This window comes from Scleropages formosus, chromosome 1, assembly GCF_900964775.1.
Source record: "Scleropages formosus chromosome 1, fSclFor1.1, whole genome shotgun sequence".
In the NCBI taxonomy this organism is placed as follows: Eukaryota; Metazoa; Chordata; class Actinopteri; order Osteoglossiformes; family Osteoglossidae; genus Scleropages; species Scleropages formosus.
In genome coordinates, this window is record NC_041806.1 from 12,869,337 (window position 1) to 13,003,163 (window position 133,827).

A 133,827-nucleotide genomic window follows, 5' to 3' on the forward strand; every position below is an offset into this window, starting at 1 on the left:
TCCCCTCCTCATCTCTCTGTATTGGCTTCCTATAGCTGCCCGGATGACATTCAGGACTGATTATGGCCTACAAAAGCATAAATGGAATCACTCCCAGATGTCTACAAGACCTGATCATCCAATACACCCTAATCAGACTGCAACACTCCTACACCTCTGCTTGCTTAGTGGTCCCACTCTGTGTAGGGGTCATTAGCCAGACTGTAAAAGCGATCCAAATGCCTCAGTCAGGAAAAGAGTACAAAAAAATATCAAAGTGCATGGAGATTCCAGTGAGCACTATTGGATCCATCATCAGGAAATGCAAGTTGCATCGCACCACCCAGGTGCTGTGTAAAGAAGGCCATCTGTCAAAACTTAGTGCACAACCCTCAAAAACACCAATCCCTACACTGAAGTATGGTGGTGGCTACATAATGCTGCTAGACTCCTTTTGACCTGCAGGGACTGGAAATTTTGTTAAGTTTGATGGAAGGATAAATTGAACCTAAATACAGTGAAATATTAGAAGAGAACCTCTTCCAGTTGACTCAGGCACTGAGGCTTGGGAAGCTAAGCTTAGCATAGTCATATTCCTGATCTCAACCCCACTGACAATCTGTGGCATTTTTTTGAAAACTGCAGTACATAAGTGCTATCCAACCAACCTGAATGATCTGCAGAAACTCTGCCAGGAAGAATGGGACAAAATCACTCCTGAGCAGTGTGCAAAACTGTAAAAGGAGGCTCTACTAAATATTAGTGTATGGGGGTTGAATACTTGTGCAAGCAGAGTTTTTCACACACACACACACACACACACACACACACACACACACACACACACACACACACACACACACTGTCTGAAAACGTTTTTCCCAGGTGGGGTCGCGGTGAGCTGGAGCCTAGCTCAGCAGCACAGGGTGCAGGGCTGGAGGGGGAGGGGACAGGGTGGGGCACCAGTCCATCACAAGGCACCCCAAGCATGACTCAAGCCCCAGACCCACCAGAGAGAAGGACCCGGCCAAGCCCACTGCGCCACCATGCCCCCCCCCCCCAGAGTTTTTCCATTTTTTTTTATTTAGCTCAGTGCTTAAAACTCTTTATTAGTTAATTATTTGCCAGTTTGATTTCAGTTGTGAGGTTGGTAGTTGTTGAGCTGTAACTGACTAAATCTTCATATTAATCTGATCATTTAATTTTTTTTATTGCATTTTATTTATACTTTTGTGACAAACCAAGTGTAGTAAGATTTTTGTCCTGTGACTCTGAAACCCTACAGAATATGTGTTCCAATTGATTTATACATACAAGCTACTTCAGAAACTAACCATTTTTAAATTTTTCATATTTAAGTGCAACAGATTGTGTCTGTTGTTTTGCTGGTCTTCTTTCTCCTCAGCCCAGCAGAGGGCAATATGTGAGAACCATTGCAGATGAGGCCCTTGGAAACGTGTCCAAATTGTGTCACAAAATTGCAGAAAAATACGCATGTGAACATCAGTGGCAGCGTTGACTGACAGCCAGGTGTCCTTACTGGGGTTGTTGGACAATTTCCTTCAAAAGCAGATGAACTTGGAGAAAATTGGAATGTAGGTAGCTGAGGGGTTTGGGTGCCTGATGAAAATGCTGCTGTTCATTTATTTATTTAGCTAATGGCTTTGTTCCAGGTAACATACAGTGTCAGGTTTTTCTACAATACAAATGGCTGCATGTACCGTGTTACTCTCTAACACGTGGTACCGTTTTACTGCCAGTGGGTCAGTGGCGGCAAAAAGTGTATTAAGAAGCATGTCTCCTTGACACTAAATTTGACATCCACAACCACACACACCTGGGGCAATGGGTGAGCAGCTTGTCCTCTGAGCATATCACAAGACCTTTGTTATCAATTTTACACTTTATGTGGCTGAACACCTCATGGTCTGATTCTGGTGAATTCCTTACAGGAAGGTCATTAGCAGTGTGCTGCTGCCACCATGGCTCCACCTAGTGCTTACATTTTACACAGACATCTGAGATACTGAGACACCATTGAGACGTTAGACACTTAATTTCATATTTAATACTCAGCAGATGATGCTCGGGGAATTTGTTTTTCTGCTTTTGGTTTAGACTAACAGTCATCAAAATGATCAAAAAATACACACACACACACACACACACACACACACACACACACACACACACACACACACACACATTATCTGAACCGCTTGTCCTATACAGGGTCACAGGGAGCCAGAGCCTAACCTGGCAACACAGGGCGTAGGGCTGGAGGGGGAGGGGACACACCCAGGACAGGACGCCAGTCTGTCGCAAGGCACCCCAAGCGGGACTCGAACCCCAGACCCACCGGAGAGCAGGACCTGGTCCAACCCACTGCGCCACCGTGCCCCCCCATCAAAAAATAATAATTTAATATTTATTCTTTCCACTGAGGCTCCTTACATTTTCCAGTTGACACCTTCATTGTGACTATGGGATTTTTAACCATGCTGCTCCACCAGCCATCTATGTGTTCCAATGATAACCCTCTTCTTTGTTCCCAGGGACAAGAGCTCCCTGCTCTATGAGGTTCCAACCAAGTCATGACTATACTGATTTGCACTGGTTCAACCCCTTCAGCTGTATATGCTAATTCAGCCAATGTATGCAAATACAGTTGGAGCACCTCATAGATGTACAGCTCGTTCCAGCAGAGCAACTTCAGCTCTTCTTCTCTTTTGACTTTTAAAGGACATTCCTGGGTTTACACAAGGTCAGAGAAGCAGTGATACAGAGAGATGCAGCGAGGTGATGCTGAAAGCTGTGTGTGCTGATGGACTCATATACAATGTATCTCGCTGGTGTTCCTGGGAGAATAACTGCAGGGAAAGGACAGTGTCTGGGATGGAATTCAGAGTGATGTGTGTAAACAGGGGCAAACACCACTAGTTTGGTTCTGCTTGTCATAGCCCTGGGGATCATTACTCATTACATTACTGTGGGGCAGATGCATAATAATGTACCATCCCCCACTGAGAGAGGTTCAGAAGACAGGGTTCTGGGAAAATACTCTTTAATGAATACGTACCTGCCTTTTTAATAGTAGTCTTGATAAAGACACCACAGAGAGTACAAGATATTCTGCTACACTTGGGAGTTCCCCCAGGTCACTCTGAGTCCCCCTACTCCACAGAGTGACTACAGGGTCACCCCTTGAACCCCCCCCAGAATTCCACATTTCCCAGTTCTGAAAATGTGTGTGTGTGTGTATCTACAGTATTTATTATTATATTGTAATATCTTCTGTTTTTTTTACTGTGTTTATATTGTTTTTGTTTAGTAATTACTGTACTGTCTTGTGCTGTTTGCATATATCTTGCAGACATGCACCTTATGCAGTCCTGTGTAAGTAGCTTTGTGTTGTTTTACATAGCACCATGGTCTTGGAGGAATGTTGTTTTGTTTCACTGTATACTGTATATGGTTAAAATGACAATAAAGCCACTTTGACTTTGACTTTTTGAGTTTGACCAACCACTCTCATTTATACCTGAACTGCTGTGGAGGATGGATAAAAATGTGCAAGAAATATCTTGCACTCAGTCATAGTCACAGGTGCAAACACACACACACACACAAACACACACACACACACACACACACACACACACACACACATTTTCTGAACCGCTTGTCCCATACAGGGTCGCGGGGAGCCAGAGCCTACCCGCAGGTGCAAACAGTGTAAAGAAAAAGGCAATGTTAGTAAATCTTCTAACGTGAACCTCCCCGGTACAGCATAGCCCAATGCAGCACAGAAAACACAGCACAACACAAGGCAGTACAGCACATAATAGCTCAACATAGCACAAGACAGCACAGCACAATGCAATAAGAGAGCACAGTCCCTACACTTTACTGCAACCACTTACCACATAGTGTGGTAAAAGGATATACATGAGGTGGAGGGTACTGACAAGCTGCCTCACCCTGGCTGCTGTGGGGCAGAAAATGGCACTTTGCTTTATCTTTATTTCGGTTTCCACTGTATTACTGTGGCCTGCTGTTCAAGGGGAGGTCCTCACTTTTTTTGCTCTGCAGTTAATGAAAACCCTGTTTTGACTGTGAGACTTACAAAATAGCTCTAAATCCAGCCCCTGAGGCTATATGTGTGGTCACGTGGTTTTAAATCCCACCACACATGACATGGCAAACATCACAGGCATCTGGGATGCTGCAAACTAACAGGAAGTATAAGATACTTTATTGTCAGAGTATACAATACAATGAAATTCTGTATGGCAACCCTCAGAAAAACAGCAAAAAAGAAAGAACACTTGATACAAACAACCAAATAAGTAAGTAAGTAAATAAATAAGAATTTGTGGCGGCAGCTGGTTTTGTGATCAACCTCCTCTGGTTGGGCAAGAAGGGTGTGTAAAGGCCACAGCTCTGGGAAAAAAAAGCTGTTCCTCAGTCTGCTGCTGCAGGCTTTTATTGTCCTGAACCGTTTGCCAGACGGCAGAGGGTCAAACAGAGAGTGACCGGGGTGTGTAGTGTCCTTGATGATACTGCCAGCCTTCTTTCTCAGTCAGCTAGCATAGATTGTGTCCAAGCTGGGGAGCTCCATCCCGAAAATCACTAATATTTAGCTCACAGAAGTATTTTTAAACATAATTGCGTGCCACTGATATTGTCATTAGAGGGGTATGGTGGAGCAGCAGGTTTGGCAGGTGCCTGCTCTCTGGTGGGTCTGGGGTTCGAGTCCTGCTTGGGGTACCTTGCAAGGGACTGGTGTCCCATCCTGCGTGTGTCCTCTCCCCCTCCAGCCTTGCGCCCTGTGTTGCAGAGTTAGGCTCTGGCTTGCCATGACCCTGCTTGGGATGAGCGGTTTCAGACTGTGTGTGTCTGTGTGAGAGATATTGTGATGGGTCCTTCTGTGAATTTTACATTTATTCATTTAACAGACGCTTTTGTCCGAAGCAACGTACATCTCAGCAAAAGTACAATTTATGCATTACATTGAGAGAAGGAGACATAGCTGCAGACATGGAAGTCTCAAGCAAACCGAGTTTCTAACCTACCACTTGCTGCACCGAGGTTCATCGTTCGATTAGGTGCATAAAACACAGGACAGACAAATCCCGATACCCTCCCACCATTTTTTTTTTTTAATATTATAAGATACACAAATAAGCAAGTACAATGCCAGAGTAGTGGCTGAATAAAGGTTGTATCTGGGGATGCTTATGGAGTTACAATGCATGAACAGTTACACCACAAATGAGCTGGAGATCTTGGGCAAAGTGGATCTGGAAAAGGTGAGTTTTCAGACCTTTCTTCAATTTAGAGAGAGTTTCCGCAGTTTTGAGTGACAGGGAAAGGTCATTCCATCACAACGGACCCAGAACCAAGAACCTCAGAGTTTTACCTTTCGTGCGGACCACCAAGCGAGCAGAAGTAGACGAGTGAAGGGGCCTTTTAAATAATAAGAATTTTAAATATTGAACAAGGCACTTGATTATTCTTGCTGGTAAGGTGTCATGCTTGACAGAGAATCAGAGTGTTTCAGATTTTTGAATTCAGCCTCAACACTAGCAGAAATTGCCATGAAATTCAACATTTTAAAGAGTGGAATTCTTAGAAGAGTGGAATTTTTAAAAATAGAAATTAATACCTCAGACAGTAAACAAGAAAGTTCTCGAAATGGCACAAACACAGCACTGAAGAATAAGTCCAAATTTGAGTGTTTACAGCATTGTAGAGGGCTGAGTGATATCACATGCTGGAAAAAATAATTAGTAATATCTCAGAAAAAAACAATGGCACAAATTCTAATTTTGACAACACAAAACACAAATGCAACACTAACAAATCATCTTTTTTCATTTCTGCTGTTTGCTGGGGGCCAATTTCACAGACCTTTTTATTTCTGCATAAAAATCACAAGCCATGGAAAGGACACACACAATGTTGTATTTTTCATATGCAATTATAATGAGCTCAACTGTGAGGTGAAAACATGAAATACACAATCCAACAATCATAATTCAGGCATGATTTAGGTGCACAGTTAGTTTTCTGACACTTTACTCTTAGCCATTTGTGCACACACATTATCTGGGGCTACTTGTCCTGGGCGGCGTTGTGGTGGACTGGGGCCTGGTCTGGTGGTGCAGGGCATGCCCAGGGTAGGATGCCAGTCTGTCACAGGGCACCCCAGACCCACCAGGGAGCATGCACAAGCCAAGCCTGCTGTGTCACCACATATTTACATTTACATTTTTTTCATTTAGCAAACACTTTTCTCCAAAGGCAATACAAATATCTCAGAGAGCAATAGAAATGTTCAATACTTAGAGCCATTTACCCATTTAAACAGCACGGTAATTTTTATTGTGTCAATTGAAGCACCTTGCTCAAAGGTAGCAATTCTAATCATTATGCCACCTGCTGACCCAAAGCTCAGAGCCAAAGGTCATTGTACTAAAATGCTACTGTTAGTTAGATAAGTAGTCAGTGTGGAGTTGTCAGCACTGTTGTCACGCGGAACCGAGGAAGCCGGGATGGCTGGACCCAAGTGCAGAACGTTCATCTGGACTCAAGGGATCAGACGAGTTCTCGTTGTCGGCGACAGGCGAAGGGTCGGTCAATCAGCGGGCAGAGTTAGAGCAAGGATCCATGAACGTGGCCAGGGGATGAAGTGAAGGGTTGATAACCGGAGAACGAAGACAGGAAACAATGGTTGTGGGACAGCAGGACATCGTGAAGGAAGGCGTTTGTCTCAAATGAGATTCTGCAAGTGTACGGGAGCTGAGGAGGGTCTTTTAAAGCAGAGTGTTCAGTCAGGGGCTAGACTGGTGTCAGGTGCAGGCATGGACATGACAACTGTGGTACACAGAGGTGGAAATTCATATTACCAATTTAATTATTTAAACACTAAGACAGTAATGAACCTCTAAACAATGAGACTCTTGTATTTTTTAAATTCATTTTTAAAACAGTTCTGAAATGGCAAAATGTCTCATAGTTAAAGATGCACACTGAGAAAGTACTCTCCAGTTTTGCCAGCTGAGACTCAGACACGTGTCCCTCTCTGACTTGCATCCTTATTTCCCTCCCTAACATCCATCTCTGAGTCCCTCTCCAATGTCCTTCACTGACATCTCTCTCAGCAGCATCCCACAGAGAATCAGAGTTCTGCTGGAGTGAATTTAAAAAAAAAAAGCTGTCAAATTGAGTACCAATGCCAGACTAGCCTCTGGGTGTGAGAAGAGAGCCAGTGGACAGAACCAGGACCAGAAAGTCTCTGGGCTGGAAAGTGAACAAAAGGAAGCAGTACAGTCCAGTTTGTGAGCAGTGAGTGTCTCTATCAGTTCCCAGAAATCAAGCAGCTGACAATCTATAACTCTGAGGTCCAGAGTTACAACTGCAGACCAGTCCAACCAGTCCACTGTCCAGGCACATCTTCCTCCCATCCCAGATCGAAGTGAACGTTTAGCAGCCATAGAGATCCCACTAAGAGGAGCCTTCGGTGTCCTCAACAAGGAGACAGTTCTCCCGGGAGAAAGACCTATCCCTGTCTGTGAGAAACAGATTTGTGGGGATCCAGAAGCTGCTGGCATCTCTGTCTTTGCTCTTACCAGAGATGCTACCCATGGTGGACTGGGCTCCAGAAGAATGCTGCTCCCTGAAGAGCTGCTCCTGCTCCTTGAAGAACGGTTCCTGCTCCTGTTTGAGCTCCTGGTAGGAGCGTGAGAACATGTGAAAGATGGAGGTGGCCGGAAAGGCCATGATGAGGATGCCGCTAAGGATGCTGCTGAGCGCCACCAACTGGCCAGGGATGCTGCGTGGCACCATGTCCCCGTAGCCCACTGTTGTCATGGAGATGATAGCCCACCAGTAGGAGGCAGGGATGCTGCTGAAGTCACGTCCACCACTTGCCAGCTCACTCTCAGCCAGGTGCACCAGCGGGGAATAGAGCGCTACAGCGACACCCAGAAACAAAAGGAGCAGGCCAAATTCCCGCATGCTACGGCGCATTGTCATGCCCAGCGTACGCAGGCCCAGTGAGTGTCGCGCCAGCCGCATCACATATAAGATGCGCAACGCTCTCAGGATGCGCAGCACCAGGCTCAGCTTATCAAGGTAGCCCCACCCCCCAGACGCAACCCCCTCCGCCACCTCCTCATCCTCCACCACCAGGGTGACATAGAAGGGCAGGATGGCCAGAGCATCAATGACATTGAGGGGGCCACACAGAAATTCCAGTTTGCTGGAGGCCTGCAGAAAGCGCAGCAGGAGCTCCAAGGAGAACCAGGCAACGCAAACTGCCTCCACCATGAACACATGCCAGCATTTCCAAGAGCACTCCCCCTGCAGGTGAGATGGAGCAGCACAAAGACCAAGAAAGCACAACATGTACAGTAAGTGCTGAAAGTACAGTAAGTACAAGAACTACAAGTACAGCAAGTATAGTGCATTTACATTTATTCATTTAGCAGATGCTTTTCTCCAAAGCAACGTACAACTCAGAGAACACAGTACACACAGTAAGCAGAGGAAGTACCAGAAGTACACCATGGCATTGCTTAAAGATCTTTTTACTGTGAAAGGTGCATCAACTGAGATACAAACAAAAAACAGTTATGAAATACCCGCAGGAATAATAATTCTAATAATGCAGATTTGTACAGACCATTGATGAAGAACATCATTTACACTGAATAACATAATTTTGCTCATGCCTGCTCTCTAAGTAATAGTAACCATAGTAATAAGTCAGTCTACCTATTCCGATGCCACTAACATTTTCCTCTCTGACCTATCTTCCACCCTTGACTCTTTCTGTCCACTGTCTTCTAGACCAGAATGCCTCAGTCCCACCCCATGGCTAATGCCCCCACGAGTTAACAGGACCAAACTCCAGGCTGCCGAGCGAAGATGGCGAAAATACAAGACTCGCAAAGACCTGAATGCCTACCAGTCACTCTGAGCTACTTTTCACTCTGCTGTCTCTTCAGCTAAAACCTCCTTCTACCACAACAAAATATAATCTACATCTAAAAAACACACAGACTCTGCAACCTTTTCATCCCTTCTGTGTCCTTCGCTGCCTCCTCCTCCCTCTTCTCTTATTGCTGATGACTTTGCATTGTTTTTCAGAGACAAAGTCAAAGCAATCACTGACAAGTTCTCAGTATCACCCTGCCCAGTTCGCACTGGACCTCCCTGTGAAGCCATGCTCTCCAAATTCAAGCCGCTCTCCAAATCAGAAATCTCCAACCTCCTGATATCGCACTGAGCCACCACCTGATCGCTTGATCCGATCCCATTGTCACTCCTACAGGACATTTCTCCACAACTCTCCACCTTCATCTCTAAGATCATCAACTCCTCTCTCTCCTCTGGCTGTTTCTCAGCTGCCTTCAAAACCGCTCTCGTTTCACCTCTGTTAAAGAAATCCTCCCTGGGTCCCAATTCAGACCAAAACTATAGACTGGTCTCCCTCCTCTCCTTCCTGTCTAAAACTGTAGAACGGGTGGCCTGTGACCAATTGTCTGATTTCCACACCCAGAACAATCTCCTTGATGGATATCAGTCTGGTTTCAAAGTTGGTCACTCCACTGAGACGGCGCTTCGATCTGCTAGAGCCACCTCCCTCTTCTCGGTTCTCATCCTCCTCGATTTGTCTGAAGCATTCAACACCGTCAACCACCGAATTCTATTCTCTCTCTTAGTCAGCTTGGGATCAAAGGAGCGGCACCAAAATGGTTTGAATCCTACCTATCTGACAGATCCTTTCAAGTGGTCTGGCCGAGCACTCGTTCTTCTTCTCTGCTTCTCTCAACCGGTGTCCTGCAGGGCTTTGTACTGGGTCCTCTTCTCTTCTCGATCTACATCTCCCTCCCTTGGCCCGGTCACAGCCTCCAATGGATTCAAATACCACTGCTATGCTGATGATACCTAACTCTTCTTCTCCTTTCCACCTGGAGCATCAGACATTTCCGCATGCATTTCTGCCTGCCTGTCAGACATCACTGCATAGATTTCTGATCACCACCTCCAACTCGGCCTCTCCAAAACAAAGATTCTTCACCTCCCAGGTTGGCCTGTCCTCCTGTCACGATCTATTGATCAAACTGGACAACTCACTCATTTTCCCTACCTCCTCGGCTAAGAGTCTGGGAGTAACTATTGACTCAAGTCTGTCTTTCTCTCAGCACATCGAAGCCATGACCCGGTCCTGCAGATACATCCTGCATAATATTTGTAAGATCCGTCCCTACATCACAACTGACTCTGCCCAACTACTTGTCCAGGCCATGGTGACATCCTGTCTGGACTACTGCAACTCTCTCTTGTCTGGCCTTCCTGCTACTACCATCTGACCTCTACATCTGATACAGAATGCTGCTGCACGAGTTGTGTTTGATTTGCCAAGCATTCCCATGCATCTCCTCTACTCATTTCTCTGCACTGGCTTCCTATAGCTGCCCAGATAAAATTCAAGACCCTGGTTATTGTCTACAAATGCATAAATAGAACTGCTCCCAGTTATTTACAAGACTTGATCAACCGCTACACCCCAGTCAGACCCCTTCGCTCGTCTACTTCTGTTTGCTTGGTGGTCCCGCGCACAAAAATTAAAGCACGGAGGTTCTCGGTTCTAGCTCCATTGTGGTGGAATGACCTTCACCTCTCACTCAGAACTGCAGAAACTTCAAGAAGAGTCTGAAAACTCACCTTTTCCAGACCCACTTCACCCAAGATCTCTCTAGCTCATGTATGGTGTAAATGTTCATGCACCATAACTTCACGATCATCCCCAAGAAAAGCCTTTACAGCTGCTACTTCAGCATTGTATGTGAATGCTGTTTGTGTACCTTATTATAAAAAAAATGTAGGAAGGTTATCAGGATTCATCTATCCTGCGTTTTATGCACCTGCTCGAGCGATGAACATCGGTGCATCAAGTGGAAAGTAATAAACTAGGTTTACTTAAGAATCACGTTTGCAGCCATGTCTCTTTCTCTTAATATATTGCACAAATTGTATTTTTGCTGAGATGTACGTCGCTTTAGAGAAAAGCATCTGCTAAATGAATAAATTTAAATGTAAATGTACCTCAGTTACCATCAGTAGCTGTTAGTCACCATAAGCTGCTGTCAGTCGCAGTCACCAAGAGTCACAGCTTTCACTTCCCATTCCAATTAGTGCTATAAATTACTTTTTGTATTTGGACCAACATGGTGAGATGCAAATATGTTGTAATCTGTAGGTTTTTGTTTTCGTGTTATTTTTGAAGGGAATATTGTTTTCTTCTGGACATATGAGCTTAACCATTTTACTGACTTATTTCTCCTGTTCCAATGTGGGCCATTCTGCCCAGGGGACCGGACTGTTCTATCAGCATTACCAAAGCACAGTGAGTGTATGTGTGTGTCTGTGTGAGTGACTGTGAGTTACTGTGAATGTGAATGTGTTTGTGAGATGTGGTTTGAAGGCTGTACTCACACTGCACTGCTGTTTGGAAAACATCACAAGAAGCCACATGAGGTACATCCTTTCCCACAGTGTGAGCCATTAAACACCCATACAGTACATACATAGATATACACATACAATACGCTGCACTACATGTGTGCTGTGAAAACACAAATCACAAAAGCAAAGTGTATATGAATAACCTGCTCCAGGTTACAATTAACATTGTGAAAGGCCTTGGGTTCACTATCTGAGGTGGTGTTAGCTAGCGTGTGTTTCCTGGACTGTGTACTGTCATCGTGGGGTAGGGGAGCATCCTGTATTTCAAGGTTCTAGCTAAGACCCTCTTGTTTATCGTGGAGCCACAGACATGGGATTACAGTGCTAAGCTGAGGGGATATGTAGCAGTGAGCACTCCCTTCTGACACTGTCCACTCCACTGTACCCAAGGGAAGGGATTTACTTACCATCTGCAGGATTGAAATAAAATAACTGTTTCCTTGGTCTTAATGACACTAAATGACTGTATTTCTTCCCCCAGATGTCATTCTGTTAAATGATGTCCTAGCATATGACTTCATCTGTAGGCTCCAGTTTTACTGCACTTTACTACCCCAGGGGGAAGAGAGAATGAGAGACAGAATGTCACACTGGGGTCACTGTCCTCCAAAGACGGATTAAACACACAGCCTGGACTCCCGCCTCTGTCTGTTGGACACTCCAAGCGCTTTGTGTGCACAGTTACCCATGAGACCAAACACATTCAACTCAGAACTGGTAGAGAGGAAATCCTGCAGGAGGGAACAGGGAAGCATAACCTTAACCCCTAACCCTAATCCTATCCCTTAATCTAAAGAAGAGGTGCAGTGTGTAGTTTTCCCAGTGCACAGAACTAAACTGTGATGTAACAAATAGTAATGAAAAGTCTGAGTTTCAGGCTCTGACAGATATTCATGTTAATGAAACAACAGGTGTGTGAGAGTTAATACAGCAATAATGCAGTATCCATGGCCCCCAGCAGGGGTCACTCACCCGATTCTCCTCCTCTCTGAGGTCAGGCATGGTACTTATGCACAGGCTGATCACCGTCACAACAACCATGATGATGGAGAAACAGGCGAACACCTTCCCAGGCAGCCCAGACTGTGGGTTCTCCACCATGTCCCTTAGTCCTTCCATGAACCTGCGATAGCAAGTGTCCTCTATGGGGGTGCACCCCATCTTGGTCCTGCACTGGTGTTCCTGCTCACGCCACTTTAGTTCAGCCACCTCCTCCAGGTGAGCGTAGACCTTGCTTCGGCAACAGTGCTCCATCAGAGCCAACTCAACACCCCAGTAGGTGAGCTCATCATACAACCAGAGTGCACACATTTCCCGACGCAGTTGCAGCCTCCCAGCCACCACTAGGTTGAGCACAGCACCAAAGGCCGATGGGCTGCGATCAAAGAAGAACTCATGGGCTGTCTCATCATAATCGTCACAGAGCTGCGCAATCTCCTCCATGCTGGTGCAGGGCTGCAGTCGTCCAAGACGTGTCAGCGGAAACTGGGCCAGAGTGCTCCAGGGCAGGGTGTAGCGATTGCCCCCCACATTAATGAGAGCCAACAGGCCATGGTCAACCTTGCCCAGGTCCTCTGACTGCTGGATCAACTGTGCCCGCTGATAATAGATGCCTTTGGCTGTCTTGGCCTCGGGAACCTCAGGGAAGGTGCCGTCAAGGCTGCTCTCTTCGCTAAAGGAGAACTGACAGAGGTCATTGTTGGCATTGCTGATGATTGGCATGCTTCCAGAAGCTCTGTTGAATTCCTGGGTTCAACACTCCTTAGGGGCCTCAGAAGCAGCCCACACCGGTATTGGCACTCAGATACTGTTGACCATAGCTGAAGTAGCAGAGTGGTTAAGGACATGGACTTGCTGATGAAAGTCCTACAACATTATTATTATTATTATTATTATTATTATTATTATAAGAAGAAGAAGAATAAGAAGAAGAAGAAAGTAACTGGCATCCCATCCTGGATGTGTCCCCTTCCCCCTTTGACCTTGTATCCTGTGTTGCCAGATAGGCTCCAGTTTTCCACGACCCCGCTTGGGACAAGTGGTTGTTGACGATGGATGGATGGATGGACAGATAGATGGATAATAAAGTATATAAAAGAGGGCTAGCAGCAGGGGTTGCTATCAACCCCTTGTTTTACAGTGCATGGTTTCTCAACTACCACAGACTCACCTACCCAGCACAGCTCAAGTGTCCACAAGAGGGGAAGATGCACGTCTTTGACAACCTGTAATTAGAAAATCAGAATTCTGCACCACTTCGGAGCTCTGACATAGATTTGAATTTCTCTTTGTTGAACTTTGTTGTTTTATAGCTTATTAGGGAGGTGTCTGTACTGGTGAAGCTAGAGATGGGTAGAAGCTGTAGTAGCTGCAGCACCAGATCACACACTCACCCTGGCATGGGGGGTTACTGAGGTTCTTAGTCTCATTTTTTTTGTGTGCGTTTGGCTGTCACTCATTTCATCTTTTCTGCTTTCTATCTCAAAGGATGACATGTTTCTCTTTGCTTTGTTTTAGTTGAACTGTTAAGACCATATCACTGGAGTTACACCATTATTTTACAGCAAAGCTGATTTAAAATGAGTAACTGTAACCTCAAGGGTTACATCACATAAGTATTTGAGAGGACTATGCTTAAAGGGGTTTTCGAGAGGTGTTTTAAAATCGTATTTGGGAGGACTGTTTTAAAGGGGTAATTCAGAGGGATACTGTTAAGAGGTATTTGAGGGGGTTAAAACCCTGGTGAAATCCTTGCAAATTAATCCTAATTATGAAAGACAGGAATTTTATTTTCTGTCTGCTTTTCAAAGCATGATTTTGTTCCATTCTCTGTCAACCATCAAAACAGCAACTCCTGGGTTCCTGTTTCAGAAAAGTGCCCTTAATTCAGCCCCCTGGACTCTGGAGGGTAGTCAGTGTCCAGCCACACACTCTTCCAGGCCAGACATTGTGTGTGTGTGTTTATGTGTATGTGACACACTGTTCACTGCACTACACATCACCTGTACATAACTGTGTTTTACATAGATGACCTCTCATATTTATTATTATTATTATTATTATTATGCTGACCACTACTAAAGAAATCAGACTATTAGACTACTACTAAAGAAATCAGATCTGGATTGTAATAACCCAAGTAATTACAAACCCATCTCCAATCTACCGTTTTTATCCAAAATTTTAGAAAAGATTGTGGCTTCCCAAATTGTAAAATATCTTAATCATCATAATATATTTGAAAAATTTCAATCTGGTTTCTGCATTGGTCACAGCACTGCAACTGCGCTCACACGTGTTGTTAATGATATTCTCATCTCTTATGAAGCTGGTCAGATCTCTATTGTTATGTTACTGGACCTGAGTGCTGTGTGTGATACTGTAGATCATAGTATCCTACTAAGCAGACTCAAAAACCTGGTTGGACTAAGGGGTACTGTCCTGAAGTGGTTTGATTTATATTTAGCTAACCGTGAACAATCTGTATTGAAATCTGATGACTGTGCCCCTTCCTTCTCGTCTATGTTTCAATGTGGTGTGCGTCAGGACTCTGTGTTGAGTCCAGTATTGTTCTCACTCTATATGTTACCATTGGGGGATATTATTTTCACACACATTGCGAGTTTTCATTCATATGTCAATGACACACAACTATATGTTTCATTTAAGCATGATGACCCATCACATGTGGTGTCTTTAGCTAACTGTTTTACCAATATAAAACTATGGATGAGTAAAAATTGTTTACCTCTAAATGCCACTAAAATAGAAATACTTGTGGTGGGTGTTGATGCGAAAACTCTTGACACACTCACATCAATCTTTACCACAAACTGTATTATGTCAGGGGGTGCAGTGGCGCAGTGGGTTGGACCGCAGTCCTGCTCTCCGGTGGGTCTGGGGTTCAAGTCCCGCTTGGGGTGCCTTGTGGCGGACTGGCGTCCCGTCCTGGGTGTGTCCCCTTCCCCCTCTGGCCTTACGCCCTGTGTTGCCGGGTAGGCTCCGGTTCCCCGTGACCCCGTAAGGGACAAGCGGTTCTGAAAATGTGTGTGTGTGTGTGTGTGTGTGTGTGTGTGTGTGTATTATGTCAAGGATTTGGGTGTTCTGCTGGATGGAAAGCTGTCATTTGTATCTCATGTAAATGCTTACATAGCTAAATTACAGCGATTCCTATGTAAGCAGGATGCTGAGAAGTTGGTTCATCCTTTTGTTTGAAATAGGTTGGACTATTGTAATGCTTTATTTTCAAGTTGTCCATAGCAGACTCTATCCAGGCTACAGGTGGTACAAAATGCAGCTGCAAAAATTGTTACTAGAACTCGGAAGGACAACCGCATAACACCGATACTTAAATTGCTGCATTGGCTCCTGGTTACATTTAGAGTTGATTATAAAATCCTACTTTTGACCTATAAGGCAGTACATGGTATTGCTCTGGTTTATCTTTGTGAGATTATTGATTCTTATATCCCAGGACAATATCTTCATTCATTGGATACAGGTTATCTTAAAGTAGCTGTGATCAATAAGACCTCAGTAAGAGGTTGCGCCTTTAGTTATAGAGCACCTAAAATGTGGAATAGTCTACCGGTTACTGTCAGAAGTGCCCCATCTCAGTCTTCAAATCCAGACTAAAGACTTACATGTTTACTCAGGCATTTCATCTTGAAATGTAATTCCACTTGGTTGTGTTTGTTTTTCCCACCTCTATACCAATGCAAATTAAATTTATTTGTTTGTTATAAATTACTAACAAGTTCTTCTTGTTGAGCATTGTCTCCCTACAATAAGACCTGAGGAGGCCGGCCGGCAGTCACAGATGCACCCCATGCCAACTGAAGATGATGACGCCAACTGCAATGATGGACAAGATGTACCTTGCTGAACTGGGAAATCAAGTTACCATACAGCAACAATGCCATTATTACTTGTAAACTTAGAATTCTTATTTAATCTAGAATGCCCAGAAGGAGTAGGCAGCCTCTGGCACTTGGACCCCAGAGGTTTTCTCCCTCGACTTTCAGTGTTGGGAGTTTTGTTCCTTTCCTCAGTGTCCAGTAGACATACTTAATAGCTCTATAAAAGCATTGTATTAGGATAAAATCTGTAGTGAACTGTCTTCTTTGTTTCTTTGTTCTGATGGGTTTTTTTGCCTTCTGCCTGTGTTAAAGCACTGTGTCACTGCGTGAGAAGAGTGTTCTATAAAAATAAATTGAATTATTATTATTATTATTATTATTATCTATCGGTTTAAAGATGACGTTTTAATTTATCAATTTTTTGGCACAGTAATTTTTACTATATCAGTTCAGAATAAATGTGTTGGATTCAACAGAGAAATCTGAACCCAACAGCTTCGGGTGGTAGGGCAGTAACCATTACACCCTTGCTGGCACATTATCATAATGCTATCCTATAGCCCCTTTACTCCTATCATACGCCACATATCTGTCAAATAGGTAACTTTCCAGCGTGTAGCGAGGATGCGCTGCTCAGGTGCAAATTAATCAGTCAGTGTAAAGCTGGTCATCAAAATAACATGATGATGATCGTTGCCGTCTGATGAAGCATTTCGACACATGATCACATGATGATGACAATAATATTTTAAAAAACGGCTGTAAGTCATGTTTCTCTTGCTATAGTATGAGAAATATAAGGGTAAAAGAGTAGTAACGCGTGTCCCACCTTGCATACTAGACGCGACTCCTCCTCTGTGAATCCCACTTGCACTTCGTTCGTAGTTCATAGCTTTCTTCTGTTTTGTAGCTCGTCTTCGAGATTTGCGGAAAAACTAAATACGTCGTGTAAACCAAACTGGCGTATCAGAACAGAGTGTTCGTGTGGAGGCAGAAGAAAGTAGGAACTGGGGTTGTGTGTGTGTGTGTGTGTGTGTGTGTGTGGTGGTGGGGGCGGGGAGAGAGAGAGAAATTGCATTCTGAAATTTTAAATCACTCTTTAAAACGAGTTGTTTTGTATTTTTATTTCTATTTGTACCCCACGAAGGTGTCGCAGTCGAAACGATTGATAGCCGCTCGAACGCCCTTATATAGCAATATATTTTAAGTACTCGTATTTCTTTAAGAAATACATCTGATACTTCAACTTCTCCAAACAAACTTAGGTGGAATCATTCACTTATTCATACAGCTGAATTGTACTGAGCTATTTAGGATAAGTACTTTGCTCAAGGTTACTAAAGCTGGAAGGGGGATTTAAACCTGCAACTTTTGGGGATAAAATCAGCAACTCTAACCACTTCACTGCTGCTCCTGCACATTTCAATACAAGGGTGTGATGGACCTCATTGGAATTCACACCAAATGGATTTCTTAACAGTTCCAGTCCTAGCATCAAACCCACTCTCAATCCAGGTGTCCATCCCAGTCTGTGCCCCAGTGTCAATCCTAGTGTGATTCCCAGTTTTAATCCCAATCTCAGTGTCAATCTTAGTTTCAGTTTCAGTACCAGTCCCAGTGCCAATCCCAGTGTTAATCCAGTTTTCAGTCCCAGTTCCAATACCAGTCCCAGTCCCAAGGCTAACAGAAACAGTAATCCAGATCCTGACTCCTGTGTCAGTGCCAGATTACAGCCTCACACGCATATTAAACACGATTTACACTCATATGACCTCAGTGGTTCAAGTCATAATCCCTCATTTTGAATTAGAAATACAGTATTATTATATACACATCAGATTTCATTGTGAAGAGTCGACACACACTCTACACATATGCTGCTGAATACAATTTTACACAGCCATTCGCACCCCCCCCCTCACCCTAGTGTGGAGCAGTCCCTCTCACTGTACTCCTCCCACTCACTGTTCCTCTCCTTCTGTGTATACTACCTTCCCTCATTGTACCCCTAACCCTGTGTGCCCCCCCCCCAGTGTACCTATTCCCAGATGATCTGTGTTCTCTGAGCTCCTTTTTTTGGCAAAACTATACAAATGAGACTTTTCCCTTAAAGCCTCTTTAATAAGACACAGAGGATTAGAGAAGCAGTAGATTGATGTCACATGGCTTCATCTGAGCAGAGATGAGATTTTGATTAGGTTAACACCCCCAGGTCACTGGCTCTGACCTTCTAGATAACAAGTCCTGACCCTTGAGTAATAGCTCTAACCCCCAGGTAATTTTACATTTGGATTTAATCATGTAAGGGGGATGCTGTGACACAGCGAGTTTGGCCTGTGCCTGCTCTCTGGTGGGTCTGGGACCCAAGTCTTGCTTGAGGTGCCTTGTGATGGCCTAGGGTCCCATGCTGGGTGTGTTCCCTCCAGCCCTACACCCTGTGTTGCCAGGTCAGGCTCTGGCTCGCCATGACCCTGCTCAGGACAAGTGGCTTCAGTCAATGTGTGTGTGATTTACTCATGTAGGAGATACTTTTCTCCAACATAAATTCTCATGAACACTGTGTTGTATTAGCCCACACCTTTTCACATAAGGTGACTTACACTGCTAGATATGCAGTACTACAGTACAGTATACTGCTTAGAGTAAGCTACTCTTTTACACATCTCTGAAATTCTCATTCTCTTTTTCTCTCTTACACATACACATAGAGGCAATTTAGAGTCACCGGTTTACTTGAAAGCATGGCTTTTTGACTGTGGGAGGAAACGCATGTGAGCACAGGGAGAGCACACAAACTCCTCGTAGACTGAGCAGGAATCAAACCCACATCCTATCATAATGCCTAGATGCTGTAAAACACTGGCACTATTCTCTACACCACTGTGCATTATCCCATGGGTAAGTGCTCATGAGAGATGGACAACAGAGAATTCCTGTACTGAGAAATGAGACAGTAACAGACTGTGGAGAAAAAGAAAATGTTCCAGCAGTGTAAATCATGGTATAGGGTTACGGAGCTGACCCTTCTCTGTCCTGACACTGACTCACTCTTAAATATTTTTCCACAAAGTTTTGCTTCCTGTTGCACATGAACACTTAAAGTGCTCTTGTGTCTGTGGACAAATGTGATGGTGACAAGGGGACAACATGTGCTACTCACTGTAGCTATTTCAGGACTGCAGTGTGGGAATGGAGCTGACTGTCACAGAGCAGAGGATGTTTTGTGCTCTGTGAAGAGGGAGTAGGGCAACTGTAGGCCATGCTCACATGTCGCAGGGGGTGGGGACGCTGGAGATGACACCCTGACATGTGCAGTTTGTGATGTGAGGCAGTGAGTCCACACCCTGTACTGCATCCTGTTAGGAATTAGAGCCTGAAATGGAAATGTAATACACACACACACACATTTTCAGAACCGCTTGTCCCATACGGGGTGGCGGGGAACCGGAGTCCACCCGGTGACACAGGGCGTAAGGCCGGAGGGGGAGGGGACATACCCAGGACGGGACGCCAGTCCATCGCAAGGCACCCCAAGCGGGACTCGAACCCCAGACCCACCGGAAAGCAGGACTGTGGTCCAATCCACTGCGCCACTGCACCCCCCAGATTTTCAGAACCGCTTGTCCCTCACGGGGTCACGGAGAACCGGAGCCTACCCGGCAACACAGGGCGTAAGGCCGGAGGGGGAGGGGACACACCCAGGACGGGACGGGAAATGTAATAACTAGATACATTTCATAACAATGAAATGACATCTAGTTATAACAATGTTAGGACTACTGTATATTTCATAAGTCTTGAAAATGTGAAGAACATTGAAGTGTCAGAAGATTTTGAAAACTGACATTTTAGGCAAAAACAAAATCATTCAATGCAGGAAAAAACTACAACAAATGTTGATATGGGCTGAGCGCTGTTATAAAGTTACTTGGTTAAGTGAATGTACCACTGACAGTATGAAGCTACAATACCAGGGTAAAATCTGAATTGCTGTACTGTGGCAGCAGGGGGTCCTACTGGAATAGAGAGAGGATCTCCATGCAGCGAAAAGGGGAGACCGTTATCACTCTACTGCATTCCTGCCATCCTCTCCTCTTGTAGTGGTCCCCAGTCCCACAAAAATACAAGAAAGTCACTGGAAAAATACCACAAAATGCCATCTTGCATATTCATTTGCGCAAAATACAACAGTATTTTACCTCCTGCTGAGTATGAACATGCATATCCATCATGTGTCAAATCTGTCGCAGCATACCTGTAGCTGGTTGGTGGCATCCACAAGCAGCTGGGCTGGGTCACTGCATGCCAAATAGGAGGTCCTGAAGACATCACGTGCAGTCCAGAGCAGCACCACGTGAACATTTCAGGTGTCACAAAAGGCCCAGTGAGATCCAGGGACACAGCTCTTGCAACACAAGCTGCTTACAGTTCTCACATATGACACAGAATAAAGGATTTGCTGCTGGTCTAAACTTCAAGATACAGAATAATTCACCAGGTTTATCTTTGATCTTTACCATGGCGCTCAATTTTCATAGTATTGGAACAAGCTCCCTGTGCCTTCAGAGCTTCCAAAACCCTCACATTGAAGAAAGGCCTCAAACCCCTCTCACTACATTCTGTGTTTTAAAAAATTGTATTCTGTACCAGTTCTAAATACAACTGCAGGAGTAACATGTCCTGTTTAACTGGTGCTTTTGCACACACTATTCTTTGAGAGTTGCACATATGCCCCTGGGCAGCTGGTAGCGTAGTAGCTAGAACTATTGTCTTCAGACCTAAAAGTTATAGGTTTGAACCTGGCTGTAGTATTCTTGAGCAATGTACTTACCCTAAATTACTCCAGTAAATTTATCTAAATGGATGAATAATTGTAAGAACCTTAACATTATAAGTTGCTTTAGAGAAAAGCATCAGCTGAATGAATAAATGTCTCTGCCAGCTTTGGTGCTCTTTTTTCATTCTGAGTTTCACATCTCTTTTGAGAAAACCATCTTCAAAACAAATGTAAATGTCTTTTTCTTGGCTTCATGGAGTTGAAAAAAAGGCACTCTCTCATTTCAGTTAAATTTTTCAGTTTAATGTGCATTATTGGCATTTACAAGTTGTATACGTGCATATTTCCAAAGTATTAGTACAACAATTTTATGAAAAATATTTTGTGATTTTGTAATGTCTCTCTTTCTCTCAGGGTGGTGCGGTGGCACAGCAGGTTGGCCGGGTCCCGCTCTCTGACAGGTCTGGGGTTTGAGTCCTGTTTGGGGTGCCTTACGATGGACTGGCGTCCCGTCCTGGGTGTGTCCCCTCTCTGTCCAGCCTTGCGCCCTGTGTTGCTGGGTTAGGCTCCAGCTTGCTGTGACCCTGCTTGGGACAAGCAGTTTTAGACAGTGTGTGTGTGTGTGTGTCTCCCTCTCTGTCCCAGCACATACACTCAGTTTGACATTATCAAAATAATTCTGTCAAAATATCAGTCTGGCTGGAGCACAAAAAATGACTGAGGCTCATTTCAGGCGGTCTCCTGTGGCGCCCTCTTTTGGCAAGACTTTGATATATACCAAGGACCCAAGATTTCCGTTCCACAGTCACATTACATTTACTTTACACTTTTCTCTGAAAAGATTAACAATGTTAAGTTACCTACAACTATTTATACAGCTGGGTAATTTTTACTAGAGCAATTTAGCATAAGTATGTTACTGCAAGAAACTACAGCTGGAGGTGGGAAATGAACCTACAACCTTTAGGTCCAAGGAAAACAACTCTAACCACTACACTACCAGCTAACAATAGATCTACAATGCCTGTAAAATAGGGGGTGCGGTGGCGCAGTGGGTTGAACCACAGTCCTGCTCTCCAGTGGGTCTGGGGTTCAAGTCCTGCTTGGGGTGCCTTGCGACGGACTGGCGTCCCATCCTGGGTGTGTCCCCTCCCCCTCCGGCCTTACGCCCTGTGTTACCGCGTAGGCTCCGGTTCCCCGTGACCCCGTGTGGGACAAGTGGTTCTGAAAGTAAGTGTGCGTGTGCGTGTGCGTGTGCGCGTGCGCGCGTGTGCGTGTGCGTGCACCTGTAAAATATGAATTTCTGTTCATGTCTTAATTTAAGAAGCTATACCGGGGGTGAAGTGGCGCAGTGGATTTGACCTGCTCTCTGGCAGGTCTGGGGTTCAAGTCCTGCTTGGGGTACCTTGTGACAGACTAGCATCCTGTCCTGGGTGTGTCCCCTCCCCCTCCAGCCTTACACCCTGCATTGCTGGGTTAGGCTCTGGTTTGCTGCAACCCTGTTTGGAACAAGCAGTTTCAGTCAGTGTGTGTGTATATACCAGGGGTTTGTGCTACCTGTGAGGTGGTGTCCTCTGGTGGAGATCTAATGGGTGTTCTGGACAGTGCAGCATGTCCAACAGAGTGACAATCATGACATTGTTCTGAGGAAGCAGTGTGAGATCAAAATTCTGGCAACCCTGGAAACACACAACACAATAGAAGGACCCAGACACACATTCACACTGATTCTGAATAGGACAACACACTCCCTGCAAATACATAAAGCACACAACCGAAGGAGACATATTGTCAGAGACAACATCCAGCAAACCTGTTCTAGCATGACAGTGGGGAATATACAGTACTGAAATTAACCAAAAAATCAAGAATAACATGGGTGATATGATTCATAAAATGAATGAGGTGTGCAGCATTTCAGTTTCCCACTACAGGGAGGGGAAGTGGAACTATCAGGGTGAATTCTGAAAATAATACTAATGTGATGATGTATGAAATCATTGCAGAGAGAAATAGACTATATGCACTGCAGCTGTCAAAAAAGATATGGTTATTTATGTTTATTTACAGAACAGTTAAATGAGTCATGCACCAGGGGCAGCTGGTCTGCACAGAAGACGTACTGCTCATCATTCCCACACCCCTGTTGTTAAATCAACACTCCAAACTCTTAGGCAGCTTATTACTTACAGGGTTCCCAGCAGCCTGGGAGGGGGTGGCTGCCAGTCTGGGGGTGGGACTAAGGAAAGAAATGAAATGATCAACAAGATGATTTACTAAGAGGGATGATAACTAGCTTAACATAACTTGAGTGACATACAGCTTCCTATCCAAGAGAACACCCAAATCTTTGACACAATCTGTACGCTTGAAGCTAATACCATTTGTTGTAAAGATTGGCGTGATTATGTTGAGATTTTTGGCATCACCACAAGTACCTCTGTTTTACTGGCATTTAGAGATAAAAAATTTTTACTCATCCGTAATTTTGTACTGGTAAAACAATTAGCTAAAGACACCACATGTGATGGATCATCAGGCTTAAACGATACATATAGCTGTGTGTCATCGGCATACAAATGGTGTGAATAATGTCACCCAATGATAACATATAGAGTGAGAACAGTAATGACCCCAACACAGAGCCCTGTGGCACACCATACTGAACCGTAGTTGAGATGGAGGGGGTGCAGTTATCAGATTTTAGTACAAATTGTTCACGGTTAGCTAAACACGAGTCAAACCACTTCAGAACGATACCTCTTAGGCCAACCAGGTTTTCAAGTCTGCTCAGTAGGACACTATGGTCTACAGTGTCAAATGCAGCACTCAGGTCCAGTAACATAAGAATAGAGATCTGACCAGCATCAGAAGAGGTGAGAATATCATTAACAACACATGTGAGTGCCTTTCAGATCTGTGACCAGTGCAGAAACCAGACTGAAATTTTTCAAATATATTATGATGATCAAGATATTTTACAGTTTGGGAAGTTATGATCTTTTCTAGAATTTTGGACGAAAATGGTAGATTGGAGATGGGTCTATAATTACATGGGTTATTACAATCCAGATCCGATTTCTTTAGTAGGTGTCGAACAATGGCTATTTTAAAAGGTTTTGGAACACAGCAATTGAGTAACCACGTATTAGGAATATTAACAATAGGTTCTCCAAGCACGGAAACTATGGCTTTCAGTAATTTAGTAGGGATTGGGTCTAAAGGACAGGTAGTACTTTTCATAGAGCGAATTAGCATGGTAATTTCCCCAGTTATTACATCGAAGCTACTGAGATGGTGCGGACAACTAATATTATCATCATCAGAAGCGCTTACGCTGGCTAAAACCGAACTAGAGGGCACTATGGATTCGTGGATATTCTCTAATTTATTATTGAAAAATTACATAAATTCATCATTAGTAATGATAGCAGAAATACATTGTTTATCTTTGTGTTTACCAGTTAAGTAAGCAATGGTATTAAACAGGAAGCGAGGGTTTTGATTTTCATCAATTAACTTTGCATAGTATTCGGATCTGGCATGAAAAAGTGCTTTTTTATATTTTTTTAGAGAATCGGACCAGGCTACCTAATAATATAAACGTTTACTTCAGTTGAAAGCCATTTACGCTCTAATTTACAACATTCTAACTTTATTGCATGAATTGATTCGCTGAACCACGGCAAGTTTCTTACAGTTCGAATAAGTTTAGTTTTTGGTGGGGCCACAGAGTCTAGGGCGAATTACATGGGTTATTACAATACAGATCCAATTTCTTTAGTAGGGGTCTAATAGTAGGGCACTTTTAAAAGATTTTGGAATACAGCCATTTAGTAAAGACATATTAACAATATTAACAATATTGCTCCTCGTTGCCTGCTTTTATTATTCCTATATTATTAATTTAGTTGTAAATTGACTTGAAAGTCTTTTTTAATCTAGAATGGCCGGGGGGTGGGGACGGGCAGCTACTGGCACTTGGGCCTCTACAGGTTTCTTTTGCTCCCTGTACTGTTATTTATATGTGTTATGCCTGTAATAACTGTAACTGTAACTGTAAATTTACAGTAACCTTGTTCAACACGCTATGAAAATAAATCAAATTCATTGATTAATTTGGAACTGCAGGTTGACCAACCTACCTTCAGTTTGCTAACAACTGTTCCTCATTGCCTGCTTTTATTACTCCTATATGATTATTTTAGTTGTAAATTGACTTGAAAGTCTTTTTTAATCAAGAATGGCTGGGGGATGGTGGGCAGCTACTGGCACTAGGGCCCCTAGAGGTTTCTTTTTCTCCCTTGACTTTCAGTTGGAAGTTTTTTGTTCCTTTCCTCCATGGCCAGTAGACATTCTGTAATTATAGCCTTAATAAATACATGGATATTGTATTACTCTAGCATATAGTCAATTGTCTTATTAGTTTCTTTGTCTTACGCCTTTGTTCAGCGCTGTGTCACTGTGTGAGAAGAGCACTCTATAAATATAAGCGGAATTACTCTGTAAATAAATTAATGATTGTATGTGCATTGTCTTTACACTGTGATGAACTTGCAACCTTTGCAGGATATACCCTACTTAGCCTTCCTCCCCATATTTCCAGGAAAGGCTTTGGACCACTGTGAACGTTAACCAGACAAGCACTTAGTCAGTGAGTGAGTTAGTAAGTAAATTAAACAATTTTTACTACTATAATACCGGTGAGTGCGGTGCCACAGTGGACTTGGCTGGGTCCTACTCTCTGGTGGGTCTGGGGTTCAATCCCTGCTTGGGGTGTCTTGCAACGGACTGACATCCCATCCTGGGTGTGTCCCCTCCCCCTCCAGCCTTGTGCCCTGTGTTACCAGGTTAGGCTCCGGCTTGCTGTGACCCCACTTGGGACAAGCAGTGTGTGGGTGTACTAACAACAAACAGCATTAATAATCAGCAGTAAGTTAATAGTATTGACAGGAGATCCCAATCAATGTATTTTTGGAAGAGATTGGATTTCAGACCCTTTGTGAAGACTGTGGAGGATTTTGAAGTCCTGATGAAGAAGAGAAGTTCATCCCATCATTGAGACCAGTACAGAAAGCAGACATGTTCTCCATTCTAGAACATTTGTGAGGAACAAACCAACACCTTGAGCTGGATCTGGAGTGTACCTGAGCGGTGTGCTAGAATTTGCATGGTGTCCTGATAGCATCCCTGAGCTTTATCTGCAGAACCGGGCAAGATGATGCTACTTACAGTATAAGGCATATAAAAGAAAAACTAATGAATGATGACTGTTTTTACCTCCTCAGGCCATCTACCTCATGAACAGTTAAATGCCCCCTAGGGAGTAAACTGGTGCAATAAACAATGCTATTTATATTTATATTTATTTTTCACATCATATCTCTTATTTACTTTCCCTTGCATTGTGTATAACATACCTGTACAAACATATATATATATATATATATAGTGTCTATTTTGTATATGGGTACTTTATACTCTATATATAATAATATAATATATATTTTTATCTTTTATCAGCCCACTCTACTTTTATTATCTGTCTTGTCACTGTCATTCTTTCTGTGCTGCGGAAGTTTCTGTCACCAAGACGAATTCCTTGTATGCTCATATATTCATTCATTCATTCATTCATTCATTCATTGTTCAGGTCTGGAGTAAAACCCATCTCTAAAAACTACAACTCCCTTCGCAGGTTTATAAAATCACTTCCGGACTAATGTGACGTGAGGTGCCGCTGACTTCCGTGTTTGTGGTGGAAAAGAACGAGTGTGTTTGTCAGTGAGAAGAGCGAGAAAGAGAAAAGGCAAGAGATAAGAGACAGAAAGATGTCAGAAACGGATCCGAAGTCGGTGCAAGATCTCACGGCGGTGGTGGGTATCTTTTTAGGCTGTTCTCACCGTTTCGTCTTTCGGTTCCGTTCCATTATTTCATACTCGTCTTGATGACCTAGTTTATTAGTTTATAATTAAATTTGCACGCGGTTGCTTGTCGCGGTGTTTCGATCCACGCCAGTCTGTGTGTGGCAAAACGAGGTTCTGTTTGTTCGCTCCACACTGGACGAGGACGTTTTGTAATTTTGCCGCCGAATTTACAGTGTGTGATCTTTTACTAAATCACTAATCAGTACTGTCGTTTTTTTTCCCTCAACTTATTAGTTATTTAATATTACACAATTAAAATTTCCACAAATTTTAAGCATATAAGTTGGTCAACGTAAAACAAAGAAGAACCTAATAAAAATCCTTAAATCAAGTACACTCACAATAAAAACACGGTTTTTCAGCTATGCCTGAGCCCACAGTCCGCGCCAAGAAGCTGTGACAAAGACACCAGGCAAAGGATAAAACAAAGAAGCACAAGAGGTCCAGAAAAGAGTGCTATGCCATCATCTATGTGTACAAAGTGCGGAAGCAGGTCCACCCCAACACTGGCATCTCTTCCAAGGCTATGCCTATGGGCATCATGAACTCGTTTATGAACATTATTTTTGAGCGTATCGCCGGCGAGGCTTTTCGTTTGGCTCATTACAAGAAGCGCTCGACCACTTTCCGGGAGATTCAGACTGCCTTGCTCCTTCTGCTGCCTGGTGAGCTAGCCAAGGACGTGGTGTCCTAAGCACCAAGGCTGTCACCAAGTACATCAGTCCAAGTGAACCAGCTAATGATAGTGCATTTGGTATCAGAAAATGAAGTTACCTGATACGTATATGTTGTTCGTCCATTGTATTCCTGCTCCTCAGTTTCTCTTGAAGAATGTTGCTGAGTGTTTGTTTAAACCCCCCAAGCTCCTCACTTCTCTCATACCTTGTATTGTTGGGCGCTGCGTGGACGGTGTTGCCCCTCTGTTGTCATGGTTTCCAGGAGGCCTTAGGTGCGTGGGCGGAAGTCTAATCTTTTGCTAAGATGCACATTGCTTTGCAGAAAAGCATCTGCTAAATGAATAAATATAAATGTAAGTCTAGGAGGCTACAGCACCTCCCACCCCGAGGAGCACTGATGTGTCCCTTTCTCCTTCCCAGGTGCAGACACTGCTCCAGCAGATGCAGGACAAGTTCCAGACGATGTCAGACCAGATCATCGGTAGGAATATCCCTCCGACAGGTGGGGCTGGTGTGCTGGCACATGCTGTAGGACTCATAAAGTTCACCTACTCTGGTAGTCTGACGTGAAACATGGTCATTTCAGTCACACTCACCACACGCAGGTCTGACAGCTTGTCTTATAGGCAGCAGTATAGCAATTACAGCTGCTGCTTTGAAATATGAAGACTGGATTTGAATTCCTGCTCCTACTGTAGCACCATTGATCAAAAGGCAAAACTATGAATTAAATAATGCTGTTACCATGCATTCTTAGCACTTCAGATGAGTCCTCTTGTGGATATACTTTTTATATACATATATATATTTTAAATTCTGCACTTTTCCTCAAAAAATCCCAGATGTTGTTTTCATGGCAGACATTCCTATGGCTCTACTGTGCAGGAGGCCTGAGCTGCTGTTGAGGGACAGTTTGAGAGGATTGGGCAGGGATAGCTGTAGTGCGTTGTGGGTATGCCTGCTCTTTCCTTAACATGGCTTTCACTTGATGAGATGAGCACCCGGATTGATGACCTTGAGAAGAACATCGCAGACCTGATGACCCAAGCTGGGGTAGAGGAGGTGGAGGGAGAGAGCAAGACACATGAGGGGCAGGAGTCACAGTGAAGGTGATGTGATGTGAGAGAGAGAGAGAGAGAGAGAGAGAGAAGCTCACAATGGCCTCATTGTCATAACACTTTCTCTCCACTTGCAGGTTGAACGATCAAAGAAGGCTTCCCCACAAGTTGTTGTTTCTGATTATGATTGTCTGTATAAAGTTAATTTTGTTTTGAAGTAGGTTTTTGAAAGCTCAGTATTCTGAGATGTGAAATCACAGCTTATGACAGCGGGGTTGTTAACTTAAGGATACCATTCTAGCTTTCTCTACGTGCTTCTGCTGCCGTTCCTTTGACTACAGCTGACACTGCTCCTCCTCCTGCATGGGATGTGACTGGGCAGGGGGAGTGGCAGCTTGAAGCTTGGCAGCCGGACTCATCGTCTTCTGACAGGAGATGGAGGAACAGCAGCAGTGTCTCGCGGTGGCCCTCTGGTGTGATACATCACAGATAGCAGACATCCAACATTACTGTGACTGCATAGCACCACCTGCGCTTCACTGAGCTCCAGGAACATGTTGTAATCTTGACAGTTCACCTGCTAAAGGCCTTCTAACACTTACTGTTTAACGGTCCACACATAGAGGATGTGACTGTAGTGCTCTGTGTTGTGGAAGAGCATGCTGGAAAGTGTGGCACTAAGTTGTTTGCACTATTGAAAAACACTGACACATTTGGAAGAATTGTTAAAGTTTATAGTTCATACAATTCCTGAAAATGACCTGATATTGGGGAGTAACGTGAAGCACCTCTTTCTATGCGTAATAAACAGGCTTGGACTACAGCTCAGTAGTGTGTGTATGCATGTACTCAGCTGGTGTTACATGGACTGGACACACCACATAACAGGACAGCTCTTAGACCCCAGAGAAGAGAAAACAACGCAGAGTCATGTACAGCACTGCGAATGTCATCCATCCAGCTCAGGATGCACATATGTATTCTGTTGGTTACATGTCTGTATCTCACATACACTGTTGAAAACTGTCGCCACACCTTTTGCACGTGTATTTATCTGACATTTTTCTCCAAAGTGATGTACAGCTTGTTTACAGAGTAAACAAAATCCATTAACAACAGATAAACAGACAACTCCCAACACATAAGTAATGGGTCCAAAACCACTTTACCACATTACACAAATGGCTGCATATAGAACTGAGAGGAAATGCAAGGTGATCATGATTAGATGCTCAGATGCAACTTTATGGGCCAGTTAGGAGATCAGAAGAGAAGTAGACCTCACACACGCACATTACCTGAAAGCGCTTTTCCCAAGCAGGGTTGCAGAAAACCGGAACCTAACCCGGCAATACGGTGTAAGGCTGAAGGGGGAGGGGACACACCCAGGACAGGATGCCAGTCTGTCTCAAGGCACCCGAAGCAGGACTCGAACCCCAGACCTGCCAGAGAGCAGGCCAAGCCCACTGTGCTGTTATGCCCCCTGGAGAAATAGACCTAATTATCATTATTATTTACATTCCTTTTTACTTCATAACAGGTGCAGATCTTCTTTACCACAGTAAAGTCCTTCAGTATTCACTCACATGGCACACTTATGACAGGTATGGTACTGAAGGTAACAAGATATAAAGCAACTCTGTGTACCCTGTGTGACAGTGAACACAGAGATACACTAAGAACAGGGTATTACAACCTTCTGTAAAAAAAGACTATAGCCTTTCACCAGACATCTAAGTGCTGCAGGGCATTGTAGAACACAGAGACTGATTCATACAGTATAGTTATTCATTTAAGGTGATCTAAATCCAAGACTTTGAGTCAAAAGTATTACATGACAAAAGTATTGAGTAGAAAGTACACACTAGCTGAAACTGCTTGACCTAAATGGGTTATGGCAAACAGGAACCTAACCCAGCAACACAGAGCACAAGGCACCCCAAGCAGGACTCAAACCCCAAACCCACCACAGTAGGAGCCAGCCAAGCTCACTGTGCCTCCGTGCCCTCCCTCAAGTAGAAAGTATTACATTACAAAAGACACCCCCCTCCCGAAGCCCTTGACCACCCCCAGCTGACTCCTTGCTGAATTACTATTCTTATCATGGGAAACAGAAATTTATCTGTCCTGCCGCACAAATATTAATTTGTTGGATGATGGCCAAAAGGGTGTAGAGTGTTCAGAAGTCTCTGTTTCATTATTGTGAGAATGTATTTCCATAAGTTTTTAAACATTTGGTTTAATTTGAGCATATATGACAGTGTAAAACTTGCCGGGAGCCAGATAGGGAAACAATGAACAACTGGACCAAGAAGCAGAGGACAAAAGTCTTCAGGAACAGAGAATCGTTCTTAGAGAAACACTGACCGCTCGGCAACTACAGCTGCCTATAAAATTGCCTCCTGTGTTTAAACACCTGTACTGGGATGAGGATGAGGAGGAGTGCTGCAACAGTCATCATCAAGCTGGACTCTTCTTTAATATGCAGTTATAATGTGGATGCAGGAGCAGCACATTCCTAAGGCTTAGTTCAAGAGACATAAGTGTCTCTAGAGCCCTGGAGGTTCACCTGCAGCAGCACTGTATGTAGTCCCACCTGGAGAGGGTGCTCTCCTGTTTGCCACAGCACAAAAGTGTACCATAAACAGAGCAGCAAGATAATTAGCAACACATTTACATAATCATGTGTGCTGTGTCCTGAGTGTAGCAAAGCATTGAAACACAACAGCAGTCCTGTGATAGGGGACTGCAGTAAGGATTAGGGGTTAGGATTTAGTGTAGCAGTAGGGCCTGAAGTAGGGGTTGGGTTAGTTTGTGGGCTTGGCCTCTTCACCTGCTCTGAGGTGCAATGCGGAAGCAGCCAATCAGCATTTCATAAGAGACCAGGTCAAACATGAATATTGCTGCTCTAGCAGAATTCTGGGCACTGTTTGAGACTGACACACTGAAGAAAGAACGAGCAATGATGAATTGGTGCTCTCAGTCCCTCAGTGAGTGGGGGTTATCAGGAGGCATTCTGCTCACTTTGGTCACAAACTACATTAAAATTCATATTTGTTTCTTTTAGTGAATCTATTCTTGTTTTTTATTTTAAGAAATGTCCTTTTGATAAAATGTCATTGCACCTTTCTTTAAGATACTTTGCCTTCTCCCAAATGGAGTAATTTGACTAAATGTCACACAGCTGTTGACTTCACGTTGATAGATGACTGTGGGTGAGAAGACCCTCATGACAGCATGATTTGCGACTGATCTGATCAAGGGGTTTAGCACCAAACACACCAAGGACAGCTCCTTTTGAAATTGGAATGCGGTCATACCCTCAATCCCTGGGCACCTGTTGTACGCTGCTCAATGGCAAGACCGAAGAAAGGAGTTCTTTCTCAATCTCCAGCTCACAGTAGTTGGTGGAGTCCCAGATCTACAGTCCCAGAGATGAGCTTCAGCAATCCTGTACACATAGGGCATAGCACAGGGAGACTAGGTTCCAAAAGGTGAAACAACAGGAAAGTGTCAGAAAATAGACACGACCCTTCATCGAGAGACAAGAGGGAAGGGAGGGGGCATACCAGGGAATTGGGTCCGAAAGACACACTGTGAGCAAGGCTGCCCTCTCTGAACACATATTGATCCCACATGAGATCACAGTTGCTCCAAACCCCACCTGAGCTGAGATGACAGGTGTGCTGGCACTCGTCATGGGCGTGCAGGATGCATAGGGGCTCAGAACAAAATGCAGCTCAAACCTGAGTTCATCTCCAACTGTGGCAGCACTTGCCATATTGACCTGCTCTAGGAGTGTCAATTTGGCTTTTTCCGCTGTGAGGAATGCTAACCACGGGGTGTCTGAGATGAATAATCAAATCATGGACATCTCCTTAAACCAGGTAACGAGTCAGAGGGGTCTGCTGCACCTCCAGGAACCTGTGGTCTCCTGGTGGTCTCTCACATCCAGAGACAATTGTGATTCAGTTTCTTTATGCCACGAGAGAGGAAGCAACTTTTTCACCTTAAATAGCCAAAAAGTACCACAGCTGCATTATTTAAAGTGTCTCATTGGATCTCCTTTAAAAAAATATAATTATAAGCACAAACACAATTTCATGTTATATACTACTGAACAGGGGGGCGCGGTGGCGCAGTGGGTTGGACCAGGTCCTGCTCTCCAGTGGGTCTGGGGTTCGAGTCCCGCTTGGGGTGCCTTGCGACGGACTGGCGTCCCGTCCTGGGTGTGTCCCCTCCCCCTCCGGCCTTACGCCCTGTGTTGCCAGGTAGGCTCCAGCTCCCCGCCACCCCGTATGGGGCAAGCGGTTCAGAAAATGTGTGTGTGTGTGTGTGTGTACTACTAAACAGCAAAGGTCATTTAATGTTAAATTCTGTTCACCTTTAGCTGACACTTTTCTCCGAAGTGACTTACAATTTTTACACATTCATACAGCTGGGTATAAACGGAACTGTTTTAGGGTAAGTACCATCATCAAGGGTATTACAGCTGAGGGTGAGATTTAAAACAGCGATTTGGGTCCAAAGGCAACAGCTTTAAACGCTATGCTAAAACAACTTTGTCTCATTGTGTATGTTTAGTAGATAGTGTCAGTTCTGTTTGAAGTTAAGAATATGGGCATCATTCAGACAGTTGATCCTAATCTATACATCCTTTCTCCCTCCGTTTATCATCCATTCTCCTCCCTTTCTCCCTTCTCTCACACAATTAGCATAATTCATTTCTGGAGATCCTCTGTTAAAGAGAATTCTTGCAAAACAAAACTCTTAATAACCATTAATTTAAATACTACAATAAACTATGCATTCCTGAACCATGAAAGGTTCACTCATTTTTTTCACTCAATATGCAAAATTCCAACTTTATCTCATTCAAAACTAAACCCAGAACATCAGAACTGCTCTGGACATTTTCATGGCTTAAGATCCTCATGAATAACTGACAGTACAACTGTTTGCTTCCTTTTTCTTCCCCTTTCCATCTTTCCCACATCATTCGTGTTACTGCTGTTTTCTCTTTTTCTTTTATTCTTTAATACTGTTGTGTCTGAATGGAAAGCCAAACAGGGGGTAGCTCTGGTGCTTCACAGTTCCTAGGCTATAGGTTTGACTTCAGCTCAGTCTGTGTGCAGTTTGCATATTCTTCCCTTGTTTGTGGGCATGTCCTCCCTCTGGGAGCTCTGCTTTCCTCCATCAGTCCAAACGTATGTTTTAGGTGCATCTTTGGTTCTGAATTGCCTGTGGTGTGTGTATCTGTGTGTGTCTGTGTGTACCTTGCCTCATCCTTTGTGTTTATGGAATAGGTTCTGGACCACTTCATGAGACACTGCTTTAGCATTATTGGATGGATTGGTCTGTAAAAAAGAGTATCATTGTTACTATTATACTGCCTGACAAGTTAATTATCATAACGTAATTCCTGAAACAACTCTGAACACTTTTAATCCCTCTGCTGAGCTTTTGTCAAGTGTAATTTTCAATAAATGTACAGTAAATCAAATCACACAAAGCAATTCATAATGATATTGCCTTTCAAGAGAATTCTACACTTTTTGTCATGTCAAGTTTTGAACGATAGATAAGGTTTTACTTTGTCTTTTCAACCTACTTTCAAAACTTTCAAATTTAGAGCTCATTATTATGAAATTGAAGGGGGTGCGGTGGCGCAGTGGGTTGGACCACTGTCCTGCTCTCCGGTGGGTCTGGGGTTCGAGTCCTGCTTGGGGTGCCTTGCGACGGACTGGTGTCCCATCCTGGGTGTGTCCCCTCCCCCTCCGACCTTACGCCCTGTGTTGCTGGGTAGGCTCCGGTTCCCCGCGACCCTGTATGGGACAAGTGGTTCTGAAAATGTGTGTGTGTGTGTGTATTATGAAATTGTACAAATCACCAGTTGGTGTGAAAATTGGTGGGAGGAACATCAACAACCTTCGATATGCCGATGACATAAAAAAACAGGACCTGGAATATCTGGTCCAAAGAGTCAAAGAAGAAAGCAAACTCATGGGACTGTACCTTAACAACAAGAAAACAAAGGTAATGACAACAGCAGACAACAGCACAGTTCACATATCAATCGACAATGAAGAAATCGAATCAGTACAAGACTTTCTTTTCCTTGGATCCAAAATTAACCGCAGCGGCGAATCGGGACCGGAAATCAACAGAAGAATTGCACTTGGTCGTAATGCGATCCAAGGAATGGCAAAAATTTGGAAGAGCAAAGCTATTAGCATTGCAACAAAAGATCCGAATAACCAATGCAATTGTTTTCCTGATCTCCATGTACGCATGTGAAAGCTGGACATTCAAGAAGGCGGACAGAAGCAAAATTTACACTTTCAAGCTATGGTGTTGGAGGCAAATTGCTGCGCATGCCATGGACATCCAAGGTCACAAACAAGACGATCTTAGAGCGAGTCAAAACAAAGATATCGCTGGAAAGCAAAATCACCAAGCAGGGGCTCCTATAGTTTGTTCATATCATGTGAGCTAATTCCTTGGAAACATCATTAATGCTTGGCATAGTTAGTGGGATGAGAAGAAGAGGACCTCCAAGAACACGCTGACTGGACATCATTAAAGCCGACACGAACATGCCCTTGAAACAAGTAAAAGACATGGTCAAAAATTGTAATGCATGGAGAATGATGATCCATGAAGTGACCGAAAGTCAGCCTTGACTGAACAGTTAAATCATCATCATTATAAAATTATGTCACCAGGGCTTCTATTCTTAATAGGAATTTCTGCTCTCATGAGGTGGTTCTCATAACTGTGATCTGACAGTTTGTTATGAAAATTTTAGGGTACAGGTTACATGTGTTTGTAAATCCAATATGAGATGAGCAGCAGTTGTTAATTAAGATGCAGCCAAACTGGAAAGATAGAGAGATGCAAATGCAGCAGTGTGCAGAACTTTCCTCTTTTATTATGTCACAATAAACACAGAGTGTTTTTAATGCTAGCAAGCATTTATGTCTCTTACAGTAATTAATCCATCATATAATGATAACGTACTTTACCCTGGGGTCCAAAAATTTCTACTCATTTACTCATCTCACATTAGAGAGTATATTAAGAAAAGAAAACAGGAGTGAGCTGAACACAGCCCTCCACAGACAAAGACAGAAGTCATACATTTACATTTACATTTATTCATTTAGCAGAAACTTTTGTCCAAAGCGACGTACATCTTAGCAAAAGTACAATTTATGCACACATATTTAGCAGAATGAAACAAATACACGTCAGAGGCCCCTGAAGGACTTCAGCCCATACATATACACACAAACACACAAACACACACACAGGTCCACAGCTGACCTCACACAGACCCCTATTATTGCACCCATAGATTGAAGCAACGGCGCTCTGTGGGCGATGAGATGTCCATGTCCATGTCCAGAGCTTAGGATCCTGTGTAATGGTTGTATGTGAGGCAGGTGGTGGGAGGACTATAGGGTGTGAGCTGTACAATACATCTGTCCTTCAGCGCAGCATCATTGTGCACAAGTACTTTGTGGGACAGCTGGGGGACATGTGTGTTGACAAACACATGTTTGGAGCACCATGATCACTGAGCTGGAAGCATGAGAGCCCATGATGGGGGTTAACCTGGTGCAAGTGCTGCACAGCAACACTCCCACATTGCTTTGGGAGCAATACCTGTGGGGTGAGTTGCATCAATCCACCAACTGCTCTCAAGAAGCATTTCAGCTGAGGACGTGTTTATTTCTTCCTGTTTGTTTTGAATGTGAACCAACACAAACCTGCAGGTGTTCGATTCCAGGAGTTTGGCTGTAGAGCACAGAATTTCTGCTGCTCATAGTGTTTGTGTGAGCACTGACCTGATCCTGTCTCCACTGCAAGTGAGTCTGGTGCACAACAGCTGGCCCATAATCTCCACATTTGCCAGCAACCAGGATGTAATGTGCAAAGCTGCCAGCAACAGCATCCTCACTGCCATGAAGACAGATGACCGCACATACCTCAAGCTTTTGAGCAGGTGGAAGTACTTACCCTTCTCTGGCTTCCTGCTATTCCCACTTTAGGGCTACTCGAGGAGGCAGTCTTTCTCCCTATCCCTCCCTCCCTCCCTCCCTCTGAAAATGTTTTGTGTGTGTGGTGGAGAACAACCACATTTCATGATGGAGATGTGTATCAAGGTGTTTTCTCAGAAATTTTTGGAAACTCCAGAGGCTCTCCATGTACAGCGTGTGCGTGCGATTGTGTGTGTGGCATTTACCTGCAATTGGGACACGCTGAACTGAGAACAGAGGAGCTCTGTTGTCAGAAAAGATGAGAGCCCAATATTTGTCTTGTGTCTATGGGTGGCATGGTGGCACAGTGAGTAGCGTTGCTGTCTCAGAGCACCTGGGTGGTGCGAGAGGATATGGGTTTGAGTCCCTGCTCAGTCTGTGTGGAGTTTGCATGTTCTGTCCTGTGTCTGGGTGGGTTTCCTCCCACAGTCCAAAGACATGCTGTTCAGATTCACCCATAGTGTGTGAATGCCAGAGAGAGGCTGTGTTCTTCTGATGTACGGATGAGTGACCCATTGTAAGTAGTGTATCTAGCAGTGTAAGTCTCCTTGGTGAATAAGGTGTGTGGACTGATAACACTACATAGAGTTCATTGGAAGTTGCTTTGGAGAAAAGTGTCTGCTAAATAAATGTAAATGTTGTTTGTGAATGGGAAAACCAGGAACCCAAGGTGTAGATGTAGCCTTTTTGGTCTTTCTCCTCACTATAACCCAGCCACCATGAGGCTGGGATGGGTACACATTGTGTGCAGTACATGTGTAATGTATATACATATTATGTGTGCAGTACATGAATATACACCCAGTGTGAGCTGTGCATTAAATTTATATTTATTCATTTAACAGATGCTTTTCCCCAAAGTGACATGCATCTCAGAGAACAATACAGAAAGTGCATTACAGAACAGAAAGAGATTTGGACGCAGACATATTCCGGCGCGCAGCACCGTGGGCTTGGATGGGGCGAAGAAGGACGCCGAGACAGCGTTCATAACGAACGATTTATTCGAACACCAACACAAGGAAAATAATGCTCTCAGGCCTAGGACCCCCTTTTCTTCCAGGACCTGCACTTGCAACCAGTCTGCCTTAGCGCTTCTAAGCTTTCTCAAGGCACTGGGAAACACGGTCACCCTACCATTTTCCCCTTAAGTGCCCCCAGTGGTTACACACCATTTAACATTATCTCCCATAATGCAACTACTTGCATTTAAACACACACTCCCCTCCTAAAACAGTAACGCGGGGTCGTTACAATATTATTCTTCGGTTCAATACTTAACCACACCTTTACCATAATTTTCTGTTAAGTCGATGTTTCACAGAAAAACACATGTTGTGTACACAGGATGCTGGAAACATTGCAGTGAATTTGTACATGTTTTGAGTTCTGTTGTTCATTTAAAAAAAAACCTTGACGTTAACGGTTAACTGTACAGTGTTATTTTTTTTCACTCGTTGTGTCGAATTGGGTGAATCGATACATACTGTTCACTGAACAGCAGCAGTTTTTCCGTCGTGTTCGACCACAACATGGACACAGTAGACTAATAGTGGGTCAGGAGGAGTACGGACTGCAAGTCATGTTATGAATATCTCCAGAAATAACGTGTCATATAATCACTATCTGAAATCTGAAATATCGCATTGATGTCACGTGTAATATATCTCATAATATTTAAAAACTAAAAGAGATGGAACGGCGGTTTGAACGACAGAAATCAGCACAGAAACTACAACGTAGCACTAATGAATGACCGATGAATTCAAGCGTCTGCGGCATTGTAGGGGAACTGCTGATGTCACTTCCAGTGTAAACACCATCCACATTCCAGTAGAAGAGATAGGATGGTGGTTCGAACGGTACAAATCGGCACAAATGTAGCACTAATAACGAATTAGCCCGAATTCGAGTTTCTCTGGCGTTGTGGGGGGGGCTGGAGTAAGGTCACGTGCCATGTGACACAACCAAATACATGTATATCTCCAGAACCAAAGGAGGTAGAACCGCGGTTTAAACAGCAAAAATGTAGCACTAATGAATGAGCCCCAATTCGAGTCCCTGCAGCATTGTAGGGGGCTGGTGACATCACGTGCTATGCAAACAACCCCTCTCATCATCAAAGTAACGGAGATAAAACTGCGGTTGGAAGGGCGCAAATTGGCACAAATGCAGCACAAACGAATGAGCCCAAATTTGAGTTTCTGCAGCGTTGTAGGGGGGCTGGAGTGACATTATCTGCCATGTAAACAACCTTTAATATTTCCAGAACCAAGCCGATAGAACTGCAGTTTGAACAGCAGAAATCGGCACAAATGTAGCACAAAAGGAATAAGCCCAAAATCGAGTTTCTGCGGCGTTGTAGTGGGGCTAGAGTGACGTCACTTCCGAAATAAATAAATGTTAATATCTCAAAAACTGCAACAGCACAAATTCTATTTTTTTTTTGGCACAAAACGGCACAAATGTAGCACTAACAAGTCATAGGGTTTTTTTTTCATTTGTGCTGTTTGTAGAGGGACCAGCTTCACAGAGCTTTCTGACTGCAAGCCGGTGAAAACTTTGACCACTACACTCCCCTGCTGGCCCAGGGTTAACTCATTGTGAACTGGAGCAGTGTATGATTTCTGTACTGCTGAACCTCCCTCTTTCAGAGTGTGTGCATGTGAGTGAATGATAACCAGCTTGACCACCTCTTCATACTGAAGGAGAGTGACCCTAGTGCTGAAGTGATTGCTAGGGTACACAAACACACCTCCATAGAGAGAGAGAGTAATTTAGAGTCACCTGAAATTGCAGCCTGAAACAAGCCTTTGCACTGTAGGAGGAAATCCACGTCAACATGGAGAGAACACACAAACTTCACCCAGACTGAGTTTGATTGGAACCGCCGTCTGGCATATACAGTAACAGTATAGTCTACGTCTACATCCGCTTGTCCCAAGCAGGGTTGCAGCAAACTGAAGCCTAACCCAGCAACACAGAGCGCAAGGCTTGAAGAGGGAGGGGACACACCCTGGACGGGATAACAGTATAGTAATATATTCGTTTCATTTTACTTTTATTTAATCCAAGCAGAGGTGCAACATCATCCCTAAGCGACACAGTTGGAGCAGCACAGCTAGTGGTCTGCAGGGAAGGGATACATGCACATGCAATCTGACATTTACATTTTTTATTAATGTATCTGAGCTCTTTGTCTAGAAGGTTTGTGCATAAGCTACTTACCCTAATTTACTGATTTATACAGCAGGGTAACTTTTATGCTTCATTTTAGGGTAAGCACCTTGATCAAGGCATTTACAGCAAGAGGTGGGTTTCAAGCTATGCTCCACTATGCCCTCTATGCAATAACCACTGTGCCAGCTTGAGCTCATTTTTGTGAAAGTTGTGCAATACATATGTGGGTATGTGGCTGTGGAGTTCAATGCTGCTGTTCACATCCAGGGTGGTAGTCCATGCTGGTGTTTTATGATGATGACAAACAAATAGATCATGAATCAGCTCTGAGTTCTGGGACACAGTATTTCAATATATATTGTGACAGATTCTGGATGCATTGCTGGGAAATGTCAATATACATTGTGAAAGATCCTGGATGTATTGCTGGGAAATGTCCATCATGTTGAAGACACTCATGTGCTTCTGTGCAGCCCACAGTGCACATTCCACCAGCCAGTAGTTCTGCTATGTGGCCACCTGGGGACCATAAACTGATCTGCAGTGTACCTTACAGCTGCAGGTGTGCCAGGACATGGCGCATGTGTTTAGCTGCTGTGCTATTCAGGTTACCCTCTTACATGGAAATTATTTCAAAAGGCTGATTACTCAGCTGTCCTGCTATCTCAGGCATTAATAATAAACATAACAATAAACTTTATTTTATATTGCACCTTTAAAAGCAGCCTCTTACAGTGTTTTACAGTAAGCTCAAACATTGTCAGAATGGTGAAATAGAACATTTTAGAGTGATTCCTGCTGAGTAATCCCTTAAATTATGTTAAATCTTGGTAACTCCAATAAGTATCAGGTTGGGTATAGTACAAGCATCAGGCAGACATTTGATATGCAAACATCTAGGGAGAGTGGTCCAGGAGTCCTCAGGCCTCCTCAGTTTCTCTGTGTTTTTCCTATTCATTGTCACTGATTCACACACATGTTCTCTGTCTCAGTCCAAACACCTGCTGGGTTGCTGTGGGCTATCAGTATACAAAAACAGTAGCAGTACTGAGCATTCCAATGGTTACTGAATCAACCAGGCTCGGGTGGCTGGAGTCTCCGATGATCCTCTGTGCTTTCCTTACACACCACCTGGTGTAGATTTCCTGGAGGGGGGGAAGCTCACCTCCGACGATGTGCTGGACTGTTCGCACCATTTTTTGCAGAGCTTTGCAGTTGAGGGTGGTGCTGTTCCTATACCAGGCGGTGATGAAGCCAGTCAGGATGCTCTCCATGGTGTAGGTGTAGAATGATTTGAGGATTTGGTGGCTCATACCAAACTTCCTCAGCCGTCTGAGGAAGAAGAGGCGCTGGTGAGCTTCCTTCACCACTGCCTGAGTGTGAGTGGACCATGTGAGGTCCTCAGTGATGTGAACCCCGAGGAACTTGAAGCTGTTGACCCGCTGCACTGGTGTCCCATCGATGGTGATAGGGGTGTGCTCCCTGTCCTGTTTCCTAAAGTCCACTATAAGCTCCTTGATCTTTTTGATGTTGAGCGAGGGGTTGTTTTCCTGCCACCAGTGTGTTAGAGTGCACATCTCTTCTCTGCAGGCTGTTTCATCATTGTCGGTGATCAGACCTACCACCATTGTGTCATCCGTGAATTTGACAATGACATTGGAGCTGTCCGTGGCCACGCAGTCATAGGTGTATAAGGAGTATGGGAGAGGGCTGGAATTCATCCTGGGCAGAGTTCACCATCTCCAGGTTTTCCACCATGCAGACCAGTGTGATATGTTGCCAGCTGTTGATTGTGTAGCTCTGACATTTGTCAGTCTGGAGGCTAGTTTTGACATTTTACTTGATTTAGTTGACTTAGGTTAGTCAGGACTTCTCATGCAACATCATGCAAAAATAGAGGAAAAGTGAATGATTTAAGGATGCTGATACTGCAGAGCAGCCTGTGGGTCTTTCAGAAAGTGCAAAATCGTTCAGCTATTGCAGCCTGTCAAATTTAGCGAATCAACAATAACAATTAGCTGTCCAATAAATAATTATAGATGTTTTAAGTCACTTCATAAAACTTCTTAAAACTATATATAGATGTGCATCGATAACCTGAGGCAACAGAGCTGCACACAGCCTCAATATATAAGGCTAGTATGTTCATTTTTACATTCCACGATGACCTTCCTACGTGATGGAACTGGATGGAATTTCACAATGTCACCCTCTGTCATTATGAACAAGATTTGTGAGCAATAAAAAATGACCATGAGAACATAGTGATTAAGGACATTGACTTATAACCTTAAAATCATTATACGTGGACTTTTATAACCTTAAAATAAGGGTAATTATTGCTCCGTTAAAATACTGTAGCCCGCTGACAGGGACACACGAACAGCGTTCACTGAATGTTTATTGGAACAACAGCACCGGCGCGCACCAATGGAAATAATGCTCTCGCGCCGAGGACCCCTTTTCCTCTACGAGCTGCATCTCAAAAGTGAGCCTGCTCAGCCTTACTTAAGATTTCCTTCTCCCACACTGTCCAACAAGCACTCGCTCCCTCCCTGACTCCGTGTCAGCCAGTTGATCAACTATTTTCACATTTACCCATTTTTATCTATTTAGAATAAATATCTTTCCCCGCTCGAACACGACACCCCAGGAACCCGGGTCGTTACAATAACTAGCTAGAAAACAAGGGTAAGATATTAATATTTGTAGCCAAAAGACTAATGAATACTGCAACATAAAATTACCCTATCCTTTATTATGTACTGTTGTATGCTTCTCTCGCTACTATACCGCCCACTTTTTATAATTCGGTAAGATGACTGGCTGATCTTGGAACCAATTAGTGATGGTACTTGGCAGAATGTCTGTTATTTCATTGGCTAAAGCAGCACTCGCTTGACGTGTTTCCCCACCCCCACCGACTTCCCTCAGCTGTGCGTTCCTCCGACACTCGGGTTCCATCAGGACTGAACGCCGTCGTGACTTGTTAGACCTCTGCGCCGCCTGTGGCATGGGGAAGTGGGACGATTCTTCAAGGAACACCACTTAATACGAGGTTTCCGGACGTCGGAAGGCCGTCCAGGCCGCGCGATTCAGAAGCGCGCGCCTGAAGGCGCGATCCCGCGGAAAAGCTTCAGGAACGGTAGGCCTTGACTTGAGTTGAGTCCGAACAAGAGCGGCGGCTGCAGTGCTGGTTCTGCGGCGCAACACCGAGCAAGTCGAAGTGAAACAGCGCAGGAGAACCGGCAAACGAGCGCCGAACAGAGTGGGGAGAAGGTCAGTCGTGACGGGGGCCTGTGCAGAGGTAAGGCTGAGGCCCGAAGGCCGCGGCTGCGACGTGCTTTGAGCCTTTGTTTTCTGAGGGGGAGCTAACAGGCTAGCGGGCCGTGTGAACCATGATGAGCCCAGGTGTAACACGGCTATGTATGATCTCCCAGTCATCATTTGTTTAGTTAGTAGTGTTAACACGGCATGCCACAGACAGAACCCTCTCAGTGTAAACTTTCTCCATAGGTGTGTCACTGATGAGGGCATGTTCATGTTGTTGTAACTTACAACCTGTTTAACAGAAAGCTGACAAAGTAAGGCTGTTATGTTTTCTAGGTCAGAGTACTGAATCTTATTATAAACAAGCATTCACGGTGTACTGGACCTTTTTACATTTACTCATTTAAATCTGATTTAGCAGATCCTTTCTCCAAGTGATTTCCAGTGAATAACTAGTTATATCACCCCACACTTTATTCACCCAGTGACTTATAATGCTAGATGCACTACTTGTGAGTCACTTATCATATCCATACACGAGTGAAACAGTTTCTCTCTGTCACACACACCATGGATGGTTTTAGAATTACCAGTCCACTTGAGCAGCATGTCTTTGAACTATGGGGGGAAACCTACAGACATGGTGAGAACATGCAAACTCCATACAAACTGACTCAGAGCAGGGATTGAACCCGTGTGTCCTCTCTCACCACCCAGGTGCTGTGACAGCAAAACACAACTAATAAAATCACACAGTAAAACTGTGGATAATACTTGACAAAAGCTGTCAGTGTCAGTACCACAGATACTTTTAATCTATAAAATCACTGACTTGTTCTTTCTTAATAACCACTTGCCCAGTGCAGGGATAAGATGGTCCAGAGCCTATGACAGAGGTATAGTGCATGAGACAGGGTGCACCATTAATGAAGTATGCATCTACTGCAGAGCAGTTGTGTGCACTTGCACACATGCACAAAGTGCAGTTTGGGTCTACAATTCATTTGTGAGAGTTTTATGATGTGTCAGAAGTCATCATGTTAAGATTGAGGAGCTTGGGCAGAAAGCATCGTACTGCATCAACTCTGTAACTGTCCTGCGTTTGGGGGTGCTGCACAAATATGGTGAGGTACTGTGCTTTCACCTACCTGAGGACCAGCCTGTGTTTCCTCAGCATCTTGTTTTTCTTTGAAGAGCATTTGAAGGTTAAATGTGGTTTTACTTGTCTCTGACTGAATGTGAAGTGGCTAATGACACAGTAGGGATGGAGAGAGCAAGTGACTCCATTTATAGTTCACAAGGATAAAGGCCTCTTGATGTGTTGTGAACATGAGACCAAATGACTTCAGGAAGGATGTAAGGTGTTTGAAGGACATGGAAAAGTCAAGAGTTGACTTGCCAAGTAAATAATTTAGTGGCGAAAAAGTGGTTTATAACCTCTTAGATGAAGTGGGAGTCTTGGCACCTGCACAGCCATCGTGTACTTCTCATCAGTGGGTTTTGGAATCCCAGACTGAGCTTGACTTGAATATGGCTCCTGTCCCTTGAGTAGTCGGTGTGAGTCACTTGCCCAATGGGTAGTTTGAAGCCACATGCTGGCACTGTGATGTACCAAGATGTACACAGGGCATTGTAGACAGACAGTACCAATTTACCATGCAATTAACATTGGAACTTGCAGCACGATCTTCTCCAAAATAGTAAACATTCAGTTTAGAGAGCTGTTTCTCGGTAGTGCCGGAGGTCTTCACGTGTTCTCCATACTCCTCTTTTCATCCTCACAGCAGTCTGTGACCGCTAGTCCCCTCTACAGGTGGTAAACAGGGATGACCAGGTTACAGCTTTCAGAAAATGACAATCCTTTTTGACATGCGTGAATGTTTATCATACCTGACTTAATTTATAACATTTACTCATTTAACTGACAGTTTTGTCCAGAGTGACTTATTGAGCATACAACTATTTACTCATTTATACATACACCCTGCATTGACACCAGGCTACAGGAGACCACGTGTCCTTATAATGGGTCATTTTACTGGAGCAATTTAGTGCTTCCAAATAGCGATCTTCTTTTTCTTAAAAAAAAGAAAAAACCATTTGGGTAGGAAGGTTATTTTTGGCAAATGTCTCATCCATGCTAGTTGCATTGGTGGTTTACTTATTGAAGCAGTACTCAGTTTCATAGTTTGTGTTTTAAATCGCAAAACATACTGCATGCTTTGGTTGTGCACAGTAATAAGTGCTGTTGAAGTGTGTTTAAGTACTGTTAGTATAAGGTTTCGGTTTATCTTTGAAACCTGTAAATGATAAAATGTATAAATGGCTGCATATGAGGCTAAATATGGTAGAGCTTAAGTGCTACTTTATCTGCTGTTGCATTTTTTGCACCACTTGTTTCTTACCTCACTTTGGACTGTGCCTTGCATTTTTTTATTATTTTTTTTTTGCTGCTGCACCTTTATGGTTCTGTGCTACATTATTGTTGTCTGAAGTTGGGTATTTCATTTTGTCCTTCCCTTCCACAAGTTGTCAGCGTTTGTGGTGACTTTTTGAGTGATGGACAGCCTTAGTCCTGTGTGCTGCATTGTTGGGCTCTGTCAATAATGAGCTGAGGAAATACAGAAGGTGATTTAGATTGAGATTTGTGTACCTAGGTGGTCTGCAGAACTCTGTGTGTGGAGTGGATTAAGGGGGATTAGACAGGTTTGGTCCCTGCTGCTGGTTGTCTTACTGATATATACAGTTAAGTGCTGATAAACTGACTACTGTAGTCTGTGTGCCCAGTTGCTGTGTGTCTGGCTTCAGGGTGAGCTTTAAGACACCACACGTGGCTAGCAGCTCCATTGAAAGGCCCCATGTGAGGTGACTTGTGCTCCTAGACCACACAGGAGCACTTCTCATATTTACAAATGGGTCTGAGACTTTGATGTGTGAGGGAGAGTGTCTATCTTTTCCTGGTACCAAGTTTCTTCAATAATTATCATTGTACTTGTAAACGAGTGCTTTTCAGCCATCTGTATCTTAAGTGGACCATGTAGATACATTCACAAGTATGTGTTTGGTTGCAGGGTTCCACCCCTCCAGTGTGCTGGGGAAGGAGCAGAGCTCCATGTGGTCAGCTAAGCTCATGGGGGTAGACAGAGCTTGTATTTGTTGTTGCTGGTAGCTTGAAAGCCAAGTCCCTACCTTCTGTCCAGGTAGTCCTCCTATGTTCTGAACCCCTACTGAGGCCCTTTCTCTCTCTAACTTGTTTTACCATAGTATATTAGTTCACATTACACTGGTACAGAGCTTTGTCTGTTTGCTGGACTTCAGGCACTGGGCTGTCATGAGCACTGCCAGTCTCAAGGATGCTGCTGTCAGTGAGCCCCAGTTATTGCCTGCAGGAGGGCCTGTGAGTTGTGACTGCAATTGCAGTGGGCACCAGGAAGAAGCAACTCATTTGGGCCCCTGTGTTGACACCAGGCTACGGGAGACCGCATGTCCTCGCTTCAGACCGGAAGCCTGTTTAGCATCCTTACCTCTGATTTCACAACTTTGTCTGCAGTGTAAGCTGGTTGCCATGGCTTTGTACAAACAATGCACTGATGCTGTGTTTTATGGAAATCTGGTGTTTGCATTCTGCAGTGTTCTCAGCTGTGATCACTGGTCCCATTTACAGGAAGCAGGTAACTGGTTCATTGGTGCCTTTGGTTATAAACACTGATGGTTTGTGTTTATTTGCATTCAAAAGGTTGTTTTGATGTGTTTCAAAGCAATGGTGTGTTAGGTGAGCTGATGTTCATGAACCCCTTATGAAAGATTACTGAAGATCAGACTTGTTTACTTTTTAGTGGTCTTGTGCTTCAGAGGCTTATGCTCTCTATTTGTGGTTTTGGTTGTTATAGCAGCCATGTCAGAAAAAGCTAGCTGCTCCTGGTCAGAGTGCAATAGTTTATCAATTTATTGATGGACAGTTTTCTAGGAGAGGTGCTTACCTTTCACCAAGTTCCTTAGAGAGATCTGTGCCTTAAAGGTAAAATATTCTGCTCTCGACCTTCCTGGGGCCATTGTTGACAGCTTGTGCTTAGAGTTCAGGATGTCCCCCAAAGGGTATGTGGACATGTTGCAGTATTGCTTTTTATGTGCTTTTGTTCTGTGGGTGTGGCCACTTGTGTTCAGAGTTGACCTGCGTTGTCATTTGAGACAGGGGTCCAGCCTTAGAGGAAGGGCCTGGCTCTCCAAGGCCAGGGCATGTGACAGTGCTCTGAAAGGGGAGAGTGCAGCAGCCTTTTGTGCCACAGCCCCTGAACTGTGGGATGGAAATGGAGCTGTGCAACTCAGCAGGGCAACCCTGGTTTACACCAGTCCTGTGTGCCTCAGGCCAAGCTGCATTTTGTCTGATGGGGCTGTGGATGCATGCAGGGAAACGAGTGGAAAGGGTTGCAAGGTTCTCTAGTAACTGGACACCCTAGTAGCATTCCTCGGTTATAGCAGCTGTTCTTTGGACCGCTCATTTTTGCCCCTCCCCCTCTTCCACCTCTACTGCTCATTTCCCCCCTCTACAGCCTCAGAGACTCTGGATTAGGACCACATAGAGGTGGCAGAGGAGTGCATGTATTTTGGAGATATGCTAGTGGCATGAACCTCATTTTTGTATGTTGGGGATGAGGAAAGCAGTCAGCTGTGTGAACCCTGATGCCGAGGAGACTGAGAGCTGTGAGGAAATATCCTGCGTGTCAGATAGCAACTACAGGGAGCGATTCTTTTGAAATGCAACTTATATGTGGTACTTAAACAAAAATTCATATCTCTATCTGCAGACAGGGTGTAAGTTATTGTTCTCTGCTGTCTCACCTCACTGCTAAACAACTGAGCAGCTGATGGTAGCAGCTATGCTTTTTGATCCAAAGGATGTAAATTCAAATCCCACCTCCAGTAGTAGTACCTGAGCAAGTACTTACTCTAAATTGCTCCAGCAAAAATTACCTAGCTGTATCAATGGGTAAATAATTGTAGGAAGTGTAATGTTGCTTTTGGAGAAAAGCATCAGCTAAATGAATAAATGTGAAACTGAGATGGGTTGCTTTTTTTTTTTTTTTTTTTTTTTTTTTTTATTTGATCAGGCAAGTTGAAATTGGCACGAGCACAAGTTGTTTGACAGTGAAGTGTAAATGTGGTGATATTCAATGACACATTGCATTGTTGTCTTATATTGACACTTGATAATATTGTTGCCTGGCCAAAGGTCTAAATCCCAGCGACACCTGTATGTGTCGGACTATGTGAAAAGATTATTTAATCACCTGTTTTTCATTTTTATTTGTCATTTGTGTGTTTTGTTGAGCAAATTACTAAAGTTTTTTACCTTTCAGATATCCCAAACTTCCCCAAGAAGAAGAGGACCCTAACTGGAAATCATATGGACGAAGGCAAGTGATGACACCCCCCTCCCCCAGCACACACTACCACACAACCTCAGCTGGTCCACTGCTGTCCTCTGTCTGGGGAATCAAGCAGACTCCTGATCCTCAGAGGACAAGGGTTCTGACTGGCTTGGGACACAGAGTAGTCCAAGGAGCCTGGGCACATTTGGCAGAGATTCTGGTCAGGGCAGGAATTATTTGTTCTTTATGCTATGAAGAGAATCCTTTTTATTAGCCATGGTGCCCCACACACTGCTGTGCTACTGACCCTTTTAACCCACTGCCCTCCCATGTAGTCTGATGGGCCTCAGCTACACACTGATTGCCACTTCGTTTTTGGAATGATGCGTGCATGTATGTGAGTCTGAGTGGGGAAAATGGGTCTCATGAAGGAAAAATAGAAAATGATGTATGTACAACAAAGTGCCCCTGGGGGGGTGGCTGCTAGTGGCAATCTGCCTTCCACTGTAGCCTCAGGTTTAAAATGGAAGCGCTGGAAGAACATGCAAACTCCACTGAGGCTGTTGGATTCAAACCCATCATTGGAAAGCACAGGTCTTGTCCTGCTGTCCTCCTATGCATATCCTAGTGAAGATTTTTTTTTTATGTTTTCCACCAATACAGCTGTAACTTGTGAAAATAGGTTGATAATCTCTTGTATTGCTGTTGATCCCTTACTGTACTTCATTACCAGTTTGTGTGACAGAGAGAGATGGATGCAGTCTCTTAATACATGGACATTTTCTTTCTCTCCCTGTCCTGACCTTACCACTGTACCATCCAGAAATGAGTCGCCAGACTGCCACTGCGCTCCCCACCGGAACATCTAAGTGTGCCCCCTCCCAGCGGGTTCCAGCACTGGCAGGCACCACGGCCTCCAACAGCGACCTGGCCAGTCTGTTTGAGTGCCCCGTCTGCTTCGACTACGTGCTGCCACCCATCCTGCAGTGCCAGAGTGGACATCTGGTGTGCAGCAACTGCCGCCCCAAGCTTACGTGCTGCCCCACCTGTCGAGGACCCCTGGGCTCCATCCGCAACTTGGCCATGGAGAAGGTGGCCAATTCGGTGCTCTTCCCCTGTAAGTACGCCTCGTCAGGCTGCGAGGTCACCCTGCCGCACACAGAGAAGCCGGAGCATGAGGAGCTGTGCGAGTTTCGGCCCTACTCCTGCCCCTGCCCAGGGGCCTCCTGCAAATGGCAGGGCTCCCTGGATGCAGTCATGCCCCATCTGATGCACCAGCACAAGTCCATCACGACACTGCAGGGTGAGGACATTGTCTTCCTGGCCACAGACATCAACCTGCCGGGGGCTGTTGACTGGGTCATGATGCAGTCCTGCTTCGGCTTCCACTTCATGCTGGTGCTGGAGAAGCAGGAGAAGTATGATGGACACCAGCAGTTCTTTGCCATTGTGCAACTCATTGGCACGCGCAAGCAGGCTGAAAACTTTGCCTACCGCTTGGAGCTTAATGGCCACCGGCGCAGGCTCACCTGGGAGGCCACGCCCCGTTCTATCCACGAGGGCATTGCCACTGCCATCATGAACAGTGACTGTCTGGTATTCGACACCTCTATTGCACAGTTGTTTGCTGAGAATGGTAACCTGGGAATCAACGTTACTATCTCCATGTGCTGAGGACATGCAGGTGTGTACACAGGGCACCTGTTGGAGGACATGTCATTTTCTTTGGTTTAGCAATGGTATTGCTTGGCAGACTCCTGCCACCCTCCTCACAGGTGCTGTCAGGGTTTTCAGTGTTGCACAGAACCTGCACAGGGACAAGAGCTTGAAGGATAAGGTGGAAGCTCTGAATCTCTCAAATGTCTTTCATGCAAAATGCATATTTCACAACAAAGACCCTAATAACAGGATGATACTCCAGAGGAATTTGACATTTCAAGCTCATTTAGATACAGGTAGCCATGGTAAGTTTCAGTAGTTATGAAGCTGAGCATTAAGTTCTGAAGGACAGCTAGAGCTTCAGTCCCTTGAGTAGCTGGGCTCTCTGATATGGCTTCAGCTGGAGGATTCTGAGAAGTTGTGAATGTTACAATAGAAGTCAGACTTCAAGAAATTTACAGCTCATTTCAATTTAAAGAGGAAGTTTTATGAGAATTGTGTATCTTTTTCCCCCTCACTTGGTTATCTTCTTGGTCCCTGTTGAAGCCTTTGAGATGCTGGGGTACATGAAACACATCTGATTATTTCTGCTTAAACCACTGAGCATCAGTGTGGGGGGCATTTATATTAATATTAATTATTTTGTAATGGTTTCAAGAGATGTAAAGTTGTGGTTAATTCTGTGTAAGCTGTTTATTTTTGGAATCCTGTTTTTCTGATAGTGTTGCTGGTCTTTGTTTTGCAGTGTGAGACATTAGACTTCCCTCATTGTAGTTTGCTGCAACCTCAGCCTATCCTTTGTTTGCTTTTGTTTGTCATTAAATAAATTTATCTTTTTCATACATCTTAATAGGATTTGGGACCTTTATTCTTCAGAAAATGACCCATTTCCAAAGAAGTGGGGAATGGTCAGCAGGCAGACAGGTCAAGTCACCGTCCTTAGAGAGCTTGTCCTATAGCTGAGCATCAGTACTAATCTATGCCAGTCCATTCCATAAGTGAAGTAACTAGGCCCTGTCTGCAGTTAGCAAGAAGGTTGGTTGGAGTAACATGTATAGAGTAGGCATGCACACAGTAGATTTCTGAGAGGAGGGATTATTTACTCCTGAACAAATAGGCTAGAGAGATTAAGTAGGCACACCAGACTGCCAGCTGCACAGAAAGAACAAGTGATGGAGCAGTTCATGGAAAAGGAGTCTTCTGTCTGACCACCTGAAATATAAATTGGAACACAGTAAGTACCATGAGCACAGCAGGCCCTGCAGGCCTTTGCTGTCCAGTACAACAAACCTGTTGAATCAGTTGGGTTACAACAGAGATGTGAGCTTGACCCTGAAAGAGTTTATCTCTACTTCACAGCATGATGCCATTCTGTACCTCCAAATTCCTGCTGGAAGCCATAAGCTCTTTCCTTCAGTAGGAAAGGGGGGGGTGAGATGGGCCTGAGTTGATAGCCTTTGTGTCTTGGGTTGTTCACGGGAAGGAGAGGCCAACAGGGAACAATGTGGAAGACAGTGGTGAGGGAGGGACACAGAAGCCATCCTTTACCAGTGGACATTAGCAGTTCCTCTCTAGGGGGTCCTGTTTCCAAAATGCCTTGACAAGACCCATTCTATAGCCATCATGCATGGTAACAGGTGACATTTGTCAAGTCTGTAGTGTCCTGCAGGCTTACTCTCTGCACTCTCCATTACAGCTGCTGTTGCCCTTGCAACAGGGCTGTGTATGGCAAGGCTGCAGGAGTTCATCCTCTCCCTTTGCTGGCCAGAGAGGCTTAGTGCAGGAGCTCATCAGATTAACAGCTCCCTGTTACGCAAGCCCTCATTTGTACAGCAGCTTCCTGAGTACGAAACATGGTCATCTGCCTGTCTAGTACATGTACTGCACCATCCCTCCCTGCAAGTAGGAACACGGCCGCTAGGGTTAAAGGGTCCATTTGGAGCAGGAGCCCTGCCGACACAGCATCTGACAAAGGAAAGGCCAGTAAGCATAAGCCACATCAACCATGCAGTAGAAATCAATAAGCAACTTACATTTATGTTTATTCATTTAGCAGACGCTTTTTGCCGAAGCAGTGTACATCTCATACAGAAATACAATGAGTGCATTACAGGCGTGATATTCTAAAGCAGTTAATTTACTTTCCACTATATGACCGCTGAGCAGCTGCCTGAAGGCCAGGGCGGTGATGAATGTGTTGAAGCACAGGAATGACATTTTGGACTTGCTGTGATCACCTTCCAGTGGTCATAGTAACTATGAAAATGTGTCACACAGGTAAGGATTACAGCAGAGAAGCTAAATAACTACAGACAAATGTGGGTTGATTGCAGGCAATAGATGGGTGTGGAAATTCACAATGTTGACAACATCCAGCAGGTGTGTGTGGGCCAGTGAGCAACACAGATGTAGACTTAAGCGCTGTCCTGCTGTATCTGTGTTTTTCAGCTAGCAATGTGTAACAGTTGCAGCAGGTGGTCAAGGGTGCAGCACTGTACTGGTGGGGCACCCTGGCAGTTTTTTTGCTTTAATTATTTAGTTGTTGCCTTTGTCCAAAGTGTCAGTGATCTGTCACATCACTGATAAACATACTGCAGATTAATGTGGATGTGAAGGTTTTCCTTTTTATGCAGCTTCAGTAAAACAGAAGACACCTGCCAGACTAAAGGGCACAGAGATGCTGTTTGTTCCACAGTGGGAGAGCTGACATGAAATCTACTATTACCAGTATTGACCCCCATGAGGGCAGATGGATGAGTCTCCAGTGATTGTGTGGCCTTCTGCGATTTCCAACGCTGCATAATAGATAGATGTGTTCCTCATATTCACAAGGACTTGCATGGCCGAGCACAAAGCTCGTACCCTTAAAAAAAACACTTGAGTCAATGGAAAGCTTAACCAATCAGTTCACAACTTGAATAAGGTGTAAAATTCTCTTGAAAAGGTAATACAATGAATGACTCATTTACCTTTCAATTTCTTCATTTGTATGACATTTTTTTTCCTCCAACTTAAAACTAAAGCTAATTAAAATATTTACCCATCCATAAGGCAGGGTACTTTTAAGTGGAGCAATTGAGGTTAAGTGCCTTGTTGAAGGGTATTGCAGTAGTAGGTGAGATCTATTTCTGTGACCTTTGTAGCTAAAGGCAACACTCCCATCCAAACCACTCGCCCCACAGGGAACCAGAGCCTAATGCAGCACACAGGGCGTGAAGGGGAGGGGACACACCCAGGACAGGACGCCAGTCTGTCGCAAGGCACCCCAAGCGGGACTCGAACCCCAGACCCCCTGCAGAGCAGGACCCAGACCAACCCACTGTGCCTCCACACCCAAAGGCAATAGTAGAGGGGGGTTATTACTGATTATTGCTTACGTTAAGAGAATTACTGCATTAGCTGGCATTCTAATCTTTATTTTACACAATACATTTTAAAAGTGGCTTCTCAAAGCTCCTTATAACACAGATCAAAGAAATATGGGGCTATACATCCAATGCAAGTTACAATAAATATGAGCAAGACATCAAAATCCATCTGTTATTAACAGCTTGTTCATTGCAGGGTCAGAATGGGGTGGAGCCTATCCTGGGAGGGTAAGGCATGTGAAGCAGGACAAGGAGTGCATGAGCTCGATGTGTGATCTAGCTTAGCACTGGTTCAGTTTCCTAAACCTGATAACTGAGAACATGTTTGGAGATGTTCCTGTGGTGGTCTAACTGCAGATGTAAACCGAGACAGGCGTGAAGGCCAGCATGTGATCCAAGAGAAAGACGAGAGCGAGAGCAAAAGCAGGAGGGGCAGAGTAAGACAAGAGGACGCAGTACCTTTATTATAAAAATCATCTGCCTACACAATAAATAGAAAAAACAAGTGAAAGCTGTACAAAAGAAAGGCTTGTGGCTACAGTATAAAAAATAATTTTATTCTGCCTCTTCATTAATGGTTGTGGTCCAGACCCCACCATGGAAATAAACATGTTGAAACACACGAGGCCTTATATTGGACGGTAACCGACTCAACCAGCGAGTCATCCGGCAGAGCGGAGCGGCAGTTTACGGCCCTGCACCAGAAAGCAGCTCACCTCAGCATGCCTGTTCTAACAGCTTAACATCTTGGTGAAGCTCATGAGCTTGACTAGTTTGGCTACAGGGCAGGGTGGATGAAACAACGGTATGCCCCATGACTGGGACTTGACATACAGCCTGCTGCTCCTTCAGGCTCTCCCACACACACTTTCACAGACCAAGGTGACTGAGGCAGAGCAATGTAGAGCGCCAAAGCCGTCTGGCAACCACACGTGGCTGCATAGAGACAACGCGTGGATGGACGGTGGCAGAGGGACATCTGCAGGTGGAGTGTTGGAGCCGCCAGCCTGGAGCTGAGTGTGGCAGCTAGGAAAGTGCACCACACCTAGGCATCTTTGGTCTGCTGCTTCTTTCCCTTCCTCCAGTGCAGGATGCTGCAGTCTGGCAGAAATAAAAGACAAATATGCTGGTCAGTGGCCTCCTTCCTCTTGTCTGTACCCATGTTCTCTGTCATCACATCATCACTTTGTGTCTCTTCTCCAGCTATAAGAAAAAATTTTGCACATATTTATAGTGACACTAAGCAACATAGCAGCTATCAGATCTGTGCGTAATCCAAAGAATGTAACCCACTAGGGCAGCATGTGGTGCGGTAGTTAAAGCCTTTGCCTCTGGATTCAGGGTTGCATATTTGAATCCCACCTCCGATTGTAGTGCCCTTGATCAGGGAACTTACTGTGAAGGGAAATAGTAAAAATTACCCTCCTGTATAAATGGGTAAATCAGTGTAAATAGCTTAACACTGTAAGTAGCTTTGGAGAAGTGTCATATAAATAAATACATGTAATAACTACAACAGGCTGTAAGTGTGTCTTACACAGCAGACACTGGATGTCACAGTTTCCCAGACTGCAAACAAAACAGCTGTGGGAAATGCACTCAGCCCTCAGTTAAAAGGACTGTGAACAATGCAAAACCGTTACAGCAGCTTAAGATTCTTACAATGGGTTTATTACATTTACTCATTTAGCTGATGCTTTTCTCCAAAGCGACTTACAGTGTTAAGCTACCTACAATTATTTATCTCCTATACAGCTGAGTAAAGTTACTGGAGCAATTCAGAGTAAGTAACTTGCTCAAGGTTGCTACAGGTGAAAGTTGAACCTGTGACCTTTGGGTCCAAAGGCAGCACTTCTAACAGCTATGCTATAAGCAGTCTGTATTATTATTATTCCGTACAACAGTTTTTGCCCGTAGGACCTCCACAATGAGAATTCTGTACAGTGGTACATTCACCAGTTCAGCTGCTGTTATTCTGGAGTGAAGCAAAATGGCCTTATGGTTTTCCTGTAGAGTTCTGTAGGAAGTTCTAGTCCAAGATATGTTCTACTGTAATGGTAGTAATTAGCAGCATGTTTAAAGAGGGTTGTATCACAGACTCTTGGAACATGGCCTCAATTAGTCTAATTTTTGAATGTTCCTTCATTGAACATATTAGTTTGCTGAATGTGTATTTTAAAATTGTAACACTGGCACATAAACTAGAGATCTCCCAAAATCAATAGATCAGACTGGGTTTTTAAAATCTGGGTTTGCCTCTCATTACAGAAATTGTGTTTTAAGTTTTATAAACTTTGTTAAGAAGCAGGAGTCTGCCTTGGTTGGTATTTCTCTTGGTACAGAAAAAATATTTGATAGAATAAAATAGTTTGTGTTCAGTAAGAAAATTGTAAAAGATAACTTAATTGGCCTAATAAGCTTGCAAGCCTGTTCTTTCTCCATATTTATTCATGCTTGTGACTGAAACTTTGGCAGAAGCTCTTGGGAGCATGTATAAGGGTAGTAGAAGAGAATAACTGTTTCTGTGTATGATGATGATGTACTCTTGGACCTGAGTAACCCTGGCACACCTGTCCCAGCAGTTCTAAAGGTGATATCCTGTTATAGTAAATTTTCATGATATAAAGTTAATCTCTTTAAAACTCTGACAATCAAACTTAATACTCCTCCGGATTCTACATGGTATTTTCCCTTTAAACTGGCAAACTCCAGAAACCTGGTTTCTGAGAATTTTTGCCAATTCATTCATCTGATGTTTTTCTCCAAAATCATGTATGACTCAAAGTAAACAAAAGTGCATTGACAGCAGAGACAGACACAGATACTATGACTACTAAATTACAGTGTGTCCAAAAGCAGCACACATTACTCCTGTAGTTGTATTTAGAAGTGCCACAGTGTACTGTTTTTTTAAAACACCACAATTGTAAAGGTTAAAGAGGGTCCCATTTAATGGAATAATGTCATTAGGATATGAATATTTTTTAAAATACACACACACACACATTTTCAGAACCGCTTCTCCCATACAGGGTCGCGGGGAACCGGAGCCTACCCGGCAACACAGGGCGTAAGGCCGGAGGGGGAGGGGACACACCCAGGACGGGACGCCAGTCCGTCGCAAGGCACCCCAAGCGGGACTCGAACCCCAGACCCACCGGAGAGCAAGACTGTGGGCCAACCCACTGCGCCACCGCACCCCCTGCACTAAAATACATAACTTGAATTTGGCATTCATTTGTAACAATGTGAAAGTCACAGAATCAAACTCTGGAAGTTTTCCCAACCGAAAGACATAGATGGGCTGAGCAAACTGAGCACATGATTAGTTAGTCTCCGTGTACCAAGTTAGGCTGGATTCTTTATGAGTTGGCATGGAGCCGTTTTCATGTAACCTAAGATTAGGGGTCTTGTGTTTATTGTGAAAGTTCAATAAAATTTCATCTCTCCTTGAAAAATGTGTGGTATTTGCCTGTTTTAGCATGGAATTGGCAGGAGACATCTGGCAATACCAGCTAGGCTGTCACTGGTCATTTTGCCTTTAAACCCAGATCTGTCTAATGGGCTGGTGGACATCTGCAGTAAGTATATGACCTCTGAAAATACTTTCAAACATTTTAAACAATGAGTTACCTTAAGAGTTAAAACAGCTCCAGGCTATCATCTCTGCATATTCACTGTTTTAAGTATTGAGATCTGTTCTTACAAGGCACTGAGGGAGACATGGGAACATGACCTTGACCTGTCTTTTAAGGATGAATGGTCATCAATTATATGCCAAAGTGTTTGCTCCCACATCTCCTTATGATCTTCCAGCTCACTGACAACATGTAGCTCACTGCAGTGTGTCTCCACAGGATGTTCTTAGGGACATCTCAGCTGTGCTTCAAATTTAAGGCCTTCTGGGACTGTAATGGAGCCACTCTCATTCAACTGTGTTGCCCTCTGCATTCCTACTGAGCCACACCAAACTCAAAGTCGTGGAGCTCTGATGGATCACTCTTAAATAACTTGGCAAGTTGTTGGACTCAGTATGGTGTCTAATGTTATTTCACTAGAAAAAATATTTGCAAGCCTATTCTACTCCCATCCCGGGTGTGCCCCCCCCCAGCCTTGCACCCTGTGTTGCCAGGTTAGGCTCCGGCTCGCCACGACCCCACTCAGGACAAGCGACTTCAGACAATGTGTGTGTGTGTGTGTGTGTGTGTGTGTGTGTGTGTGTGTGTGTGTGTGTGTGTGTGTGTGTGTGATAATTCTACTGAACTATGGAAGACTCAAACCTTTCTGACACTTCTCATATGGTGCTTCTTGATCACCCTGTTGAACAATGAAATTTTCTCCCTGTGTCCTCTTCAATCTTTGCGTCAGTCTCCAGTAAGTGCAGTGTTGGTCCTCAGTGTATTATTTCTGTTCTCTGTCCCTCAAGGTCCAGTACAACGAGCTGATGGGAAGTGTCATTCGCACCACTCATCAGTAGGGAGAGCTTCTACTCCAAGCACCACAGCTACATGCACATGCTCAGGCCTAGTCCACCCACACACGTGGGTTAGGAATGTGCTGGAACCAGGCCCCTGTGGGCATCAGTTACAACACAAAGACACCACAGAGCTCTGTGTCACGATGGGCCTCTTTGTACCACATTACATTTTTCCACCGATTCATCATCTCTCCCATTTTTCCATGTTAACACACATTTCAGACATCCACCTCACGATCAGAATTCCAGGTCGTATTTCCAGATTGTTCCGGAAGATTACAGAGGGAGAGCTGGTAGTAAAAATAGAGTGTGACTGGAATGTGGGTGGAGTTTGGCAGGAGTGTGTGAGGAGTGTGTGTGGAATGTGTATGGAGTATACTGAGTGTGCAGTGTATTGAGTGTATGTGGAGTGTAGTGTGTGTGACTCACAGTGTTCCTTGCTGTCACTGTTGCTGCTTGGAAAGCAGTCACTGAAGAGGCAGTGCATGGTCCTGTAGCAGTTGTCCACCAGGGCCTTTGGGGACATCAGCTTCCACACGGCACTGTTGGGGTCCCTCAGCTGGGCCCAGATCTGCTCTATCTGCTCAAGGGGATCTCGCTGTATGCACACACACACACAGGTACAAGAAACAGATGAAAATTCCTCAAACTCCTGAAATGGAAAAATGCCACAAAGCCACCTGAGAAACTAGTGGAACCCTCACCTCCTCCTCCTCATGTTCCCCATTCTGCGGCTGCTGGAAGACTTGCTGCACCATGCGCAGAAGATCCTGGAGGCTGGAAACGTAATGCCGTGACGGGTGTCTCTCTGGCAATATCTGCAGAACCTTTTTGAGAACCTCTTGGTTGATAAGCAACCACAGCTCCTGCAAGTCCCCGATCTCCAGGTCTGGCACCATACTCATCTGGAGTGAGAGCAACGAGAGCTAGTCACATGGGTCCAAGGGGAGGGAAGAGCTGAGTGAATAACTGAATAAAGGAGTGTGACAGTCAGCGAATGACTGAGGTACCCACCAGCTTGCTGATATTGCGTAGTCTGAAGACCTCCTGTGGCCTAACTTGGACCGTGTAGTTCAGGGGGAAGTTGTGCTTCTGTAAAGTACATAGGACCAGGTTAGCCTGCAGGTTGCAGTCAAACCCAACACCACCATACAGACACCCCCTCACCATGAACTGCCGGCGGTCTCCAGAGTGCAGCCTGGCCTTCAGTGTGTTGAGCGACTTGCAGAGCTCTGGCAGTGTGGCACTTCCCGCAATGGGCAGCACCCAGATTAGCACTGCAGGGGGCAGCACACATGTAGTTAAAGCTCTCTGTTTCTGTGCATTTGAGCCTTGGGAGGTATTTCCAGGCAACACACAGACTCCACGCTCCTGGTTTTGTAAACACCACGTCCAAAAAGGATGAACGATGACCCTGCTGGGGTGACTGCAGGGGGGGCCTTCAGAGCAATGACCCCTTGTGGGGAGGCTACAGTGAGGAACTGGCCCCAAACTGCATGTCTGCAAAGCATGGCCTTTCACTCAGAGCCCAGCACATTCCAGAGTGAGGGCCACACAGCGCAGCCTCCCCCCAAAACCACACTACAACCACAATAGGTCACATGCATTTTTTTCTGTTTTTGCACTTCAATGTCATTTAATACCATTATAATTGAAAGAAAAAAATATAAATTAAGTAATTTAATACTGGAGTAATCCTAGAAAATATTACAATCTTTCTCTGTGTTGTTTCATTTCTGAATGGTGTAGGACACAGTATCAGGTGGTGGTAAAGGAAATTTAATTTTGTATTGTCCTAGGGGGGTTTGGTCCTACACTTAGTCTTAGCACGCACACACACGCTGAGCAAGACACACAGGAAGGTAAGTGAACATGAAAAAAATCCAGGGAGACACACGCACAAACACACACACACAGAGTCAGAGGTGCAGTCACACATTCCCCACAGGGACTTACCCAGCAGTAGCATCAGAAGCCAGCTCAATGGACGGGCCATGCTGCTTGCTCTGACACACCGCAGAATGTTCCGGAAGTCAGACCACAGTTCAGGCCCTGATCAATGAAAATAAAAATATTGCTGATGTATGGTACCATATGTTTACTAGGATCAAAAATGACAGTGTAGCTTTTAACTGACAGATTGCTGGTAGTCAGGGTCGTGCAGCCCGGCCCCAGTCCCAGCATTCCTCAGGACTCGCCACTTTTGAGATTCAGCTTCCACAGATCCTCCTTTTCACTCTGACATTCATTATTCTATTTTCACAGCCAGTTGAGAAAACCCACAATTTTTAAGAACTTAGAAAACCTGAACAGAAACACATTTGAAGTGGCAGTGAAGCGCAGCTGTGAGTGTTTTGCTGCAGTTTGCTTTACTTTGGGGTCCAGCAGCTAGTCGAACCTTGGCAGCTGTACCTTTGTAGATAGTTACTGTGGTCCTACTTTGGTTGAATGAAGCACTAAAGACCAATTCATTTTGCTCACTGCTGGAACAATTTCAGGACAAATTCCTTCAAAAGGCTATCTGGATATTCTCAGCCTGGTGACATCATGGTCATCATCATCATCATGACTGTCATCAGCAGGCCTTCATCCCCCACAGTGACTCACCACTCAAGGAGTCTTGTGACCACTCCCTTGTGTGACAGTGGATTCTGAAGAGCTGCTCCTCCTGCATCGCAATCACAAACACACAGGAAATACATCAGAGGTGTGATGCAGCAGCACAGTGCGTTGCTCATCTGCTAGGCACTGTCACCAGAACGATATAAAGTCAAGCTCTGTGAGTCTTTGCTGTTGTTAAGGCTCAGCAAAGGTCAGTAGATGTGTCCAGCTCAGTTTGTGTGAGTGCCACGTCTCCTGACCTTCTGGCCCTTTCTGCAGACTCATGTCTTCAGCATCACCTGGAACGGTGTGAACACATCCTACCCATGTGTCACTCTATTCATAACCCTCCAAATACCTAGTATCTAATATCTACTCTAGTACAATAGTTAATTGTGTGTCAGAGCTGCAACACAGTATGTCACCCTGGACCCTCATCACTTTCTTGACTTTATCATAAAATGTTTGCACTGATTTACTTGTACAGCAAGATAATTTTTACTACATCACTGCAAGGTAAATGTCTTGATCAAGGTTACTGCAGCGGGAGGGAAATTCAAATTGTGGACTTTCATACTGCAAGGCAAATCCTCTAACTACTGTGCCTCCTACTGGCCATCATTGTGCTGTGTGTCCTTGTCAACGTTCCTCATGCTGTTGCGCTCGCCTACCACACAGCCAAATGCATAATGACACCGATGCAGAAAGATTCAATGGTTCACAGCTGGTCTGCACCACTGGAACACCTGGGAATGTCGGCCCAATGACATATGCCAGGACACAATGTATGTAGTATGCTGCATGAAGTTGGCTCCTGGAGCGGCTCCACACTCTTGTGCAACGCACTACTCCGTCTCCCGCTTATAACATCACTGGAAACTTTCCTGCTGCTCTCGGCTATCGCTCTATCCTCACTTGCGCACATTTCTGTACTTCATATTTCTTGAAAGCCTGGAGGTGCAGTGGTGCAGTGGGTTGGACCGGGTCCTGCTCTCCAGTGGGTCTGGGGTTCAAGTCCCGCTTGGGGTGCCTTGCGACAGACTGGCGTCCTGTCCTGGGTGTGTCCCCTCCCCCTCCAGCCTTACGCCCTGCGTTGCCGGGTTAGGCTCCGGCTCCCCGCGACCCCGACTGGGACAAGCGGTTCAGACACCGTGTGTGTGTGTATTTCTTCCGAACGTTCAGTGCAGTCGCGTTGTGTGTGGTGCGCAGCGGCCGCGATGTCCGCTCTAGTCTATACGCACCTGGACCGCACGGTCACGGCGCCGCGCATCGCGAACGGAACATATGGACACGGATCCCAAACGCAACCATGATTAAGTCGGGAAAATTAAGCACCTACCGCCACAGAACCTCCGATGAAGACCTCCGAGGGCCGAGGCGCTACCCGAACGCGCTTGTGCCGTCTCGCTCCCTGGACTCGCGCTCTCGGCCGCCTGCGGACACCCCACTGACCCCGATCCGCCTCCTGTCCCCTAATATCTGCGGAAAGCTGGGAATTCCCAGGGACCTCCTCTTCTTCCTCTACTCCTCCTGTCCTTCTTCTCCTTCTCGTCGCGGCTCGTTTCTTACCTGCTGTTTGTAAGCAACCCGTTCGTCCGCGCGGCTGCTTAAGTTTCACTTTCGCGTTCGGCGGCTTTCATCACAGTGATCCTCTCTCAGAGCCGTCTGAGTCTCTCTATGAGTCGCTGTTTTAGTCCCCATGTGAGTATTTATATTTACTCACGTAGCAGACACCCTTCTCCAAAGCAAATTCCAACAAACACTGTAGTATCAGCCCAATTTTTCACTCAAGGTGATTTACCGTACTAGATATACTACAGTACAGTACACTTGGAGTGAGTTACTCATACACTAGTGAAACTCTCTCACACGCTACAATTTAGAGCATTAGTTCACTTGAAATACACATCTTTGGACTGTGGAAGGAAACCAGAGCACCAAGATTAAACCCACGCAAACACTAGGAGAACATACAAAACTCCACAGAGATGGAGTGGGGATCGAACCCATGGCCTCTTGTTCTGCCCAGGTGCTGTGAGACTCCAGCAGTACTCGCTGTGCTATACAGTGCTGCCAAGCCTATCTCTCATATTAGCCTCTAGTTCAATCTCTCTTTTGAGTCTCTCAGCAGTTCCCTTTGGGGAGATGAAACCCAGAGACCCTCCTTGCAGACACCGGCAACTAAAGTCTTAGTGCTCCCAAATGCACCGTAGCTCTGTCAGCAGGGCTTTTCATGGTCTCTCTGTGTTGAATGACTGAGAGTTTGCTGTAGCATATCTAAAGCTCTGATCCGTGTAAAAAGAATCTAACTAAATCACCTTGGATAAAGGAGTCACTTGAATAGTTCATAAGAACTGTTCATCACAGTACAGTTATTATTTGTCTGCTAAATTAACACATGTAATTATATGTAAATATTATGTACGATTCATCGTACAATTCATCCACAATCAACCTGCAGTCATGGGTCAGCCTTGACCACATCACAGGGGCTTTGTTTAAGGTCTGCTCCTTGTTTGCACCGCTATGCTCTAGGGGACGCTCACAGTGTCACTGCTCCTTGCCCCTCCATTGTGACATGCAGTGAGAGACCGCAACAATGTGTCACCGTTAGCAACACGGCAGCCCACAGAGCCGCATCAGCCCGGCACTCTGCGGTGGCGAGTCAGGAACCCCTGAGATGGCCCCGGACTAAACCGCCGCCGCGGTCTCATCATAGCACCCCTCCCTCCCCTGTGGCTCTCACGTACTTGCATGTTGAGGGGTAGCAGGCAGCTGAGCCACAGATACCCCTCAGAGCAGCATGATGGCGTGTCCTTCCTGCTGTTGTGGCTCTGCAGAGGACAGGAATGCCATAAGGACAAATGTGGGGTTGGGGGCGGCTGACTGGGGAGTTTTTTGACTACGGTGAAGTCACTGTGACAGTAAACACAGTGGGACAGAATGTCCGAGGGCCCTTCCAGTTGAGCAAGATAAATGTCAACAAAGGAGACATTCCTTCTGTCCATGGCAGCTCAGTCCCTGCTGACCAATTCCAGACTGACAAGTCTTCAACATATAAACTGTTTTTCCATTCACACTGTGGTGAAACACACCCAAAGCACAGTGCTGCTATGGAGGACCGGCGAGTGTCCTGAAGGGAGATTCCAGTCGCCGTGCAGAAACCAGCAATGGTAAAAGAAGGCCAACATCAGGCTGGAAATCCCGGCAAGGAGGGCAGCAAGATAACGGTGCTGTGCACACACTGCCCACAGTTACACCCCCCTTCTGAAGTCACTTCCTTAGCCATGTCTCCACTTATGGTCTACAGTGTTGGCCAAAAGCCACTTTGCACGTCATCTGCAGCTGTTCAGATGTTGTTCGTCTCCTCCTTCCTCTCGTTGGTTCTGCCTTGTTTCCATCTGCTCTCTGTTTATTCTTACCGGCCTCTTTAAGCACATCCTTTGAGTGAAGTCTTCATATGGTCCTGCAGTGCTCACCTCTGGTCTCCTGTATGCCTCTGCAGTGTGCTCTCCACTTGAGTTGCAGTGTCCAGTGTTCCACTGTCCAGTACATCACTGTGGTCCAGTCTCAAGCTGAGGTCCAGTGTCTTGTTAACTCTCTCCAGGAGAGGTCAAGTATCTCATTATACTCACAGTCCAGTTTTTACATGTGGTTTGGAGTTCTGTATAGTGTTCAGTGTGTCACTATGATCAAGTATCCTGCAGATGTGCAGTGCCCAGTATGCTATACCTCTTCTGTCCAGTTTCCTGCTGAGGTCCACCATCATGTACACTGTCTACTATATAAGTCCAGTCTCCAGATGAGGTTCAGTGTATTGTTGTGGCCCATTTTCCAGCTCAGTTCCAGTGTGTTTTTATTCTGTCCAGTATATCATTACGGTCCAGTTTTGGTTAGTAGTTACTGCTTGGACATCAGTCCACTTAGCATAAGATCCTCACAGCTGGTTAAAAGTTCAAATGATTCCAGTTCTCTGCTATCAAGGCCGTGCAGCTCACTTCCTAATTTTTTTCTGTGTTTAGACTAGAGCATTTAAGAATGGACCCCCTGCCACTTGCATCCCAGACCTGAACCCCTGACCAATCACTGCCATATCACTGCAAAAACATGTCATGTTTGGAACCCATGTGTGAGGTGGCCAAGACCAGTGAGATGTCATGACGCCCCCACGAGTTGTGTCACGGTGCAGGCAGGACCAGACCTGCTCAGCCAGCAGTGACCTCACAGGCGCCCACTGCCACTTCACTGCCATTGTCCCGCAGAGGGGAATTCTTCAGGGGTCAGCTTCCTGTGGCTTCAGGAGCCCGACCTGCTGCTCTGTGTTTCAACTGCTGTTCATCCTCCACCTCCAGCTGACGACTCTCCCACAGCATTGCGGTTAAGGAACAGGAAAGAAAGTTTTAGGCTTAAATCTGTAGTGGGATACAGCTCCTGTACCTTGGTTGGAAATGCTTTTCCCATTAAATGGCTTTTGCAGCTGTGCAGAATATAAATGTCTTTGTACAGCTGTGTATAAACATGTTTGATATGAAATTAAACCCATTATCCAGACCCAGTTTCACTGGCAAAACGAGTGTTTCCTAAACACCATGAAGCCCCATGGGAGAGTCCTGAGGATGAGCTCTGACAGTTACCAGGAATTTATTGTATCAACAAGAGTATTGACACACACACCCTCATGCACAGAGATACTCTTGAGAATTTGAGCAAAACCTGTCCTACCAGCAAAGAAATGTTCGAATGTTGTGGAGTTTACAAGTTCTCCCTGTGTCTTTGTGGGTTTAATGGAGTCTCTGGTTTCCTTCCACAGTCCAAAGACAGGCAGTTAAGGTGGATTGGTGACTCTAAATTTCCCATAGTGTGTGAATGGGTGAGTGTGTGTGTAGCCACCCTGTGATAGACTGGTGTTCTCTCCAAGGTGTACCCCCACTTCCTTGGACCCAGTGCTTCCAAGATAGGCTTTGGTTCGCCACGACCCTGCTCAGGACTATTATTAAGCGATTATTGAAATTGGATGGATGGATAATTGTGTATGCATCTATGTTCCTTTATCCTATTTTAAAGGGCTATTTATTGTCTCATTTACTTCATTTCACAATCAAGGAGAACTTACAATGGCTCTGTCCTAGACCAGGTTCCCCATTGCAAAATGACAAAAATATATGAAAAATCTCTTGAAACAGTGAAAGTCTGACAGTCAAGACCCGAGCAGGTCCCCTGAATAAACCCCAGACTGTACTCTGTGAGGGGGTGCGGTGGCGCAGTGGGTTGGACCACAGTCCTGCTGTCCGGTGGGTCTGGGGTTCGAGTCCCGCTTGGGGTACCTTGCGACAGACTGGCGTCCCGTCCTGGGTGTGTCCCCTCCCCCTCCGGCCTTACGCCCTGTGTTGCCGGGTAGGCTCCGGTTCCCCGTGACCCCATGGGACAAGCGGCTCTGAAGATGTGTGTGTGTGTGTGTGTACTCTGTGAGGTGTGTCACCACTGTCATGGTGACAATTGGGCTTTGCTCATGAGCTTAAACAGTACAAACTGTGGCTGCTGACCTGGAGCATCTAACTAAGCAACTGCATACAAAATAAAGATAACGCAACACACTTACCTGTCAGATATTCCAGCATGAGTAATAATCCATAAAAAGTCCCATTGATGGACTCTTTTTGTGTGTGTGTGTAACCATGGGTGTCTGGGCTGCACATTACCTGAACACTGAATAAAAGCAGGGTGTTGCATTGAACTGTAGGAATGCATAAACCAACAGATATGCCAATGTTCCGTGTCTCTCTGTCAGACACACACAGTACTCTGAAACAAACAAAGCTATTCATAGAACTAGAACTCATTGGTTGTTGCCAGGGGACATTTCTGCAGCCAGGGAGGACACAGCCGTGTCTGCTGGGTTCAGCTGTAACTCCCAGTCCCCCAGGAAGGACACAGTGCCCTTCTGTTCGTGGTCAACACGCAGGACTCCAGAGCACAGAGAAAGCCTCATCTCCATAGTTGTGTCATGGCTGAGGTCCTCTGCACCTCCCTCCCCAACCTCTAGGGGGAGGTCTTTGTGTCCCATTCTGCATATGGGTGTGTCTTCTCTGTGCCTTGTGCACAATGTTTGTGTGTATGTATGTGCCAGAGGCATCTCAGGGTAGCTTCACAGGGAGGAGCTACATGACTCTTACATGTTAGATTCCTCTCAACAGTGGTTTTCTGAGTACAGGACCATTTCTCCTTGGTTCGACACTGAATTCAGTGTTTTGCCCTCAGCTGTTTTTTGCTACATGTTGCCTGGCTGTGTTCCTGAGGGAGGGCAACAAAGACCCACCCTGTGTTCAGCTTATTACCTTCCCCCGGTGCTAGTGAAATGTGCCAAGGATGTGATGCAATACTGCTCTGCCCCCTAGTGGCATGAGGTGGTACCTGTTTTGAGGACTGGACACTCACCTGGTCCTGTGTTGAGCTCCACTGTGTTTGCCACTGCTTTGGACTGGGAGACATTTCCAACTTGTTGCATCCCTCTTTTCACACTGCGGCATCCAAAGACAGTGCTCAGTAGCTCCCCTAGTGGTACAGACCACCTCAGAACCTCAGAACTTTAACAAGCGCAGGAAAATTCCACGTTCTACCAGACTGCAGTCAGCAGTGTCGTGTTCTGTGCTGTTGTATGCTGGAGGGGGGGAAACATCTCTGCTGGTGAAACCCACAGACTCAACAAGCTGGTGAAGAAGGCAGGTTCTGTTATGGGTCTGACACCCAACCCAGTGGAGGCAGTGGCAAAGCACAGGATGAGCAAGAAGTCAAAGCCTATCATGGACAATGTCATACACCCCTAGAATGAAGAGGAAGATACAGTCCATAATGGACAATGTCTCACATTCCCAGGATGAGGATGATATTACAGTCAATTATGGACAATGTCGCACACCCCCAGGAGGAGGAGGAATTTACAGTCCACTACAGGCAATGTCTCACACCTCTGTTCAAATTCATTACTATGAGCACCTTCAGTCACCAGATCGTTCAGTTCTGGTGCACAAAAATGTGCTCTTGGGTCTTTCATTACCAACTGCCCTAGCCTCCATAATCCCAGTCAAGATTCTATTAGCTCACCACTGTACAACTGTAGTTCATAAATGTTGATTTTGTCATTTTTTTGTTTTATTTATTATTTTTATTTTTTATAGAGCGCTCTTCTCACACAGTGACACAGAGCGCTTTAACATAGGCATGCAGCAAGAAAAATTGATACAAACAAAGACAGTCAACTAATGGCTACCATAATGAAGAATTTATTATAGAGCTATAAGTATACCTACTGGCCACTGGGGAAAGGAACAAAAACTCCCAACTGAAGGTTGAGGGAGGGAAAAAAAACCTCTGGGGGTCCACGGGCCAGTGATTGCCCACCCCTCCTGGGCATTCTAGAAAGTAACAAATCAGTTATTAGTTGCCTTATCTGGTGTAATTGTATTTTGTTGATATGTTTTGTCTTAAGCTGCTGCATGTGAATTTCTTTTCAGGGATAAATAAAGCATTATCCTGTCCTGTCCTGTCCTGGGTTTAGCAGACAGTAGCACCCCTAGTGCTACAGATCACATAGAGCACCAACACAAAGCCCGCATTGCCTGACAAACGCTACCAAAGGTACATAGCTTTCAGAAGGGCACTGTTTCAAACCATGTTACTTTGTGCGTGTGAGAGAGAGTGAGAGAAAGGAAGGGGAGGGGGATGTGATAATTATATGCAGAAAACCAGGGAGTTCCAAAACTAGTTCCTCGCAGTTGGAACACACACACACACACACACACACACACACACACACACACACACACACACACAGTGTTTCTGGCTAGCAGTGTGGTAAGTGCCAGTCGGCTTTCTTCTGACTAATGTTTTCACCACACCGCTTGAATACAAACAAAGCGCTTTCACTCCACCCAGTCCCGTTGCGCATTCCCAAAATGCTTTGCTCCAGCCTGTCCGAGCACACATGACACGTTGAGGCACAAGTCTGAAGCTGTGGAATGCCTGGCCTTTGCTCTTCAGAAACACACTAGCCTCATAGCGAAGAGTGTGATCTACTCCCTCCGTCTCATGTCCCCAGAAGTGGAGAGAAGCTGCGGATGCTAAGAGGACACACAATGAATCACATGTATGGACTGTGCACAGTGGTGTGAAGGTCCATCCATCCTCTGTGGCTGTACACTGGAATGAGGTGTGTGGCTATACAGCATCTGCACTACACCACCTGGAATGAGCCACAAGCAGCGGACACACACATATCCCATGAGTGCAGTGCTTTATTACACACTACAGAAAACAGGACACAAAAACTGTGTGTCAAACAGAAGAAAACATGCTGAACAGAACAACAGGACAGAGCTGCAGGTTAGGAACACATGTCCAGCGTGGTCCTACCATAACAGATGAACCAAAGTGTCCAGTAGAGGCAAAGGAGAACAAGCCAGATGGACAATGTCCCAGGAGGTCTTGAAATTAACTATTAACCCCTATCCATAGGGATCCCTGTCTGGGTTGTAGGAGAGTCCAAAGAGGACACTGTGCCATAACTGAGGAAGAGGAAGAACATCTTGGACAAGGTATGGACTTTCCCCCGGGGTCTTCTGTATCCTTGAGCACTATGACCTGAGAGTGTGCCACAGGTGAGCAACACTGAGAGGTTGGAACAGGACAGCTGGACCATCCAGAGGATGAAGCTGAGTTCTCCAGCTCGAGGACAGTGTGCAGAACCAGAGCTAACCAGTCCTACTGCAGCCACCTGCCAGCAGAGTACAGGAGCCATGGTCCACGTGTGTATGTGTGTGCAGCTCTTCAGTGGATCCATTCTTCAGCTGCACACAACTGCAGCACCAGTATAAAAACACGCTGAAAAAATGGGAAGCAGAACGTACAAAGGTACAAATAGCAATAATCCTATTACAGGATTTTGTGTGTGTGTGTGTGTGTGTGTGTGTGTGTGTGTGTGTATCTGAGAGAGAGAGGGAGAGAGAGAGAGACAGTGAAACCATGGATCAGTCCAGAGGCTCGCCCTGGTGTTCCTGCACCATCCATAACCCAGACTGGAGACATTTAAGGACGTGCAGTCTGTGTATCAGGGGGCAGTAGCAGGGGCAGGAGGCCTCATATGTGCAGCAGAGGGCTTGTAGCAACCACAGAATGAGGACTTATGGGGGACAACTCTTCTATGGGCGGGGTCTCTGGCCTGCGATGGAACACCAGCCTGGGGTTTCTCACCAGTGTGTAGCAGAGCCACCAGCGGCGCCGGGCCAAGGACACTGCAAGGAAACAGGCAACAAGGGTGATAAGACGAGAAGCAGCAGCCCATTCACCACACTGAGATCTATACTGAGTGGTACCTGCTGCTCCTGGCAACACAATCCAGTCAGACTCAGGGTCAAAGGTGAAACGCGAGCAGAGCATCAGGTGACAGAAGGTGAGAGCAGTAGGGTTGGTATGAGTGGAATTCACCAACAGCATAGACACCCAGCACCAATATCCTGTGTGAAAACACATACACACACATCCCCTGAGAGGTGATCATGGGACATGTAGTCCTGCAGCAGATACAGCAGGTGCTCCTAGCAAAAATGGGACACAGTATGTAGTAAAACTATATGAAAGACTCACTGGAATCCAGGAACCTTGGCAGCCCGGAGGGAATAGCTGTGCGGTCAATGCGGCCCATGGTCAGACAACCTAGGATGATTCTAATCAGGAGACTGCCCCCTGTCTTCACTATCCCGGTAATCACATAGTAAAACAAGCTGAAGTACCTCAAGTTCTCCAAAGCACGTCTGGAGGGAACAGAGAGAATGAGGGTAGCAAGAGAAAGCTAGAAGATGCCAGAGAAGACAGACATGAGGAAGAGGTGAGATGACACATTTTTCACAATACTTACAGGTTTTTTAAGGCAAGAGGCTTTTGTTGGTCCCTCTGGGACAGCTTCTCCTGTAGGAAGAAACGGTACATTGTGGCCTTCAGTATGAGGAACAAAGCCACCAGTGGGATGATGTTGCCCCTGAAGGAACAAAACAGATGATGAGAGACAGGATGGATAAACCCTCAACCCAAAGACCAACCCTCCATCAGCTATTCTGACAATAAATACTGCACTATGATAATAGAGGCAATGTAAGAAAGGCTGTAGAGATGATCTAGAAGGACTGCTGAGCAAATGGTTGTTGAGCAGAAATTTACTCTATACCCTTATCTTTAATAAATCACAATCTCTGTTACAACCCAAACAGCGCTGCTCTGCATACAGTCTTTGAGTACTCAAGAGGTGTTCCACAAAACTTAATTCCATGGCCCCTACTTTTCTTGTGGTACTGGCTATTGCTTGGAAACATTATTAATACTCAGGATTGGATTAAGCAAAAAATATGCAAATTACAGGCTAATCAAAATTTTCCATATATAGCATTTTCCATTTTTGCAAAGAAAATGAACATGAAACAAGTTATTAATTTATAAACCAACTGGCTGTATGCTCTGAAGGTGCAAACATCCAAACCAGTGGCAAGAATGTAAGACTTATTCATTAAAAGATCTAGAGGAATATAAAGGTTAAGAGCAGTTCTGGGTTTTAATTCTAGTTGAGGAATTATGAATATGTGAACTGGGACATCAGTTGACAAATTTATTAGCATCTGCCAACTGTAGTAATGTTATGAAGAAATGTTTAAGTATATTTTTCCGGGGGGGTGCGGTGGCGCAGTGGGTTGGACCGCAGTCCTGCTCTCCGGTGGGTCTGGGGTTTGAGTCCTGCTTGGGGTGCCTTGTGATGGACTGGTGTCCCGTCCTGGGTGTGTCCCCTCCCCCTCCAGCCTTGCGCCCTGTGTTGCCGGGTTAGGCTCTGGTTCCCCGTGACCCTGTATGGGACAAGCGGTTCTGAAAATGTGTGTGTGTGTGTGTGTGTGTGTGTGTGTGTGTGTGTGTGTGTGTGTATATTTTTCTGTTTAGAATGTCCAGAAGGAGTGGGTAACCACTGGCGCTTTTTTCTCTCTTGCCTTTCGGTTGGGAGTTTTTGTTCCTTTCCTCCATGACAAACTGGCTCACTTCCACCCAGCGTTAATGATTAATATACTTATTCTATAAATTTAATTTATAGCCAGCTTTTGTCAGCATTTGTATTATGTTTTCAGATCATTTGCTTAACAATCTGTCACTATATGAGAAGAGCACTCTATAAAACTGAATCAAATTGATTTGAATTTCCACTGAGACATGGTGACTGTGGAGCCAGTGACAAAGTATAATACTGATAGAAGAAAGACCATGTGGTGTAACAATATGAACATTATCAACCAGTAGATACAGCACTTCCTGTTCCTCTCTGTTAAAATTTGAAATATGGTAGGGGAAAACTGTGAACTTACAGTATATTTCCTAGTAGTGTGTAGACTTCATGAGCCCTTTTTTGCTGCAGAGGAACAACAATGATCCAATAAAAGGCAACCACACCAGCGAGGAAGAGTAAATAGATCACAGCCACACCTGTGGGGACACAAGTGAAGGTCTCACCACAAGCCAAGACTGCATCACCTATTGAAGGACCATCAGGCTCCTTCAGGTCCTTTTGAGGTGAATGGAGCTGCTGCCCATGGTACAAATGACTCACTGGACATGAGAGCAGCAACCTGGGTGCCGATGTATGCGATGCTCCTCACCTAAGAGAAGGAAACCAAACTGTAGATCAGACATGTTCTCCACCATGCTGCTTGTCAACACTCGCAGTCACACAAACATATCAACAAAGGTTGTTTTAAAATGCAAACAGAGTATACATACTCTAGCATTTTGCCTCACCATGATATCATCTGTGGCTGGAAATTTTTTGGGCAAACCTGTGCGGTCACCTTTGTAAAGCCTCTTCATCTGAGCTCTAAGAAGGAGTGAGAGAGCAGAGTGTGCGAGATGTTCATACCTCAGTGTGTGTGTCAGTGTGCGTATCCACAGATACTCACCTGTACTTGACCATGATGGTGAAGATGTGATAGACAGACACTATGGCAGTCAGTAACACAGCAATGACTCCAAATATATGGAAATGTTCATCAAAATTTGCCCCTGAAATCCATTAAAACAAAATATGAGAAGATTACTAGTATGATCAAAATTGCCTCACTGCTGAACTAAGTTAATCATTTTCACATCTTTGTACACATAGCAGGGTTGTGGATACACTACACACATCTGCTTCCCCACAGTCAGTTTGACAAACACACATCACAGGGATCATACCTTGGAACCAGTCTTTGATGTAGTTATTCCACAGCAAGAATTTCATTAATATCTGTAACAGAGCAAAGCAAGATGAAATCTCTGTGCAAACTGAGTGAAAATGCTCTGTGTGTGTGAGAAGGAACTCACAGTGTAAACTCCTATAAGGGATAGCACAGCCATAGTGATCATCCCAGCAGGGAAGCAGAAGCAGGGGTCCCAGTCATACAGCAGCCTGAAAAACAAAGGCTTCACCCTGTTGGAGGGGAAGGGGGGATGTCTGCAGTCAACCTCACGTATACAAACACAAAAACACATAAACACACACTCAGTACTCACACTGGGCTGCTGGGCTGCAGTAAACACTTCACATACTTTATGTTGTGGAGCGGAATCTCGCACCTGTGACTCTGTAACAGGAGGTACGGAAGCCAACATATCATTTAGAACTCTGAGCTTAACAACTGTGAACTAGAGCATGATGGTGATGGTGGTGGTGGTGATGATGATGATGATGACAACAACTACCTCTAAAAGCCTGGTTCTGTACCTGGTCATCAGACCTGTGAGTCTGACACATGCACACCTCTTTGAAGAAACTGTAAAAGTAACGCAGCACCAGTAAGGAGCAGCAGATGAGGCTGGGCACTGGGGGGGGTCTGGATGACTCTATGTGGGGAATCTGTGAGATACTGAGAAGGTAAGTTTCTCAGAGTGCCAAAGAAAAGCTCTTTATTGTATGGAACAAACTGCACACTGTCAAAGCCACTGAGGTGAAGTGCACCACAATCCACACCTCAGTTTGGAGGCTGGACGTCAACAGCACTTGGTAGAGGAACCTGCAGAGAATAACAATAAGTACGAGCAATGGATGGTATCACCAAGGTTCACTTGTTACAGTAGAAGATTCCTTTCTCACCAGGCCAGGGAGTATATTAAGCCCAGGAAGCTGCCCACAGCCTTGTTCTCCACAGACATGCAGATGAACATAGGGTAGTGGATGACTGCCACCTCCACAGACATCAGGAGGAGCACCAACACTGTGTCAGGAGTCAAAACGAGGAAAGCAGAAGCAAGTCAGTCAAAAGAGATTACTTAACCGGCACAATATGGATCAGGAACAAGGGGAAATCGCACCTTCAGCCCAAACATTAGGAGTGAAGTGAAGGCACCTAATCACCTCTACAGTTGTGTGAAGTAGCACATTGGCAATAGCACCAAAGGCCAGAGCGAAACCCCAGCGGTTACTGTGGGTGCTGAGAAGCTTGAAGGGCCTGTGGGGACACAGTTCATCAAGTGGCTTCACACTGTTTATTACACAGCTAGTCGGTGGACTTCACTATAGTTGTTACAGTTATTCAGTGGGCTTCACACTGGTTATCACACAGTCAGTGGGCTTCGCACTGGTTATTACAGTTAGTCAGTGGGCTTCATCCTAGTTATTAACAGTTAGTCAGTGGGCTTCACACTGGCTATTACACTAGGATTTAAAGGGTAAAAAAACTTCGCTAAGTTCTTAACTCACAATGGCATTCCGAAGCGTTGATTTAAAGAGAGTTTGTAATCCAGGACACATTGTGTCTTGCGTTTTTGCAAGAAAGACACCAAAACAGTGTAGACTGCCTGCAGGAAGAACACAGTGTATTACTGCACTCTTGTTAGTACAACTTTTTGGACTTGTTAAAATGTTGAAGCTCAAAAACAGCAAACTTTTGTTATAGGACAAATTGAACCACAAATAAAATGGACACTGTAACACAGACAATAAGGTCCACCCTAGAAGACACACAACCCACTGAAACAAGGACGGTTGGTTACTGACCGCAGGAACCAGCCAGTAGTGCCAGTTGTTGAACTCTTTGCAGTGGATTTCCAAATCCATGCTCTGGACACGGGGTAGAGGAGACATTGAAGAACCAACAGAAATATTCTCATCATTCTTGCTCCAGACCAAGCAGAGACAACAAGCTGCTCGAGTGAAACAGGTGGGTGGTTGAAGCCAATTACTGTATTGCACTACACAACGTGGTCTTCAGAGGTTCTCCATAGGAAATCCATTTCTCAGTATCTGGGCTTGATCACTCTGCACTATGATGTTAACATGCTTTGAACACTGGCTTCTTCTGTTACAGATGGAACAGTAGTGCATTATCAAAGTCACAAAGATTGTCCAATCTATTTCTTTGTTTCTAACTACATTTCTTTTGCTTCAAAATTTCTGTGTGCAGTGGAGTGAATGGGACTTGTGTTTATTCTGAGCTCAAAGGTGACAGTAGAGAGCACTTTTCACAATGTTTGGATGTTGTTTCTGGTGTTCCTGAGTGCCAGTTATCAACACACACACACACTTTCAGAACCACTTGTCCCATATGGGGTCACGGGGAACCAGAGCCTACCCGGTAACACAGGGTGTAAGGCCAGAGGGGGAGGGAACACACCCAGGACGGGATGCCAGTCCGTCACAAGGCACCCCAAGCAGGACTCGAACCCCAGACCTACTAGAAAGCAGGACTATGGTCCAACCCACTGAGCCACCACACAGTTATCAACAGCAAGGTAAAAACATTGCATGCATTTAAGGGTGTGTGGTCAGTGCATGGTCAACAATCAGCACTGAAAGGGAGTTTCTGGTTTTTAAATTCACTCATTTTAAATTCGTTTTAATTTTATCCATACCTCAACATTAATAAAAAATACAGTGGTGCTTCAAAGAATTAACCCCCTAGTGCCTCTTAGTTTTACCATGATATCATTATTTAACAAAAATCAGTCTTTCTCATGTGACATAACAGGTGCATAATGAGCAATTCGATATGTTGCTTTAGAGGAAATCATGCATGCAATAGAAACATGGAAGTAGTGCAGGTGCAAAAATAAGCAAACCCAAAGTGCATTGTTAAACCAAGCAGATAAGTACAATGAGTACATAATCATTTATTCATTTGATAAGTTTAAGACTTTTTTTTATTTAATACAAGAATAATGACCATGAGGAGTTCACATACTTTCAATCTGTATTAAAACAAAAAGTCTTACAATGTATTTTTTAATTTATTACAGGTATGCTTGAGATTTTTATAGATCCTAACCTATAAAGAAATTCAACCTATAAATAGTTTTTTCATTGATTGTGACTTAGTGGTATAAGTGACTTACAAAGAAAAACAAAAAGTTGTAAATACACTAAGCAGATGTCACGTCCACACCCACAATACAACCGACAGCACCCGATGATGCTCCTGCACCTGATTGATCACTCACCCTTTAAAAGACCCTCCTCAGTTCCCACACCAATATCTTGCTCGAGGGGACAGTGTAAGGAATGGGTTTTGAACCAACTCTGAAGAGGCAGGAATTTCTACAATATTTATTTTTGCAGACCGCTCACCTTTGTCACTATCTTGCATTAAAATTCGTTCGAATCCCACCCGGCCCTTGCTGTAGTGTCCTTGATTTAGCGTACTACTTACCTTAACTAATAGTAAAAGTACAGTATCCTGCTGTAAATGGGTAAATCAGTGCAAGTAGCTTATTACTGTTAGTCGCTTTGGAGAAAAGCATCAGATAAGTGAATAAATCAAATGTCTGTGAGAGCACAAAGACCAAAACACCACAACACTGTTCAATTTGCAATAAGCTATTGATTTCAAGAAAAAGAAGTTCTCAGCAAAGTTACATCTCACATGAGTGTAAACTGCGGTTTCTGATTATCATATGGAGGTAAGAACTGTGAACTTACTGTTCTCAGAGGATCGTCTTCTCCAGAAAACAAAACTCGGAGCCCCTTTTCTTCCCACTGTAATCAGACACAGTTGAAATGAGACACAGATGGTGAGACAAGCAGCAGAGACACGAAACTCCTCCCCTCAGGAAGCACTTTTTCGCAAGCGTGTGTGGAGGCATGCTAGCGCAGAACACACAAGTGTGTCAATAGGGTGAAGGTGTGCATGTTGTGAAAACAATTATATTACTACTGAACACCCTGTAAGGCCTGTTTGTTTCTTAGATAGAGGCCTTGTGCTGGGGGGTGGGGGGGTTGGCAATGAGTGGTGTTTTCTATGTTACAATTACATTCATGAAAAATGTGAGGATATCGCTAGCTCACGCGCACAGCGCGCTACATTGAAGAACAGTACTGTTAGTAACTCCCATCAATACTGTCAGGGAATGGGTGGGGAGGATGTCTGCAGTAGAGGTGTGGAGATCTACAGATAAAAACACATGAGGGAAGAGAGACTCCGTCAATAATAGAAATACACACACACACTGTCTGAACCGCTTGTCCCATACGGGGTCACGGGGAACCGGAGCCTACCCGGTAACACAGGGCGCAAGGCCGGAGGGGGAGGGGACACACCCAGGACGGGGTAATAGAAATAGTATATGAAAATATGCACACCTATAATATGAAATATTTTGCGGTGAGAGGACACGAGGATTGGCCTCAGCAGTGCAGTGACCGAAGAGCTGATCACTGTGGAACAGCAGTGGGAGATGATTGTACAGTTTTAAGTTAGCATAATGCTGCAGACTTGTACAACATTGTGAAAACGTGGGCTGAGAACACATTGCCTCCATCACTTCCCTTCTCCCACTCTTGAAGGCCTGCAAGTGCCATCAGGGTAAGCCTAAAGACCATCGGCTCCTTGATTTCTAGCTCTGATTTGTGTCTTGCAGGCACCAAAGTGATGCATACACCCCAACCAGACCCCTTTGCTCATCTACTTCTGCTCGCTTGGCGGTCCCGCGCACAAAAAGTAAAGCACAGAGGTTCTTGGTTCTGGCTCCATTGTCGTGGAATGACCTCCCCCTCTCACTCAGAACTGTTGAAACTGTCTACATTCAAGAAAGGTCTGAAAACTCACCTTTTCTGGACTAACTTTGCCCAAGATCTCGCTAGCTCATGTCGAGTGTAAATGTTCATGCATCGTAACTTTATGATCATCCCCAGATAAGCTTTTACACAGCTGCTACTCCTGTATTATATGTAAATATTTGTGAACCTTAAAAAAAAAAAAAAAATGTAGGAAGGTTATCAGGATTCATCTATCCTGCATTTTGTTCACCTACCTGAGCGATGAACATTGGTGTATCAAGTGGAAAGTAACAAACTAGGTTTGCTTCAGAATTACATATCTGCAGCTATGTCTCTTTCCAATGTAATGCACAAATTCGCATTTTTTCTGAGATGTATGTCGCTTTGGAGGAAAGCTCTGCTAAATACACACACACTGTCTGAACCACTTGTTCCATACGGGGTCGCAGGGAGCCGGAGCGTAACCCAGCAACAGAGGGCGTAGGGGACACACCCAGGACAGGACGCCAGTCTGTCGCAAGGTACCCCAAGCGGGACTCAAAACCCAGACCCACTGGGGAGCAGGACCTGGTCCAACCCACTGAGCCACCGCTCCCCCGCTAAATAAATTAATGAAATGTAAAAGTAAGCGTAAGCAACTGCACATCAGCTGGCTGGCCTGTGTGACCATGGTCCCATTTCATAGGTGCTGGCTTTGGAGCTCCTGTTGTACCGAATCTCGGTGTCAACCACAGGAAGGCAGAGTGGGGTCAATTTGATACTGGCCATGGCACAAAGAACATGGGGCAGGGCTGCTGGAGTAATGGGCACATTGCTCTTTGCAGCTCTGCGTGGTGCTGGCTTACCTTGCTGCTCATCATCCTGCTGCTGCAAGGGGACACCAAACTGCTGTATCTGGAGCCACCAAGCTTGGAGGACACGCACAGGGTTCGATATACCCAGTACCCAGCTACACTACACTACTTTGAGTAAGGTGCAGTACTAAAATTAAACACTGTACTTGGCTATTTGGTAGCAGTGTAGGAGTTAGAGCTTCTGCCTTTGGGCTCAGTGTTGCAGGTTTAAATCCTCCCTGCAGTTGTAGCAACCCTAAGCAAGGCACTTGCCCTACATTGCTTCAGTAAAATCATCCGGTTGTATAAATGGGAAAATAATTTTAAGTAGCTTAACACTGCAAGTTGCTTTGGAGAAGTGTCAGCTGTGGTGCATCTAATAAACTCCCTGCAGTACTGCACTACTTAGAATAAATTCACCACAGAACTGTGCTAAACACTGCACTGGTTAAACTGATGCAAGTACTGTATCCATTAATCCCACTGAAGAACTATGCTAATTAAACTCCCTGCAGTACTGCACTAATAAAACTCACCACTGTTTTAAACTCATCACAGAATTACACTAGTTACAGTACATTTCTGTGGTACTGTTTCATTTACAATAAACCACCTGCAGTAATACACTAAGGTTACCATGTTACTGTGGTAAAGTCATTGCAGTGTTGCACTTGAGTAAATACCACAGTACTGTGCCAGTTACAGTAAACTCTCTGCAGTACTGCACTAGATATATTTCACTGTGATATTATGCTAGAGTGTCTTTTTCATCTTGGGAATTGCTCTTTTGTTCTCGTTTTTCCTGCATGCCTTCTGCTTCCTGTTGTTGTTTCTGTGCCCCGGTTCAGCTTCCTGCCACATACTCTCTGTCACTCCCATGCAGATGCTGCAGCTTCAGTTCAAAACAACACGCACCAGATGCTGCTGATCCTCTTCTTAATGATCCCTGAATGCTCCTCCTTTAGTTTGTAGAACCCGAGCTGCTGTCACTGCTGTGCAGTCGTGAGCAGCTTGGAGAACCTGCATCGGTCTGACTACAGGTGCACCATTGACAGGCAGGACTTCATTATGAGTTGGATAACAGGAGTGCAGGGCTGTTGTGTCTTAGTGCATAGAGTCAGTCTGTTGAGGTTTGCGTTTCTATGTGTGTGTGCCCCTCTCTCAGGATAAACAAGGCTCCCACCACTGGCTATGAAGATGATACCGGCAGCCGAAAGACACACCACTTCATGTACCGAGAGCTCCAGGAACCTGGAAGCCAACATCAGCTTTGTTCTTGTACCCTTCAAGACTGCTGTGGATCTCCAGTGCCCTCTCTACCAACTTGATCTCTATACTTGTGGGTGCTGTGTGTACTGGCATTACCATGGTTCCTTACACACACTTCAGTGTAGTCTCTCTTCATACCCTGCTCACACACTCTGCTCTCCATATCTCTGCAGCATAGACTGTATGCTCCGGGGAAGTAGTTCCTGCATGTGAAAAGACACAGGGTGGGGCAGTGTTTCCTCTTTTTACATAATCATAGAGAAGGGGAATTTGGTTCTATTTCTTGCTGCCGAGGAACGATATGTTCATGGACCCTCTGACCGGCCTGCATACTTCACTTACTCACTCACACTGAACATTTGTCCTGCTTGGGGTTGTGAGGATCCAGAGCCTATCCTGGAATCAGTGGGCACAAGGTTGGGGGATGCACCCTAGACAGTATGTCAGTCCATTTCAGAGTAGCCACACTCTGACACAATAAGGGCAATTCAGTTTAGCCAATTAAGATCACATACCTTTGGATTATAGAAAGAAACCCGGAGAAAGCATGCAAACTCCACACAGACTGAGCTGGATTCAACCTTATGGATGAACATCTTAGGGACTATGAGGCAGCAGTGCTACCTGCCACACAGACACCACTCGGTATTCTGTTTTTGTGCTACTTGTTACAATATATGCACTAGATCTCCAGCTCCGCACTCTCCATTTCAAGCTTATGACCGATTCCAGTTACTGCTCCACCCTCTCCATGACCTGTGATTAGTCTTCAAGTCACTCTGCTTTCTGCTCCATTTCCAAATCTACAACACAGCACCAGCTGGGAATAAGTTCTGAGTAATCTCCTGGGCTCCTTATCCTAACAAAAGCTGCATCAACAACAGGACCTAACAAATTCATTTATATTTTTCTGTGTAAAACTGGCAAGTTTTATACAGCAACACTAAACACAAGCTGAACATGAATAATGAACAACTAGCAAACCCTATGGGCTCAGTTCCTGATGGGTGAAAATGTGAGCAGTCTGGTTTTGGGAGAACTTTGTCACCATACCAAAGACAAAACAAGATGTCACCCAGCACAGTTGGTCACCTAGATGGAAGCTGAGATCTTCTATGGAAGCACAACTCTTTCACCTATATTTCAAGATGGAGATATCCTTCCTTCGCTCACAAAGATCAGTTGTAGTCCTGATATACCCTGCGCTGCTTTAAGACACACACAGCTTCAGTAACACACACATGGAAAGATGGTGCAAGTTAATTGTAACTTTATTGAACAGAGCAGAAATTCTCCCACAAGAGGCTGCAGTTAAAACTAACTGGGAGAGAATGGTACTAACGGTCATTCCATGGAGACAGCAATCAGCAGGGCTCATCATTGTTTTTTGTCCAAATGTTACACAAATGGTGGATGGCTTAGTCTCAATACAAACACTACAGTACAACTAGTAGCATGTCAGCTGCCTCTCATGTGGCTTTTACTGGCTGTATTTGCAAGGCCTGGAGCAGTCAAGCAACAGGCAAACCAGTGCTGATGGTATGCACCGGTATGGTTGGAAACAGGATGGGTACTGGAGGAGACGGACTTTCCACTGGAGTAAAGACCGCAAACAGAAATAGACAGGTGTGGTTTGACAGGACGACACCCATTCCCCAACTATTCCTTACCCATTTAGAGAACTGGGGGTGGGGCTTTAACAGGCAAATAGGTACCACATGGCCCTACCTCGTGTGTGTGCGCGTGTGTGTGCATAGCAGCAGACAGAACCTCACTGGAGATCATAATGACAGCATGCAACAAGAATCCTCAGAGAGCTTACTTCCTATAAAACAAGTAAATCTCCCTTTACAAGATACTGCTGGAATGTCTCTGTCAGGAGCTGACACAGCTGGGGAACCTGGGCACTTGGCAGGGGACTCATGCGCTTTTTCTGAAGGGCTCTTTATTCACAGTCAGAACCAGTCACCTTCTTCTCCTCATCTGGAGGTTAATTCTGTAGTCTGAGGGAGGCAAAGTCTTGAGCCAACTTCAGTGCCTCCTGTATGCTCTGAGTGTTCTTTCCTGTAGCCTGGGCAGAGGTGTCTTTACCACCACCTTTGCCATCTAGCACCGGGCACACTTCTTGCACCCAGTCACTGGCCTTCAGACCCTTGTCCACCACCTCCTGATGTAAGAAAGCAAGAGATAAAACAATTAAGTAATGATAACCTAACTAAACTGGGCACATTCACTTTATAGCTTGTCAATGTACATACAAGGCAGGAGAGGAATACCTGAGGCACCTGACAGAGACAGATGATCTTGCCAGCATCATTATCCACAGCAAACAGCATGGCTGCTGTGTGGGGGGAGTGAGCTTTCAGTAGTTTCAGAGACTCATTCAGGGCCTAGGGGAGAATAATCAAAACAATAAAGCAGTGGGCGGAGGAGAGATAATGATAGTAAATGTAAAGGGAGGAAAGGCGAGGTGTGTCTACAGGCATAACGATGTGGAGTAGTTATGAGGTGTGGAGATACTGAGAGATACAGTGCGTACTGTGCTGATAGAGCAGATCTGATCTTTCAACAGAACAGTTTCAACAGCTGTTATACCTTGGCAGAGGCTCCAGATTCCATCTCCACAACAATCAGTGGTTGGTTGGGATTGCTGTCAATCAGCTGCTTTGTCTTCTCTAACACCTGAGAAAGAAGCAAAGGCAATTCAGTTTCTCTGTGATTCCTACTCCCCCACAGACACACACAGACTGTCCAGCCTCCTGGCCCTTCATGTTAAAACACAGGAATACGGACTATGCGTTGGCCAGCACTGCCCTGGTGCCCCTTATACTCACCCTCTTCTGAACATCTGCCTTGCTGGCACGGTCCAGGTCATCCATGGTCTTCTTCAGCCCCTTGAGAGCTTCACGCATTTCATCCTTTTGCCACTGTGAAATCGCTGCAGTCCCCAGGGCCTATGGCAGTAAGAAAGAAATATCTCATGCACACACAAGGCCAAGGACACAGAAAAAGCTTAACAGAAGCATTTAACACAGAGATTATTTACCTCAGTCAGATCAGCAATCTCCTTCTGCACATCTTTATTGGGGGCAGTCTGAGCCACCACCTTCCCCCCCAGTGCAGCCAGAGTCTGTCTTAGTGCATCAGCTTTCCTCTGGGCCTGGCCAGGAGAGATATTAACAAAGGGTCCTTAGGGTTGAACATGAAAAACAGGACACAACATGTAATTCTCAGCATTTCTAACCCTACAGGATACTGTAGATAGACCCATCTGTGAAACTGACGAGTGCCCTTAATCTCTGTATAGTCACGTGATCAGGGTCCTATGAAAAGCAAAAAAGAACTTTCCTCTTGAGGGTTCCTCAGGGTATGAATGGCAGCCTTCCCAGTGACCTCTCACCTTCTGTGCCTCTGCCCCTGTTACTGCAACAATGCGTCGGATGCCCTTGGCAATCGCCTCCTCAGACACAATGACAAAAGGACCGACGTGGGCAGAGTTCCGCAGGTGTCTAGAATCAATTTAACAGAGATCACGATATGGCATTGTACACCTGACAACTTCCTGAAAGGTGGCACATCCTAAAGTGAAGGACATGCAGACTGATGAATAAAACCAGCCTGAGGATAGTAACTTGGAGAGTGAAGCGCTGAATTCAGTATCAAACAACATTCATCAGTGTGTGAAGGGCTACATTTAAAAACAGCATCAAGAGGTGTCAACTGGTATAAACTCAAAAGATGCGGTAGCCTAGACCACATCACAAGGTGGGACTCACGTTCCTCCACAGAACTCAACAGAGGTGAGAGAAGCAGCAGGACCACTGGGATCAGCCAGCAGGTCAGGCACTGGAACCCCGATAGAAACCACTCGGACTGGGTCAGGGTATGTCTCATCAAACACGGCACGCAAGCCCTGGATGGCCTTGGCAGCTGCCAGAGGGACTTCCATGGCATAGACGGACTAGAGAAAAAAGGATTGACAGAGAGAAGAACACAGGGGAGCAAAGGACAGTGGGGGAGATAATTAGATGGTGAAGCTAGAGAATTTCTGCCTGAATTAATCCCTTCCTGCTACAAAATATACATTAATAGTTATGCAGCATAATTATGAATCATTGCCCTTTTTCTCCACCTAAAATGATGGTTTATAGAGCTGGCTATAACCCAGGGCCCCAACATTCAAACCCTCACCTTGGCTTCGTGGATCATGGTGCAGGCCATCTCCTCTGTACGCTGCACCTCGACTGTGCTCATGGCCCCCTTGGCTGTAAAGTCAAAACGGAGGCGGTCAGGTGCCACCAGGGACCCCCGCTGGTCTGCCTCCCCCAAAACACTTCGGAGGGCAAAGTTCAGAATATGGGTGGCTGTATGGTTGCTCATGATAGGTCGCCGCCGGGCCTGGGACAGAAGAACATGAACAGGACCTGCCATCAGAATTGCAAGGTGCCACAAGACACAGTCGGTGGGGCCATTTCCACAAACAGGAACAGCAGGCAAATTTATCACAAGTTTACACTGCTGGCCAAGAAAAGGTTGGACATTGTGGAATCATGACATACCTCATCAACATGCAGTGTGACACAGTCTCCCACTCTCAGTGTACCATACACGGTCCCCACATGTAGAACAAAACCACCTCGCACCTGGGTGTTCTTCACTGTGAACTCCATCTTCTGCTCAAGGAAACAAAAGTCTAACTAAGAGTTCCTAACAGTTTTGTCTATGCAAATCATCACATTCCATATTCAACTTCACAAACCATTCTTCTCATTAAGGTAAGAGGCCCTGACTACTTCTACCCATTCTTACATCCTCTGCAAAGTCGTTCTCCTTCAGCATGTAGCCCTCATCGAAGGTCTGACCTCCTTGCTCTGCATAAAAGGATGTCCTGTCCAGCAGTACACCACACTCCTGCCCTGTCGTTACCTCCTCCACGAATTCACGTTCCCGTCGCAAGGCGAGAACAGTCCCCATGGCCTGCTCAAGCTCTGAAGGGAACATCAAGGAGGAGATTGGGCACCATATCAAGGATGAATACATTTCTGCATATGCAGATTCGTACATTTGTGTGTGCAATGTGTCCTCACCGTAACTGCCATCATCGCTGACATAGTAACCATACTTGGGGGCATCATCTGTTGCAGGCAGGCCCTTGTTACGTAACTCCTCAATGGAATAGATGTCCAACATGATGTGGTCTTCATCACCAGACCCCTTCCCCTGGGACTTCAGCTGAGGGACAGAAACAACGGCTACAGCCCATTTTTCAGGCTACTCCCTTGGCTCCCACTCAGTGGCTCAAGACATTTACATCCTTTAATCAGCAATACAATGCTAATTGTAAAGGAGCACGACTGACTTAAGCATTGCAGAGCACAAGAAGTACAAAGGAAACTAATAGGTAAAAAGCAAATATCAGCAGTAGCATGTACTCCTCGTCATTTAATCTACTCAATATTTAACAATAATTCTTTTTTTTTTTTTTTTTTTAAACTTTACTAGTTTAAATACCATTAGCGGATCTTGCTAACCCTTTTCTGCTTCCTAAAGCTCATTTATCCATGATTTCTTGGTGCTGAAAGAGACCATGATTTGCTCACTGGGAATATTACAAACTGTGCTCCGAATAATGGGAAATGAAACCCTACAAACTAGTTTTATTGCACCAAACTGTGGTGGGGTTTCCCCTGGTACACAGCACTCTTCCTCATTGCCACTGTACAGTACTCCCAATCTTCCTTTTATCAGGTGGTTACCTGGGCAGCCCTCCTCTCCTCCTCAAATCCTTGCATATTAACACCCAGGCCTCGCTCCTCAGCAATGAGCGCTGTCAAGTCCAGAGGGAAGCCATATGTGTCATACAGCAGCCATGCTGTGTCACCTGACAGGAAGGAGAGGCGGGGCAAAAGTAAGAGCCGGGGTTCATACATATTTTTAAGAGTAAAATTTAAGCACTTTTAAGGTCCCAAAATCCATTTTTCAAGCACTAGCATTGAATTTGCAATATTAACACATGTCCTTTCGCACTTATACTCACCAAAACAAGGGTTACGGTATTTTGCAAGTGTTGTGTTATGTGTTTTATATTAGGTGTAGGATTTCTAATCCTTGATGGCACATTTTATTTAATTTGCATAATTTTTAAAAATTTATAGCACTTATTGCACTTAAGTAGTCACTTATAAATGACTATGCATGTGGTGTGTTTCTTTTATTTATTTATGCATCATGTTTAGTGTAGTGCAGATTAGTTTGTTGTGTGGGCACATTTTCTAATTCTGCATATGTATTTTATCATTTGCACATCCCACTAAAACATTAATAGGGGAGACATGCTGTGAAAAGGGAAACACCCAAAAATGGCAGAAAAGGTGTATGCCAACACCCTGGGAACAGGACAGGGGACCGCCCCTCTTGAGTGGTGAATGTTACCAGGTAAGTTTCCTTTTAATTATTCATTATGGTTTTAATTATTCATTTGGTTTTAAGACTTGGAGTATGTTTTTAGTGTTTTAAAGGTTCTGCCATACAATCTTTATATTAGTTGGTATTATTGATTTTGTTTTCTTTTAAATTTTATTATTGGAATGACAGTTTTTTAGGATTAATTTATTTATTGAATAAAGATTTTAATTATCGGAAATGATGAATGAAGAAATTTTTTCCTGTCGAGCTGGAAAGTGTGTGGAACCAGACACCTTTAGTGGGCTGGTGATCCATTCTGATCCGTGAGAGAAGAAGGGGGGGGGGGGGGGATCTAGCAGTGTAAGTCACCTTGGTGAATAAGGTGTGTGGGCTGAAAACACTACATAGTAGTGTCTGTTGTAAGTTGCTTTGGAAAAAAGCATCTGCTAAATAAATAAATAAATGTACATGATTGATTATGCAATTACCTAATAATGAGAGTAGCTTGAATACTGTCGTCATAATCATGACTTATGAATACTGTATTTTGTGCCTTTTACAAGGCAGAGGGGGGAAAAAAAAAAAAATTTTTACCCATTAGAAGCCCTTCACCGCCAATAAAGAAGCTCTCAGTGCACAGTTTAACATTGCCTGATTCATTCCATTCATATCATGAAGAGTTCAGTCAAACCTTATTAATTCTCATGACATTTTCACCAATGACCACTATACAAATCTGCGGTCAAGCATTTTAGACCCACCATACCTGGGATGGTTTGGCTGTCTCCCAAACTCTGAATCTTCCGGTCCAGGATACGACGTCCCCTGCTAAGGGTTTTAAGGAACTGTACCTCCTCGTCATTGATAATGTCCTTTACCATGTCTGGATCCTTCTTCAGCTCTGGGAATGCATCACCCTTCAGAGAAGGAGAGTGAAGAAGTTGACAGACAGAAGACAAGAGAAGATAATAAAAGCTGTGCAATTTTAAAAGACCCAGTATTCTGAACTGTGGCAGGAGAAAGGGGGTTTGGCTTTTATCAAGTTTTAAGTATTTTTGAGGGATGGAGTATTAGGTGGCATTGACTGCTGTGAATAGGGCAGCTGGCGGCATGGGAAAGGCCATGCGACAGCAAGGAGAGACTGCTGGCAGGAGAGAACAGACCCCACTAGGGGCTGACATGGGCTAGCAACCCGTGTTGGCAGTATCTTATGTTTTTTATTAGCAGGAGGTGCGCCCTGTTTAAGCTACAGACATACAAATGTTATCAATACCCCAAGAGTCAGCAAGAACAGGGGTGGAATATGACTCATCGGTGGATATAATGGTTTCAGACCTTGGTGAGAACTTGACTAGGTGACTAGGGGGAAAAGCACGAACACAACCATGCCAAGTAGGGGTGGATCGGTGCTGCAGGTGTATATTTGTGGTTGGAGGAAGGTGAGTTCAGTGAGAGGCCTAAGAATACATTAAGGCAAGAAGAAGTGTTTGGGGGGGACGAGGCAGGGGCCCCACCTCGATCACCACAGCCTACTGGGTGGTCCAAATAAGTCGGGTGAAGTCCAGCGGCAGGTTGCACACCAAAGTCCACAAGACTTCAATACCTCTGTCTTAGAGGAGACAAGACCAAACACGAATGCACAAGGCAGCATCGATCGTGGGGAAGGTGTGGGGCAGTCGATATCAAGACAGGCAGGGAAGGAAAGGCATAGGGAACAAAAACCTAAGGTAAGATGGCCAGGAGTCACTGACTGTAAGGAGTGGACCTCTGTTAACAATGACTTGAGAGGGATCTTAGATGGGTTAAAGGTTATGGCTGAGCATAAGATAAACCAGTTAGGTGAGATTACATATGATTATGGAATGAAAAGATTTGGGGTGTTAGAGAAGAAGTGTAAAAGCATGCAGAGTATGCAGAGGTCAAGACGGCAGATAGAAATTGAGAGATTGATTCGGGAAAGAAGACAGATAAAAAGACTTTGGAAACGAGCAGATGAGTTATCTGCTGGAAATGGACACCGATGGGGAAAGAGAGAGGGTTTTTGAGGTGCCTGCAGATATTCTTCCATTAGGGGAGATCATAGTGCAAATGGATGCATGTCCTCTGAGGTTGAAAGACGTTCAAGAGGTGGTACAGCATGCGAGGGAGCAGCATCTGCTCAAGGACCCAGTGGGGTTCCTTATCGGGTTTACAAAGATGCCCCGGATGTCAAATTTTTGTGGAAGCAGATGGTGGTTGTATGGAAAAAAGGTATCATTCCAAAGGAGTGGCACAGAGCAAGAGAGGTATTCATACCCAAAGAGAAAGATGCAGTAGAAATAGGGCAGTTTAGGTCAATTTGCCTTCTTAATGTTGAATGAAATATATTTTTTAGTGTAGTGCTGCAGAGGTTGTCTGCATATTTGTTGGCAAACAATTTAATTGACACATTCTGTGCAGAAAACAGGAACTGCGGGGTTTCCAGGCTGTTTAGAACATTGCAGTATGATCTGTCACCAGATCAAGGAGGCCAAGACGGAAGGTAAAGACCTCCAAGTGATTTTTTTGGCCGGATGCACAATTTCACCTTTGACTTTTACCATGGCTATGGAGGTGATAATAAGATCTTTGAAATGGGTGGTTGGGGGTATGAGGCTGGCTGGAGGCAGGAACTGTCCTTCAATCAGAGCATATATGGATGATATGACCGTGCTTACTACTACCACCGTCCCGTGTACTTGTCACTTATTAACAAAGCCAAATGGGAATCTAAAGCTGGCGGGACTGAAATTTAAACCTAACAAGCAAGTTACTGCAGGAGAATTGTCAGATTGATGGGGAGAAGATCCCATCAGTGGCTCAAAGGCCAATTAAGAGCTTGGGTAGATGGTACAATTCTTCATTAAGCGACAGGAAACAGGTAAAAAAGGCACTGCAATTACGGCACTGAGACATGATATTGTACTGTACTCCGAGGGCGCACGGGTAGTGTACTTCATTGAGTTAACGATACCCTTCGAAGATGCATTGGAGGATGCCTTTGAGAGGAAGAAACTGAAGTACACTGAGTTGGCTGGTGAGGTGAGGGAACAACGCACTGCCAGCCTTATTAGCCCGGTGAAGATTGGTGCAAGAGGGTTTGTTGCAAAATCAACCATGTCACTACTGTTGGATTTTGGTTTCAGGGGTCAGTCGTTAAGAGCAGCAATTAAAAACTTGTCATGTGGTTGTGCATGAGGAGGCAGCAGTATGTTTGGGGGAAGCAGACTTGAGTGGGGAGTACTTGCTTATGTGAACATCAAATGGTGAGTCTTGTTGTCGTCTCCATGTGCTGATGTGGTATGTTGGTGGCTAACGTATGGTTGGGGTGGGAGGTTCTTTGGTGGCTAGAGTCGCCGGGATGGCACCACGGGCAGGGAGGGGGGTGGGTCTGGGACGCCAGATCTCGCCGTTGAGCCTTCTGGAGGTGTCGTGGGCTCAATTTAATGAAACACTGATGAAGGAAGTTGCCCACTTGACAACCCCAGCGAAGTGCTCGTGGTGGCTCCTGGCAAGGAGGGTGGTGCCTGCCCATGATGTGGGCTGATTTTTAAGGGGAGCTGTATTGGGGTGGGGAGAGGGGCACGTGGGGTTTTGGGAGGGATGGAGTATTGGTGGCATAGTTGGTTTGTGTCCAGCCCCCTTGATTTTGGCATGAGGGGTTGAACATCTTTCCTTGTATATTATTGTATGGGAACAAAGTAAACAAAATACACATCCTTAAAGGATAAAGTGTAAAGGTGGAATACATCAGATTGGGAAATCTGTTGTGTATAATTGCAGAAGTGGAGACAAAGACAGAAAGTCAGAGACAGAGAGGCATGAAAAGAAAAGGATTCTGTACCAGCGACTCCACCACCACGTCCACCAGGGAGGCGAAGAAGCCCCTCTGTGCTCCTAGCTTCTCATGTGCATAGCGCACAGCACGGCGTAGGATGCGTCTCAGCACATACCTGTACACACAGGGACAAAGAAAAGTTACACCTAAGACTTTACCAGAAACAGAGAGCGAACTTCACAACATAGATGCATCACTATACACTGTGCTCTCACCCTCTGCCAGTATTGTCAGGGCGGCCCCCATCCGAGAGGGCAATGGTGATGGTACGAGCATGGTCTGCAAGGACGCGGTATGCCATGTCTATGCCATCAGTGTCTTCCGCACCAACTTTCCCCGTGTATGGCCGGGAACCTGTTCCCTGCACCCGACAGTCTGCTTCAGGATGTGGCACACAAAGGCTGACAAGCAGACAAATGGAATACAAGCCTCCCTCGATTTACTAAACTAACCCGTTCCAAAAAATGTTGGGTACGTCACATTTCCAAATACAGAGAACCTATTTCCCGTTACTTTAAATAGGAAAAAAGAATAATATGCTCCCAAGCCCAAAAAATCCAAAACCAACATCCTCAAGCATCAACAACACACCATAAAATGCCTATATAATATTACAACCTGCCCTGACTGTGCTGTTAGCACTTGCTGCAGCAGCTTTATGGTAGTATTCACAGAGCACAGAAATTCCTCAACACTATATCAGACAGAACAACCTTAGCAGCCAGCAATTCCCTCATAACTCCCCAGATTGGTTTTCTGTTCAACTATGTATACACACAGGGGCAGCACTCCAGTATTGAAGGGCTATAGCTCTGTTTCTGTAGAGTTGATGGTTGCTGGTTTGAATGTCACATACTACTGTAGTACCATTCAGCAAGGTACTTCCCCAAACTGCTCCAGTAAAATTATCCAGCTGTATAAATGGGTAAATTGTTGTAGGCATCTTAACATTGTTGCATCCGACATGACTTAAAATCAGCTAAATAAAAAATCCAATATAGCCAGCAGACACTATGGTGGACTTGACAGTTCCCACAATGCAACAGTCATTTCTGAAACACCAAGAGACTGAAAGATCTGGATGCAGCAATGTGAATCACTTTATCAAATAATTAATGAGGTAAGAAATGGGTATTTTACTAAGTAGTAAGATTTGGAAACGAATGGTGTTTTCCTTACATCCAGTAGACAACAGTACACTAAAACACTCCCCGTCATGCAAGTTTAAATGTTTCTTTGCACAGGCTTTGGATAAATTTCATAATAGTAATTTGTCATTCCGTAAACTAGAAATTTGGTATCAAAAGCCAAGAACTCTTATACAAAAATTTCAGATAAAGAATTTGTAAATCGAGGGATTCTTATACAAAGAGAGATCACGGGGAGAAGTGGGCCTTGCCTTCTGGATAGCTTCAAAGTACGGCACAAAAAGGTCCGTGTCGTAATTGGACATCTTGTTCTGTAGTACAGAGACCAGACGCTCCAACCCCATCCCCGTGTCAATGCTCTTCTTGGGGAGGGGTTTCAGCACTGTCTCTGACTCCCTGATGAAAGATGAAAACGGAGGCATTAGACAATTCCAAGCAGTGTGGGTGTATGTGTGCATACATGACAATGAGTGAGACAGTTACCGATTGAACTGAATGAAAACCAGGTTCCAAATCTCCAGAACGTTAGGGTCGTCCATGTTAACCAGATGTGCGGCATCTCGTCCCCCAATCCGATCAAAGTGGATCTCGCTGCAGGGCCCACAGGGACCCGTGTCCCCCATTTCCCAGAAGTTGTCCTTCATGCTACCAGGCAAGATGCGACATTCCTCTATCCTGCAGGACAGATTGACAGAGGGATGGACTTCAGAGACATATGGTGAGAAGAGGCAGATTGATATCCAACTGACATATGTGGAAATCAAAACCATGATAAATACACCAAACACTGCCAATAAACACAGGGTCTGTCACAGGCTCTTCCCACTCAATGAAGCACAATGGCTCTGCCCCCAGTGTCCCTCCATGCTCACTCACCCCAGGTCTAACCAGATCTGTCTACACTCCAGGTCTGGCTCCAGCATGGCCTTTTCATCACCTCCAAAGTAAGTGACATAGAGCCGCTCAATAGGGATTCCAAACTCCTTTGTCAACAGCTCCAGAGCCATCTCACAGGCCAGATGCTAGATGTGAGGGGAGGGGAAGCAGAGAGGATGTAAGTGACCAAGCCATCCCATCATCCTAAATGTGATCAGACCCAAGCAAAGAGAGAACATTCTTATACATCAACACAATTGGGCCTTCATACAAACACATGTGAACATGTTGGGGAATTTGTCTCAGGGAAAATTATTCTGTCAGAAACACATACAAAAAGGCACTACTGCTGAAACTCAAATCCTCATCCTTACAAGTCACTTTAGCCCTGAACTCCACTACTCAACACCACCCATTTTACCCATAATCCTCTACATCCCAACACCTGAACAACTCACCCAACCAGTCTCACCTTGAAATAGTCTCCGAAGGACCAGGATCCCAGCATCTCAAAGAAGGTGTGGTGGTAGACATCCTTGCCTACGTCATCCAAATCGTTGTGCTTGCCCCCAGCACGGATGCATTTCTGAGTGTTGGCTGCTCGCTTTAGCCGAGCCATAGGATGGGAGGGGTCAATCGTGTTCAGGAAGATAGGCTTAAACTGCATGGTGGGAGAGAAAACTAAGGGGTGAATCACTGCTCTGGGACTCCCCAAACCCAAATACAAACCCAAGCCATTTGACACATTAACCTGAGTTTAAAAAAAAAAAAAAAAAAGGGTGTACAAATCACACTTATTCACTTGGAACATCTTATTATCCACCACAAGTACAGCATAAGTATCATATAATCAGTTCTTCAATAGCAGGTTCCCTTCATTTCAACCTGAAAATCAACTGGTGGTAAATCCAGCTCCTAAATTTCCATATCTCTGTATGCCCATAACATGATATCCTGCAAGTCACCAAATACACCAACACTGTCATACATGTTTTAGTTTTTTTTTAATTAGCAACTGAACTCTGAGCTTCCTGGGGTGAATTACTGTGAGAAGGAATATTAGCCCATGCTGTGGCCCCTGTTCACTAGCATGAAGACAAATCACATGACACAGTGAAAGCCACAAACAACCCCTCCCCCCAGGTCCTACAGCCTCTAGGACAACAAAAAGACACACTCATGGTCAAATCCCAGAAGCTGCTACAGGTTCTCACCTGGTTCATGCCAGCATTGGCAAAGAGTAGCGTTGGGTCATCCAAAGGGACGGTGGAAGACGAGTGGACATACTGGTGCTCGTGTCGCCGGAAAAAGTCAATGAACTTCTCACGGATTTCAGCAGCAGTCAACGAGGTGTCCATTCTATAAGTTGCATTCAGAGAAACAGTTACACAAATACACACAAGTAGGACAGATAGACACAGTAATAATTATAGTCACATAGTGCACACTGACAGAAAGGGACTAAATCACAGATACAACACACAGTCCAATGGAACAATATGCAAGTCATCTAGGCCACACTGGCACAAACAACATCAATAACATAAGAATTTTATTTTTAAATTTTAAAAATAATACTAAATGACCCAGGAGCTATCTTCTCATACCAAATCAAATGTTTTACCATTTACTGTTATGAATGAACTGGGACAGGTTTCATTTTATTTTGTCCTTCCAATACAGTTACACACACACACCAGGTGATAATGAACTCTAAGTCATCGTGACCGTTTTAGCTTGTTCAACTCCACACACAGCAGACTCACTCACTCACTCACATACGTAATGATAGTGCAGGGTGCGGCTTACTACCTCATTCCCTTAATTATTATATGTCATGTGTGTATATCTCGGCTATACATATATATGTATATGTGTGTGTGATGTTAAAAATGATTAACCTGTGATTCCACTAAGTGCATATCATGTGCTTTTTTTTAATTTTTTTAGTATTCTTCTTTCCCTCCGCCGGAACCTCCGCGCCACCCCGGCAAACGCATCATAATTTCATAAATTCACTTATCACGGTCCCTAAAACAAATCCCAACAGTATGCAAAATTCGCAAGAATTATTTACGCATTTCATAACTCAATCATTACAGAAAATACTCACATTTCAATGACCAAAAAAAAAAAGGATTTTGCCAACCGACGCAGTACGGCTCTTCACAGCAGAAATCGCTGCAAAACGATTTGGGTCCGCCCACAGCTCCCATCCACTGGTTGTGAGGCCTATGCGCGTGACCACGTTCAGCTATGTGTGGCTGAAAAAGCTGTCAATCACAGATGTTTCTTGCGACCTCCATGTCTTGGTTGCCACCAGGCCGTATGGCGGCTGATGCAATGAATCAGAAACGCGTGCTTTCACATTGAGTGTCACTATCCTTGTGGCTCATCGAATCAGATTGATTAGGCCCCCGGTTAACGATTCCTCACACCCAACTTAAGGAATCAACTCTGCTTTCATATTGGATTTTGACAGATGTGTGTGATCATATTTCACTTTATATTTTTGGACAGCAATTCTAGGCCACCACCACCTGCCCTGTTGTTTCAGTTTCTAGTCTACTTCTACAGGCCATTTCTCTATATGTCATTCCTTATACACACACACACACACATTTTCAGAACCGCTTGTCCCATACGGGGTCACAGGGAACCGGAGCCTACCCGGTAACACAGGGCGTAAGGCCGGAGGGGGAGGGGACACACCCAGGATGGGACGCCAGTCCGTCGCAAGGCACCCCAAGTGGGACTCGAACCCCAGACCCACCGGAGAGCAGGACTGTGGTCCAACCCACTGCGCCACCGCACCCCCACATTCATTCCTTATATTTCATCTTTAATATTTAACTCCTTGCTCACCTAAGGTTGCTTTCTGTATGCCTTCAAAACTGTCCATCTCCAGCTGCTTGTCTACTTATTTATGCCTGTGTCTTCAATGGATGCGATACATGTGTTGGTGTATGTGTGTTATCCAGCAGCATTGGGACCAGACTGGTGTTGGAGTTACCAGTTAACTGAGCTCACAGAATGCACAATTACAGAACATTTAGCCTACATGTATTCATTTAAGAGATGCTTTTCTCCAAAATGGCTCAGTACATCTCAGGGACAATACAACAGTGTGTTACACCAACAAAATGCAGACACATGATTCATAAGTACAGTCCATTTTTCTCTCATACAGTTTTATGCAAAAATGTGGACACCCTATGGCCAAATTACATCTTTAGTTAATTTTGTACGTGAAAAGTCGTAAACAACTGCTGCAGGAAACTGTGTCAAAAAATATATTTGCAAATGTTATTGCATAGCTACCTTTTATTTCATGAACTTTAAAACATAGGAACAAAGAAAACAGTAATTGTGGTAGGTGCAAAAGTTTGAACCTCCTTCCACTTGTCCAGTGATAAAGGCTTTTTATTGCAAGGTCCCTGACTCAAATTACCTCATTAAGTCTTAATAATTAGGAGTTGTCAGATATGACAACTGCCAGGCTTAATAAATTCCCTGATACTCCAAACCATGGGTTCCTCTAAGTAACTCAGTGAAGATATGAATGAGCGAGCGAGCGAGCGAGCTAGCTAGCTAGCTAGCTGATGTCTAAAAAGCAGGAGAAGGCTATAAAAAGATTGTGAAATGCTTTCACTTTTCATTGTTTGTAATGCCATCAAGAAATTATAGGTAAAGGGAACTGAGGAGGTCAAGGCAAGCTCTGGAAGACTAAGAAAATCTTCTGAGAGGACTGTTCATATGCTGGCCAGAAAGGCAAAGGCAAACCCTCATATGACTGCAAAGAAGATACAGGAAGGTTTGGCTGACACAGGAGTGGTGGTGTGCTGTTCCATGGGCAGTATTGCATGCAGAAACACAATCTGCTTGGAAGTGTCATCAGGAGGAAGCCTAATCTACAATGTCATAATAAAAGCCATTATCTATGGTATGCAAAACTGCATCTTGAAAAGCCAGAGGCCTTTTGGAAAGAAGTGCTGTGGACTGATGAATACACATACACACACTTTCAGAACCACTTGTCCCAGACAGGGTCATGGGGAACCAGAGCCTACCTGGTAACACAGGGCATAAGGGGACACACCCAGGACAGGACACCAGTCTGCCGCAAGGCACCCCAAGCGGGATTTGAACCCTAGACCCACTGGAGAGCAGGACTGTGGTCCAACCCACTGCACCACCACACCCCCTGATGAATACAAATTGAACTATTTGGCCACCATCAACAAAAATTCCTTTGGAAAAAAGGTGGAGCATTTGATGAAGAAAAACACCTTACCAACTGCTGAACATGGGGGTAGCTGCATTATGCATTGGGGTTACGTGGCAGAAGAAACATTGTTTGGGTATTGGGAAGAATGACTTCTACTAAACATTGTAACGACCTGCGTTACTGGTATTTAGAGGGGAAGATGTTTTGTGTAAATAAGTTGCATTATGGGGGATAATGTGAAGTGAGCGTGTGTAACCACCGGGGCACTTAAGGGGAAAATGATGGGGTGACTGTTTCCCAGTGTATTGGAAGAGGAGTCTGGAGTGCTAAACAGGCTGGTAAGGCTGGCTGTAAGTGCATTTCCTGGAGAAAATGGGGTCCTCAGACTAAGTGTGTTGTTTCCCTGGTGTTCTAATGAATTGCTTGTCAGGGATACTGCCTCCATGTCCTTCTTTGCCCCATCTAAACCCACAGTGGTGTGTGCTACAATATCAGCAAATTCTGGGGGCCAATGTTAAACAGTCAGCCAACAAGCTGATGATGAAAAGGGATGGTTTCTGCAAGACAGTAATCCAAAACATACCTAAAAATCAACCATGAGCTACTTGAAGGAGAGCAAGGTGAAGGTTTGGGAATGGCCCTCACATTCCATTTAATCATTAAAAAAATCAGTGGGTAGAGCTTAAACATGCTGTGCATGTGAAATAGCCCAATAATATTTTGTAAGTAGAAGTTATCTGCAAGGAAGAGTATGAAAAAAGTCCCTACAACAAGAACTGAGCGTGTCCAACCCAAGGGGAAAGTGAACAGTCTCTGCTTTTACAGAATGCTTTGCATGTTTTTTATGCACTGTTTCTTGCAGCAGTTGTTTACTACATTTCACTTACAAAATTACCTAAATACATCATTAGACCAGGGGTGCTCAAATGTTTGTATAAAACTGTACCACTGTACAAATTAGTATACATTATAGGAGTAGCTGTGTAAAGGCTTTTTTTAACTTATTAAACAGAACATGGCACATGTTCAGGAAGCATATAAGAGATGAGGGGCGAAATGAGCGAGAAAGATACTCAACAGTTCTAAAGGATGCAGGAAGCTCATTTGGCCAGAACCAAAAACATTTGCGCATGGGACCACCAAGTGGGCAGAGGGGCACAGCAGTCTGGCTGTGGTGTAGTAATGAGGTCCTATAAATATCAGGGAGCAGATCTGTTGATGGTCTTGTATGCCATAACCAGTCTTGAATTTGATGCAAGTAGCTACAGGAAGCCAACAGAAAGATATCAATAGGGGGATACATTGGATGGCTTTGGTAGGTCAAACATCTTGTACTATGGTATTCTGTATCAGATTGAAAGGTTTATGGCACAGGTGGAAGGCCAGACAGGAGAGAGTTGCAACTGTAGTACCCTTGAACAAGGTACTTACCCTAAATTGCTCCATTAAAATTACCCAGCTGTAAATGGGTAAAAAATTGTAAGCTTGTGATATTTGTAAGTTGCTTTAGGCATCAGTAAATGTAAAACAGGGTAAAGAAATGCATGAAAAGCACTAGTTTGGTAGCAATAAACAGTACTGCAATTCAAATTTGAAACTAAAAATATTCTGTAAATTATACTTTAAAATGTATGAATGCAGTGTAACGGACTAATATGCATGAACGCTGCCGCTTAGCAAACTGCAGCATCGGCTTCCACTGGAAGTTCCAGTCCACCCATTAAACGTTTGATGTCCTGGTCTTCATCCATTTATTCGCCATAGTCCAGTGACATAGTGACTGCATCCAGTCACTGTCCACATTCAAAAAACCCAGGTTTCCAAAAAAGATGAGTGTCTGAAATAAATACAAGCGTAGATGCATAACGCTGCCAATGTATTTTCAGCTACGCATGTTTTGCCTCCCCCCCTGCAGCAGAGGGCGCACAAATGAAGGCCTCCACTGTCCTCCTGGCTGCGTTACTTCCGGTGCTTTAAGGGGCGGGATTTTCCACCCTTCTTCTTCCTTACTAGAAGCAGCTATGCCGGTGGACACAAGGCGAGTGCGGGCTCCCGAGGAGTCGCAGTGCCCTCTGCTCTTCGTGCCCCTGTTGCCCAGGGGTCCACTGAGAACCGTAGCGCAGCCTGAGAAGGCGCGGGTTGACGGTCGGCAGCGAAGCCAGGTGGACGTGCGGCCGGTGTTTGCGCGCTGTGGCCTCGTAACCCAGGCCAAGGGCTCAGCCTACATGGAGGCTGGTAAAACGAAGGTGCTGTGCGCCGTGTACGGGCCGCGGGAATCCGAGCGCAAGGACGATACCGACATGAAGGCCGGGCGACTCGTGTGCGACTTCCGCTACGCGCCCTTTTCCTGTCCCAAGAGAGGCACCTGGATCCAGGGCAGCGAGGAGCGCGACGCGGCGCAGGCCCTGCAGGAGGCGCTGCGGCCCGGCCTCTGTCTGCACCGCTACCCACGCGCGCAGGTCGAGGTGAACGTACTGGTGCTCGAGCACGATGGCTCCGTGCTTGCGCACGCAGTTACGTGCGCGTCCATGGCGCTAGTGGATGCCGGCGTGGAGATGTACGACCTGGTTCTTGGCTGCGCGCTGCGACAGGACGGCGATTCGTATCTGCTGGACCCCACTCTGGCGGAGGAGAGTGGCGGCCATGCGACACAGCCCGAGGACAACCAGGGCGGCGTGACTGTGGCTCTGCTGCCCAGCCTGGGCCAGGTGTCGGGGCTGCACGCAGACGGCGAGCTGCGTGATGAGAGCGTGTCCGCTGCGGTGCGCGCTTGCATGGAGGGCTGTCACCGGCTCTACCCCGTGGTACGACGGGCGCTCGTGTACGCGGCACGCAGAAAGGCGGCGCCGCCTGGGGACGCGGACGACTGAAAGTGGCAGTGACTGCGCGTTCTTGGGTGTTGAAGGTGCACTATGAAGTGTTCACTTCCTCTCGGATCGGACACGTGCAGGACTCGCACTAACCCGCTCGGTCTTGCCTGCTGGCGTGAGGACATTGTACACCGCCAAGTGCGTTGTAGCTCATTATGGTATGTTTAGATTTGTCGTGTGTGTGTGTGTGTGTGTAGGTGGTGAATTTATGGTAAAACATATTAGTGTCCCAAATGGCATGTAACAAGACCACTCATGCAACATATCAAATTATAGATGTAATATTATGGTACAGTCCAATACTTCTATGCAAATTAGTTTTGGATCTGTCAATGCTATGACTGAGTTCCTTCTCGGATGGGGCCCTTGATGACGGTGGGAATGAGAGTCTGGAAACATGACTAGATCACTTGCTTCTCCTGCAGTAGTGGTTAGTGTGTTGGATTTTCACTCTGACACAGCTTCAAATGTCCCTTCCTGCTGTAGTTCCTTGGTCAATGTACAGTACATACACTGAATTTACCATAAAGATTACCCTGCTGGGTAAATGGGAGTATTTCACCTTGGAGAAATGCATTGCTGAAATTACATGATATCTAAGATAGCCACAGCAGAGACGATAGAACAAACATGCTGAATGTTGCCAGTTGAAGACCTATTCCTTCCCCAAACTACTAATGTTGAATTACTAGGGCAAGAATGCTCTGTGTTGTATATTGTTTCATAAGTGGCTGTTACTTTAACTGAGATTTAAGGAACAAAATTTTTTCATCGAGGTTTGTATCACTGTGGGTTTGATTGCATGTTCTTCCAACTCTGTGTGTTTGTCTGTGGTTGTAAGCTTTATTATGTCCCTTTCTCCTCACCTGCCATTTACATTTACTCATTTAGCTGATTCTCCCCCCCCCCCCCCCCCCCCAATAAAAGCAACTTATCAATGTTAAGATACTTAAACTGATTTTCCCACTTCCTTCCGAGCAACTCGGGTTAAGTAATTTGCTCAAATGTACTACAGCAGTAGGAGAGAATCCAACATTCAGAGCCAAGGGCTACAGTTCTAACCACTATGCTCTCAAGTCCAATGTTCTTGTTGTACCTTTCGGTGTCATCAGTACATTGTTACCCCAATACCTACAGGACCTGATCACTACCTGTAGCCAAGCAAGAGTGCTGTGGTTCTACACCTTTGTCACTTGGTGGTTCCACCCACAAGATGCCAAAATCAAAGCCTGTAGATTCTTGGTCTTGCTCCCACTGTGGTGAAATAAGCTCCCTGTGGTCCTCAGAGTTGAATCTCTGCTACATTCAAAAAGGCTCTCAAACCTCTCTCTTTCAGAGCCACATTCCTCGTGATCTCTTATGTATGCCACAAACTTTCCCTATGTTGTTCTTCCTGCCAATACTATACACAGCTATTTATACAGGCTTTTAAAAAGTGGTAGTGATTTTAAATGAGTTAGTGAAATTCACATTTGTTTACTCTGAGTTGTGGGGGGGTGTACAAAACAATGGAAACTACATGAAAAACATGTAAGTTTGAAGTACCTTGCTTCCAATTGCATACTGGGCTAGAGTGGCAGCTCATATGAGGCTGATGCCATTTAGCAGTGTTTGTCACTATAAAAGAGCTCTGATAGTGAGCACTTTGATATATGAGTTTTCAAAGCAACATGAGGAAACTACCAATCCAACTAGACTGAATTGCAGGTGCATTGGCCACAAAAAAACTGTGGAATTGTTTAATGCATGAAGGAGAACAGTCTGAAAAGCAATGACAACATATGGCAAACATGGACAAACTACATCAGTAAAGGGGAGCAGTGATTACAAATTGAAGCTCAACAACAGACAGTTCACAAGGCTAAATGCCTCATAAAGTACAGCCTCAGAAATTATCACAGAACTGAATAAGCACCTCTGTGGCCCAGTGTTAACCAATACTATACTCTGAGCTTCACAAAGCTGGAATTTATGGCAGGGCTGATATTTGGAAGCTACTTGTATCCAAGGCCATAAAGATGCACGGCCTTGCATAAAGAGCACAAAACCTGAGTGACAGAAAAAGTAATATGATCTAATGACTCACCTTTCACCCTGTTGCCTACATATGGATGGGTTCACATTTCCAAAGGATGTCTTTAACCCCCAATGTCTGTTGCCGGGGGGGGGTGCAGCGGGTTGGACCGGGTCCTGCTCTCCGGTGGGTCTGGGGTTCGAGTCCCCCTTGGGGTGCCTTGCGATGGACTGGTGTCCCCTCCCCCTCCAGCCTTAAGCCCTGTGTTGCTGGGTTAGGCTCTGGCTTCCCACAACCCTATATGGGACAAGCGGTTCAGACAAGGTGTGTGTGTCTGTTGCCAAGTTGTACATGATGGGGTATCCATAGTGGTATGGGCAGCCATATGCTGGTGGTCACTTGCCCCAATGTAACCAAAGTTTGGCTACATGAAGCCAATTTTACAGCTTAAAGCTTGCCCTATGTTGCTGACGATCTGTTTTTGATCATACGATAAATAAATAAATACTCAACCAAATGATTTCTCTTCATGGTTGTATAACGGTCCAGGGATATGAGGGAATTTTACAGGACCATGTGCATCTTATAGTCTGAATACTGCTTCTTCATGATGTTCTCATACTCCAGGATCACTGGAACTTTATAGGAAGCTCTGGAGCCTAGAGGTAGATTTCCACCTCTTTCATCTGTCAAAGATTTGGAGACTTTTCTTCTTGAAGAATGGAGCAGCATTCCACTACAAACTGTGTGCACACACACAAAAAATTAATAGGAAGGTGATCAGGAATAGTTGATATTTTGAGTTTTATGCAGCTCGTCATGTGATGAACATTGGTGCATGTGGTGGAAAGAAACTAACTGTACTTAAGAATTACACATTTGCAACTATGTCTCTTCCTCCTAATGGAATGCACAAATTATATTTTCTATGAGATGTATGTTGTCGGGGGCACGGTGGCGCAGTGCGTTGGACCAGGTCCTGCTCTCTGGTGGGTCTGGGGTTAGAGTCCTGCTTGGGGTGCCTTGTGGTGGACTGGCGTCCCATCCTGGGTGTGTCCCGGCGTCCCATCCTGGGTGTGTCCCCTCCCCCTCTGGCCTTACGCCGGGTAGGCTCTGGCTTTCCGCGACCCCGTATGGGACAAGCGGTTCAGAATGAGATGTATGTCATTTTGGAGAAAAGCGTCTGCTAAATGAATAAATATAAATGTAGTTGGGGGGCGTGGTGGCGCAGTGGGTTGGACTGGGTCCTGCTCTCCGGGGGGTCTGGGGTTCAAGTCCCACTGGGGGTGCCTTGCAACAGACTCGTGTCTTGTCCTGGGTGTGTCCCCTCCAGCCTTACGCCCTGAGTTGCCGGGTTAGGCTCCGCAACCCCGTATGGGACAAGCGGTTCAGAAAAAAGAAAAAGTAAATGTAGTTCAAGACTCATATGACTGCATTCCAAGAAGGACTGAAGTGTTTCTGAAGGCAAAACTAGTCCTTTTTTAGGTCCTTGATATATTGTTAAGTGTTAGGGTTATTTTGTCCACACTATGAAGAAAAGCATCTGATGAATAAATATTATTTTTGCACGTGGAGCTTAGAGACACAGATGAAACCATGGACTGTGAACTGTGGTGTGGTGCAATACAGCTCCCCAGCTCCTCAGGGGCTCCACAGCACCTCCACAGTGCCCCCTCTGGCATGAGAATGGCCTCGGGGCCTAAAGCATTCAGGCAGCACTCTTCAATAGAAACGTAGGTTGGAATCCTACTCCTGAAAGTGGTCTTTTTACTGAAATATATTGGTTTTTACTCAACTCACATTCCAAATATAGTGCCTGAAACAGCAGGTCTCGTGTCTCTGTCTAGTTTTCCTCAGAAACATTGTAACGCTTATTAATTGCTTATTCATCAGGAATATCATTTTCATCATCACTTTAATAGACACTGCAGTGCTGAGGTGACATGAATATGTTCAACATGGTGTGGGAACAAAGCCCAGAGCGCTGGCACAGCAGCACTACCCCTTGGTAGCTGATGGAGTTGTGTAGGACATGAACAATGTGACCCCATATTGTCCCTTTTTACCAGTGTTTACTGTAGTATAGAATGAGCTTGCACTTTATCTGGGCATTTCTGACATTCTAAGTGTATTCAGTATGAGCCAAAATGTGTAACCGGTACTGTTACACTCACACTGTAACACATACATACACGTAGTGAGCCGCAGAAGACTGTATAAACACAGTCACATAGTTTGTCACACCCCTTCATACCCATGTATGCAAAAAAGGTGTCCCACCTTTTCGGTTATTTTTCCATATGTGTGCGCTTCCATGCAGGGAATGTATTTTGCCCAGATAGTCCACTCCAGCTCTTGCTGAACTTAAATCCTGTCCTTCTCACATTCTGCAGTCACATGGGCTGTGAGGGTGGGTTGGGGATGCAGTGGGAGGAGGGGTGTGTCACTCACCTTCAGTCAGTGAACCTAGCAAGCACCACCATTTTACAAAGGGCCCCATCCACTCCCAGTCCCCTCCCAAACTGTTAATGTTCAACTTAGGTGAGTGTTAGGCAACGCCCACCTTCACAAAGACATGTGGCAGAACAAGTCAGCAGGTGAGAGAGATGTTAGTGAGGCAAGTCAGAGGAGCTTGAACCCATAGCTTAAACAACTCGCTAACTCTTGTGTTGGAGACAGGCACAAGAGTTGCATGTTCTGCGTGCTGCTGTTGTCTGAGGAGGTGAGGAGCATGCCATGGCTGAGTTCCCAGCTAAGGTCAGCACACAGACAAGCAGTCCAGCAGCACAGAGGGCCATTGGCTCTGGGTCCAAGTCCATCGTCTTGCAGTATGTCTCTGTGGACCTGCACTTCCTCGGGAGTGTCCCAGGAATCCTCCTGCTCGCTGAGATTGTGAGTACGCACGCACGCACACATGCACACAGATGTATAGAATGCAGCTGGTGGTGTGGAACTGCACCCAGATCTCATCGTGTGTGAATGGTGTTGCTTCCTGTTCTACTGAACTTCAGCCCCACTGACACCTACAGTGGCCCAGTTGGGACCAGTGCATATTAATTACACCCAAGAACACACACTCCTGGGAACACATAGTTCCACTAAGCACACACCATGATCTATTTTTGTACTTATATCCTGGAACAGAAAAAGTGCAGTTCCACACACCCATTGTGACCACAGGCACTGCAGTAGAGTGTACTGCCCAGAGGTGTGTAGTGCAGAGAACATCTGCAGTTTGTTCTGGATGCATAACTTCCAATAATAACAAGTAGCATGTGACAATGAGTGGGTGGAGCAGTGCAGGACTTTGACTCGGGGCTATTTGTCAAACAGGACTCCACTAAATGGTCTGAGATATGCTTCTTAATGCAGGTGGAATAACCAAGGCCCCCAGTCTGTGGCAAACAGTCAAGGCTGCTGCTCATTGTTCTGGTCCCCCAGTATGGGACAGGTTGCTACACACCTGTGTTTCCAGAACAACCTTCGAAAGTTGTGTTTGCCAAAGCCCCATCCACCGTGTATAGATATTTGAATAAACAGGTGACTGACTTAGGTCTGAATTCTCAGTTTTATGTGTTTTCTGGCACATGTTTTGCTGTATTTGCGACTCTGTGCCACTCTGACTTCTGCATGCTGAGAATTCCTGGGGTAACGTGGTGTTAACACCACGCTCCTCAGCTACCCTGTGTGCAGTGACAGATGGGCAGTGATGTTGGCCAAATGCCACATCTCTGTCAGTGGTGTTGGGTGTCACCATCGCACAGATGGGCACTTGGCAGACACACACACACACACACACACACACACACACACACACACAGATCTGCTATGGGGCTAAAAGTGACATGAGGGCACAGAATGAGCACCTTCGTGGTGCCCTCTCAGCCTCTTCTCCGGACACAGGTGCTAGGACTCCTCACTTGGTCCCTCACTGCCAGTACATCATACACTTGTGTCCCGGCCTACGGATGGGTCATGTTCATCAGCATCACACTCTGGATCCTCACCGTCACACTGTTCTGCATCCTCTTTCTCGGCATCCAGCAGAAGCTCAGCTTCCTGCCCTGGCAGCTCATGGTGAGTTTCTGTCTACTCCATCATGCATGCATGGCCTCCGCAAACACAGGTGGACATGAGCGCATGCCCAACATACACATACTGGCATTAAGGCACAGTCAGTAACATACACATCTCTCAAAGGTCATATGGACAGCAGATGTTGTATATAACTGAACAGTACCTTTGGCTGTATTATTGCCATATCAACCTCTCTCACACACGCGCACAAACACACAAAGTCTGCCGCAAGACACCCCAAGCAGGACTCAAACCCTAGACACACCAGAGAGCGGGACCCGGCCAAGCCCACTGCACCACCGTGTCCCCCTCGCCCCCCTCACCACATCAATCATTGATAGATATTATAATTTGTATATGAGAGATCATGTACAGATGTTGCAGTGTGAATAGATGTTTACCCTGACTAGCAGAGAGTCGCTCATGATTCGTATGGACATTGATGATCACCAGGTGCTGCTATTCAATGGTGTCGCTGCGCTGGTCTACCTTACCGCCTTTCTGGCCAATGCTTCCTTTGTGACACCGTTCAGTGGCACTGCCGACTTCAACCCCCTAGCAGCTGCTGTGGTGAGTGGATGCCATCTGAGTAAGTCACAAACTCGCAGGGAGGACACGGTGGGATGCAACCCAGACACACTAACTGACAGTAAAAACAAGCTGAGATGAAACCCAAATGCAAAAATTCACAAGAAAAGAAGGCACTGAGATGTGGCCCAAACACACAAACTCACAGGGAAAATGCAATTGGATGCAACACAAACACACAGACTGACAGGGAAAATATACTGGCATGCAATCCAGAAACACAAACTCACAGGGAGAAAGCACTGGGATGTGACCCAAACACAAAAAGAAAAAAAAAAAATCAGGAAAAACTCAGACATGCAACCCAAACAATGCAAACTCATAGGAAAACACACTGGGATGAGATCCAATCACATAGGGAAAATGCACTAAGATGTGACCCAAATCCACAAAGTCACACAGAAAATGAAATGGGATTTGACTCAGAAACACAAACTCACAAGGTAAAAACACTCAGATTCAAGACAAACACAGAAATTCACGGGAAAACGTACTGGCCAAGAAGAAACTGATAGGGAAAATGCAGAGATGTGCAACCCAGACACACATCCTCACAGGAAAAACACACCGGGATGTGACCCAGACACACAAACTAACAGGACAAATGCACTGAAATGCAATCCAAAACCGGTACTCACTGGAAAACACACTGGAATGCAGCCCAGACATTCAAAGGGACCGCAGGCCTGGCAGGAGGACATTCAAGCGCCACTACAGCATGATTGCACCTGATTTCACCAGTCTGAGAGGTGTCTTCCATGCTCCCCGCAGCTTTTTGCAGTTTTGGTGACTTTGGTCTACAGTATGAGCACCTTCTTTGCGCTCATGGCTTGGAGGGGTGACAGCGGCATCACGGCCAACACTACTGTTCCAGTGTAGCTCCCCACTGTGCATATGCTGAACGCACCCAGTGCTGCTTTTGGTCCTCACCACTCGGGAGCAACAGATGATCAAATCTGGAACCGCCAGCCCCTACATGCAAACTCACAATTACTGTACACATCACCGTTGTGTCAGTTGTTGCATTTGTAAAGCATAAATGACTTTAAATACATACTGTTTCTCTGTGTATAAATAACAGTCTATCCACAGTTGGAAGATACAGGACCGCCAAACCTGTAGCTAGAGGGGTGTCAAGCTCGTAGTATACGTGCTTCCTCACTATTGCTTGTACTTCATGGTTTTCAGGACATGGGGTCCTCAACTTATGAACACAACTGGGAGTGGAAGTCAGTTTGTAACTCTGTTTGTAATGAAAAGACCAATGTACAGCACGTTTGAGAACATTAAGCAAACCACACGTGTGCAGAACCATCCAGTGCGAAGCATTAGTGTGTCATGCATACGGCTACAATGAGAACCCAGCAGACCTACTCTCTGCAATGGCTTTACTGGCACATTATGAATACATAGACCGATAGCCTCAAGTTTCAGGGTTCAGTCTCAGGGAGGGTTCTTGTGGTAATAACCTTGAAGATCGTTATTGGTTTGAATCACTTCATGATTCTCTATATGAGGCCTATACAGCAACAAAACTGAAAGTTCCTGGATAAAACAGCTGAGAAATGAGAAGTTCTGGAGAGGTGAACTGGCTTATGGTCACCTGTGTGCATGCCTATGGAACAGAACGATAGGTAAAGCTGCCTGTCAGTGGTCATTCTGTGAGGCACTACAGCAAGACCACTGGCCGCCTTTGAATGAACATTCACACATCGGACTGAAGTGGACCTTATCTTCTGCACAGTCATCCAGCTGCAACTCCACAAACCACAGAGCAGTCCTGTTGCTATGATGACTGTGTTACCACCTGAAGGTAACTCCACAATTCGGTCACTCAGTAAAGACAGGAGGGAATTATATAAATTCCTAAATCTAAAAAGGAGACATAATTAAAAATAATTGGCATCCTATACATTTACTCAATAATGATTATAAAATACTTGCCTTCCTATTTGCCATAAAGAGAAAAAATGTATTACATAAGAGTATAGATAAAACACAAAATGACACTTCAGAAACGAGAAAGCGACAACTTCCTAAGAATTTCTGGTTAGTTTTGGATTTATTGGACTATAATGAATTTATAGATACTGATATATACTTTTTAGAGTTTTATAAAATCTTTCATTTGAGCATAAATTCATTTTGAAAGCGCTTGAAAACTTGGCTTTGGCACTTTTTTCTGCAGCACCGTCAACAGTTTATGAAAGCATGGCAAAAGTTGTATTATGTTGAAATAAGGTACATTCAGTCTATCTTACAGGATTTAACAGGGCTGTTGAATCTTCCCATATTGCATTCATTCTTTCAGCTGACATGTTTCTTCAAAAGAACTTACAATTATTTACCCATTGAGACAGCAGTGTAATTTTACTGGAACAATTTAGGGTAAGTACCTTGTACAAGGGTACAACAGCCAGAGGTGGGGATCAAATCTGCAACCTTTGGATCTAAAGGCACTAACATTAACCACTACACCACAACCTGTCCCTTATCTTCTCTCCGTAACTCCTCACAGCCTACATGTTGTAAAATAAGTTACAGGGTATTTTGGTTGCTGGCCATCAAATCCTCTTTAATGGGATGACACTACAGTCTTAGTTAGGGACCCAAATTTCTGTAGCTATTGCTCTTATTGAAGAATTGTCCAAAGAATCAAAGCTTTCTCTAAACCTCAGCAAATGTGAATTAATAGCTTTCAAAAATAATGTGAAATATATGTGGGTGGGTCTGGGGCTAGAGTCCTGCTTGGGGTGCCTTCTGATGGACTGGCGTCCAATCCTGGGTGGGTCCCCACCCCCTCCAGCCTTGGACCCTGTGTTGCCAGGTTAGGCTCTGGTTTGCCACGACCCCACTCAGGACAAGTGGTTTCGGTCAGTGTGTGCATATGTGGTATTTCAGTAAAAAAAACAAGCAACATATTTGGGTGACAGTGTCACGCCCACATCCTCAGCATAACCACAAGCACCTGGTCATAATCAATGCAATTGGGTATAAAATGCACCAGTCCACTGCTCCCTGGTTGCGAAATCTCATCGAGACAACTTTCCCCACTGCGTTCGTACCTTGCCTGTCCTGCTTAACACGTCTCCCTGTCCTTATATCCGTCTCCCACAGCCAGGATCATCTCTTGTCCTTCTGACCATGTCTCTAGAGCAGCCTTGGATCAATGTTCCCCCCTCGGTTCAGACCCTTCGCCCATCCTGACTATGATCTTCACTTCACCCCTAGAACTGTAGCCTGAATGATCCTACATCTGGGTGCACTCTCCCACTCCCTGATGCATCAGTGTCACAAAAGATTCCGCCTTCACAAATGCACCCAGTGGCAATCGAGAGCCTTCGGGCAGCGCAGGGAATGCTGCTCGGCTCCCACAAACAGACCCTGCAACAGATCTCCAAATCCTTGCAAGACCTCCTGCGAGTTTTCCAGTGAAGGAAGACAGCTTAAACGATGGATCAATGGCCCCTCCCACACTGTGACTGGCATCATCCACAGTTACCCCAGTTGTCCCCGTGATGGACCCAAGGCAAGCCATGCCCCCCGAGGTATGATGGCTCCTCAGAGAAATGCCACGGTTTTTTGTACAACGTGAGCTAGATTTTGCCAGTGTACCTCACATATATCATACGGATGAAAGCAGAGTAACCTATTTAGTGCCTGACTGAACCCATGCTAGAACGGGTGACAGCGGTCTAGAAAAAGAGCACCTCCACCACCTATGAACATTTCAGGAAACAGTTTTAGGCTGTCTTTGACCATTCACTCTCCAGACAGACAGCCAACGACCACTTGATGAAGATCCAGCAGGGACACTGGTCAGTGGCAGAGTACGCACTGGAATTCCGCACACTGGCAGCGGGTAGCCAGTGAAACTCCCCAGCTCTCCTGGAAAGCTTCCACAATGGTTTGAATCCCCGCATTCAAACCAAACTTGCCTACTGGGGAGAAGACTGGACCTTTGACTGGTTTGTCGAGACAGCCGTTGTCCTGGACAATCTGGTCCAAGAACAGCTGCGATTCCCCAGGCCCGTCTGTGCCCGGACCCCCATCTGAGCTCCAGGAGTCCATGCAGGACGACTGGCCACCGCAGAAAGGCAACGGCAGTTAATGAAGGGACTCTGCCTCTCCCAGTTATCTCCTGGCTACCTGCCCTGAGAGACTGGTGAGTGACCCTCCCTGGTCCGTGTCACATCTCACTATTCCCAATACATTCACATGGAAGGAGAACCAGGTGTTAGCTCAGGTGCTCATGGAGTCTGGGGTGGCTAGTAGCTTCATGGACATTACGTATGTCTCCGGCCTAATCAGGCCCTCTACCAGGTTCTTTTTTGTCAGGAAAAAGGAGAGGGGATTGGGGCCACCTGTTGATTAACATGGGCTCGATGGGATCCATCCATTCATCCATCAATTGATCCATCCATTTTTTTTGCCCACTTGTCCTACGAGGGCTGCGGTGGCAACAGGGAGAGCAGGGAGGCCCAGTTGCCCCTGTCCCCCACAACTTCCTCCAGCTCAGCCCAGGGATCCTCAGCCGTTTCCAGGCCAACTGTGAGATATTATTCCTCCAGCAGGTCCTGGGCCGACCTCAGGATCTCGTCCCAGTTGGCCATGCCTGGTATACCTCCAAAGGGAGGCGCCTAGGGGGCATCCTTATCAGTTGTCTGAACCACCTCAACTGGCTCCTCTCAACGTGGAGGAGTAGTGCCTCTACTCTGAATTAAAGTTCAAGTTGTTTTTATTATCACTCCTTTATACAGCTTGCATACAGTGGAATGAAATGTCATTTCTTTGGAGACCATGGTGCAAATTAGTACATAGCCTGAGACAAATAAATACACAGGACAGGACATGGACACGGGTATGGCTGTGAGCTGTAGGAAGTTGTGGTGCAGTGCAGTGCAGTGCAGACTTAATTGTTTGACGGAGCCAAGTGAGCATTGGGAGGCAGCTGGGTGTTGAGTAGTCTGACTACCTCAGGGAAGAAACTGTTGTAGAGTCTTCTGGTGGTGGCGTGGATGCTCTTGTAACTCCTGCCAGGTGGCAACAGGGTAAAGAGTTCATGAGAGGGGTTGTCTACAATGCTGGTGGCCTTGCGACTGCAGCGGTCTTTGTATGTGGAGGTGATGGTGGGAAGAGAACTCCAATGATCGTTTCAGCTGTTATTACCACTCACTGTTGGGTCTTGCAGTTGGAGACTGTGCAGTTCCTGTACCAGACAGTGAGACAGCTGGTGAAGAAGCTCTCTATCGTCCCTCTGTAGAAAGTAGTGAGGATGGGAGGGGGGAGTTTGGCTCTCTTCAGCCTCCGTAAGAAGTGGAGACACTGCTGGGCCTTCTTGGCTAGGCAGGTGGTGTTCAGGGTCCAGGAGAATCCTCTGGGATGTCTGAACTCCTTGCCCTATCATGGAGAGGGAGTCACAACACCCTGCGGAGAACACTCATTTCAGCTGCTTGTATCCGCGATTGTATTCTTTCAGTCATTACTAAGAGTTCATGACCATAGGTGAGGGTTGGGACATAGATTGACCAGTAAATAGAAAACTTTGCCTTATGGCTCAGCTCCCCCTTCACTACTACAGTCCGGTACAGCAACTGCATTACTGCTGCTGCTCTCAGTCTGCGAGCGATCTCATGTTCCCTTTTCCCCTCACTTGTGAGCAAGAACCCAAGATTCAATTCATTCATTCATTTTTATAGAGCGCTCTTCTCACGCAGTGACACAAAGTGTCAAAATATAAAATATAGTAGTTTTATAGAGCTATAAGTATGCCTTCTGGCCACGGAGGAAAGGAACAAAAACTTCCAATTGAAAACTGAGGGAGAAAAAACCTCTGGGGGTCCAAGGACCAGTGGTTGCCCACCGCTCTGGGCATTCTATATTAAGTAACAATTCCAAGCCAGTTAACAAGTAATAATGATATTGTTGCTATACGGTATCTTGGATCCCCAGCTCAGCATGGAACATCTTGTCCATCATGATAGTTGGTCATCAACTTCAGTCAACATGGGATTCATCTGTCACCACCAGCTGGCCTCCTCAAGTCTTATGTAGGAAGGCAGTGCTCAAGAAGAAGAAAGAACAGTAATTTGTAACTTAAGTCAATTTAATATGCATTTGTATATAAAGGTGGTATAAACAACCAAGGCAAGTGTAATTACATTTTGAGGTGGAATGCCCAAGTGAACATATAAGCCTTTAGTCTGGATATGAAAACAGAAACAGACGGGGCATTTCTGACAGTAACTGGCACTATAGTCTACAGTATTGAATGCAGCACTCAAGCCCAGTAACATAAGAACAGAGATCTGACCAGCCTCAAAAGAGGTGAATATATCATTCACAACGTGTGAGCGCCATTTTAGTGCTGTGACCAGTGCAGAAACCAGACAAATTTTTCAAATATATTTATATTATGATGATTAAGATATTTTACAATTTAAGCTATGATCTTTTCTGAATTTTGGATAAAAACAGTAGATTGGAGATGGGTCTATAATTGGGTTATTACAATCCAGATCCCATTTCTTTAGTAGGGGTCTAATAACAGCAATTTAATTAAAAGCTTTTGGAGCACAACCATTTAGCAACGACATATATTAACAATAGGTTCCACAAGCACAAAGAAACTGCAGCTTTCAGTTACAGTGGGAATTGGGTCTAAAGGACAGATAAGTACCCTTCATAGAGCAAATTAGCACAGTAATTTCCTCTACAGTTATTACATCAAAGCTACTGAGATGGTGCAGAGAACTAATATTATCATCATCGTCAGAAGCACTTAGTTTCTTATGCTGGGTAGAACCGAACTAGAGGGCACTGTGACTATGGATTCGCGAATATTCTCCAATTTATTATTGAAAAACATAAATTCATTAGTAATTGAAGCAGAAATACATTGTTTATCCTTGTGTTTACAAGTATGTTAGCGATAGTATTAAACAGAAAGCGGGGGTTCTTCTGATTTTCATTAATTACGTCGTTTCTCAATCGATTTGACACGTTACTCCAAACTCTGGTCACTGCTCTCAAAAAACAAATCAACAGCCATCTGAACAGCAAGTGAAGAAAATGTAACAAGACATGAGCAGTGAAGTGTAGCGTCCGGACCAGGAATCCGACACGGACGCGGGTTGCTATTACGCCCGAACACGGACGAAAAGTGAAATGACCCCACGTGCAGAGTGATATAGTGCGTGATGCAGACTGTAAAGCACTCGGTGAAAGTGAAACAGGAAACGCGGGACAAGGAAACTGACTGTGTTCGAACTAAAGTGAACAGTGAAACGCTACTCTGCGAGTATAACTGGAACTCAGAGACGTGACGAAATACCGGACTGGAACGCTGAACCAGGACTGGAGAACAAGAGGCAGGAACTGACACTCGGGACTGAAACATAAACACCTATGAAACAAACGGAGGAAATAAGAGACTACTGATCGCCAGAAAAGCACAATGAAACCACTTATTAAACATCCGCAATTGGTCTTGCTACGCTTGCTCCTTTTATACCTCCGTGACCTTATGAGATTGTGAACTAGTACATGGGTGTTGACTAGCGGCACTGAGTGGCGCCGCCTCTGGCCAGGAGGGGCATTACCCCCGTGGGCCGTGACAAGCAGAAGGGGACAACAGGGTGGAAGAGGAGGTAGGAGAGGCAGAAAGATAGGGTACAGATGGGTTTCAAATGAAATGAGGGCCACCCTAACTGACCATGTCATACAGTAAATCATGGGCTGTCCTTCAGAGAATCTGGGCAGAGAATTCAGCCCAACATAAACAGATCCACAGTGGTTTCAATTATCTGCACATTTCAGAGTGAAAACCGGTAGGTAACCATACCATTGTACTGCTATAGTTAGACTCTAGTACTCTAGTTCTCTACTATAAATGTTCCTACTCATCCAAACATTTGTCAGACAAAATTCAGGTGGATGAACAAGACTCTTTTCAATTGAACAAGAGCATACCGTTGTTGACATGGTGGTCCAGAACAACACCATCCGCCTCAAAGAAATTCAGCAAAGAATAATACAGGACAACCAAGTATTCCAGCATATTCAGCAATACAGTCTTGCCACAACTGATCGTGCTGTAAGCAGAAATGCCATCCGGATGAAGCAGGTATACAAAGTGCCCTTTGAGAGGAACTCTATCAGAGTGAAGGAATTGCGATTCCAGTTTGTTCAAGTACGTGTAAGCCACGCAATTACTGCACTTGTACTGTAAATACAAAGATATTGTTTCCCTTTGATGTTATGTGTCTATGTACTGTTCCACTCAAGTGGCAAATTCAGGCATCTCTGGGCATAGTGCTGTGTGAAACTGGGAACCTGAACTGCTCCACAACACTTACAGTAGAAACTTTGCAGTCAATACCTCAAGCGAGCAGAAGTAGATAAGCAAAGGGGGGCCTGGCTGGGGTGTACTGGTTGATTAAGTCTTGTAAATAACTGTGAGCAGTTCTATTGATGCATTTGTACACAGTAACCAGGGTTTTGAATTTGATTAATTTGATTCAGGCAGCTATAGGAAGCCAGTGCAGAGAAATGAGTTGAGGAGATATATTGGAGCGCTTTGGCAAATCAAACACAACTCATGCAGCAGCATTCTGTAGAAACTGCAGAGGTCTGATGGCATTAGCTGGAAGGCCACACAGGAGAGAGTTGCAGTAGTCCAGACGGGAAGTCACCATGGCTTGGATAAGTAGTTGGGCGGAGTCAGAAGTGAAGTAGGGACGGATCCTACGAATATTATGCAGGATGTATCTGCAGGACCGGGTTGTGGCTTCAATATATTGAGAAAATGACTGACTCGCATCAGTTGTTACTCCCAGACTTGTAGCGAAGGAGCTAGGTGAAATGAGTGAGTTGTCCAGTTTGATCGAGAGGTCGTGACAGGAGGATAGGCCAGCTGGGAGGTAAAGAAGCCCTGTTTTGGAGAGGTTGAGTTGGAGGTGGTAATCATACATCCATGAAGAGATATCCAACAGGCAGGTGGCAATGCGTGCGGAGATGTTTGATGCACCAGGTGGAAAGGAGAGGAAGAGCTGGGTATCATCAGCATAGCAGTAGTATTTGAATCGATGGGAGGCTATGACAGGACCGAGGGAGGAGGTGTAGATGGAGAAAAGAAGACCCAATACCGAGCCTTGTGGAACACCGGTTGAGAGATGCAGAGGAGAAGAAGGAAAGCTCTACCAGACCGCTTGATAGGATCTGTCAAAGAGGTAGGACTCATTCGAATTGAATTTCTCTTAAGCACCCCGTCAGTTTTTGACGCACTGAAGCTCTAGATGTGATCCTCCTGAATTATTGACTCTTGAATTTCTTTGAGGTGTATGATGTTATTTTGGACAACTAAGTCAGTAATTGCATTTACTTGGTCCTCTGTGAACATTTAACATCTTCCCCCGGCTTCACTCTTTCTGTTCTAAGTGAGAAATGGGTGAAATACACACACACACACACACACACACTTTCTGAACCGCTCGTCCCATACAGGGTCGCAGGGAACCGGAGCCTACCCGGCAACACAGGGCGCAAGGCCGGAGGGGGAGGGGACACACCCAGGATGGGACGCCAGTCCGTCGCAAGGCACCCCAAGCGGGACTCAAACCCCAGACCCACTGGAGAGCAGGACCCGGTCCAACCCACTGCGCCACCGCGCCCCCCTATGGGTGAAATAGTTTAGAGTAAAAGTTATGGTACTTCATTTCTACTTCTGTGTAGCAATGCAAGCAAAGCATTTTATGAACATTCACACTGACAGAAGCAGTAGATGTGGCATACCTGTTTTCACTCCAAAATGTGCGAATGACTGAAGCCACTGTTGATCTGCACACATGAGGCTGTACTCTTTGACCAGCCTCTCTCAGGGACAGACCGTGGTTGAACACGTGATCTACAAGAGTTGCTCTGAATTCATTTGAGAAATGTTTTGAGCATCCTTTACCTCTTCTTACTCTTATTCCCCTGCCTGCCCGTACTCCTCTACCAACACCTGCCTGCTTTGTACATTCATCCACACTCTGCTTTTTCTTGGTAGTGTATTGGTTTTCTTCCCCATTGCTCAAACACATCCACCACACACAATTTGGGTGATAATGTTCTATACATTACTCTTTTTATAGTACATAATGAGCTGACAATTAGGTGAACTAATTGGCAAACAGCACTTCTTTAACTGACTAAGTAGCTAAATGATCTGCAAGCAATCACTGGAGTACAGATAATATGATTTCACATGATGAAAAGAGATCAGATGCAAGTGGGTGGCGGGGTGGCACAGCGAGTAGCGCTGCTGTTTCACAGCACCTGGGTGGTGTGACAGGACAGGGGTTTGATCCTCCCTCAGTCTGTGTGAAGTTTGCACATTCTCCCTGTGTCTGTGTGGGTTTTCTCTGGGTGCTCCTGTTTCCTCCCACAGTCCAAAGACATGCTGTTCAGGTTTGTATTAATTTAGCGATCATTTATTATTGATTTAGTGCAACTTCTTATTAGTTTAGACCACTATGTTAAGTGTTTTGAAAACAGGTATCTTTGTTGTGAGAACTCTTTTAAAAAAGTTGAGAAAAACTGTAAACAACGAGGCTCGAACTACATCGCCCACAATGCTGTACGGAACAGGAGGTCCTCGCGAGATGCTGTTTGCGTCAGGTCACGGGTCAAGGAGCAGAGACGAGCGCCGCGAATACTGGGATGTCAGCTTTCTAAAACAAGGTAAATGTGATTACCATAAATTGTAGAAACGCCAAACGGTGCTGATGATGACCATCACTTGGAATAATACAGCAAGCAAGAGCAGAAGAGCATTACACACAGATCAGACGCGCGGGATTATCGGCGGACAGCAGCTTGTTTTCTACGTCGATCATGACATGGTTCACAACAGCTCTACTAAACTTAGCCATCATGGAATTTGACTTTCAAATAGGGAATACATAGATTATCATAGCAGAGGGTGTTGCGCTTATTTCGTAAGCAGGAGATCAGGAGGGAAGTGACTTCGGAAGTGCATTCTCGATGAATGTAGGAGGGATTCAGCAGTTCAGAGGGACACAGCACACGGAGGGAGCTCATATTCCAGACCAGAACATCGGGGACAAAACCGAGAATCGGTAGGTGCTGTAATGTATTGTATTTGACCAGGACCAATCAGGAAGATAGAGGGTTTTAGTTTTTGAAAGGTTGACTTGCACTGCAGTTATGATCTGTCATTAGATGTCTGAGATGCTGCAGTTTGTGAGGATATGTCTGTGTCTGTTGAAGAAAGATGGGAAGAGCTGGGTGTCATCTGCAATACAGTGAGTGATAGAAGCCATGAGAAGCAGTGAACAAGCTAAGCGTAGCAGTGAGGTCTGAATAATTAGCTGTGTGGAGCACCTATTGAGATATTGAGTGGCAGAGAAGAGAAGGACCCATGCCACACCACTAGTAAGATCTACCATGGGGCACTTGGTGCCTCAGCTCACAGCTCACATGTAGTTGCATCAAACTTAAATGTTAATAAATGAGAACTCAGTGAATCAGTATGAATATAATTAATGAGCATCCCAGGAAGGATGTGCTGTATTTTTTTTGTGCTTGTTGCTATGCTGCAGTGTGTGTGTTGCTCTGAAACTTGTGGCACCCCTGCGGGAAGCTGCTCCCTTTTTTACACCATGTTCACTGTGTTGTACAACACGAGTTGTGTTTCTGCAATAAGCCCACAGGGAGATCTCCTCATGCCCCTGGAGGGTGTGACATGCGATCCTGTGTGGCCCACTGGGCAACACAGGACTGCTAATGACATGTTTTAACTAAGGCAGACATGACAGTCTTGTAGTTATTAGCAGGTGAGCTCATCTGGTTCTGATGCGTGCTGTGCTGCGTTCAAATGAACAGTCCAGCTCCGTGACAAGCAGGCAAGAAAAGAATGAACTCACATGGACACACGCAGGTCGTAGATGGATCACACACAGGCCAACTGTTAACAGGTCACTCAACCTCAGACTCCTCACAGTTTTTATTCTGGTGTGAGGCAACAGGTTGTAGAAGCACTTTCTGAGAGACATCACAGTTTTACCTCTCACTGCACTGCGGTTCACTACGGCCCTGTATGTGTGGTTCAGTGTTTCTTCTCTCCATCCCGAATGTTTTTGATATGCTCCACCTCTCACTGCACTGCGGTTCACAAGGATTCAAAATCAAAATCCATTCACGAGGATTTCAAAATCAAAATTCCATCAGTTCTTGTTTTTGTATCTGATGTGGTGGACTGAGTTCCCCATGTCCCTCAAAACTGCTGAATCCTTACCAGGACTCAAGAAGGGTCTCAAACCCATCTCTTTCAGAGCTGCTTCTCTCCTGATGCCAAAATAAATGAGTCCAGCACCATCTACTGCGATTATCTATGTATTTGCTATTTGAATGTCATCTCTGTAGGCAGCTCTTTGAGGGATGAGAACCAGTAACATGGTGGTATCAGATGGACAAACTGTGTGTTCATAATCCTGTGTCTAAAGCTTTGTTGTTGAAGCACTTTGTTTAATCTTAGCTGTGTGTTTGATACTTACGTACCTTTACATTTATTCATTTAGCAGACACTTTTCTCCAAAGCAACTTCCAATGAACTCTGTGTAGCGTTATCAGCCCACACACCATATTCACCAAGGTGACTTACGCTGCTAGATACACTACTTATAATGGGTCACTCATCCATACATCAGTGGAACACACTTTCTCTGTCACTCACACAGTGTGGGTGAACCTGCACAGCATGTCTTTCCAGGAAGAAATCAGAGCACCAGGAGGAAACCCACATAGACACAGGGAGAACATGCAAATTCCACTCAGACTGAATGGGGATTGAACCCACATCCTCTCGCACCACCCAGGTGTTGTGAGACAGCAGCGCTACTCACTGTGCCACTGTGCTACCCTGTCTGATATAGAGCTTCATCTATCAGGACGTATAGGAGGAATATCCTCCTATATATTCTGATATATTAATAATAAATGTAATGGTTTAGTTGTGAGTAAAAATATCTCTTTACACAAACTGATTCAATACAAGGGTGTCTCATCTCAGGAGGTACTATAAATTGCCCTTCAGGCCTGACATTTGGAGGAAGGGGGGGGTACATCTCTCCCTAGCAGGACTGAGACACATGGATCTACCACAACTGTGCTGGGATTGTTCAGTGGTGTGCTGAATGTACTGCTTGTGTGTGTTTATGATGGTGGTTGAGGTTGGTCTGTATGCTCTAGATAAGTATTTAAATTTAACTGATATGTTGGTGTGTTAAATTGTGGCTCAGGGTTGTGGGTGGGTGTGTGTGTTGCAGGTGATATCATGGCTGAAGCGGGCTTGGATCTCAGCCGCAAGTTTGTGTCCGAAGGTGAGATTGAGGAGAGGAAGAGGAAGAGACAGGAGGAATGGGAAAAGATCCGGAAGCCTGAGGACCCAAAAGGTGAGGCCTGTTGGGTCTCCTGTGTGCTGTCCACTGTTCCCTGCAGCGTCCTGCTAGTGTAGAGGTGTATTGTGGGGAAAAAAGACGTTCTTTTTCGGTGTGTGTACGTTTGTCTAAGTGCTTATCGATGCCTCCGATGCCGTGTATGTTTCAGAGGCCCCGGAGGAGGAATACGACCCGCGTTCGCTGTACGAGCGGTTGCAGGAGCAGAAGGAGAAGAAGCAGGAGGAGTACGAGGAGCAATTTAAATTCAGTAAGTGTATTTACCCTCCAAGTCCATAGATGACAATAAAGAGTACCTGAAAGTAATAGGAGTGCTTTGTCTTTAGTCATTTTTGTTTTAATTAGCTCAAAGTTAATGAAAGCAGTTAATTTCTTACATACAGTTTATTATATCTGTATGTAAACTTTTCACAGACCCCAGTACCGAGTTGAGGGGTATGTGTTTTGTGTTGCTTTTACTGACGGTGATGTAGTTATGAAAAGATGGGTCCTGATTATGTTGTTGGCTGTTAGATAAGGAGCCATACGTGCACTGTGTGCTTTTAATAAAACCGTACTGTTGATCGGTGTCCTAATGGACCTATCCAGATGACTTTGTGCAGTGTCTTGGCTCATTGTCCTGTAGGAAGGTGGTTAACACCTTGCAATTCTGCTCCTGGGCCACAGTTAAGAGGTTTTGCTTTTTCATGTTACCCATGTATCTGATCTTTGCACAACCTGCATCTACAGAGAATATGGTTCGAGGCCTGAATGAGGACGAGAGCAACTTCCTGGATGAGGTTTCCAGGCAGCAGTCTCTCCTTGAGAAGCAGCGGCGAGAGGAGGAGCTCCAGGAGCTAAAGGAGTACAGGATATCCTTTCCTTCACAAGTAACAATGCAAGTGTTCTGCTTTTACCATAGTAAATGTCCCAGGTATGTCGAGAGTAATTTACCACAGACACCATAAGCAATTAAGCTTAAGCATAATTTGGCGGCTGTTCATAGTGTGGGCTTGCATAGTGTGGGCTCACATCCCTGTCACTTTGGTAACCATCATGGAATATCTTGGAGCGGTAACAGAGGGTCCCAGAGCTGGCAGCAGCTAGTAGGGTTACAAGTTCAAGTGTCCAAAGGAAGTCTGCTGTTTCACTTTTAAGCAAAAGGCAGCATAAACAGCGTTCTTGAATTTTCTTTCTAAGAAGAATGTAAGTCACCGGGGTAAAATGGTCTGCTCACCAGGTACAATGTACAGATTTGCTTTCGCAGGGTGGTGCTGTGCCATACATGTTCCACAGAGGTCACTCTCATCTTCCTTGACTGTGCCTTCCACAGCGCTCTCACCAAGTTGACAGCAAGCAATGAGAGCAAGAAGGAGCCAGGGAAGAGGGCAGGGCCTCATCCCACAGAAAATCGCAACGTTCTCTCCCAGGCACACCTGCTGGCAGGAGCGGTCAAACGACGGAGGTAAAACACCCCATACAAGTCCAGTAAAGGGGACTGGCCATTTTGGCCTGGCCCATCCAGTGGGGTTGGATGTGTGTTAGTGTCCAGGCCTCAGATGTCCCCCTTCTCTCCACTGCAGCTTGTCTCAGTCATCAAATGGCAGCAAGAAACAGAAGCAGGAGGAGGCCGAGGGGGGAGGGGGCAGGGCTCAGACAGGTGAGGAGTGGTACTACATTCTGCAGTGCTTTCACTCCAAGGTGATAGCCTTGGTGACTTTGCGTAGTGTCTGGTTCAGCTCTGCCACCAGGGGGTGTAGCATTGACACGGCCTAGACCTCGTGGTCATGAAGTGTTTATCGCCGCAGACTCAGTGACTGCAGCAGGTGATGGCAAGCAAGTCCCTGTGATGGGCGTGGTTCTGCCCTCCGCAGCTGTCTGTGTAGGCATTCTGCCTGGACTGGGTGCCTACTCCGGCAGCAGTGACTCCGACTCCACCAGTGATAGTGAAGGTATATATATACACACACACACACTCACACACACACACACACACACACACACACACACACACACACACACACACACAGAGCCTGTGACACGTCCAGCCAATTGCCTGGTATGAGTAATTAGAAGCTGTAGCTCTTACTCCATGTTTTCTGATCATGTGACCAAACTGTCTCATTCCCCACAGTGTAGCATTGTGTCTCCACTGACCTATCCACAAATGCTGCATCATTAGCTGGAGAAACCAGAGGTCCAGTTGAGGACTACGCATTTCCACCATGAAATCAGAGCTGATGTGACACAGCATGATCTGGTGTGTGTGTGTGTGTGTGTGTGTGTGTGTGTGTGTTTTTGTTTTTTTTTTTTTTTTTCCTGCCTGTGTTTTGTTTCATGGATGTAGAGGGACAGGAAATGTCATTTTCAGTGCACAGATCTGTTTGAGCACAACTGCGAGTATTGTTTGGAAAATAAATCTCCTTTTCTGTCTGCAGTACTCTGCGTGTTTGCTTTTTATTAAATCATTTAGCCTCAATTCAAATGACATTTTTAACACACAAGCTCAGTACTTCAAGTGATGCCATAAACACGTTTACACAACATAAATCTGCCTTTTGGCTTTCGTGTCACTAAAAACACAAATTAATATTGAACTTGAAATCAGAACCTCAGCCTTTTCACAGGTATAAGGGTACTGTATTCTTAGAAGACAACTAGGCTACAGCTTGTACTGTAAGTGACTTTGGAAAAAAGCATCAGCTAAATGAATAAATCTAAGACATTCCTAGAAAGAGAGTTTTCTGTCTGTGACTTCAGTACTAAACATAATTGTGATTAAACCCACGTTACGCACAACATGGGTATCATCTAAAGGCACATGGTTATAAATACAGTCCATATACAGTATATCTGAATTTACACTGATTATATTGCTGTACTACATCAAGATTTAAGGCACTTCTGTCACCGACTGTGCATTGTAAATTTGTTAAAACAGTTCACAGTCAGGGATGAGGTCATTAGGATCAAAGGGTATCAACAGTGTAAACAATATTTTAAGTGCTTCAGAGCAAAGGAAGCCTTCGTCAGTTCATGTTGTCATTGTGCATTTTTCATAATCCATATTAGAAGTCCTGCAGAAGTTTGTGTTAGTGTTGCTTCAGCTCAGCAGGAAACCCACTCCAAACAGGGTGCCACCATGGTAAACAACCTTTGGAAAAGTTATATGAGAAAACAGCAACACACGGTCTTATTAAACTTGAGTAATTAACAAGCCACCACCTACTTATCGTCTAAGGATTAAAATGGAATTAATATTTTGCAACTTGAAGCAGCTGTTCATCCAGGACAACACATCAGTACAAAGCAGGTACAGGAGCTTAGAGCAATGTTTATGTGTTTCCAATATGCACCAGCCTGTGTGTATAAACAAACACCTCAAACTACTGACAGTGGCGTTTGGGTCACTTCATGTTTATTGAGCGCAGACGCAGTTAAAAATATGTGTGAAAACTGTGAAGGCACACTGGAGTGTGATTATAGACACGACCACAGACCTAAAAGGCCAAAAACAACACACACACTGTAGTAGCAGTAATAATAGCAATAAACTAGTACTTTATTAAAACATTGAATTCCACTTTGGGCTAGTAACAGTTTAGTGTTGCCACTCTCAGTGTGGTCCTGTCTCGGGGTTGACAAGAAAGTTAGAAAAAGACAGGGAAGTAACATGGAGCATTCAGCTCAGCCTGTTGCTCATTAACAGCAGCATGCAACCCCCAGGTGCTGGGGTCCTCACTCCGGAGCAATGCTGCTAGCCAATAGGTTCCTGTGCTTGATGTACCACGTGACCTGTTGAGGCAGCTCTGCCAACACAGATTTGGCAAGGTTTCCTTCGGTGCCTGAAAGAAAACAGAAAAAGATCTATGACTGAAAAAATGGGAGCTCTGCTCTTGGTTGGCTGACTCCGTTCAGGCTACGTTTGTCCTCAGTACTCCAATTCCCACATTGTCCCATCATAAGCCAAATGGCAAAAGGCTCTGTTTCATCAGAAGCCAAAAACAGTTCTCAGGCCTGACCTCAGATGCTGAAGGTGTCTTCACTGGGATCCAGAAACACTATGCCAACTCGGACCCCTGTTCACTGGAGTCAATCAACATGAGCAACCCACCCACGTGGGACCAAGAACATCAGTCATATAATCTTTGACATCACAGAAAACTGCGCTGAAGCTTACTTTAATCACATTCAGAGTGAGTCCATGTAGGACCATGTTGTTATAAGCAAAGGAGTTAAGCCAAACTAGCACTCAGACTGAGGGAAACACCTGCATTTATTGCCTGTTCTATTTGTCCATACTGATCTGAACATAACAAAGTACTCAGGAAGCAACCAGCAAAAAGCAATCCTGCCACAAAAGCAAATTTCCTAATTGTTTACATAGCTATCACAATTACAACAACTATAAAAGGGGAAAAGAAAAAAAAAGACAAAGAATGAGAAGGGGAAAAGAAAGAGGTGTAAGAGTGAGAGATCGAGGAGAGGGTAGAAGAAGGGTATTAATGAGAGGGAGTGGAAGAGGTAGAAAGGGGAGAGGAGGAGAGGGTGTAACAAGAGAAGGGGAAGGAGTAGAGGGAGAAGAGATGGGCAGAGTGGAGGGCAATGGTGTAGTGGAAAAAGCAAGAGAAGAAAACGTAACAAAATGTAAGCAGAGAGGAAGGGGACAACAGGGAGGAGAGGCAGAAGGCCAGGGGACAGACAGGTTTCAAATGAAATGAGCCACCCTATTTGACCATGTAATAAATCATAGTCTATCCTTGAGACAAGCTGGGCAGAAAGTTCAACCCAACATAAACAGATCCACGGTGGCTTCAATTATCTGCACATTTCAGAGTGAAAACCGGTAACCATACCATTCTACTTCTATAGTTAGTCTAGTAGTCTAGTTCTCTACTGTAAATGTTCCTACTTGTCCATGTAAGTTCGACAACATTCAGATGGATGAAAAAGATTCTTTTCAATTGAACAAGAGCATGCAATTGTTGACATGGTGGTCCAGAACAACACCATCTGCCTCAAAGAAATTCAGCAAAGAATACAGGACAATCAGTTCTTCCATAATATTCACCAATGCAGTCTTGCCACTATTAATTGTGTTGTAAGGAGAAATGCCATCCGGATGAAGAAGGTATACAAAGTGCCCTTTGAGAGGAACTCTATCAGAGTGAAGGAGCTGCAATTCCAGTTTGTTCAAGTATGTGTAAGCCACACAATTACGGCACTTTTACTGTAAATACAAAGATATTGTTTTCCTGGACATTGTGTCTTTACTATTCTACTGTAAGTCGAAAAATTCAGGCATCTCTAGGCATAATGCTGCATCAAAGCGGGAAGTCAGACTGTTCAGCAACAGCTACATAACCAACTTTACAATCAATACTGTTACGTTAAAAAACAATTATTGTACCATGTGTTCTTTTTACTCTAGAGGATTTTGGAGTTGGATAGCAGTGCTACTCATTCTGAGTACCTGTATATTGATGAAGCTGGCTTCAATTTTAACAAGAAAAAGAGAGGAACGTGATTGGCCATTGTGCCACAGTCAATGACCCTGGACAAAGGGGAGGCAACATCACCATGTCTGCTGCAATTTCAACCACTGGTGTTGTGGCACACAATGCTGTCTTGGGGCCATACAACACCAAAAGGATCCAAAATATTTTTAAACTCTCTCAATGAAATCTTCTTTTTGCAGGTGGACCAGAAGCAAATGGAGCGAAATTTGTAGTTGTTTGGGATAATGTCCAATTCTGCAATTCAGTGCTGGTGTGAGAGTGGTTTGAGCATCACCCACGTTTCAGGATGGTGTTCCTTCCACCATATTCTCCTTTCCTGAATCCAGTTGAGGAGTTCTTCTCCTCTTGGAGATGGAAAGTGTATGATTGCAACCCTGACAACCAAGTAAGTCTTCAAGCAATGGAAGAGGCCTGTGGAGATGTTGAGACAGAAGTTTGTCAAGCATGGATTCAACATTTACAGATTTTTTTATTTCAGAAAACTCACTGTTATACAAGAAAACTCCTCATTAAAGAACTTCATGATAAACATATATTTTCATTCATGTATTTGTGTCTACAGCTATGTTATACAATCAACAAAGAACACACTTGTAGTTCTGAAGTATTATTTTTAATAAATGCATTACTAGAATAAAATGCAGTGCTTAATTATGCTGTAAAATTAAACTGTTTGGCCAAGATAAGCATGTTTAGTTAGCTGTGTTAATTGTTTTGAGAACATTTATATTAATTTGGAGAAATATGTCAAATTAATTCAGAAACTGTAATATGACAAATGATGGATAGTAGAGAGCATTTGTTTCATCCCACTTCCCCAGCATTTACAGGTAGCAACTGGTATTCTTGAGTTTTTTTGATGAATAACAAGGTAAAGAATGATGTACATGTTTATGGAATGAATCAGTCAACAAACCTTGGCGAATAAGGTGTGTGGGTTAGTAACACTACATAGTATCCGTTGTAAGTCAATTTTGAGAAAAAGGTCTGCTAAGTGAATAAATGTAAAGAATAAGTAACAGTAGTTCATTGAGACAATATGTCTTCATTTGCACACACACACACAAATTGACTGAAACCACTTGTCCCAAGCAGGGTCATGGCAAGTCAGAGCCAAACCTGGTGACATGGGGCATAGGGCTGGAGGGGGAGGGGACACACCAGGGACAGGTTGTTAGTCTGCCACAAGGGGCTCAAGCAGGACTTGAACCCCAGACCCACCAGAGAGCAGGCACAGGCCAAACTTGCTGCGCCACCACACCCCTTATCTTCATTTTCACTCATTTAAAATTTAATTGTAATGTAGCTCAGTGAATAAAAACATTAAGTATCTTACGAAGTCTGCATTAGTAACCTTTTAATCATTGTGACTTAATGATAACAGTAACTTCGGAGTTACAGACCAAGTTACCAGTACACGTTGCATCTCAAATATTTTTGTAAGTTGAGGAATCAATATAATTCAAATATTTTTTTCTGGCACATAATGCTGTCAGATGGTGTTGACCTATGGATCAGGAAGAAAAATGCTGTTAGATCACTGAACATGAATGATTTGGAAAATGGTGCTCAAGGCAAACCACAGCATGTAAACACACTGCGGAAGTCTCGGAAGGGGACACACTGGATGATGTCCCCCACAGCTACCTCGCCTGTGTAAGACTGCAGCATGCTGTTGTCGCTGTCCAGGAACTCCATGGCTGAGAAGTCAGCATTTCCCATACCTACGATGATAATGGACATTGGCAGTTTGGCTGCCTGCACAATGCAGTGACGGGTTTCGACCATATCGCTAATCACGCTGTCTGTGATGATCAGGAGGATGAAGTATTACTACATGACACAGATGGGATGGCTTTTAGGGATGTATAACCGATAATGAGATAACCAGGAAAGAGCTCAAAAGCTCAGTGTGCTGTAACAGTGAGTTATTGGCAAATTAGTTATGATTACCTGAGTTTCAGCAAATATTAAGCATATTTAATGGTATATTTCTCATTTCTTAATAGGCAAAATGTGAATTTCAGGACAAGAGACCAGAGGGTGTCAGATTGCAAACCAAAGAGGGGGACTGATGATGGACCCATGAGTCTCAGAGCTGAAACTGAAGCGCTTCATTACAAAAACTGTTTATAAACAATCCAGATTAGATGAACCATCAATACCTGTTAAGTGTTGCTATTAGTAATCGTCAACAGGTTTAGCAAAGATGTCCCCGAGGTGAAAACATCTCAGCTTTTCTTCGAAACAAGTTTGATACTGTTAGTACAGGACCCTGGTTCTGCAGGTGGATTCTGAACTCTTGGACTTGTCCTGGTAGAGCAGGCACTGAACTCACAGAGGCAGTCTGCTGATGCTGGGCCTGGGTAGTGAAGCGAGCCACATGGCTGACGATGGGGCAAAGCTGGTGGGCCCACAGAAGTGAATGTGGGGCAGGCAGTTAGAGTAGGCCTGAACAATGCCCTCCACATCTGGCAGCAGGGCAGACAGGAGGAGTGTCAGATCAGACTATCCCTACACTGTTCTAAATGCACTGCTTAACACCTCTGGATGTAGTTACTCCATCAGCAGCATCACCTGTCACTTACCTGAGCAGAATGGGTTGGTGCGATTGAAATTGATGGCAAATTCATGAGACACCTTCAAAAAGAAGGGAAAAAAAGAGAACTATGACCTTCCTGGTGAGACCATACGTTCATGACGCTTCCATGACAACAAGTGTAACGAGCAGCATTTAGAGAACTTTTTAAATGGATACAACACAAAAGATCATCTGGTTTCCACTTGATGCCATATTTAATTTACTGTCTTTGACAGACAGTAATTAAGCCAACTTCACTGAATGTGTGAGTGATAAAAAACCATCTTATTTTAGCTGATGTGTTGCACCATCAATTACCCAGAATCACTGCAAACACCCTGCACTGTAAGTGGAAGCCTATAGAGCAGTAAAGTAATTAAAACATGTCACGTTGTTCTCTGTGTCTTGTGGAACCCATCTTCTTCTGGTGAAACTTTGTTGTCATCTTGTGATGGTTTCTGCAAGGTCATTGCATTCAAATAAGACATCGGTGCAGCATTGGACCATCACTGACCTTCCAGTCAGGTCGGAGTTGTGCTCCAAACCCCAGCGCTGGGAACATCATGTCCCTGAGGAGAAGACAAGACACACAGTGACTCCATCTTCATCTCACCTCCCACACTGCAGACCTTTTTAAGTAGTCCATGATGCTGCCATAATCTTTTACAAAAGTGCAGCAGTGCAGGTACCAATGACTTGTGTGCACAGGTTGTGTGCACAGGAGTTTTTGAGTGCATCTGTGGAAGCCATGTATTAGTTGACATCTTTGTGTAACATACTTTGAACACACAGTGATGCTGCAGTGTTTCCATGTTCCTGACCCATCGATAGTATTCATGCCACTCACAAATCATAGTCCTGGATGATCTGGCCCACAGCCCAGATAGCAGCCAGATATTCATGATATCTTGAAGGGTTGATGTAGTGGGGGGGCGCAGTGGTTCAGTGGGTTTGACCGAGTCCTGCTCTCCGGTGAGTCTGGGGTTTGAGTCCTGCTTGGGGTGCCTTGTGATGGAGTGGTGTCCCCTCCCCCTCCCGCCTTGTGCCCTGGGTTGCCGGGATAGACTCCGGTTTGCCACGACCCCACTTGGGACAAGGGGTTTCAGATGATGCGTGTGTGTGTGTGTGTGTGTGTGTGTGTGTGTGTGTGTGTGTGGGTTGATGTAGTGCAAGGATGAGGGATCATGTGGGTTCCCATTGGAGGCGGTGAAGTCAATACCCACCTGGCACAACAGGCGAAAAGAGAATCAGTTGATGGCAAATTAAATGTGATCCTCATTCATCACATATTTATACTGGTGCAGAGAAGCTCTGTATACAGCACTGTGTTCCCCCCCATAGCTATACACCAGTTTTACAGAGCAGATGGTTACTATAGTAACTCTGTCATCGCTCTTCTGTGTCTTCCTAACAATCATGTAATAAAATATTTTTATTTATGCAACTTATTCCCTGGGACAGTGTGAGTTTCTCAGAACCTATATGAAGTCTGCCTACTGTATGTGAGCATATGAACATCCTGCATCAAGTGAAGCAAAACAATGAATTACTGCTATCTGAAAAACTGAGAAATTAAAAAGGAGTAAAGGTGTAGAACAAGCACTTATTGAGAGGTGACACATGTATATGAAGTGTCACAGGGGACACATTTGCCTTCAGGGCTGAAGGCCTGACCCAGTGACACACTGGCACTCAACAATGCACCAAATTCATAGATATTCTCAGAGTGGTCAGCGCTGAAGGGTCGGGACTCAGTGAGTAGTCAGTCGTGAGGCAGAGGACACTGGAAGCCTTGTCATCAGGGAGAGGGCGGAGTAATGATGAAGCACGATTCAACTTCTTACTCACAGTAAACATGAGCTGACATCCTCCCAAGATGTAGTTCAAGAAGGAGTAATCTCTGCCAACCTGAGGAAAAGACAAAGTAACAGCAACAAACCTGTAACTGGGCAGAGTTTTATTCTTCTCAGCTATAATTTCCCTTATGATTGCAACCTATTTCTTTTAACAACATAATGATGGTGTTGCTGTGATATGAATGCAGTGTGAAAACTTGTCTCACTTTCCTGTAATGGAAATACTTGTATCATCCAGCATCATTTAAAAATTTTCTTACTGAAATTTCAAAAGGGGGGTGGGGGTGCAATGGTGCAGTGGGTTTGGCCTGTGCCTGCTCCCTGGTGGGTGCCCTGCGACAAACTGGCATCCCATCCTAAGTGTGTCCTCTCCCCCTCGAGCCCTCCACCCTGTGCTGCTGGCTTCAGTCATTTAGTGTATCATCTGTAGCAGTTTCAATTTAGTGTAAATAAAAAAATGTTTTCTCCATTTTTAGACAATATTGAAAAATATGAATGAGGAAAATGAGTGTGAATATGTGTCTTTGCCACAGAAGAAATGAGTGTTTACCATGCATGACCTGATGATGATGACCCCTGGGTTCCTATAGCTCTTCTTTTTCTTCTGCTTCTTAGGATTAATGCATTCAAACTCGATCTGAGGAAGCCCAAACATAGCAACAATAACATCTCCCAGCATCCTGCCATCCACAAAAATCAGATGACAATAACATATACAGCTCCTCTGTTTAATTAGCAATTTCTGTTGGTGACTGTGACTAGTAGTGCAAGGATCCAGTTGAGACCCTGTTCCTTCCAGGAGCAAGCCAGCCTGTTGAAGACTCTGGTTCTTCTCTCAGTGACCTTGCTTAGATACAGTCATCCTAAGCTCTTTCTACCTGCCGAGAGTTTTGGGCTTTGGTCATCTTGGCTACGGTGGTGAAAAACTCTCCAATGAAATCATTGCCGCCATTGCTGTCATAGTCACAGCAAAACACCTGAGGAGAAAGGTCCATGAGAGTATCTTCTCATCTCCTGGGGTGGAGCACTCCTAAAACTCCTCCTGATCTGCACTGAGCAACTCATCATTTAAATTCAATTTTATAAAGTGCTCTTCAGAATAAACAACAAAGCTGAGCCACTTTCCATTTTTTAGAGACTGACTGGATTCACTCTAGGAGGCATGGTGGCACAGTGGGTTTGATGGGGTCCTGCTCTCTGGAAGGTCTGGGGTTTGAGTCTCACTTAGGGTGCCCTGTGACGGACTGGCTTCCCATCCTAGGTGTGCCCCCTCCCCCTCCAGCCTTACGCCCTGTGTTGCCGGGTTAAGCTCTGGTTTGTCGCAACCCCACTTGGGACAAGCGGTTTCAGTCAGTGTGTGTGTGGATTCACTGTGGGTATTATGTTAAAACTGCACTGCTGAATAAGGTGCAGTGCTCAACATGGTACAGGTTACAGATACAGCCTACGTGAGCTTCTGAGACTCAGCTGAAGACTCCTGGTAAAAAAACACCTGTGAGATGTATGTCACTTTGGAGAAAATAAGATGCTAAATAAATAAATGTAAATGAGATGCTGTAAAATATACAGAAATGTGCAGAACAAGATTTGACTCGGGAAATGTCACTAGGGGAACTGCCTGTGGTTTATACTACACTCTGAGCCGTTCCCTGAAGCAGGTGGAACTGAATCACAACACCCTCTCTGTCCAGCTCAAACAGTCTTGGACTCCGAAAATATAAATTAGCATCTTAAGACAAAATTAGGCAAATTGCACCCCCTTGCATAGCAGTCCCACACCTCACAGTATACCCCTAATGGTGACATCATGGTAGACCCTCAAACTCACCTTGATGTTCTTCTCCACATTTCCAATGCAGAGCGACAGCAGAGTTACAGTGAAGGGTTTCCACAGAGGGTCCAGGGTGTTGTTAATTACTTGAACACAGAGATGCAACCAAGGTTTAAAGTGTTATTAATTCAAACAGTGTGGGTACACAGTGAGAAAGTGGATGTGAATGGCCTTCACCTCAATCCTGTGAATCAGCATCCAATTGCCATCATCTCCCTCTTTGTAGAACTCCAGATACAGGTCCGATTTGCCAAAGAAATCCTATAGCATTTAGAAAGACACTGAGCTGAGGCCTTTCCTATTCTGTGGAATTGGTGTGTGCACTTCTACTGTACTCTGACCAATTTTACCACTAAACTGACTTATTTAGGGTTTTCTAGAGACACCACTATTGTTCACTAAGGAGAAAACCTGATGTGCCTATGGTCTAAACAAGATGCCTCTAATGCAAATCTGTGGGTGCAGTATGCAGGCATACAAGTATTAAACAAATGCCTGTCACCTTCTTGTCCAAATTCCTACCACACAGACTCAGCGTAGTGAGTGCAGGTGAGCAGAAAGAAAGCTCAGGTGAGGTCTGAACATCTTAACAATTCACTTAGCTGAAACAAGGCTACTTTCATTGGTCTTAAATAAAAAGAGGACATGGGGAAGTTAATGCTGCCACCCTAGCGATAGCAGGTGTGAACATGGCTCTGCCTAGTGTGTGTGCGCACTTTGTGCGAGTGTCTCTGTATGTAGCATTGTGTGTGAAAGTGTACAGGAAAGCTGTGTTTTACTATATTTGGAAAGAAATTCTTACCATGAGCCTTCCCTTCCCTCCTGGCTTCCCATTGGTTAGGACCAGCGGACGATGCAGCTTCTTACTTGACATAATCTGAAGGTGAGAGCATAAAGAGAGGGAAAGACGTAGGAGTGATATCACACAGTATGAACCATAGGTATAAAGTTAACACACCTGCTCTGTGACAGATCTTGACATTATTGTTTTAATAATCATATAGATTCTGCATAACAACACTGTGGACTTTAATTAGGTATAAAATCACATTATAGACATAATTGAGGCAGTATGGCTCAGCAAGTAACGCTTTGTGTCTCATAGCATCTTGGCAGTGTTAGAGGACATGGGTTTAAACCCTCTTCAGTCTGTGTGGGTTTCCTTCCACAGTCCAAAGACATGCTTTTAAGGGAATTGGTAACTCCAAACTGACCCTAATATGTGTGCATATGTGAGAGAGTATGTTTCACTTGTATAGATTTAGCTAGTGTATCTTGCACTTGTAAGTCACCTTGGGTGAAAGCGGTTGGGTTAAACACTACATAGAGTTCATTGGAAGTCGCTTTGGAGAAAAGCATCAGCTAAATGAATAAATGTAAATAACGACAACTGACAGTTACATGTAAATTTATTTATTTAGCAGCCTCTTTTCTCCAAAGCGACTTCCAATGAACTCTATGTAGGGTTATCAGCCCACACACCTCATTCACCAAGGTCATCTTATTCACCATACTCACTGTGCCACCGTGCCACCCCAAAATGTTTGCTACTTCTACTGATTTAGCTGACATGGTTTTACAAAGCATCTTGCAATTAATAACCATTTATACTGTTGGGTAATTTCTAAGGGGCGCCTGCTCTCTGGTGGGTCTGGGGTTCAAGTCCCGCTTTGGGGTGCCTTGTGACAGACTGGTGTCCCGTCCTGGGTGTGTCCCCTCCCCCCTCCAGCCTTATGCCCTGTGTTGCTGGGTTAGGCTCTGGCTCTCTGTGACCCTGTATGGGACAAGTGGTTCAGACAGTGTGTGTGTGTGTGTATGTGTGTGTGTGTGTGTGTGTGTGTGTGTGTGTGTGTGTGTGTGTGTGTGTGTGAGTGAGTGTAATTTCTACTGTGCTTAAGGGTACTACACTTGTATAGAGGGTTCAAACATGCAACCTTTAGAGCTGAAGGTGACAGCTCTAACTACTAGTAGCTGCCCAATAACCAATGAAGATCTAGTAGATCTAGAAGTAATGTGAGTCTGTCAATCTAAAAAAAGATTAAAAGAAAAGATAGCAGTGATATGTGAGAGGCAGTGTAGTGAGAGTGGTCAGAGCTGAGGAACAGGTGAGAGTGTGCACCACCCCAAGTGTACAGGTGAACTCCCCCAGGAAGTTGTGGTCATATAGCTGACTGCTGCATTTGTCCTCATCAAACATGGAGAACTTGAGCTTCTGGATCTCCTCAAAATGGTAGTGCACTTGAACCCAAAAATGGAGTTCAGATTGTTCATCACTGTTTCTGTTTGTTCAACCTACAGGAGAGACACACATCACACCCTTCTCATGTTATTTTACCAAACATGCTCTTTCAAGGCAGAAAGTGTGTTTCTCAACCTCTACGTGTGCACACTGTACATAAGTATACCGTATGTGTATATATATATATGCGTACCGTACATTCTGCATGTTTGTGTGCGCCAACTTATAATGAGCAGAGTGCAGCGATGAGTAAGACGAAGTCACCGTGACTCATTTGTTTGAGGCATTCATCTGTTATCCTCCTCTTCCACTTTCCTTGAAGCTCACACACATACACACAAAAGAAACACGCATAAGCAAATGCACACAG

The 133,827-nt window shown here is 44.9% G+C and overlaps 9 protein-coding genes and 1 pseudogene across 14 annotated transcripts; 6 read left to right on the plus strand and 4 right to left on the minus strand.

The window, feature by feature from the left end:
• Positions 1-6,376: 6,376 nt before the first annotated feature.
• Positions 6,377-14,602, minus strand: LOC108933945 (potassium voltage-gated channel subfamily G member 4-like). Its single transcript, XM_018751372.2, has 3 exons — positions 13,692-14,602; positions 12,490-13,383; positions 6,377-8,346 (listed from the first exon to the last, which is right to left on the minus strand). The coding sequence occupies exons 2-3, from the start codon at positions 13,237-13,239 to the stop codon at positions 7,489-7,491; spliced, it is 1,608 nt and encodes a 535-aa protein (XP_018606888.1). The 5' UTR covers positions 13,240-13,383; positions 13,692-14,602; the 3' UTR covers positions 6,377-7,488.
• Positions 14,603-26,883: 12,281 nt separating this feature from the next.
• On the plus strand, positions 26,884-29,638 carry LOC108934000 (heat shock factor-binding protein 1-like). Its single transcript, XM_018751467.1, has 4 exons — positions 26,884-27,029; positions 28,178-28,244; positions 28,743-28,866; positions 28,953-29,638. The coding sequence occupies exons 1-3, from the start codon at positions 26,985-26,987 to the stop codon at positions 28,862-28,864; spliced, it is 234 nt and encodes a 77-aa protein (XP_018606983.1). The 5' UTR covers positions 26,884-26,984; the 3' UTR covers positions 28,865-28,866; positions 28,953-29,638.
• LOC108933999 (histone H2B type 1-M-like) lies at positions 27,430-28,171 on the plus strand (annotated as a pseudogene).
• A 13,323-nt stretch (positions 29,639-42,961) lies between the features above and the next one.
• Positions 42,962-51,146, plus strand: LOC108933949 (E3 ubiquitin-protein ligase SIAH1). 2 transcript variants are annotated; one of them, XM_018751379.1, is made up of 3 exons: positions 42,962-43,344; positions 48,665-48,721; positions 49,500-51,146. In XM_018751379.1, the coding sequence occupies exons 2-3, from the start codon at positions 48,712-48,714 to the stop codon at positions 50,348-50,350; spliced, it is 861 nt and encodes a 286-aa protein (XP_018606895.1). In that variant the 5' UTR covers positions 42,962-43,344; positions 48,665-48,711; the 3' UTR covers positions 50,351-51,146. The 2 variants fall into 2 exon arrangements, with proteins under 2 accessions (XP_018606895.1, XP_018606896.1); XM_018751380.1 differs by having other exon boundaries at positions 42,968-43,316.
• Positions 51,147-53,695: 2,549 nt separating this feature from the next.
• On the minus strand, positions 53,696-62,504 carry LOC108933977 (interleukin-34-like). Its single transcript, XM_018751432.1, has 8 exons — positions 62,121-62,504; positions 60,788-60,848; positions 60,137-60,232; positions 59,348-59,457; positions 59,195-59,272; positions 58,885-59,085; positions 58,610-58,778; positions 53,696-54,804 (listed from the first exon to the last, which is right to left on the minus strand). The coding sequence occupies exons 3-8, from the start codon at positions 60,174-60,176 to the stop codon at positions 54,749-54,751; spliced, it is 654 nt and encodes a 217-aa protein (XP_018606948.1). The 5' UTR covers positions 60,177-60,232; positions 60,788-60,848; positions 62,121-62,504; the 3' UTR covers positions 53,696-54,748.
• Positions 62,505-69,061: 6,557 nt separating this feature from the next.
• Positions 69,062-76,817, minus strand: LOC108933952 (stimulated by retinoic acid gene 6 protein-like). The gene is made up of 18 exons (XM_018751388.2): positions 76,755-76,817; positions 74,838-74,900; positions 74,541-74,638; positions 74,153-74,289; positions 73,935-74,055; positions 73,812-73,854; positions 73,566-73,697; positions 73,355-73,425; positions 73,166-73,271; positions 73,037-73,088; positions 72,760-72,862; positions 72,602-72,677; positions 72,414-72,462; positions 72,172-72,289; positions 70,692-70,811; positions 70,421-70,587; positions 70,150-70,290; positions 69,062-70,068 (listed from the first exon to the last, which is right to left on the minus strand). The coding sequence occupies exons 2-18, from the start codon at positions 74,895-74,897 to the stop codon at positions 69,914-69,916; spliced, it is 1,749 nt and encodes a 582-aa protein (XP_018606904.1). The 5' UTR covers positions 74,898-74,900; positions 76,755-76,817; the 3' UTR covers positions 69,062-69,913.
• Positions 76,818-81,189: 4,372 nt separating this feature from the next.
• Positions 81,190-94,414, minus strand: LOC108933993 (alanine--tRNA ligase, cytoplasmic-like). Its single transcript, XM_018751454.2, has 21 exons — positions 94,332-94,414; positions 93,433-93,577; positions 92,691-92,879; positions 92,219-92,364; positions 91,826-92,017; positions 91,594-91,738; positions 90,410-90,555; positions 90,201-90,309; positions 87,105-87,255; positions 85,690-85,814; positions 85,021-85,165; positions 84,743-84,921; positions 84,493-84,606; positions 84,125-84,331; positions 83,710-83,894; positions 83,334-83,442; positions 82,980-83,093; positions 82,768-82,887; positions 82,529-82,615; positions 82,210-82,323; positions 81,190-82,100 (listed from the first exon to the last, which is right to left on the minus strand). The coding sequence occupies exons 2-21, from the start codon at positions 93,574-93,576 to the stop codon at positions 81,924-81,926; spliced, it is 2,898 nt and encodes a 965-aa protein (XP_018606970.1). The 5' UTR covers position 93,577; positions 94,332-94,414; the 3' UTR covers positions 81,190-81,923.
• A 4,039-nt stretch (positions 94,415-98,453) lies between these two features.
• exosc6 (exosome component 6) lies at positions 98,454-100,221 on the plus strand. The gene has a single exon (XM_029255577.1). It carries the CDS (start codon positions 98,468-98,470, stop codon positions 99,314-99,316), a length of 849 nt encoding a protein of 282 aa, XP_029111410.1. The 5' UTR covers positions 98,454-98,467; the 3' UTR covers positions 99,317-100,221.
• A 3,791-nt stretch (positions 100,222-104,012) lies between these two features.
• On the plus strand, positions 104,013-106,960 carry LOC108933982 (plasmolipin-like). 2 transcript variants are annotated; one of them, XM_018751440.1, is made up of 4 exons: positions 104,013-104,222; positions 105,234-105,407; positions 105,861-105,977; positions 106,767-106,960. In XM_018751440.1, the coding sequence occupies exons 1-4, from the start codon at positions 104,067-104,069 to the stop codon at positions 106,872-106,874; spliced, it is 555 nt and encodes a 184-aa protein (XP_018606956.1). In that variant the 5' UTR covers positions 104,013-104,066; the 3' UTR covers positions 106,875-106,960. The 2 variants fall into 2 exon arrangements, with proteins under 2 accessions (XP_018606956.1, XP_018606955.1); XM_018751439.1 differs by lacking the exon at positions 106,767-106,960 and having other exon boundaries at positions 105,216-105,407; positions 105,861-106,208.
• Positions 106,961-116,581: 9,621 nt separating this feature from the next.
• psme3ip1 (proteasome activator subunit 3 interacting protein 1) lies at positions 116,582-121,861 on the plus strand. Of its 4 annotated transcripts, none has more exons than XM_018751429.1 (9): positions 116,644-116,717; positions 116,983-117,115; positions 119,324-119,449; positions 119,604-119,702; positions 120,182-120,329; positions 120,765-120,896; positions 121,015-121,091; positions 121,240-121,383; positions 121,566-121,861. In XM_018751429.1, the coding sequence occupies exons 3-9, from the start codon at positions 119,332-119,334 to the stop codon at positions 121,568-121,570; spliced, it is 723 nt and encodes a 240-aa protein (XP_018606945.1). In that variant the 5' UTR covers positions 116,644-116,717; positions 116,983-117,115; positions 119,324-119,331; the 3' UTR covers positions 121,571-121,861. The 4 variants fall into 4 exon arrangements, with proteins under 4 accessions (XP_018606943.1, XP_018606944.1, XP_018606945.1 ...); XM_018751430.1 differs by having other exon boundaries at positions 116,657-116,717; positions 116,980-117,115; XM_018751427.1 differs by lacking the exon at positions 116,983-117,115 and having other exon boundaries at positions 116,582-116,717.
• The last annotated feature ends 11,966 nt before the right edge of the window (positions 121,862-133,827 follow it).

Excerpts from the sequence above, each read along its gene's own strand:
- LOC108933945 (XM_018751372.2), bottom strand. The coding sequence starts at position 13,239 with ATGCCAATCATCAGCAATGCCAACAATGACCTCTGTCAGTTCTCCTTT. Across the intron at positions 8,347-12,489 it reads TCAGAGAGGAGGAGAATCGG|GGGGAGTGCTCTTGGAAATG; the intron begins GTGAGTGACCCC and ends TCTCACCTGCAG.
- LOC108934000 (XM_018751467.1), top strand. The coding sequence starts at position 26,985 with ATGTCAGAAACGGATCCGAAGTCGGTGCAAGATCTCACGGCGGTG. Across the intron at positions 27,030-28,177 it reads TGCAAGATCTCACGGCGGTG|GTGCAGACACTGCTCCAGCA; the intron begins GTGGGTATCTTT and ends TCTCCTTCCCAG. Across the intron at positions 28,245-28,742 it reads AGACCAGATCATCGGTAGGA|TTGATGAGATGAGCACCCGG; the intron begins ATATCCCTCCGA and ends CATGGCTTTCAC.
- LOC108933977 (XM_018751432.1), bottom strand. The coding sequence starts at position 60,176 with ATGGCCCGTCCATTGAGCTGGCTTCTGATGCTACTGCTGG. Across the intron at positions 59,458-60,136 it reads GCTTCTGATGCTACTGCTGG|TGCTAATCTGGGTGCTGCCC; the intron begins GTAAGTCCCTGT and ends TGCCCCCTGCAG. Across the intron at positions 54,805-58,609 it reads CAGTGACAGCAAGGAACACT|ACTGCAGCATCCTGCACTGG; the intron begins GTGAGTCACACA and ends TATTTCTGCCAG.
- LOC108933952 (XM_018751388.2), bottom strand. The coding sequence starts at position 74,897 with ATGGATTTGGAAATCCACTGCAAAGAGTTCAACAACTGGCACTACTGG. Across the intron at positions 73,426-73,565 it reads CTCACAGGTCTGATGACCAG|AGTCACAGGTGCGAGATTCC; the intron begins GTACAGAACCAG and ends CTCCTGTTACAG. Across the intron at positions 73,089-73,165 it reads CCCTTATAGGAGTTTACACT|ATATTAATGAAATTCTTGCT; the intron begins GTGAGTTCCTTC and ends GCTCTGTTACAG.
- LOC108933993 (XM_018751454.2), bottom strand. The coding sequence starts at position 93,576 with ATGGACACCTCGTTGACTGCTGCTGAAATCCGTGAGAAGTTCATTGAC. Across the intron at positions 87,256-90,200 it reads ACGTGGTGGTGGAGTCGCTG|GGTGATGCATTCCCAGAGCT; the intron begins GTACAGAATCCT and ends CCTTCTCTGAAG. Across the intron at positions 82,101-82,209 it reads GTCTCTGTCAGGTGCCTCAG|GAGGTGGTGGACAAGGGTCT; the intron begins GTATTCCTCTCC and ends TTCTTACATCAG.
- exosc6 (XM_029255577.1), top strand. The coding sequence starts at position 98,468 with ATGCCGGTGGACACAAGGCGAGTGCGGGCTCCCGAGGAGTCGCAGTGC.
- LOC108933982 (XM_018751439.1), top strand. The coding sequence starts at position 104,067 with ATGGCTGAGTTCCCAGCTAAGGTCAGCACACAGACAAGCAGTCCAGCA. Across the intron at positions 104,223-105,215 it reads TCCTCCTGCTCGCTGAGATT|CCTCTTCTCCGGACACAGGT; the intron begins GTGAGTACGCAC and ends GTGCCCTCTCAG. Across the intron at positions 105,408-105,860 it reads TCCTGCCCTGGCAGCTCATG|GTGCTGCTATTCAATGGTGT; the intron begins GTGAGTTTCTGT and ends GATGATCACCAG.
- psme3ip1 (XM_018751427.1), top strand. The coding sequence starts at position 116,609 with ATGCTGTACGGAACAGGAGGTCCTCGCGAGATGCTGTTTGCGTCAGGT. Across the intron at positions 119,450-119,603 it reads GAAGCCTGAGGACCCAAAAG|AGGCCCCGGAGGAGGAATAC; the intron begins GTGAGGCCTGTT and ends TGTATGTTTCAG. Across the intron at positions 120,897-121,014 it reads GGAGCGGTCAAACGACGGAG|CTTGTCTCAGTCATCAAATG; the intron begins GTAAAACACCCC and ends TCTCCACTGCAG.